This window comes from Salmo salar, chromosome 15 (genome assembly GCF_965601325.2).
Source record: "Salmo salar chromosome 15, fSalSal1, whole genome shotgun sequence".
In the NCBI taxonomy this organism is placed as follows: Eukaryota; Metazoa; Chordata; class Actinopteri; order Salmoniformes; family Salmonidae; genus Salmo; species Salmo salar.
This window is the reverse complement of record NC_138305.1, coordinates 67,585,482-67,710,168: the sequence shown is the minus strand read 5'-3', so window position 1 is coordinate 67,710,168 and position 124,687 is coordinate 67,585,482. Positions and strand designations below refer to the sequence as shown.

The 124,687-nt window shown below is 42.2% G+C and overlaps 1 protein-coding gene across 3 annotated transcripts; it reads right to left on the bottom strand.

Moving 5' to 3' along the window:
• Nucleotides 1-6,939: 6,939 nt before the first annotated feature.
• On the bottom strand, nucleotides 6,940-103,394 carry LOC106571839 (OTU domain-containing protein 5-A). Of its 3 annotated transcripts, XM_014145309.3 has the most exons (10): nucleotides 103,339-103,389; nucleotides 102,602-103,156; nucleotides 96,345-96,438; nucleotides 36,173-36,237; nucleotides 35,288-35,444; nucleotides 34,974-35,122; nucleotides 12,474-12,662; nucleotides 12,102-12,309; nucleotides 11,866-11,982; nucleotides 6,940-11,094 (listed from the first exon to the last, which is right to left on the bottom strand). In XM_014145309.3, exons 2-10 carry the CDS (start codon nucleotides 103,148-103,150, stop codon nucleotides 10,973-10,975), a joined length of 1,650 nt encoding a protein of 549 aa, XP_014000784.1. In that variant the 5' UTR covers nucleotides 103,151-103,156; nucleotides 103,339-103,389; the 3' UTR covers nucleotides 6,940-10,972. The 3 variants fall into 3 exon arrangements, with proteins under 3 accessions (XP_014000784.1, XP_014000785.1, XP_014000786.1); XM_014145310.3 differs by having other exon boundaries at nucleotides 12,474-12,659; nucleotides 102,602-103,394; XM_014145311.3 differs by having other exon boundaries at nucleotides 96,345-96,435; nucleotides 102,602-103,394.
• Between the last annotated feature and the right edge of the window lie 21,293 nt (nucleotides 103,395-124,687).

Here is a 124,687-nt window from a genome sequence, read left to right as displayed (position 1 = left end):
TCTTTAAAATGGTGTAAAATAGTCATATGTTAAAAAAATTGAAGTTTTCGGATTTTTGAGGAGTTTGTATTTCGCGCCACGCCTTATCATTGGAGTGGTGTTCCGCTAGCGGAACGTCTAGATGTAAGAGGTTAACTTGTTATGGATAGGGGGCAGTTTTTTCACGGCCGGATAAAAAACGTACCCGATTTAATCTGATTATTACCCCTGCCCAGAAACTAGAATATGCATATAATTATTAGCTTTGGATAGACAACACTCCAAAGTTTCTAAAACTGTTTGAATGGTGTCTGTGAGTATAACAGAACTCTTTTGGCAGGCCAAAACCTGAGAAGATTCCAAACAGGAAGCGCCCTCTCTGACTATTTCTTGGCCTTCTTGATCATCTCTATCCAAAACAGGGGATCTCTGCTGTAACGTGACATTTTCTAACACTCCCATAGGCTCTCAGAAGGCGCCAGAACGTTGAATGATGACTTTGCAGCCCATGGCTGAAAAACAGTAGCGCTTTTGGATAGTGGTCGATCTGAGAACAATGAGACTGGGGGCGCGTGCACGAGACGACTCCATGTTTTTATTTTTTCGTCTTTGAACGAAAACAGGGTTTCGCGGTCTGAATATTATCGCTTTTTACGAGAAAAATCGCATCAAAATTGATTTTAAACAGCGTTTGACATGCTTCGAAGTACGGTAATGGAATATTTTGAATTTCTTTGTCACGAAACGCGCCGGGCACATCACCCTTCTTTACCCTTCGGATAGTGTCTTGAACGCATGAACAAAACGGCGCTATTTGGATATAACTATGGATTATTTTGAACCAAACCAACATTTGTTATTGAAGTAGAAGTCCTGGGAGTGCATTCTGACGAAGAACAGCAAAGGTAATCCAATTTTTCTTATAGTAAATCTGAGTTTGGTGAGTATCAAACTTGGTGGGTGTCAAAATAGCTAGCCCGTGATGGCGAGCTATCTACTCAGAATATTGTAAAATGTGCTTTCACTGAAAAGCTATTTTAAAATTGGACACCGCGATTGCATAAAGGAGTTCTGTATCTATAATTCTTAAAATAATTGTTATGTTTTTTGTGAATGTTTATCGTGAGTAATTTAGTAAATTCACCGGAAGTGTTCGGTGGGAATGCTAGTTCTGAACGTCACATGCTAATGTAAAAAGCTGGTTTTTGATATAAATATGAACTTGATTGAACAAAACATGCATGTATTGTATAACATAATGTCCTAGGAGTGTCATCTGATGAAGATCATCAAAGGTTAGTGCTGACGACGAAGACAGCCGTTACAGTATGTGACCAATATAATATTTGATTTGATTTATACTGGATGTTAATATAAATGTACATTCTGTCAATGTTGATGTGTGGTAAAGTGAAGGTTTTTAGCTTTGAGTGATAGGACCAATTTGAGTCACTGAGCAATGTCATTCTAAATTTTGGTTGGATAATTAATTGGGTTTTTGATTATGATTTGAAACTGAAGGATTTTTAAAACTGAAGGATTGATTTGAGTTTTGTCTGTTAATAATAACTATATGAGTGAAGCAATGAATGTATTATGGATTGATTGTTTTGATTTCTGTTATGAACTAAAGATGTTGACACTATTCTCAGCATGCCCTGGTGAATGGAGAGGGTGAACTCTGATCCGGAGAGTGAAACTGATCTTAATCTATTTGATCTATAGGCATTGCCTTATAAATAGTGGAATCGTGATGTTTGTCTTGGGTCATGTTCATTAGGCACCAACGGAATACATTTCAGTTAAACCAGGAGTCACTACCTGGATTTGTCCAACAAGATATGCTAATATTAATTTCTGGGATGGAAATAGTCATTTCCACCATGCTGATTCATTGGTGTGTGATAGATAACTAAAGTTTATTTTATTAAACTCCATTGTTGCATGCACTGCACTATGCATTACATATGTGCTTTTCACTGTCTATGAAGATATAGCTTTGAATCTCATAAACTGTATGCATCTTCTGTTTTTCTTCATGGGTTCGTGCAGGTGACTGTATATCATGACCTCCCCAGAGAAAATGCTAGAATGCTTAGAATATGTGTTGGAGGTTTAAATGGCAGACAGTGCTAAGTTTCTTGGGAGGAGGCTGAGCCAGTGCTATAGCAGCCGGTCACGTGACAGGAACCCATGCAATGAGTTATTGCTTTTATGTTTCTTGTTTTATGAAGAATGTATGCATTTTTTACCTATGAGTTAATGTTCTTAAATCTTGTAATTTCCATTTAAATTGAGAGGATTCTCAAAATGGGGGATTATGGTGGAAAAGTGCAAGATTATGTTATAATTCTGTTATTGCATCAAATGGTTGTTTTATGCAACATAATAAGGGTTGTTAGAACGCTCATCTGTGTGTGTTCTACTGAGGATGGGCCTCTGGGAGATAACACTGACAGGAGATTTATGCTGTATTTTGGGTGATAAAACTGAAAGAGACAGCATTCCAGAGCATGAGTTAATGTTTCTGTTCTATATGGACAATGAATGATAACTGTTGACACAGCAGATACTGTCTGCTGTGAATTATAAATATCTTTCATACAAATCTTAACCTTGTGACCCATTCTATACATCTGTTGTTCGTCATGTAGGTTGAAAGGGGTGTATCTTGCCTATAAAATACCTTTGTATTTTTGTCTCGGGGCTCTCAACGAATCATCTGAGCGTGATTCGCTGACCAGCCATCATTATTGTAGAGCACTCAATCGATTCACTTTATATGTGTGTGTTGTATTGACTGTCTCCCTTATTAATAAGTGATTAAATGTTTAGTTTAAGTATAACTGTATAAATCACGTACTGATCTTAAATTACTGTTAAATGCCAATAAAACCAATTGTATGGTGTTCTCTAGGTCTTGTAGTGTTGACCATGAAGGCTTGCGTATTTGCAATCCAAATGGAGCCCAAATTAAGCAAGTTTCTCACTATAAGTACTTGGGTATCTGGATTGATGGCAAGTTGTCTTTTGAAACACATTGAAAACTTGACAAAGAAGCTGAGATCTATGATTGTTTTTTTATATATATAAATAAATCCTGCCTCAGATTTGAAATAGAAGATTGTTCAAACAATGCTTCTCCCTGTAATAGACATTATTTATATGCACGCGGCAGCAGCAGTTTTGAAATAATTGGACTCAGTATTTCATTCAGCAATACGTTTTATCACTAGGGATGGATTTAAGACTCATCACTGTATTCTTTACAAACATGTAAGATGGACCTCTCTGTCTGTTAGCCTCTCTAGGGTATGTGGGACAAAATCGTCCCACCTACTCAACAGCCAGGGAATCCCGTGGCGCGATATTCAAATACCTTAGAAATGCTATTACTTCAATTTCTCAAACATATGACTATTTTACACCATTTTAAAGACAAGACTCTCGTTAATCTAACCACACTGTCCGATTTCAAAAAGGCTTTACAACGAAAGCAAAACATTAGATTATGTCAGCAGAGTACCCAGCCAGAAATAATCAGACACCCATTTTTCAAGCTAGCATATAATGTCACAAAAACCAAAACCACAGCTAAATGCAGCACTAACCTTTGATGATCTTCATCAGATGACACTCCTAGGACATTATGTTATACAATACATGCATGTTTTGTTAAATCAAGTTAATATTTATATCAAAAACCAGCTTTTTACATTAGCATGTGACGTTCAGAACTAGCATACCCACCGCAAACCTCTGGTGAATTTACTAAATTACTCACGATAAACATTCACAAAAAACATAACAATTATTTTAAGAATTATAGATACAGAACTCCTTTATGCAATTGCGGTGTCCGATTTTAAAATAGCTTTTCGGCAAAAGCACATTTTGCAATATTCTGAGTAGATAGCTCGCCATCACGGGCTAGCTATTTTGACACCCACCCAGTTTGGCACTCACCAAACTCAGATTTACTATAAGAAAAATTGGATTAAATTTGCTGTTCTTCGTCAGAATGCACTCCCAGGACTTCTACTTCAACCACAAATGTTGTTTTGGTTCAAAATAATCCATAGTTATGTTCAAATATCCTCTGTTTAGTTCTTGCGTTCAAGACACTATCCGAAGGGTGACGAAGTGTGACGCGCGGACGCGTATCGTGACAAAAAAATTCTAAATATTCCATTACCGTACTTCGAAGCATGTCAAACGCTGTTTAAAATCAATTTTTATGCGATTTTTCTTGTAAAAAAGCGATAATATTCCGACCGGGAAACCCTGTTTTTGTTCAAAGACTCAAAGTTGAAAATGGCCTCTTTACGTGCACGCGCACGCCCGTCTCATTGTTCTCAGATTGACCACTTACCAAATGCGCTACTGTTTTTCAGCCATGGGCTGCAAAGTCATCGTTCAACATTCTGGTGCCATCTGAGAGCCTATGGGAGCCGTAGGAAGTGTCACGTTACAGTAGAGATCCTCAGTTTTCAATAAAGAGAGTGTAGAAGGCCAAGAAATGGTCAGAGAGGGCACTTCCTGTACAGAATCTTCTCAGGTTTTTGCCTGCCATATGAGTTCTGTTATACTCACAGACACCATTCAAACAGTTTTGGAAACTTTAGGGTGTTTTCTATCAAAATCAAACAATTATATGCATATTCTAATTTCTGGGCAGTAGTAATAACCAGATTAAATCAGGTCCGTTTTTTTATCAGGATCTGAAAATACTGCCCCCTACACTAGAGAGGTTAACGTGCGTCAAGAGGTTAAACAGCTTTCAAAATTACAGAAAATGATGTCATGGCTTTAGAAGCTTCTGATAGGCTAATTGACATCATTTGAGTCAATTGGAGGTGTACCTGTGGATATATTTCAAGGCCTACCTTCAAACTCAGTGCCTCTTTGCATAACATCATGGGAAAATCAAAAGAAATCAGCCAAGACCTCAGAAAAAAAATGTTGACCTCCACAAGTCTGATTCATCCTTGGGAGCAATTTCCAAATGCCTGAAGGTACCATATTCATCTGTACAAACAATAGTACGCAAGTATAAACACCATGGGACTGTTATACCGCTCAGGAAGGAGACGTGTTCTGTCTCCTAGAGATGAACATACTTTGGTGCGAAAAGTGCAAATCAATCCCAGAACGACAGCAAAGGTCCTTGTGAAGATGCTGGTGGAAACAGGCACAAAAGCATCTATATCCACAGTAAAACGAGTCCTATATCGACATAACCTGAAAGGCTGCTCAGCAAGGAAGTGGCCACTGCGCCAAAACTGCCATAAAAAAAGCCAGACTACGGTTTGCAACTGCACATGGGGACAAAGATCGTAATTTTTGAAAAATGTCCTCTGGTCTGGTGAAACAAAAATAGAACTGTTTGGCCATAATGACCATCGTTATGTTTCGAGGAAAAAGGGGGAGGCTTGCAAGCCGAAGAACACCATCCCAACCGTGAAGCACAGGGGTGGCAGCATCATGTTGTGTGGGTGCTTTGCTGCAGGAAGGACTGGTGCACTTCACAAAATAGATGGTATCATGAGGTAGGAAAATGATGTGGGTATATTGAAGCAACATCTCAAGACATCAGTCAGGAAGCTTGGTTGCAAATGGGTCTCCCAAATGGACAATGACCCCAAGCATACTTACAACGTTGTGGCAAAATGGCTTAAGGACAACAAAGTCAAGGTATTGGAGTGGCCATCACAAAGCCGACCTCCATCCTATAGAAAATGTGTGAGCAGAACTGAAAAAGAGTGTGCGAGCAAGGCCTACAAACCTGACTCAGTTACACCAGCTCTGTCAGGAGGAATGGGCCAAAATTCACCCAAATTATTGTGGGAAGCTTGTGGAAGGCTACACGAAACGTTTGATCCAAGTTAAACAATTTATAGGTAATGCTACCAAATACAAATTGAGTGTATGTAAACTTCTGACCCACTGGGAATGTGATGAAAGAAATAAAAGCTGAAATAAATCACTCTCTTCTATTATTCTGACATTTCAAATTCTTAAAAAAAAGTGGTGATCCTAACTGACCTAAGACAGAGAATCTTTACTTGGGTTAATGTCAGGAATTGTTTAAAACTGAGTTTAAATGTATTTGGCTAAGGTGTATGTAAACTTCCGACTTCAACTGTATGTAAGAATACTGTTCATTGAGTAGAGCTCAGCCTTCAACACCATAGTACCCCCCAAACTCATCATTAAGCTCGGGGCACTGGGTCTGAACCCCGCCCTGTGCAACTGGGTCCTGGACTTCCTGATGGGAAAATAGCCTATCCCTCAACATCAACAAAACGAAGGGACCGTGGACTTCAGGAGACAGCAGAGGGAGCACACCCCCATCCACAAAGGGACCGCAGTGGAGAAGGTGAAAAGCTTCAAGTTCCTGGGCGTACACAATATTGACAATCTGAAATGTTTGACCCACACATACTGTGTGGTGAAGGCGCAACAATGCCTCTTCAACCTCAGGAGGCTGAAGAAATTCGGCTTGGTTCATAAGACCCTCACAAACTTTTAGATGCACCATTGAGAGCATCCTGTCGGGCTGTATCACTGCCTGGTACGGCAACTGCACCGCCCGCAACCGCAGGGCTCTCCAGAGGGTGGTGCGGTCTGCCCAACGCATCACCGATGGCACACTGCTTGCCCTCCAGGACACGTGCAGCACCCGTTGTCACAGGAAGGCCAAAAAGATCATCAAGGACATCAACCACCCGAGCCAAGGCCTGTTCAGCCCGCTATCATCTAAAAGGCGAGGTCAGTACAGGTGCATCAAAGCTGGGACCGAGAGACTGAAAAACAGCTTCTATCTCAAGGTCATCACTAGCCGGCCTCCACCGAGCACCCTGTCCTGAACTTAGTCACTGTCAGTAGCTACCACCTGGACTCAACCCTGCACTTTAGAGGCTGCTGCCTTATATACGTACACATGGAACACTGGTCACCTTAAATGTTTACATACGGTTTTATTCATTTCATATGATGTATTCTAGTCAATGCCACTCTGAAATTGCTCATCCTAATGTTTATTTATTTCTTAATTCCATTCTTTTACTTTGAGATTTGTGTGTATTGTTGTGAATTGTTAGATACGACTGCACTGATGGAGCTAGGAACACAAGCATTTCTCAACACCCGCAATAACAGCTAAATATCTGTACGTTACCAATGAAAATATATTTGATTTTGAGTAAAAGACCATCCCCACAAGTGAAGTAAACAGTGAATAGTAGTTGCTGGTGGGTGGAAATAACAGAAAGAGCAAAAAACTCCTCACTTAACAAGTGCAATGGAATTACCATTTATCTATTAATCAAATCAAGTATTCAGGTAAAACGCAATAAAACATTTAGAACTGTGTATCCATCTGAGTGGGTGCAGAAGAGTACACACCATGAAATGATGTACAGTTACAGCAAAAATAAACAAAAGTGCTGTTTTTCAGAAAGATTTGCTCTTTTATTCCAAGAAAAAAAGTATTTCCATCCCAAACAATAAAATAGACATATTAAATCAATCAGTAAGAAGATAAGACTTTTTTTTGTTTTATATGATGATATTGGTTGTGTTCAATTAAACATGCACCTTTTAGGGACATTTAAAAAAAAAAAAAAAAAGTCAGCTTCATCTCCAACACCAGCCCATTATCAAATCAAATCAAATGTATTTATATAGCCCTTCTTACATCAGCTGATATCTCAAAGTGCTGCACAGAAACCCAGCCTAAAACCCCAAACAGCAAGCAATGCAGGTGTAGAAGCACGGTGGCTAGGTAGAACTCCCTAGAAAGGCCAAAACCTAGGAAGAAACCTAGAGAGGAACCAGGCTCTGAGGGGTGGCCAGTCCTCTTCTGGCTGTGCCGGGTGGAGATTATAACAGCACATGGCCAAGATGTTCAAATGTTCATAAATGACCAGCATGGTCAAATAATAATATTCACAGTTGTCGAGGGTGTAACAAGTCAGCATCTCAAGAGTAAATGTCAGTTGGCTTTTCATAGCCGATCATTGAGAGTATCTCTACCGCTCCTGCTGTCAACATAAACTACTGGTCAAAAGTTTTAGAACAGCTACTCATTCAAAGGTTGTTCTTTATTTTGGCTATTTTCTACATTGTAGAGTAATAGTAATGACATCAAAACTATGAAATAACACATATGGAATCATGTAGAAACCAAAAAAGTGTTAAATCAAAATATATCTTATATTTGAGATTCTTCAAATAGCCACCTTTTGCCTTGATGACAGCTTAGCACACTCTTGACATTCTCTCAACCAGCTTCATGAGGTAGTCACCTGGAATGCATCTCAATTAACAGGTGTGCATTTTTAAAAGTTAATTTGTGGAATTTCTTTCCTTCTTAATGTGTTTGAGCCAATCAGTATACAGAAGACAGCCCTATTTGGTAAAAGACCAAGTCCATATTATTTCAAGAACAGCTCAAATAAGCAAGAGAAACGACAGTCCATCATAACTTTAACACATGAAGGTCAGTCAATATGGAACATTTCAAGAACTTTTAAAGTTTCTTCAAGCGCAGTCACAAAAACCACCAAATGCTATGCTGAAACTGGCTCTCATGAGGACCGCCACAGGAATGGAGTTAGCTCTGCTGCAGAGGATAAGTTGATTAGAGTTACCGGCTTCAGAAATTGCAGCCCAAATAAATGATTCACAGAGTTCAAGTAACAGACACATCTCAACATCAACTGTTCAGAGGAGACCGTGTGAATCAGGACTTCATGGTTGAATTGCTGCAAAGAAACCACTACTAAGGGACACCAATAAGAAGAGACTTGCTTGGTCCAAGAAACACGAGCAATGGACATTACACCGGTGGAAATTTGTCCTTTGGTCTGGAGTCCAAATTTGAGAGTTTTGGTTCCAACCGCCGTGTCTTTGTGAGACGTGGTGTGGGTGAACGGATGATCTCCGCATATGTATTTCCCACCGCGGTGTTATGGTGCTTTGCTGGTGACACTGTCAGTGATATATTTAGAATTCAAAGCACACTTAACCGGCACGGCTACCACAGCATTCTGCAGCAATACGCCATCCCATCTGGTTTGGGCTTAGTGGGACTATCATTTGTTTTTCAACAGGACAATGACCCAACACACCTCCCGGCTTTGTAAGGTCTATTTTACCAAGAAATAGAATGATTGAGTGCTACATCAGATGACCTGGCCTCCAAAATCCCCCAACCTCAACCAAATTGAGATGATTTGGTATGAGTCGGACTGCAGAGTGAAGGAAAAGCAGCCAACAAGTGCTCAGCATATGTGGGAACTCCTTCAAGACTGTTGGAAAAGCATTCCAGTTGAAGCTGGTTGAGAGAATGCCAAGTGTGTGCAAAGCTGTCATCAAGTCAAAGGGTGGCTATTTGAAGAATCTCAAATATAAAATATATTTTGATTTGTTTAACACTTCTTTGCTTAGTACATGATTCCATGTGTTATTTCAGAGTTTTGATGTCTTCACTGTTATTCTACAATGTAGAAAATTGTAAAAATGAAGAAAAACCCTTGAATGAGTAGGTGTTCTAAAACTTTTGACCGGTAGTGTACATGAAAATAGCGCGTTTCTACGTTCAGTAGTCAAAAAGATAGAGGAAGTTACAGCTGAAGTTGGAAGTTTACACACACCTTTGCCAAGTACATTTAAATTCCGTTTTTCACAATTGCTGACATTTAATCCTAGTAAGAATTCCCTGTTTTAGGTCAGTTAAGATCACCAGTTTATTTTAAGAATGTGAAATGTCAGAATAATAGTAGAGAGAATGATTTATTTCAGCTTTTATTTATTTCATCACATTCCCAGTGGGTCAGAAGTTTACATGCACTCATAGTATTTGGTAGCATTGCCTTTAAATTGTTTAACTTGGGTCAAACGTTTTGGGTAGCCTTCCACAAGCTTCCCACAATAAGCTGGATGAATTATGTCCCATTCCTGGTGTAACTGAGTCAGGTTTGTAGGCCTCCTTGCTCGCACACTCTTTTTCAGTTCTGCCCACACATTTTCTATAGGATTTAGGTCAGGGCTTTGTGATGGCCACCCCAATACCTTGACTTTTGTCCTTAGGCCATTTTGCCACAACTTTTGAAATGTGCTTGGGGTCATTATCCATTTGGAAGACCCATTTGCGACCAAGCTTTAACTTCCTGACTGATGTCTTGAGATGTTGCTTCAATATATCCACATCATTTTCCTACCTCATGATGCCATCTATTTTGTGAAGTGCACCGGTCCCTCCTGCAGCAAAGCACCCCCACAACATGATGTTTGAAGGTAGGCTTTGAAATACATCCACAGATACACCTCCAATTGACTCAAATGATGTCAAATAGCCTAGCAAAAGCTTCTAAAGCCATGACATAATTTTCTGTAATTTTTAAAGCTGTTTAAAGGCACAGTCATTTCTTACCCACTGGAATTGTGATCTGTAAACAATTGTTGGAAAAATTACTTGTGTCATGCACAAAGTGCATTTCCTAACCGACTTGCCAAAACTATAGTTTGTTAACAAGAAATTTGTAGAGTGGTTGAAAAACTAGTTTTAATGACTCCAACCTAAGTGTATGTAAACTTCCGACTCCAACTGTAAGTGTTTCCAATGACATCAACCAAATAGTAGGCAATGCCTACACATAATTGGTTAAAATCACATGATGTCCATCAATTATGTAATTGGAAACATGCCATTTTCACATATGTTAATGTTGGGGTGGTACTGGAGATGAATATGAAGTTTTAAAAAATTTGGAATTTCCCTTTAATAAGTCCAATGATGGTGTCAATGGTATTAGAAAGGAAGGGGTGGTCTTATTATGCTGGATCTTTATTGGTTGGTGTGGACAGGTAGAGATGGAGGGATAGGGAGAACAGAAGAGTGGATGGTTGCATGATGACATTTGGATTTTTCTCTGTTCTGTCCCCTTCCTTTCAGGGGGAGTTGCTTGTGTGTGCTTGATCCCCTTTATCAACCGCTGTCCGGAGAAGGTTCTCTATGCATAGAATTCTTCTTCATGCTGTCGAGGTACTCTTGTTGTGAAACAGCCAAGACTGAGGCCAGAATCTCATCATCCTCCCAGTCTGTTAAACCTACAACATAAAGAGAGAAACAAATACATTCAAAGGCAACACCTAGAATTGTAGTTATTTTAAATCGTAAGGGGTACTGAAATTAATAGTTTGTAACATATCTTTAGTTGCTGGTTTCATTCTGCACATTGGAGTGACAGTGGATAACAAAGGTTTTGTTTGGTTTTGGGATGATAAAGCGTGTTCCCAAGTAAAAATGTGGTGGCTATGCACCCAATCACAACCCAGCAATTTGAGAGAGGTAATTTCAGGTTAGGTGCATCTGCTCTCAGCTATGCCACTGTATCACACCCTGGAATAAAGTTTCTACAACTATATGTTTATTATTTGCTTTCCGATACAGTGTAGGTAAGCAATCAAACACTCCATAATGAGAAATTATCACAAAAAATATATGTCAGACCAAGGGTGAACCAAATACTTTGCAAAGCAAAAAATAACTCACTCATCTCTACTTGCTGTGTTGTTATTCAAATGTCTTCACTCTAGCAGCAGCTAAAGAGACATGCTTTCACATCAGAGGTGTAATAATATCTATCTATAACACTGTGATTGATATTACTTATGTTAAGGATTGCAGCTAGTTTTGACTACTATCCCCTCTGAAGTATTACATCTCAAACTTACAATACTGCCTATTCTATGCCTTATTAAAAACATCTAAAACAGTAGTAATTGCCTAAAGGGGACAAATAAAGTTTGAATTTAATTGAATGCATTCATTTGAATACGTTTTTAAATGAATAAAGAGCTATGCAATGATTACTTTACCAAAGGCGGTGGGTGACATTTCTTGCATGATAGCACGGTACTCCAATGCAGGGTACAGAGACTTTAGAGTTGAAGAGGTGGGTCTATCAGGCCTAACACAAGCCTGGTTGCTGGGACCTAGAGTAGGGGGCAGAGAGAGGAAACCCATAATCAAAACATTTATGTTCAATTCCTTTGATATGCCACCCTCTAAGTTGATTCAGGACACTTTCTTAAGGTTTGTCACAGTGACTTACCAGGCGCACAAGGTGATGGTGGCTTGGACATGATGAGGGCCGCTCCAGCAGGGGAGGGGGGCTTGGTGCTTGTATCTGAGTGGGAGGGGTCAGTGTTCTCTGGTGAGGGAGCTGAGCTGCGCTGCCAGGGCGAGCGGGCGCTCCACTCTTCCAGACCACTGCATGTTGCTGCGGTGGCCGAGCTGCAGGTGGCACTAGCCTTACTTGGCTGGGAGGAGAGGGAGACAACAACCTCATTAAATGCCAGCTGGTGCAACATTTCAATACCCGATACTAGATTAATATGAACCAAATGTGCTAGTATTGTTTTTCTAAGAAGGATGTCACTAGAATGATCTTCAATCTACCATTTACTTGCACATTCTCTCTCACCTGCCGTGCCTGCTTTTCCTGGTCCTGGAGCCACTGCAGGTAGGACTCCCTGGCCACCTGCTCCTCGATGGCCTCATTGGTAGCCTCCCAGTCTGTGGCTCTCTTCTTGTCTTCCAGCATCTGCTGCTCGATCCAGGACTCCTCTGAGGTTTTAATGGCGTTCTTCATAAGTGACTGGTCTGCATACTGCTGGGAGGGAGGGAGAGGCAGAGGACAGAGGTCACTAACTGGACATAAAACCAGACATAGCAATCAAAAAACAGTGAGATGGATATAGTTTAACATGTTATGGATAGGGGGCAGTATTTTCACGGCCGGATAAAAAACGTACCCGATTTAATCTGATTATTACTCCTGCCCAGAAACTAGAATATGCATATAATTATTAGCTTTGGATAGAAAACACTCCAAAGTTTCTAAAACTGTTTGAATGGTGTCTGTGAGTATAACAGAACTCATTTGGCAGGCCAAAACCTGAGAAGATTCTGTACAGGAAGTACCCTGTCTGACCATTTCTTGGCCTTCTTGATCATCTCTATCCAAAACAGGGGATCTCTGCTGTTACGTGACACTTCCTACGGCTCCCATAGGCTCTCAGAAGGCGGCAAAAAGCTGAATAGTGGCTTTGCAGGCCCTGGCTGAAAAACATTAGCGCATTTTGATAGTGGTCGATCAGAGAACAGAGACTGGAGGCGCATGCACGAGGCGACCCCATGTTTTTATTCTTTCGTCTTTGAATGAAAACAACGACTCCCGGTCGGAATATTATTGCTTTTTTTACGAGAAAAATAGCATAAAAATTGATTTTAAACAGCGGTTGACATACTTCGAAGTACGGTAATGGAATATTTAGAATTTCGTCACCCTTGGATAGTGTCTTGAACGCACGAACAAAACGCCGCTATTTGGATATAACTATGGATTATTTTGAAACAAACCAACATTTGTTATTGAAGTAGAAGTCCTGGGAGTGCATTCTGACGAAGAACAGCAAAGGTAATCCAATTTTTCTTATAGTAAATCTGAGTTTGGTGAGGGTCAAACTTGGTGGGTGTCAAAATAGCTAGCCTGTGATGGCGAGCTATCTACTCAGAATATTGCAAAATGTGCTTTCACCGAAAAGCTATTTTAAAATCGGACACCTCGATTGCATAAAGGAGTTCTGTATCTATAATTCTTAAATAATTGTTATGTTTTTTGTGAACGCTTATCGTGAGTAATTTAGTAAATTCACCGGAAGTGTTCGGTGGGAATGCTAGTTCTGAACGTCACATGCTAATGTAAAAAGCTGGTGTCTGATTATTTCTGGCTGGGTACTCTGCTGACATAATCTAATGTTTTGCTTTCGCTGTAAAGCCTTTTTGAAATTGGACAGTGTGGTTAGATAAAGGAGAGTCTTGTCTTTAAAATGGTGTAAAATAGTCATGTTTGAAAAATGGAAGTTTTTGGATTTTTGAGGAATTTGTAATTCGCGCCACGCCTATCATTGGATATTGGAGCAGGTGTTCCGCTAGCGGAACGTCTAGATGTAAGAGGTTAACCTCTTGACGGTCGCCTAGGATAGGGGGCGCTACAGCGATTTTTGAAAAAAATTTGTGCCCATTTTAAATGGCCTCCTACTCAAACTCAGAAGCTAGGATATGCATATAATTAATATTTGTGGATAGAAAACACCCAAAAGTTTCTAAAACTGTTTGAATGGTGTCTGTGAGTATAACAGAACTCATATGGCAGTCAAAACCCCGAGACAGATCGTAACAGGATGTGGAATTCTGAATTGCGGACTCAACTTCATCACATTGCCAATAAATCACACCGTGAGCTATGGTTCATTGAGCACTTCCTATTGCTTCCACTAGATGTCCCCAGTCTTTACAAAGTGGTTTGAGTCTCCTACTGTGAAAACTGACAGAATGAGAGTCTGTGGAAAGTGGTCACATGGAGAGGGCCATCACCATTATGATGCCGGCGCCCCTGGCTACCCTCCCCGTTCGAAACGTTTAGAAAGACAATGCAACCGTCCCCCTTGAATCTTATTGGAGCTCTGGTTGAAAAAGGCCCTAAAGATTTATGTTAGATTATGTTAGAGGAGTATATCGTAAAAGTAGCCACATAGCCATTTTCCGACCAACCACATGCATCACAAATAACCAAAAAACAGCTAAATGCAGCACTAACCTTTGACAATCTTCATCAGATGACACCCCTAGGACATCATGTTACACAATACATGCATTCTTTTGTTCGATAAAGTTCATATTTATATATAAAAACAGCATTTTACATCGGTGCGTAACGTTGACTAACTATTTTCCCTCAAATGCATCCGGTGAAACAGCGTTACAATTTACTAAATTACTATTCGAAAACATTTTTAAAATGTAATATTGTCATTCTAAGATTTATAGATGAATATCTCTTGAAAGCACCTGTAATGCCAGATTTAAAAATAACTTTACTGGGTAATCACACTTTGCGATAAAAGGGGATGCGATACTCAGAAAAATAGGCTACCGTTACAGGTCAGTGCCATCTTGGAACAATCGCATATCAAATCTAGTCTTGTATACTATTGTCAATAATCCCTTACCTTTGATTATCTTCATCAGAAAGCACTTCTAGGAATCCCAGGTCCACAACAAATGTATTTTCGTTCGAAAAAGTTAATCCTTTATGTTCCAATAGCTTGTTCTTGTTAGCGCGTTCTGAAGGCTGCACCAAAAGTTCCGTCGTGCGCGGGACTCCACTTTCGAAAAAATGCATTTTTTTATTTTAGGTTCGTTCAAACATGTCAAATGTTGTATAACATAAATCTTTAGGGCCTTTTTCAACCAGAGCTCCAATAAGATTCAAGGGGGACGATTGCATTGTGTTTTAAAACGTTTCGAAAGTGGAGGGTAGCCAGGGGCGCCGGCGTCATAATGATGGCCCTCTCCGTGTGACCACGTTCCACTGCGTCTCATTCATTCAGTTTTCACAGTAGAAGGCTGAAATCACTTTGTAAAGACTGGGAACATCTAGTGGAAGCAATAGGAAGTGCTCAATGAACCATTGCTCACTGTGTGATTTACAGGCAAACTGATGAAGTTGAATCCGCACTTCAGAATTCCACTTCCTGTTACAATCGGTCTCGGGGTTTTGACTGCCATATGAGTTCTGTTATACTCACAGACACCATTCAAACAGTTTTAGAAACTTTAGGGTGTTTTCTATCCACAAGTATTAATTATATGCATATCCTAGCTTCTGAGTTTGAGTAGGAGGCCGTTTAAAATGGGCTCAATTTTTTTTCAAAAATCGCTGTAGCGCCCCCTATCCTAGGCGAACGACAAGAGGTTAAGCAAAAAATGATATATCCAGTTGAGGTGAGTTAAGGCGAGTCCGTTAAGGTGGGTTTCAGGGCTCTACATTATCTATGTGATTTACTGTGTTAAATGTGTTTATCTGCAATAGGTTAGGTGCATTGTCATATTGGAAATGGACAGTGTCTATTGGCAATATATTTAAACAGGGAGTTATCATCACGAAATGGATTTCACGCGGTCTGACTGCAATGACAGTGCAAAAAAAGTAGCCCCAGAATGAAGCCTGACAAGTATTGATTTCAACATGCTTTTGACATATTGCGGCCTCTGGATCATGCAGAGACACTGTTTTTGACAGCGGTCATCGGGGGAGGGTGGACCAGCCACAGAGTTGGAGTTTGACACGTCCACGTTTCTCCCATAGGATAACATTAGTTTACAGGTTATGCTCGAACTTTGAAAAGTTCCGTTTGACACGTGTTTTATGCCACCGGTACCCATTCAGATATCGATATGATGAGAGTATGCGGTCCCCTTGATATCCTAAAAGAGAAGTATGAACTTGAATTATATCATATGGCCAATGTACAATATTGCAATTGGACAGCCATCAAGTCAGCCATCTCATGCTCCAAATCATCATAAACTGTCCAAGGACAGCCCAATTGAATTGTATTTATACTGTACAGTATCCCAGTAGTGGACTTTTTGCGTTTTAGAACTTAAACTGTGCGTACAATTCGTGATGGTGACTGCCCATTGTAATATATTGCAAATGGACAGTGATATATTGCCAGTGCCAACATTTCATTTTGTAATTGGACAGACTCACACAGCCCCCTGTGCCTTCCCCCCAGAAACACATGACTAGGTGCATTGAAACCGCCCCGGTCCATAAAAACTGACCCTACACGTTTCTGGCCGATAGCTCTTTCAGGGACACCATAGCGACCCCTGATTTTTTTTTTTTTCAGCACTAATTAAGGCAGCTGCTCGGGCTCCCGAATGACCTATCAAGCCAAAACTCGGTATTCGGGCTCACCTCAGCTAGGTCTACAAATAATGTCAGAACTGGACCCACAGCTCAAACATAACTACATGTTTTAAGATTTTGTAAGGTTTAAACAGACGGCACTATGAATTTCAGGCCGGAATTTCGGCCTCTAAACGAGTTAGACAAAGGCTGTTTGGTATCAGTTTGGTGTCCGTCTGATATCCTATTGACTGATGGCTGACTTGATAACTGACAATCCAATTGCAGTATGATAGTTGGCATAGTCCATATGTTATATTGCGAGTGGACAGTGTACATTAGCCATTTTATATTGCCAGTGCCATCATTTGCAGTATGAAATGTTGGAACTGGCAATATATCATATGTCTAATGTACACAGTCCATTTCCAATATATTTAAGCAGTGATTTACCATCCCCAAATGGACAGGCTGAAATCAACACCTACAAGCGAGGGAGAGGAACAACTAGCTCTGCTAGGCATCCGAGTTCAGAGCCCGACAATTGGGCATTTCAGCTATTTACTTGCATGTCCAATTTGTGATGGTAAATGCCCATTTTAATATATTGCTAATAGACAGTGTCCATTACATATATATTGTCGGTGTCAACATCTTATACTGCAATTGGACAGTGTCAATATATTTCAATAGGGATTAATCATCATGAAATGGGCAAGCTGAAATGAACACCTAAGAGGGAAGAAGAGGAAGGACGAAACACTGTCTGTTTTGACTCGTACTGTATATCGCTAATGGACATTTTGTACATTGGCAATAAAATACACTGCTAATTGGACAGTGCATGTGTTATTGACCAGAAACATCATAAACAGTCCAAGGACAGCACAGATAGAGTTTGCGTGTACTATAAAGACTCACAGTAGTGGAATTTATTAGTTTAACCTCTCTGGGCTAGGCGGGACGAATTCGTCCCACCTACGCAACAGCCAGTTGAATCCCGTGGCGCGATTTTCAAATACCTTAGAAATGCTATTACTTCAATTTCTCAAACATATGACTATTTTACAGCATTTTAAAGACAAGACTCTCGTTAATCTAACCACACTGTCCGATTTCAAAAAGGCTTTACAAGAAAGCAAAACATTAGATTATGTCAGCAGAGTACCCAGCCAGAAATAATCAGACACCCATTTTTCAAGCTAGCATATAATGTCACAAAAACCCAGGAGACAGCTAAATGCAGCACTAACCTTTGATGATCTTCATCAGATGACACACCTAGGACATTATGTTATACAATACATGCATGTTTTGTTCAATCAAGTTCATATTTATATCAAAAACCAGCTTTTTACATTAGCATGTGACGTTCAGAACTAGCATACCATCCGCAAACTTCCGGGGAATTTACTAACAATTTACTAAATTACTCATGATAAACGTTCACAAAAAACAATTATTTTAAGAATTATAGATACAGAACTCCTTTGTGCAATCGAGGTGTCCGATTTTAAAATAGCTTTTCGGTGAAAGCACATTTTGCAATATTCTCAGTAGATAGCACAGCCATCACGGCTACCTATTTAGACACCCACCAAGTTTAGCCCTGACCAAACTCAGATTTACTATTACAAAAGTTTGATTACCTTTGTTGTCTTCGTCCGAATGCACTCCCAGGACTGCTACTTCAATAACAAATGTTGGTTTGGTCCAAAATAATCCATCGTTATATCCAAATAGCTGCGTTTTGTTCGTGCATTCCAGACACTATCCGAAATGGTAAATCAGGGTCACGAGCATGGCGCAATTCGTGACAAAATAATTCTAAATATTCCATTACCGTACTTCGAAGCATGTCAACCTCTGTTTAAAATCAATTTTTATGCCATTTTTCTCGTAAAAAAGCGATAATATTCCGACCGGGAATCTCCGTTTAGGTAAACAGAGGAAAGAAAACAAAGCATTCGGTCGACGTGGGCACGCGCCTGAGTCTCACAGTACTGTAACCAGCCACTACCCAAACGCGCTACTTTTTTTCAGCCAGAGCCTGCAAAGCCACGATTCAGCTTTTTGCCGTCTTCTGAGAGCCCATGGCAGCCGTAGGAAGTGTCACGTAACAGCAGAGATCCTTTGTAATGGATAGAGATGGCAAAGAAGGCCAAGAAATGGTCAGACAGGGTACTTCCTGTACAGAATCTTCTCAGGTTTTGACCTGCCATTTGAGTTCTGTTATACTCACAGACACCATTCAAACAGTTTTAGAAACTTTAGGGTGTTTTCTATCCAAAGCCAATAATTATATGCATATTGTAGTTACTGGGCAGGAGTAGTAACCAGATTAAATCGGGTACGTTTTTTATCCAGCCGTGTCAATACTGCCCCCTAGCCCTAACATGTTAAGCCCTTTAACTGCATATCCAATTCGTGATGGTAAATGCCAATTGTAATATATTGCTAATGGACAATGTCCATTGGACATATTGCCAGTGCCAACCTTTCATACTCTCCTTTCCTCTTAGGTGTTAATTATGAATAGGGATTTCCCATCACAAAATGGAAAATGGACATGCTGAAATGACCACCTACGAGTGAGGGTAGGAAACACTGAGTAAATGCCAATTACCAATATATTGCTAATGGACAGTGTCCATTACACATATAATATATTACCAGTGTCAGCATGTTATACTGCAATTGGATAGTGTCCATTGCCAATATATTTGAATAGGGATTTACCATCACGAATAGGACAGGTTAAAACATCCTGAATTGGGCAGACCATATCTCAGTGCTAGAACATAATAGTTCAGTTGGAATGTTGATTCAAATAAAATCAAATGTTATTGGGCACATACACATATTTAGCAGATGTTATTGCGGGTGTATCGAAATGCTTATGTTCCTAGCGCCAACAGTGCAGTAGTGTCTACCAATTCACAACAATACACAAATACAAAAGTAAAAGAATAGAATTAAGAAATATATAAATATTAGGACGAGCGATGTCGGAATGGCATTGACTAAAATACAGTAGAATAGAAAACAGTATATACATATGAGATGAGTAAAGCAGTAAGTAAACATTATTAAAGTGACTAGTGTTCCATTATTAAAGGAGCCAGTGATTCCATGTCTATGTATATAGAGCATCAGCCTCTAAGATGCAGGGTTGAGTAACCGGGTGGTAGCCGGCTAGTGATGGCTATTTAACAGTCTGATGGCCTTGAGATAGAAGCTGTCTCTCGGTCCCAGCTTTGATGCACCTGTACTGACCTTGCCTTCTAGATAACCTGTTATGGATAGGGGGCAGTATTTTCACGGCCGGATAAAAAACGTACCCGATTTAATCTGATTATTACTCCTGCCCAGAAACTAGAATATGCATATAATTATTAGCTTTGGATAGAAAACACTCCAAAGTTTCTAAAACTGTTTGAATGGTGTCTGTGAGTATAACAGAACTCATTAGGCAGGCCAAAACCTGAGAAGATTCTGTACAGGAAGTACCCTGTCTGACCATTTCTTGGCCTTCTTGATCATCTCTAACCAAAACAGGGGATCTCTGCTGTAACGTGACACTTCCTACGGCTCCCATAGGCTCTCAGAAGGCGGCAAAAAGCTGAATGGTGGCTTTGCAGGCCCTGGCTGAAAAACATTAGCGCATTTTGATAGTGGTCGATCAGAGAACAGAGACTGGAGGCGCGTGCACGAGGCGACCCCATGTTTTTATTCTTTCGTCTTTGAACGAAAACAACGACTCCCGGTCGGAATATTATCGCTTTTTTACGAGAAAAATAGCATAAAAATTGATTTTAAACAGCGGTTGACATGCTTCGAAGTACGGTAATGGAATATTTCGATTTTTTTTGTCACGAAACGCGTCGGGCGCGTAACCCATCGTCACCCTTGGATAGTGTCTTGAACGCACGAACAAAACGCCGCTATTTGGATATAACTATGGATTATTTTGAACCAAACCAACATTTGTTATTGAAGTATAAGTCCTGGGAGTGCATTCTGACGAAGAACAGCAAAGGTAATCCAATTTTTCTTATAGTAAATCTGAGTTTGGTGAGGGTCAAACTTGATGGGTGTCAAAATAGCTAGCCTGTGATGGCGAGCTATCTACTCAGAATATTGCAAAATGTGCTTTCACCGAAAAGCTATTTTAAAATCGGACACCTCGATTGCATAAAGGAGTTCTGTATCTATAATTCTTAAAATAATTGTTATCTTTTTTGTCAACGTTTATCGTAAGTAATTTAGTAAATTCACCGGAAGTGTTCAGTGGGAATGCTAGTTCTGAACGTCACATGCTAATGTAAAAAGCTGTTTTTTGATATAAATATGAACTTGATTGAACAAAACATGCATGTATTGTATAACAATGTCCTAGGCGTGTCATCTGATGAAGATCAAAGGTTAGTGCTGCATTTAGCTGTGGTTTTGTTTTTTGTGACATTATATGCTAGCTTGAAAAATGGGTGTCTGATTATTTCTGGCTGGGTACTCTGCTGACATAATCTAATGTTTTGCTTTCGCTGTAAAGCCTTTTTGAAATCGGACAGTGTGGTTAGATAAAGGAGCGTCTTGTCTTTAAAATGGTGTCAAATAGTCATATGTTTGAAAAATTGAAGTTTTGGGATTTTTGAGGAATTTGTAATTCGTGCCATGCCTATCATTGGATATTGGAGCAGGTGTTCCGCTAGCGGAACGTCTAGATGTAAGAGGATAATAACGGGGTGAACAGGCAGTGGCTCGGGTGGTTGATGTCCTTGATGATATTTTTGGCATCCTGTGATGTCACAAAACATTTCTTAAGGAAAAAAAATAAGAAGTTCATAAGATAGTTCGTAAGTGCAATTCCTCAAAATGTTCTTAGGAACTTGGTAAATATCTTTCTTAAGAACTTGGTAAATATTTTATGTGGCATTGCCATTAGTGACATGCTTGAAAACAATAAATAAGCCTATGTGACAGGATGATAGGATTTGGCCCACTATAATAAAGTGTTGATATCTCAATTTCATTTACATTTATTCTTTTGCTTTATGTCTCGAGAATAAAACATGTTTAGTTGGCTCGCGAACTCTTTATACACACACACAAAAAAAAAACATTTTTCACACATGAAAGACATCAGATAAGCTATATCAAACCAAAAATCAATAACCAAGGAAAGCGCAATAAAAACTTCAGCAAACAAGAGCTTAGCAGCCAGGAAAAGGTTGCTGTTGGGGAGACTCGATAACTGCGGGGTCACTGCAGATAACAAAAAAGGAGGATGGGCGAGAGTGGCCGAGTCTGTCTCTGCCGTCGGAGGTATGGCAAGGGACAGTGATGCTGTAAAAAAGAAGTCGGCTGGTAAAAGAAGGGAGCTGAGAGAAGCAGGGAGCCGAAGAAGACTGGAGGGGGTATCGACCATTCATGTGGACCAGCTGGAGAAGGTGCTGTCCATGATAGGAGAGACGGTGGTTGAGGGACTGCGGTTGGGCATTGACTCAGATTGCGCAACCGTTAAGTTAGCTAGCTAGCTAACGCATAACAACATTAGCTAATCAGCAAACATAGCTAACGAAGTTAACATTAGCAAAGTTAGACAAGTTCTTCTTTGTAAATTGACAAGCTAACTCGAGCTATATAACATTTCTAGAATATTGTAATATATTTTTAATTAACAGCTAGCTAGATAATGCACATTTAATTCGTTTTTTTAACATATATAAATGATACAAAAGCATCCGGTTGCACAGCTAACGTTACACTTGTTTACTTCTCTCATCATCATCGAGCCTATAGCTCTTCAAACATTGTCATGCTGACACAATGTGTTTGGCCTTCCAGAAATAACACTGGACCTCATCCATATGCCCCTGTGCCCGGATGTGGGAGCCATGGATCATCATGATCATATGACAGAACAAGCAGAGGTAGGTGTTTGATTTCTCATTTAATAAGTTTATTATTATTCGATAATAGGTCTACAACACATATCATTCCTATAACAGACTCATTGTATTTTCTCAACAGATCATAACTGAAGACACATAGGAGATGTGCCTCTCTCAGATCCTTATCCATCATGACAAGCCAGTGCCACCCCGTACAAGCCAGTACCACCCCAGGCAAGGAGGCTTGCTGGTGTGGAGGAGATGTTGGCTGTCCAGTGGACGCTCCAGTGGGAGGTCACGGCCCTGCGCAGGGTGCAGGACGTGCTGCTGAAGGTGGAAGGCGAGAGAATAGCCCTGGAGAAGAAGCTGCCATGGAAAAGCGAAGCAGACAAAGATTAATATTCTAAAATAAATCTGTTTCGATATCATACAAACCTTTTTTTTGTCATGAAAATCTCCTTATGAGGTAATTTATTGCTTGCAGGCCAGCATTGCATCTACTAGCGACATTGTGGTCAGCGGCAACATCCTGGTCAGGTACAGCTGGTGGAATGTCAGGTATATTGGGATGTGGCATCCTGTTTTGTATGTTGTGCAAGACACATGCTGAGGTTAAGATCTTGCATGTTTTTTCTGGGCTGTATAAAATAACTCCCTCAGAGCGGTCAACGCATCTGAATTTGGATTTAAGGACTCTGATAGATCTCACGACTAAACTCCTCATTTTCATCTGAGCATGGCTGTAGTTCTCTTCTGCATCGTTGTTGGTGTGTAGGATTGGTGTCAGGAGCCATGTTTTTGTCCATAGCCACTATCACCTAAAACCCCAAACATACAAAGTAGTAAATTGATATCATAAGAAGAAACACGATTTTAAGTGTGCTGTGGATCACAAAACAATTACAAAGGTAACAGGTAAAGAAAAGAAAGAGTTAGTGATTTCTGATTTCTTTACCTAATAGCCATTCTTTAGGAATGTGACCTTCCTCAAACTTGATTCCCAGGGCTGAATTTGATACAATGAAGAAGTCGTGTGCTCCCGGGCCATTTGGCAACAACATTTGCGAAAGCAAGTGTGGCATTGCAGACTACTTGCACATTGATAGAGTGGAAGTTCTTAACATAAATGTCCTCATCACGTGGACCCTATCAGGAGAAATGGTAAGACTACATCAGATACTTATAAGGCCAAATGAAATAATGTAGACATGCTTTGACAGAAGCTTGTCATCGTCACTGACCTTTATTGCCACATGGGTTCCATCCACAGCATCAGGGACATTGGGGAAGTCAGCCACCTCAAAAAAACTTGTGTTTGGTGCTCATTTGTTCAGCTAGAGTTGATGGAAACTTGATGAATCTTTGCACATGATGACACACTGCAACAACCCACCCGATTCACAGAGGACTGACTAGCTCCCACTGTCCCTGCAAGCAAGGCTTGGCCAAGTAAATGATAGTCGTGGTAGTCGATATAGCCTCAGTAGAACTTGGTCAGGAGATCCATCCGATCTCAGAGACCTCTGTGGGTTCTCCCTCTCTCTAGCAGCTACCCAAACTACTTCCATTCTTTAATGTACAGTATCATAGTAAGCTTTGAATCACTAAATATTCCTGTTGGATTATTCCGTTTTTTTGACTATTGTTATTTTAATTACATTTATAATCAATACATTTAGCTTTGTCATCATTTGATTTTGTGACCTTTTCAACAGTTATTATTATAATATTCATTATTTAGTCAAATATGTCTTAAAAGCTTTTCAAAGTAAGGTTTACATTGACGTTTTTAGTTATAATGTATTTTTTTTAAATGCTCACCTCCTGGGCCCAGTCTGCACAAGAGAAGGGTTTAGCTGTCCTAAAGTTAAGTACATTTCCAAGAAGAAATCCCAAATAATTATTTTCAAGAATCCCATTTCTTCTTAACTTTTTTCGCAGGAAGAAATTTAGGAATAACTTTACTGAGGAATAGCAAGTTTGCTTAACTTTCTTAAGTCTAGGGTTAAGGAAAAAATGGCAGTTAAGACGAAATGTCTTCTTAAGAAGGTTTTGTGAACCCGGCCACTGGAGTGCAGGCGGTGTGCAGACCGCACCACCCTCTGGAGAGCCCTGCGGTTGAGGGTGGTGCAGTTTCCGTACCAGGCGGTGATACAGCCTGACAGGATGCTCTCAATTGTGCATCTGTAAAAATTTGTGAGGGTCTTAGGGGGCAAAGCCAAATTTCTTCAGTCTCCTGAGGTTAAAGAGGCGCTGTCGCGCCTTCTTCGCCACAATGTCTGTGTGGGTGGACCATTTCAGAATGTCAGTGATGTGTACACCGAGGAACTGATTCACTACTTTGTAAAGAAAAATCTGACTTCCTATGATCAAACATAACAAATACACCTAGTTTGATTCTAGGCTTAACATACTGATATATACCATTTGGTCATTATATAGGCCATTTGGACATTGTTTTTAGTTTATTTTCTTTTCACCTTTATTTAACCAGGTAAGCTAGTTGAGAACAAGTTCTCATTTACAACCGCGACCTGGCCGAGATAAAGCAAAGCAGTGCGACAAACAACAACAGAGTTACACATGGAATAAACAAGTGTAGTCAATAACACAATAGAAAAAAAAGAAAGTCTATATACAGTGTGTGCAAATGCCGTGAGGAGGTAAGGCAATAAATAGGCCATAGTAGTGAAGTAATTACAATTTAGAAAATTAACACTGGAGTGATAGATGAGCAGATGGTGATGTGCAAGTAGAAATACTGGTGTGCAAAAGAGCAGAAAAGTAATTAAAAACAATATGGGGATGATGTAGGTAGATTGGGTGGGCTATTTACAGATGGGCTATGTACAGCTGCAGCGATCTGTTTAGCTGCTCAGATATCTGATGTTTAAAGTTAGTGAGGGAAATATAAGTCTCAAGCTTCAGCGATTTTTGCAATTCGTTCCAGTCATTGGCAGCTGAGAACTGTAAGGAAAGGCGGCCAAAGGAGGTGTTGGCTTTGGGCATGACCAGTGAGATATACCTGCTGGAGCGCGTGCTACGGGTGGGTGTTGTTATCGTGACCAGTGAGCTGAGATAAGGTGGAGCTTTACCTAGCATAGACTTATAGATGACCTGGAGACAGTGGGTCTGGCAATGAATATGTAGCGAGGGCCAGCCGACTAGAGCATACAGGTCGTAGTGGTGGGTGATATAAGGGGTTTTGGTGACAAAACGGATGGCACTGTGGTAGACTGCATCCAGTTTGCTGAGTTGAGTATTGGAAGCTATTTTGTAAATGACATCGCAGAAGTCAAGGATCGGTAGGATAGACAGTTTTACGAGGGTGTGTTTGGTGGCGTGAGAGAAGGAGGCTTTGTTGCGAAATAGGAAGCCGATTCTAGATTTAATTTTGGATTGGAGATGTTTAATATGAGTCTGGAAGGAGAGTTTACAGTCTAACCAGACACCTAGGTATTTGTAGTTGTCCACATATTCTAAGTCAGAACCATCCAGAGTAGTGATGCTAATCGGGCGGGCGGGTGCAGGCAGCAATCGGTTGAAGAGCATGCATTTAGTTTTACTTGCATTTAAAAGCAGTTGGAGGCCACGGAAGGAGGCATTGAATGGCATTGAAGCTCGTTTAGAGATTTGTTAACCCAGTGTCCAAAGAAGGGCCAATTGTATACAGAATGGTGTCGTCTGCGTAGAGGTGGATCAGAGAATCACCAGCAGCAAGAGCGACATCATTGATATATACAGAGAAAAGAGTCGGCCCGAGAATTGAACCCTGTGGCACCCCCATAGAGACTGCCAGAGGCCCGGACAAAAAGCCCTCCGATTTGACACACTGAACTCTATCTGAGAAGTAGTTGGTGAACCAGGCGAAGCAGTCTTTTGAGAAACCAAGGTTATTGAGTCTGCCGATAACAATGCGATGATTGACAGAGTCAAAAGCCTTGGCCAGGTTGATGAAGACGGCAGCACAGTACTGTCATTTATCGGTGCAGGTTACGATATGGCTGAGGTGCACCCATGACCATCTCGGGAAACCAGATTGCATAGTGGAGAAGGTGCAATGTGATTCGAAATGGTCGGTGATCTGTTTCTTAACTTGGCTTTCGAAGTTTTTAGAAAGGCAGGGCAGGATGGTCTATAATAGTTTGGGTCTAGAGTGCCACTCCCTTTGAAGAGGGGACGACCGCGGCAGCTTTCCAATCTTTAGGGATCTCGGACGATACGAAATAGATGTTGAACAGACTGGTAATAGGGGTTGCAACAATGGCGGTGAATAATTTTAGAAAGAGAGGGTCCAGATTGTCTAGCCCAGCTAATTTGTACGGGTCCAGGTTTTGCAGCTCTTTCAGAACATCTGCTATCTGGATTTGGGTGAAGGAGAAGCTGGGGAGGCTTGGGCAAGTAGCTGCGGGGGGTGCAAAACTGTTGGCCGGGGTTGGGGTAGCCAGGAGGAAAGCATGTCCAGCCATAGAGAAACTCTTATTGAAATTCTCGATTATCATGGATTTATCAGTGGTGACAGTGTTACCTAGCCTCAATGCAGTGGGCAGCTGGGAGGAGGTGCTCTTATTCTCCATGGACTTTACAGTGTCCCAAAACCTTTTGGAGTTAGAGCTACAGGATGCAAATTTCTGTTTGAAAAAGCTAGCCTTTGCTTTCCTGACTGACTGCGTGTATTGGTTCCTGACTTCAGTGAAAAGTTGCATATTGCGGGGTCTATTCGATGCTAGTGCAGTCCGCCACAAGATGTTTTTGTGCTGGTCGAGGGCAGTCAGGTCTGGAGTGAACCAAGGGCTATATCTGTTCTTAGTTCTAAATTTTTTGAAAGGGGCGTGCTTATTTAAGATGGTGAGGAAATTACTTTTAAAGAACGACCGGGCATCCTCAACTGACGGGATGAGGTCAATATCCTTCCAGGTCGATTAGAAAGGCCTGCTCGCAGAAGTGTTTTAGGGAGCATTTGACCGTGATGAGGGGTGGTCCTTTGACCGCAGACCCATAGCGGATGCAGGCAATGATCACTGAGATCCTGATTGAAAACAGCAGAGGTGTATTTGGAGGGCAAGTTGGTCAGGATAATATCTATGAGGGTGCCCATGTTTACAGATATAGGGTTGTACCTGGTGGGTTCCTTGATCATTTGTGTGAGATTGAGGGCATCTAGCTTAGATTGTAGGACTGCCGGGGTGTTAAGCATATCCTAGTTTAGGTCACCTAACAGAACAAACTCTGAAGATAGGTGGGGGGGAAATCAATTCACATATGGTGTCCAGGGCACAGCTGGGAGCTGAGGGGGTCAACAGTGAAAGACATATTTCTGGAAAGATTCATTTTTAAAATTAGAAGCTTGAACTGTTTGGGCAAAGACCTGGAAAGTATGACAGAACTTTGCAGGCTATCTCTGGAGTAGATTGTAACTCCTCCCCCTTTGGCAGTTCTATCTTGATGGAAAATGTTGTAGTTGGGTATGGAAATCTCTGAATTTTTGGTGGCATTCCTAAGCAAGGATTCAGACACGGCAAGGACATCAGGGTTAGCGGAGTGTGCTAAAGCAGTGAGTAAAACAAACTTAGGGAGGAGGCTTCTGATGTTAACATGCATGAAACCAAGGCTTTTTCGGTTACAGAAGTCAACAAATGAGAGTGCCTGCGGACACGCGGGGCCTGGGTTAACCTCCACATCACCCGAGGAACAGAGGAGGAGTAGGATGAGGGTACGGCTAAAGACTATCAAAACTGGTCGCCTAGTGCGTTGGGGACAGAGAATAAAAAGAGCAGATTTCTGGGCGTGGTAGAATAGATTCAGGGCATAATGTACAGACTGGGGTATGGTGGGGTGTGGGTACAGTGGAGGTAAACCCAGGCACCGAGTGATGATAAGAGAGGTTGCATCTCTGGACGGGCTAGTTATGCTGGGTGAGGTCACTGCATGTGTGGGAGGTGGGACAAAGGAGGTATCTGAGTCAAGTTGAGTGGGACTAGTCATTACTACGCTAGCACGCGAGAGACACAGCGTTTAAAGTTAGCAGGCCGTGGTAAGTAGAGCGTCTGCTCCGACGTACGGCAAAGGCCGGTTGAGGGCACAGCAGATGGAGTTACGTCGGTGGACCAGTCGTGGTGGTCCGGCGGGACGCCGTGTCGACAAAGGGTCCGGGCCAGATGGCGAAAGAGGTATTGTAGTTGCAGTAATTTCGTTCGCTAGCCGGGAGATGCGCCTGGCTCGCGGCTTACTGGTGCTAGCTTCGGGGCAGAGGCATTAGCCACTATAGCCACTCGGTAGCAGCGATGATCCGATGCAAAGGTCCAGAGCTTACGGCAAGGATCTGGTGGAGTAGTGGATTTTAGCCGTGTTGGGGTAGAGTCCAGGACGCATCGGCTGAGTAGCCGAGTGATCACAGAGTAGGCCGGGAGGGGGGCCTGGCTCAGGCCTAGCTTCGGGGCTGGGTCACTCGGTGGCAGCTAGCTAGCTGTGATGATCAGGAGTAATGGTCCAGGGTTTACGGCAGGAATTCCGAGGTCCACGCATGTGGACTCTCCTCTTCAGCTCATCCCACAGGTTTTCTATGGGGTTTAGGCCAGGGGACTGGGATGGCCATGGCAAAACCTGGATTCTGTTGACAGTGAACCACTTTTGTGTTGATTTTGAAGTGTGCTTTGGTTCATTGTCCTGGTGGAAGATCCAACCAAGGCCCAGTTTAAGCTTCCTACCAGAGGCAGTCAGGTTTTGATTTAATATCTGCTGGTACTTGATGGAGTCCATGATACTATGTATCCTAACAAGTTGTCCAGGGCCGTTGGAAGACAAACAGGCCCACAACATCAAAGATCCACCACCATACCTCAGTGAGGATGAGGTAATTTTCTGCATGGAAATCTTTCTGTCTACACCAAACCCACCTCTGGTGTTTGTTTCCAAAAAGATCTATTTTGGTCACATCTGACCATAGAACACGGTCCCATTGAAAGGTCCAGTAACGTTTGGCAAACTGTAGTTGTTTGAGTTTGTTGTTTGATGACAGCAAAGGCTTTTTTATGGCAACCCTTCCAAACAACTTGTAGTTACGTAGGTGGCGTCTGATCGTAGTTTTGGAGACTTTCTGACCCCAAGACCCAACTAACATCTGTAATTGGAGATCCTTGGATATTTTTTTGGGCCACTCTAATGATCCTCCTCACTGTGAGTGGGGTCAATATAGACACACGTCCTCTTCCAGGCCGATTGTTAACATCTCCAGTTGCTTTAAACGTCTTAATTATTGCCCTGATAGTGGAAATGGGCATTTTCAACCATTGAGCTATTTTCTCATAGCCATTTCCTGATTTGTGCAGCTGAACAACCTTTTGTCGCACATCATTACTGTATTCTCGGGTCTTTCCCCTAGTGATGGATGACTAGGGGAACTTGGCCTGTATGTCACCTCATATTTATACCACAGTGAAACAGGAAGTCATAGCTTACCACTTAAGTATTCCTAATCACTGAGGTGAACTTAAAAAATGTAAAATATGAATGGGAATATACTTCAGTTAGATTTTACTCATAAGAATTTCTAGGGGTGCCAATAATTGTGGCACACATGTTTTGGGAAAAAAATATTTATATTTATTTACTTTCAATCATTTTACTTAACTTAAAGGTAAGATATTTTGTGAATATTATGAATTAAAGACCAAGAGGATAAACAGCAAAGACGTTTTTTTTTACAGCCCGTTTTGCTGATATTTACCAAGGGTGCCAATATAAGTGGAGGGAACTGTATATTGTTCTTAACTATGAAGTTGTTAATGTTCTTAGCTTTATTCTTTGAAAATAGACACGTAAAAAGATGCTGGGGATGAGAATGCACATCTTCTATATATACCCATTGTTTCTCTTTAGTCCATTTAACTACAGTGCATTCGGAAAGTATTCAGACCCCTTCCCCTTTTCCACATTCTAAAATTGATTTAAAAAAATGTTCCTCATCAATTTACACACAATAGCCCATAATAACAAAGTGAAAATAGGTTTGTAGAAAAAAAATAATAAGTACTCAGACCGTTTGCTAAGACCGTTTGTAAATTCAATTGATTGGACATGATTTGGAAAGGCACACACTTGTCTATATAGGGTCCCACAGTTGACAGTACATGTCAGAGCAAAAACCAAGCCATGAGGTTAAAGGAATAGTCCGTAGAGCTTCGATACAGGATTTTGTAGAGGCACAGATCTGGGGAAGGGTACAAAAAAATGTCTGCAGTATTGAAGGTCCCCAAGAACATGGTGGTCTCCATCATTCATAAATAGAAGTTTGGAACCATAGAAGTTTGGAACCACCAAGACTCTTGCTAGAGCTGGCCGCCCTGCCAAACTGAGCAATCGGGGGAGAAAGGGCCTTGGTCAAGGAGGTGATCAAGAATCCGATGGTCACTCTGACAGAGCTCTAGAGTTCCTCTGTGGCAATAGGAGAACATTCCAGAAGGACAACCATCTCTGCAGCACTCCACCAATCAGGCCTTTATGGTAAAGTGGCCAGACAGAAGCCACTCCTCAGTAAAAGGCACATGACAGCCCGTTTGGAGTTTGCCAAGAGGCACCTAAAGGACTCTCAGACTATGAGAAACAAGATTATCTGGTCTGATGAAATCAAGATTGAACTCTTTGGCCTGAATGCCAAGCATCACGTCTAGAGGAAACCTGGCACCATCCCTACAGTGAAGCATGGTGGTGGCAGCGTCATGCCGTGGGGATGTTTTTCAGCGGCAAGAACTGGAAGATTAGTCAGGATCGAGGGAAAGATGAACGGAGCAAAGCACAGAGAGATCCTTGATGAAAACCTTCTCCAGAGCACTCAGGACCACAGACTGGAGTGAAGGTTAACCTTCCAACAGGACAACAACCTTAAGCACAGAGCCAAGACAACGCAGGAGTGGCTTCGGGACAAGTGTCCCAGCCAGAGCCCGGACTTGAACCTGATCGAACATCTCTGGAGAGATCTGAAAATAGCTATGCAGCGACACTCCCCATCCAACCTGACAGAGCTTGAGAGGATTTGCAGAGAAGAATGGGAGAAACTCCCTAAATACAGGTGTGCCAAGCTTATAGCGTCATACCCAAGAACACTTAAAGCTGTTATCACTACCAAGGTGCTTCAACAAAGTACTGAGTAAAGAGTCTGAATAGTTAAGAAAATGTGATATTTCAGTCTATTTTTAATACATTTGTAAACATTTCTAAAAACTTGTTTTTGCTTTTTAGAATAAGGCTGTAACCTAACAAATTTTGGAAAAAGTCAAGGGGTCTTCCGTCTTCAAGAGAGCGAGAGTTGCACCCCTTCTGAAAAAACCTACACTCGATCCCTCCGATGTCAACAACTACAGACCAGTATCCCTTCTTTCTTTTCTCTCCAAAACTCTTGAACGTGCCGTCCTTGGCCAGCTCTCCTGCTATCTCTCTCAGAATGACCTTCTTGATCCTAATCAGTCAGGTTTCAAGACTGGGCATTCAACTGAGACTGCTCTTCTCTGTGTCACGGAGGCTCTCCGCACTGCTAAAGCTAACTCTCTCTCCTCTGCTCTCATCCTTCTAGACCTATCTGCTGCCTTTGATACTGTGAACCATCAGATCCTCCTCTCCACCCTCTCCGAGTTGGGCATCTCCGGCGCGGCCCACGCTTGGATTGCGTCCTACCTGACAGGTCGCTCCTACCAGGTGGCGTGGCGAGAATCTGTCTCCGCACCATGCGCTCTCACCACTGGTGTCCCCCAGGGCTCTGTTCTAGGCCCTCTCCTATTCTCGCTATACACCAAGTCACTTGGCTCTGTCATATCCTCACATGGTCTCTCCTATCATTGCTATGCAGACGACACACAATTAATCTTCTCCTTTCCCCCTTCTGATAACCAGGCGGCGAATCGCATCTCTGCATGTCTGTCAGACATATCAGTGTGGATGACGGATCACCACCTCAAGCTGAACCTCGGCAAGACGGAACTGCTCTTCCTCCCGGGGAAGGACTGCCCGTTCCATGATCTCGCCATCACGGTTGACAACTCCCTTGTGTCCTCCTCCCAGAGTGCTAAGAACCTTGGCGTGATCCTGGACAACACCCTGTCGTTCTCCACTAACATCAAGGCGGTGACCCGATCCTGTAGGTTCATGCTCTACAACATTCGCAGAGTACGACCCTGCCTCACACAGGAAGCGGCGCAGGTCCTAATCCAGGCACTTGTCATCTCCCGTCTGGATTACTGCAACTCGCTGTTGGCTGGGCTCCCTGCCTGTGCCATTAAACCCCTACAACTCATCCAGAACGCCGCAGCCCGTCTGGTGTTCAACCTTCCCAAGATCTCTCACGTCACCCCGCTCCTCCGCTCTCTCCACTGGCTTCCAGTTGAAGCTTGCATCCGCTACAAGACCATGGTGATTGCCTACGGAGCTGTGAAGGGAACGGCACCTCCATACCTTCAGGCTCTGATCAGGCCCTACACCCAAACAAGGGCACTGCGTTCATCCACCTCTGGCCTGCTGGCCCCCCTACCTCTGAGGAAGCACAGTTCCCGCTCAGCCCAGTCAAAACTGTTCGCTGCTCTGGCACCCCAATGGTGGAACAAGCTCCCTCACGACGCCAGGACAGCGGAGTCAATCACCACCTTCCGGAGACACCTGAAACCCCACCTCTTTAAGGAATACCTAGGATAGGATAAAGTAATCCTTCTAACCCCCCCCCCCCCCCCTTAAAAGATTTAGATGCACTATTGTAAAGTGGTTGTTCCACTGGATATCATAAGGTGAATGCACCAATTTGTAAGTCGCTCTGGATAAGAGCGTCTGCTAAATGACTTAAATGTAATGTAATGTAATGTCTGAATTCTTTCCGAAGGCACTGAATATCATTCCTGTAAGACGAAAAAGGCATGGCATGTTGCACAAGCCCTTCACTTTTAAAATGGCTGTGTCCCTATGGGAATTTGCACATGTTTAGAGCACCAATTAGGTAAAAGATTAAACCAATTATTATTTTCAACAACAACAAAAAATCATTTTGGAATAGTAATTGGCGTCATATTTTATTTCAAACCTAGTCTTCCAAATATCTTGTCCCCCAATATGGGGGACCCCCCCCCTCCGAAGAAAAAAACAAACAAAAAAAGTACATTTCAAGGGGTTTCTTGGGCTCTGTAGTAGACACGTTGTTTCACAGTTCTTACCTTTATAACAGTACTAAGCATGTGATAGTAGGACTTGTAGATTTGAAACCAAAATGTACTTCACAATTTTATGCATTATTTAGAAAATGCATAGGTGTCAGAGTTTGAGAGGTTATTAAGCTATGATAACACAACAACTGTCACTTTTATAACACTTTCCCACTCCAACTGACAGCCTAGCTGGCTGGCTGACTGTGTCTGGACGGACCCATGGACGTCATCCATTTCATCCAAGCCTGGGTCCGTCCAGACACAGTCAGGCTGTCAGTTGGAGCGGGAGCTAATTAATTCAGTAAGATTTTATGTAATCTTCATGACATCTTCAAGACATTCCTGCTTAGCTTCCGAGAGCAGACGAGATCGGGTGTACCCAGGCTGGTATGGCCTAAGCAAAAAACAACCTCTTGGTACAACATATAAAGTAAAAGTGAGTCTGATAAACAGACATTGCATTTTCACCAATTAGATAAGCAGCTTGAACGTTGTGTCACACACAAAGCACACAAGCTGCATTCAGCAACAATATTCTTATTTGTCTTATAAATACAAGGCAGATGCTAACTGACAACACAAGGAACTTTGATCCTATTTAAAAGGCAGGAAAGACTAGCCCATAGAAGCTGCATTTAGTCAATTCATCATTAAATGCTTACTACTAGTGTTGCTGATGAAGACAATGGAAGTGATGACAACGCTGACAACAATGCCAGCTAACTGCTAATGTTATCAACGAATCAAATAATAATTTAACTAAACTTAAGCGGTCTGTCACTGAAATGACACTGCAATGTAGGATGCGTCTGTGCCTCAGAGGCAATGCAGGCTGGAAAGCGTAACATGTCAATGCACTGAAAGCCAACAATTTAGGCAACAGTGCTTAGAGAGACAAAGGGGTCAACTGAGTCACACATAGGAAGTGAGCCACACCGTCGTTAACAGGGTCATTATCACCACCATCATGGGAAGAGAATAAAGGTGAACCTAATAACTCTCTCCAAAAGGCACATAACACTTACGCTACCGTTTGTCCTCAATCACTTGTAACCACCAAAAATATGTATTTTCTAATAATATAAAAACTACAAGGATATATTGCTCACTTAAGTGTTAGGTCCTACAGACAAAATGTAGGTACCCACCCCTGGTTTGAAAGCAGGAAGTCCAAGGCCTACTCCAATTGTGGCTTTGTTGGGGTTCACCACAGAGTTGTAGTGAATGTTACGATGGTAGCTGACTCTGATTGGTTCATCATTATTTTGATGAATGCCATGGAATGTGTTGATTGGTTCTGGAAGAGGGGGGAAAAAAAGAGTGAACAGAACTACTTGATCAATTTAGTGCACTACTATGTCTACACATTCAGAAATCAAAGGTCAAGAATTAAAAACTGTGTACAGTACCAGGCAGCTCTGCTGATCATGCAGCTGGCATGGCCCACTACTGAAAAACACACCTGTGCCCTCTTGGTAAACTTCTACTGGCCGATTGTACATCTCTGCCATAGCCTGCATCTCGATGTGATTCCCGTGGCAGTTGTTTTTCCTCTTCCTGTTGATGTATGTGGTGAAGTCTTCTGTCACGTAGTTCGAGAAGTAGTCTGCATTCTTCATCTGAAATTACAGTACACATTTCATTAAGAAAAAGCCCAACAGGTGAAATTTGACTGGCAACTATGGTAGAATATTACAAGATTATGTTATAATAATGTTTATGCATCAAATAGCTTTGATGAGTACTCTCTCATCTGTGTCTGTGGGACTGAGTTGGGACTCTGGGGCTTGGCTGCTGGCAATTGATTTATGATAGCTTGGTGATAAAACCTACAGCCTGCATTCCATATAATGAGTTGGTGTTTGTGTTCCATGAGGTTTGAAAAATTAAAGGAGAGCCGCACACTCTAGGAGCTCAGATGCAATAATTTAATAACCTAATGTGTACTATGAGGTACCAGGGAGAAAATGTCTCTGGTGTGGACAGCTGACGAGGAACCTTGTCTTTGGGGCGAAAACCTGGTTTATATGCAATTAGAACAGTCTCCACTGTAAATGTTATCTGGCTGGGGGGGTTACTTCTTTCTCACATACAAAACCTCACCTTTGACCCATTCCACACATCTGTTGTTTGTCACGTACTCAGAAGGATGTGCTTAGTCTATAAAAGGAAGTAAATCATCTCTGCTCGTTGTGTTCTCAACAATCACCTCCCAGGGTGGTTGTTGATGGCTCCATTACTGCAGTAATTAAATAATAAAGTTCAATTGTTTTGAAGAAATCTAAAAGTCTCTCTCCTTTGGTTAGAATTAATTCCACAACATAACCAAAGAAAGAAGACAACTTACCAAGTAGTCCATGCAGTGTTTACGGACAACTTCATGCATATCTTGATCTCCATATACTTGATCAGCTGCAAACAAGAGGGAATCAGGTGTTACAACATGCATACCAGTTCAACAACATTCTCATCTATTCAGGCTCATTTTCAATAGTCTTTCTGATGAAGTCTATATTAAATTAATAAGTATGAAATAGCCTTTGATTGACAAAGTATGACAAAGCATAATTAATGCAATTGTATGTAGTTTAATCAATACAGATCTATAGGACCATTTTATTTAAAGCAGGTGCAATGCCACACGTTTGCATGCTTAGATGGTAGATTGAATGTAAACATGGCTTTATCTTTGGTTGCATCCCCAGCTATATGTGTAGATCTGAGAAGAGTCACTGATATGATCAACAGATGTAAACATGTAGGGTAGCCCAGCCAGAGAAGTAACTCTTCTTATCAACTGTATGCAAGAATTTGTGTTGTCTTAGGAATTCAACATTCTCTGTGTTGGTCTTGCCTACCCCCATTGTCACACAAGTCTGATATCTGATTGGAGGTTAACTTTACAGTAATACTATTATTATTACAACTCAGGTTTTGAATCCAAACAATTTATATTTTTATAAAAAGGGTCTAAGATTAATTGTTCTTTGTCTTACTTGTTCCTGACCTGCTGGGGTGAGATACTCTTTCTTTCCTTCTCTCTCCACCCCATGGACTTTTGGAGCCTGGCATTTCAGGCTATGATTTCTCTCTCTCCATGATTAGAATAATGTCTTCTTACTTAAACTTTATGCCTTGTATGTGAATCCATTTTTTTTTTTACAAAGTAGTTAAATAAACTTGTATTTAGAATTCTATTCTCAGACATTTCTTCATTGCCTATTACTGTAACTCAACCATAGTCTTCTTGCATATTCCGATTTATCCTACGGAGTCAGATGAAGACAACTAATTTAATGGGCTAATTGCTTAGTCTTATTAGGTGTCACATGTGAGGTATTTCTAATATCATACATGAGAAATATTATGCCCACTACAAACAAAGCTAAAAGGGTTTCTCTCCACAGCCTCCAAAAAGTCCCTTTTTTTCCCTCTACAAGCACTGAATATGCAAATGAGCATCAGCTTCAATCACATGCTAAATCCGTAAAGACTGAGAAACTCTTGGTCAATTTACATTGTCAGTCTCAACCTGCTCTAGAAGGGTGGGGACAGAAATTTGTGAAAATAGTTTGCGAATGATTCATTATTTTTGAACAGCTCTTTTTACCGAGTCATGATTTGTTTTTCTGAGTCACTCTTTCATTTTAGACGTTTGTTTGACTTGCTGGCCGCAATGAGTCCTTCAGGAAGTTTGATACACGCTCGTCGGGTTCAGTGGCTCCAAAGACATGTTCCAACCAACAACTGTCTGTCATGCAGGTACTGTATAGGCGTATGCGTGCAGGAAAATAGATAATGCTGTAGGCAGCATAGAGAAGAAAAATATATGTTCAGAACTGATAATTGATCGCATGTGCAAGAACGAATGCAATTAATTGATTATTGAATGTTATGGACACAGCTTTGTAGAACCAAACATACACAGCCTTTGCTCAACAAACTCGAACTCGAGAACGAAATGCTTCGAGGCTGCAGTTTGAGTCAAGCAATGCATTCCGCCAAGAGTTGTTCATAATGTAGTCGGTTGCGGCCACAACTAGACCTTGTTTCAAAACTATAATAAAGTATCCAAACCAAAAACCATGGATTACAGGCAAAATCATAGAATGGCACCGGTGGCGATCGCTGCTGTTGTACTGGCTCCTAACCAATTGTGCTATTTTGTGTTTTTTCGCATTGTTTGTAACTTCTTCTGTACATAATGTTTCTGCCACTGTATCTTATGACCGAAAAGAGCTTCTGGATATCAGAACAGCGATTACTTACCTCGAACTGGATGAAGATTTTTTTCTTTAACGAGTCGGACGCGAAGGATTTACTCCAGATACCCTACCAGGCCCAAATCTCCGTCATTTGCATGAAGAGAAGACGCCAATACAGGGAACATAGGTCAGGGTGCCTTGTGAGAATTCGTCGGAGAGTGGGTAACCCGTCTCTACTATCCATCATATTGGCCAACTTCCAATCATTGGAAAATAAAATGGATGAGCTCCGTTCAAGACTATCGTACCAACGGGACATTAAAAATGGTAATATCTTACGTTTCACCGAGTCGTGGCTGAACGACGACATGGGTAATATACAGTTGGCTGGTTTTTCCATGCATCGGCAAGACCGAACAGCTGCCTCCGGTAAGACAGGGGGTGGCAGTCTCTGTTTATTTGTCAATAACAGTTCGTAGCTGTCTATTTACCACCACAAACCGATGTGGGCACTAAGACCACACTCAAAGAGCTGTATAAAGCCATAAGCAAACAAGAAAATTCTCATCCAGAGGCGGCGCTCCTAGTGGCCGGGGACTTTAATGCAGGGTAACTTAAATCCGTTTTACCTCATGTCTACCAGCATGTTACAAGTGCAACAAGAGATAAAGAACTCTAGACCACCATTGCTCTACACACAGAGATGCGTACAAAGCTCTCCCGCGCCCTCCATTTGGCAAATCTGACCATAATTCTATCCTCCTCATTCCTGCTTAAAAGCAAAAACTAAAGCAGGAAGTACCAGTGACTCGCTCCATACGGAAGTGGTCAGATTACGCAGATGCTAAGCTACAGGACTGTTTTGCTAGCACAGACTGGAATATGTTCCGGAACTCATCCGATGGCATTGAGGAGTATGCCACATCAGTCACCAGCATCATCAATAAGTGCATTGATGATGTTGTCCACACAACTAGAAGCCATGGATTACACTGAGCTAAAGGTCAGAGCTGCCGCTTTCAAGGAGCGGGACTCTAACCCAGACGCTTATAAGAAATCCAGCTATGTCCTCAGACCAACCATCAAACAGGCAAAGCGTAAATACAGGACGTCATGGCTTGCAAACTATTACGGATTACAAAGGGAAGCCCAGCCGCGAGCTGCCCAGTGACACAAGTCTACCAGACGAGCTAAATAACTTCTATGCGCGCTTCGAGGCAAGCAACACTGAAGAATGCATGAGAGCACTAGCTGTTCCGGATGACTGTGTGATCACGCTCGCCATAGCCAATGTGAGTAATACCTTTAAACAGGTCAACATTCACAAGGCCGCAGGGACAGACAGATTACCAGGACGTGTACTCCGAGCATGCGGTGACCAACTGGCAAGTGTCTTCGCTGACATTTTCAACCTCTCCCTGGCCGAGTCTGTAATACGTACGTTTGGAGCAGACCACCATAGTCCCTGTGCCCAAGAAAAACAAGGTAACCTGCAAAAATGACTACTGACCCGTAGCACTCATGTCTGTAGCCATGAAGTGCTTTGAAAGGCTCACATCAACACCGTTATCCCAGAAACCCTAGACCTACTCAATTTGCATACCGTCCCAACAGATACACAGATGATGCAATCTCTATTGCACTCCACACGGCCCTTTCCCACCTCGACAAAAGGATCACCTACGTGAGAATGCTGCTCATTGACTAGAGCTCAGCGTTCAAAGCCATAGTGCCCTCAAAGCTCATCACTAAGCTAAGGACCCTGGGACTAAACACCTTCATCTGCAACTGGATCCTGGACTTCCTGAAGGGCGACCCCAGGTGGTAAGGGTAGGCAACAACACATGGGTAGGCAACAACACATCTGCCATGCTGAACTTAAACACGGGGACCCCCAGCGGTGTGTGCTTAGTCCCCTCCTGTACTCTCTGTTCACCCATGACTGCGTGGCCAAGCACGACTCCAACAACATCATTCAATTTGCAGATGACACCACGGTGGTAATCCTGATCACCGTCAACGATGAGAAAGCCTATAGGGAGGAGGTCAGAGACCTGCAAGTGTGGTGCCATGACAAAAACCTCTCCCTTAACTTCTATGGCACCTGTGGGACACAGCCAGTGAAATATCAGGGGGAAAATTCAAAAACAACAAAATGTCATAATTCAACTTTCTCAAACATACAACTATTTTACACCATTTTAAAGATACACCTCTTGTTAATCTAACCACATTGTCCGATTTCAAAAAGGCTTTACAGCGAAAGCAAAACATTAGATTATGTTAGGAGAGTACATAGACAAAAATAATCACACAGCCATTTTCCAAGCAAGGACATGTGTCAATAAAACCCAAAACAGAGCTAAATGAAGCACTAACCTTTGACGATCTTCATCAGATGACACTCCTAGGACATTATGTTACACAATACATGTATGTTTTGTTCGATAAAGATCATATTTATATCCAAAAACAGCATTTTACATTGGCGCGTGATGTTCAGAAAATGTATCCCCACCAAAACGTCCAGTGAATGTGCACATCAATTTACAAAAATACTCATCATAAACGTTGACAAAATATATAACAATTATTTGAAGAATTATAGATAGATGGAACCGCTGTGTCAGATTTTAAAATAGCTTTACGGAGAAAGCAAATTTTTCAATATTCTGAGTACATAGCTCAGCCATCACGGTGAGCTATTCAGACACCCGCCAAGTTCGGGGCAACCTAAACTCCGAATTAGTATTAGAAATATTCTCTTACCTTTGCTGATCTTCATCAGAATGCACTCCCAGGACTGCTACTTCCACAAGAAATGTTGTTTTTGTTCAAAATAATCCATATTTAAGTACAAATACCTCCGTTTTGTTCGTGCGTACAGATCACTTATCCAAAGGCATAACGCGCGAGCGTGGAACGAGAGACGAAAAGTCAAAATGTTCCATTACCGTACTTAGAAGCATGTCAAACGCTGTTTAAAATCAATCTTTATGGTATTTTTAACATAAAATTGCGATAATATTCCAACCGGACAATATCATATTCATTCAAGAAGAAAAAGAAGGAGGGGCGCACTCGCGGGACCGAGCATATCCAATCCCTTTGTTGCCAGGCAGACCACTCAGTAACTGAGCTATTATCTGCCCAGTGACAAGAAAATGCTCAAACCACTTTCGGAAGGCTTTAGACAGCCAATGGAAGCCTTAGGAAGTGCAACGTCACCCCACAGACACTGTAGTTTCGATAGAGAATGAAAAGAAGAACTACAATTCTCAGACTTTCCCCTTCCTGCTTGGAATTTTCTCAGGTTTTGGCCTGGCATATGAGTTCTGTTATACTCGCAGACACCATTCAAACAGTTTTAGAAACTTCAGACTGTTTTCTATCCAAATCTACTAATAATATGCATATTCTCGTTTCTGGGCCAGAGTAGTAACCTGTTTAAATTGGGTACGTTTTTCATCCAGCCGTGAAAATACTGCCCCCTAGCCCAGACAGGTTAACGTGATCAAGACAAAGGAGATGATGGTGGACTACAGAAAACGGAGGGCTGAAAACGCCCCCAGTCTCATCGACAGGGCTGTAGTGAAGCAGGTTGAGAGCATCAAGTTCCTTGGTGTCCACATCAACAAACTATCATGGTCTAAACACACCAAGACAGTTGTGAAGAGGGCATGACAATGCCTATTCCCCCTCAGGAGACTGAAAAGATTGAGCATGGGTTCTCAGATCCTCAAAAAGTTCTACAGCTGCACCATTGAGAGCATCCTGACTGGTTGCATCACCTCCTGGTATGGCAACTGCTCGGCCTCCAACCGCAAGGTGCTACAGAGGGTAGTGCGTGGGGCCAAGCTTCCTGGTCCAAAAGGCATATTAACAGCTTCTACCTCCGAGCCATAAGACTGATGAACAGCTAATCAAATGGCTACCCTTTGACCCCCCCCGCCCCCCCCCCTTATTTTACACTGCTGCTACTCGCTGTTTATTAATCTATGAATTATCCCCTACCTACTTGTATATATTACCTCAATTACCTCGACTAACCTGTACCCCCGCACATTGAATTGGTAGCGAATGTATATAGCTTCGTTATTGTTATTTTATCATTGCACTTTTATTTTTTACTTCTAGTTTATTTAGTAAATATTTTTCTTAACTCTATTTGTCTTAAAAACATTCTGATACAGAATATTTCTTGTGCTTCAGTTCTTACATACCTATAACACAATATACTGCTTTTTTTCTTTAGCACAAAATTTGATGAAATACAAAATTGGCGATTAATGGCAATTAACTACAGAATGTAATGTGATTCATCGCAATTCATTATTTTAATTGTTTGACAGCCTTAGTGCAACACATTTGGTAGAAAATGGCTTCACTTTCATCACATGACAACAGAAGTGCAACGCTATTTATTTAGCAGCCACACAAGTAAATGAGCTTACAATGAAAAAGCAAGGTATTTTTTACAAAAATGATGCATTGCCATCATATTTCTAATGTTTATCATAGAAAGAATGTAGCGAGCTACATTTCCTAATGTTTTGCTTAAAGTTAATCTAGCATTTTACCGGTAAAAGTAGTTTGGCTACACCTAGAAAGGTACCAGAGAAAAGTAGCTACACATCAGTCAGAGCTCTGCTGATAGAATGCACATTTGTGAATTCTCATCTGAATGGAGAAGTGCAACTGAAGCACAAACTTAGTCTGATGCCGAGCAGAAATTACAATAACAAGCATTTTAGATCTGCGTTTACAAAACATTCTCGGCCTGTCTGCTGCACCCCCATCTTTTCCGAGCCAAGCAGGCAGGCCGTTTCCCTAGTGATTCCAGACTCCACACAGACATAGCGTGTACACATGCTGCTCCAGAGCCAGTACTGTTATTCCTTCAGACAAGCATGCGTCAAAACTTTGTTCATTTGCACAATGTCTCGTGTTGACATTCGCTTACAAATGTCCAAACTCACCAAAAATTATATTCGGTAGCTCCTACCTATATATGTATAACTTCATGAGCTGGATCGGCAGTTTTAGCAATTCGTTTATTTTCGTTTGTGCTCGTTAGCATATTTAGCTAGCAGCCTCCATGAAATTTTGCTATTACTTGTGCTAATTTTGTTAGCATTCTGGTTATAGACACCCAATGGGCTTTTGTTGCATTTTTGGGCGCCCCTTGTGTACTAAGCCGGTCATTTTTTTATTATTTTACCTAGGCAAATTCTTATTTTCAGTGACAGCCTAGGAACAGTGGGTTAACTGCCTTGTTCAGGGGCAGAACGACAGATTTTTACCTTGTCAGCTCGAGGATTCGATCTTGCAACCTTGTAATACTGTAAATCCCGGGATAAGAAAAGGAAGGTATGACGATATGAAAATCTGGATACCTCTGATCCCTATTACCCAGACACATTCACATATACACACACTTTTACACTCATCATTAGTATTGAACAGTATACCAATACTTCGATACTTTTTTGATACTAGAACATGAAAAACGTTTCAGTACTAGAATTTTTGTTACTTTCGGTACTTCTGTCAAATGTGTGTCTCAGGTCTGTCTATCAGTGCAAACGATGTCTCCCACAGAGCGCACCGTGCCTGCACCTCATATCCATTGCTAGCCTTCACTGGGAGTCTGGGCTGCATCATGTTTAGCTCCCCACTCATGCTGCAAGAAGTTAACACACTTAAATAATGTGACGCGGCATGTAGAAATGTTGAAGCTGTTAATTACTGTTCGCAAAACAACGTCCATACAGGCTAGAACACTTTATAATGGAAGAAGATACAGGTAGCTTCCAGCTTTGTAGATTAACTTTCCTTGCTATCTTACAGCTGAAACTAACATAAATTCACTACCCTAGTACTTTGTGATAATATCCAAACAATAATGAAAAGTATGCAGATTTCAAAGCTGATTTCCACCACAAGCATTATTCATTCACTTAATCTGTCTCTCTCACTTTTCTCTCCCCCAGCCAAACTTTTTGAGGATCTGAAGGCCCATGTAAAATCTTTTCAGCCTCCTGGGGGGGAAGTGGAACTGCCATGCCCTCTTCACGACTGTAAGTCCTTTTTTGTGGCACCTGACCACACGACGTAACAGTAGTCAAGGTGCGACAAAACTTGTTGATAGTGTTGTTCAGAAGGCAGAGCAGCGCTTTATCATAGAGACTTCTCCCCATCTTAGCTACTACTGCATCAATATGTTTTGACCATGACAGTTTACAATCTAGTGTTACTCCAAGCAGTTTAGTCATCTCAACATGCTCAATTTCCACATTATTTATTACAAGATTTAGTTGAGGTTTAGGGTTTAGTGAGTGTTTTGTTCCAAATGCAATTCTTTTAGTTTTAGAAATATTTAGGGATAACTTACTCCTTGCCACCCACTCTGAAAGTAACTGCAGCTCTTTGTTGAGTGTTGTAGTCATTTCAGTCACTGTAGTAGCTGATGTGTATAGTGTTGAGTCATCTGCAAACATTTTTCAGGCCCTCTAACACCGCCTGATAGAGAGGTCCTGGTGTTCTATCTAGCCTAGCTGTAGAAGAACGCACATCTGCACAGTTTCACATTGTACATCACTCTTGTTTAATGACATGTGCCACTCATTCTGACAACCCATTCATACGTAAAGCAGCACACTGTCGTAAACCATAACAACGTACAGTATGACGTACAGCACGTCGTACCATACATAACATTTCCCCCCCCCCTTTCCAAAACCAGGGACTGGTACCATATATAAAATGTCCATAGGGCAAGAACCTAGAGTGATACCTGTAAGAAATAAACATTAACCCTTAAACGGAAGGACTCTCCAAACTAGCCAGTTCAGTCCATTAACCTGGACGTTGACTAAGACACCTACCAGAGGCTAAGAATGAAAAGAGGTTAAGTAGTCCCCCAGATGAGCAGGGCGAGTTCGTGCCCGCATAGGCCTTTCTTCAACCGCCACCGCTTGTGGCTCTGGCCCTTGGGGAGCCCACAGAGGCTGGGGCTCGGGTGGTAGTGGAGGTCCATCCGGTGGCGTCTCTGGCCTGCATGTCTGTTCTGTGTGCATTCATATTCCTCGAGGGGCAGGGACTTTTCTGAGGCGGCTGGCGTGTCAGCGTGATCCATTGCTCAACATGAATGTGGCGGGCCCCAGTTGTCGACTGACCTGCAAGGGGTCCGACCAGAATGAGGCTATTTTGTTGCAGCGCTGAGGCCGTCGGGCTCGGACCCAGTCAGACACTTGGATGATCGACTTCTTCACCCTGTGTGCCTTGTCAAAACGCTGTTTCATTGCTCTTTGGTCCCTGGTCACTGCCTGCTGTTCTTGGGTGCACATAGTCGCCGGTTCTGCTACTCTCTGTGTTCTGAGTCTGTCCAATGGCAGTTCCATCTCACAACCTAGCATGAGGGATGCCGGGGAGACCTGTGTTGTTGTGTGTTTGCTTGCTCTGTAGTGCATTAGCGTTTGATTCAAAGCAGTATGGAACGTGCACCCCTGGACCAGGTGCGCTCTGATACCGTTCCTCAGCATTTGGTTGAAGCGTTCCACCCCTCTGTTAGCTTGTGGGTTGTAGTAGGCCGTGCGGATGTGTTTGATTCAATTGTTGCTGAGATATGAAGAGAACTCGGCAGAGGTTAGCTGGGGCCCATTGTCCGTGGTAAGGGTGAGGGGTAGGCCCCACCTTGTGAACAGGCTGTCTAGGATGTCCACGATGGCCTGTGCTGTGACAGTTCCGACAGGAACCACTTCTGGCCACTTAGAGTGGAGGTCATACACCACCACCAGGAAGCGCTGATGGTGAGGGACTGCGTTTGCGTGTCCATGGATCTCGCAACAGATGTCCAGTTGGATGTGCTCCCAGGGGCGGGACGGCCATGCGAGGGGCTGCAGGGGGGGGTGGGGCGGACTGTCCTGTTTTCCCACTGAGGAGGCATGCAGCACAATCCCTGACCAGGGTTTCAATGTCGTGGTCGATGCCTGGCCACCACACAAGGTCTCGACATCGCTGTTTGACCTTCACTATGCCCAAGTGCCATGGATAGAACACGCGCACGCAGACCACTTGGGACCACAGTGCAAAACCCTCGAGAGACACAGACTTCTTCCCAGCAAGAAAGTTCGTGCTTCACCCTGGCGAAAGTCGCCAGCTCTTCCGGCACGTGTGCTGGCCATCCAGTGCGTATGTAGGTGCGCAGGGTAGACAGTGTGGGATCCTGTTCCGATGCTTGCTTCAGCTCCTCCAGTGAGACGACTGACTGAAGAGGAGCGTAAAGCATTTGTACAAGCTCTGTTTCGTTGTCGTCTGGCAAGACGGTCGGAGTAGGAGCGTCAAAGGAGCGTGAGAGGAGGTCTGCCACCACGTTATCCCTCCCCGGAGTGAACTTCAGCTGATAGTCGTACTGTCTGAGGCAGTCGGGCCATCTGTGCAGCCGAAGTGGCTTGTGGCCAGTTCCTGATGCCGACAGTAGCGTTGTGAGGGACTGGTGGTCGGTTCGGAGCGTGAACAGACGGCCATATAGGTAGAGGTGCCACCTTTCGCACGCCCAGACACAGGCCAGTGCTTCTCGTTCGCCCAGAGTACCGTTGTTCTGTGGGGCTCAGGGCCCTTGAGGCAAAGGCGACGGGCCTCTCAATGCCCTTCTGCAGCTGTGAGAGGACAGCTCCTAGTGCTCCAGCTGAGGCGTCACATGTGACAATGGTGGGGCAGACAGGGTCAAAGTGAGCCAAGACTGGGGCTGTGGTGAGCTGGCTCTTCAGTGAGCGGACCGCGTCTGAGCAGGCTGCCATCCAGGCCCATGGCTCATCCTTCTTGAGGAGCTGGCGAAGGGGCGCTGTGGTCTGGGAGTAGTGGGGCAGAAACCGGAGGTAGTAAGCTGTCATGCCCAAGAATGAGGCAACCTGAGAGGCTGAGGTCGGTTCCGGGATCCGGTGGACAGCTTCAATGTTCGACATGAATGGGGCAATGCCTTTGGCCGACTGGCGGAACCCCACAAACTCGATGGCTGGAGCTGCAAAGGTGCACTTTCCACCGTTAAGGGTCAGGTTGTTCTGCAGTAGAGCGCTGAATACTCTGTGGAGTCGATAATCATGGATGTGGAGGTCAGGGCCGTGGACCACGATGTCATCCAGATAGACCGCCACCCCAGGTATTCCAGCGAGGATGGTGCTCATCACCTTCTGGAAGCAGCTGGGGGCGGAGCTAAGTCCAAAAAGCATGGGTGTATATCTGAACACGCCAGCATGTGTGACAAAGGCCGTGAGGTCTCTGCTAGCTGCATGGAGGGGTACCTGAAGATAACCCTGACGAAGGTCAAGCTTCGTGAAGATCGTGGAGCCATGGAATTGTGCGGTCAGCTCCTCAGCTGTAGGCAACGGGTACTTATCCGGGACAACGGCCTTGTTCACAGCACGGAGATCCACACAGGTCCGGATTACACCTGACTTTTTGGTTGCAATGACCAAGTTTGAAATCCAGGGGGCAGCGTTGACTGGCTCAATGATGCCTGCATCCAACTGTGCCTGGAGATCTTTTGTGACGTCATCACGCAGTGCAAAGGGAATGCGCCGCAGGGGCTGCATGACGGGTCACTTCCGGATTCACTAGGGGCCTGTGAGTAAAGGCTGTGAGGCAGCCCAGTCCATCAAACAGAGTTGGCCAGTTCTGTTGCCATGTGCAGTTAACCTGGTGGATAGCTGACCCACTGACATCTCTCAGTGTGAATCCCAAGCCTGTGAAGAGGTCGAGGCCCAAGAGGTTGGCACCCCGCTTTGCAACATGAAATGTGAATGATGGCAGATGCTTGGTGCCGTAGTGTACTGGGACCTGGAGGGTGCCTACAATGTCTATCTTGGATCTACCGTACCCACACAGGGCAGTGGAAGGCTGTTGGAGTGGTAGGTGACTGAAAAACTTGTAGTAAGTGGCAAGGTTGAGCAACGACCCCGCAGCGCCAGTATCCAGCAGCAAAGGCAAACCCACCTCACCCAGCTGCACAGTGCATGTCCTGAATAACATGGTTGGTGGAGACAGTTCGGATTTCCGTGTGTACATGTTGAGAGTGAGATGAAACTAAGGGCCTGTGCTGGGTGGAGCTTGTAGCTGGGGCAGAACGACACACTTTCGCAAAGTGATTGTATTTTGAACAGTTCTTGCATATTTTCCCACGGGCTGGGCAGTTTGAAGCCCTTGAATTGTGAGAGCTAGCCCTACAGTTGCCACAGCTACTTCTGTCTGTTTGTCTGTGTGCCTGCTGCACAGGCATGCCGGTGTCTGTGTCCATGCAGCTATCGACGTGGGAGGCCGTGCGCAGCGCATGATCATTGTAGTGTGCCTGCTCGGGCTGAAGCTGCTGTGTGAGAATGGCTGGGGGCCGAGTGTATGCTGCAGAGCTGTCTGTTAGCATAGAAGAGCATTCCAACGCCGCTTCAACCTGGAGTGCTATTTAATAGCTCCATCTAGTTGTAAATTATCCGATTTCAAAAGTAGTTTCTCCCTTGTCTTTTCACATAACGTCCCCTCTATCAACTGATCCCTGATGATCTCGTCCTGAAGAGTCCCGTAGTTACAAGAGCTAGCCAAATCCCTCAGATTAGCCACGTAGCTTTGAATGGACTCACCCGACCGTTGGTGTCTCTTCCGTAGCCGGTAGCGTCGGAGGAGCACTCGCTCTTTCCCGGCGAAGTGGTTCCGTAGGAGGCTGACTGCAGCAGTGAATGTAGGAGCCGATCCAAGCGCTCTGAAAATCCTCTGTCCCTCTGTACCGAGGCAGTGACGGAGCAGTGCTGTCCTCCGCTTGTTGGAGATTGTAGAAAAGTCCATAGCTTCGAGATAAGTGTTAAAGCTTTCGAGCCAGTTATTCCACGGGACTGGAGGTTCGCCAGGCACGGCGAGGAATGGTGCTGGCGGTGGTAAACTGAATTCATCCCATCCTCGTCGCCAATGTTATATCTAGCCTAGCTGTAGAAGAACGCACATCTGCACAGTTTCACATTGTACATCACTCTGTCATTTAATGACATGTGCCACTCATTCTGACAACCCATTCATCCGTAAAGCAGCACACTGTCGTAAACCATAACAACATACAGTATGACGTACAGCACGTCGTACCATACATAACACCTGGATGGCAGGTAGCTCGGCCCCAGTGATGTACTGGCTGTCTGCACCAAGCTCTGTAGGCTTTGCAGTCGAGGCGGTACATTTACCATAACAAGCGGTGATGCAGCCAGTCAAGATGCTCTCAAACTTTTTGAGGACCTGAGGGCCCATGCCAAATCTTTTCAGCCTGCTGAGAGGCAAGAGAAGCTGTCATGCCCTCTTCGACTGTGCAGGCTTGATGTGGACACCAAGGAACTTGAAGCTCTCGACCTGCTCCACTACAGCCTCGTTGATGTGGATGTGGATGGGGGCATTAGTGTTACTGACGTTGAGGGAGAGGTTGTTGTCCTGGCACCACACTGGTGATCAGGCCTACCACGTCGTGTCATCAGCAAACTTTATGGTGTTGGAGTCGTGCGTGGCCATGCAGTTGTGGGTGAACAGGGAGTACAGGAGAGGACAAAGCGCACACACCTGAAGGGTAGGCAACACACACCTGTGTTGTTACCTAGCCTCACCACCTGGGCCGGCCCATCAGGAAGTCTAGGATCAAGTTGCAGAGGGTAGTATTCAGTCGCAGGGTGCCCTTGCTTGGTGATGAGCTTGGAGGGGACTATGGTGATGAACACTGAGCTGTAGTCTATGAACAGCATTCTCACATAGTTGTTTCCCCCTCAGTCCAGGTGGGAGAGGGCAGTGTAAAGTACAATTGAGATTGCGTCATCTGTGGATCTGTTGGGCCGGTATGCGAAATGGAGTGGGTCCAGGGCGCCTGGGATGATGGTGTTGTTGTGTCATGACCAGCCTTTCAAAGCACCTCATGATTACATATATGAGTGCTACAGGGCGATAGTCATTTAGGCAGGTTACCTTGGAGATCTTTGGAACAAGTACAATGGTGGTCAGCTTGAAACAAGTTGGGATTACAGACTGGGACAAGGAACGATTGAAAATGTCCGTGACGACACTTGTCAGCTAGTGCATGCTGTGCGTGTTTTAACAAGGCGCCCTGGTATTCCGTCTGGCCGAGCGAACTTGTGAATGTCAACCAAGGCAGCAGCTGCTCTTCCTGGGTTCCAGCAACATAAGACATTTACATAGTTTAAAAAAGTACATGTAATTACATTTCATAACACCTTATCCAACACATTCAGTGTGTTTCCTCAGGCCACCACCACATATTTACAATACGTGTGTGTAAAGTGCATGTCTAATCATGTGTATATGTGCCTGTGTGTGTCTCTCATCTCCACTGTTTCATAAGGTGTATTTTTATCTGTTTTTTAAATCCAAATTCTACTGCTGGCATCAGTTACCTGATGAAGAATATAGTTCCATGTAGCTATGGCCCTGGGTTACTTCGCGCATCCCCAAGTCTATTAATGACTTGGGGATTGTGACGAGACCTAATCTGGCATGTCTTGTGGGGTATGCATGGGTGTTCGAGCTGTGTGCTAGTAGTTTAAACAGACAGTTCGGTGCATTCACCATGTCAACACTTCTTACAAAAGCAAGTAATGATGAAGTCAATCTCTCCTCCAATTTGAGCCATGAGAGATTTACATGCATATTATTCATGTTAGCGCTCCATGTACATTTAAGGGCCAGCCGTGCTGCCCTGTTCTTAGCCAATTGTAATTTTCTGAGGTCCTTCTTTGTGGAACCTGACCACACGACTGAACAGCAGTCCAGGTGCAACAAAACTAGAGCCTGTAGTACCTGCCTTGTTGACAGTGTTGTTAAAAAAGCAAATCAGAGCTTTAATATGGACAGACTTCTCCACATCTTAGCTACTGTTTTATCAACATGCTTTCATCATAACAGTTTACAATCCGCAGCTACTCGCCCGAGCCTCCCCAGCTTCTCCTTCACCCAAATCCAGATAACAGATGTTCTGAAAGAGCAGCAAAACCTGGACTCGTACAAATCAGCTGGGCTAGACAATCTGGACCCTCTCTTTCTAAAACTATCCGCCCCATTGTTGCAACCCCTATTACCAGCCTGTTCAACCTCTTTCGTGTCGTCCGAGATCCCTAAAGATTGGAAAGCTGCCGCGGTCATCCCACTCTTCAAAAGGGGTGACTCTCTAGACCCAAACTGCTACAGACATATCTATCTATATCTATCCTGCCCTGCCTCTCATAAGTCTTCGAAAGCCAAGTTAATAAACAGATCACTGACCATCTCGAATCCCACCGTACCTTCTCCACTGTGCAATCCGGTTTCCGAGCCGGTCACTGGTGCACCTCAGCCATGCTCAAGGTACTAAACAATATCATAACCGCCATCGATAAAAGACAGTACTGTGCAGCTGTCTTCATCAACCTGGCCAAGGCTTTTGACTCTGTCAATCACCGTATTCCTATCGGCAGACTCAATAGCCTTGGTTTCTCTAATGACTGCTTAGCCTGGTTCACCAACTACTTTGCAGACAGAGTTCAGTGTGTCAAATCGGAGGGCATGTTGTCCGGACCTCTGGCAGTCTCTGTGGGGGTACCACAGGGTTCAATTCTCAGGCCGACTCTTTTCTCTGTATATATCAATGATGTCGCTCTTGCTGCGGGCGATTCCCTGATCCACCTCTACGCAGACGACACCATTCTGTACACTTCTGGCCCTTCCTTGGGCACTGTGCTAACTAACCTCCAAACGAGCTTCAATGCCATACAACTCTCCTTCCGTGGCTCCAACTGCTCTTAAATGCTAGTAAAACCAAATGCATACTCTTCAACCATTCGCTGCCAGCACCCGCCCGCCCGACTAGCATCACCACCCTGGACGGTTCTGACCTAGAATATGTGGACAACTACAAATACCTAGGTGTCTGGCTAGACTGTAAACTCTCCTTCCAGACTCATATTAAACATCTCCAATCCAAAATCAAATCTAGAATCGGCTTTGTATTTCGCAACAAAGCCTCCTTCACTCACACCGCCAAACTTACCCTAGTAAAACTGACTATCCTGCTGATCCTCGACTTCGGCGATGTCATCTACAAAATAGCTTCCAATACTCTATTCAGCAAACTGGATGCAGTCTATCACAGTGCCATCTGTTTTGTTACCAAATCACCTTATACCACCCACCACTGCGACCTGTAGGCTGTAGTCGGCTGGCCCTCGCTACATATTCGTCGCCAGACCCACTGGCTCCAGGTCATCTATAAGTCTATGCTAGGTAAAGCTCCGCCTTATCTCAGTTCACTGGTCACGATAACAACACCCACCCGTAGCACACATCCCAGCAGGTATATCTCACTGGTCATCCCCAAAGCCAACACCTCATTTGTCCGCCTTTCCTTCCAGTTCTCTGTTGCCAGTGACTGGAACGAATTGCAAAAATCTGAAGCTGAAGACTTTTATTTCCCTCACCAACTTTAAACATCAGCTATTTGAGCAGCTAACCGATCGCTGCAGCTGTACATAGTCCATCTGTAAATAGCCCACCCAATCTACCTACATCATCCCCATACTATTTTTATTTAGTTTTCTGCACTTTTGCACACCAGTGTCTTTACTTGCACATCATCATCTGCTCATTTATCACTCCAGTGTTAATCTGCTAAATTGTAATTCTTCGCTACTATGGCCTATTTATTGCCTACCTCCTCAAGCCATTTGCGCACACACTATATATACTTTTTTTTCTCTACTGTGTCATTGACTTGTTTATTGTGTTATTGGCTTGTTTATTGTTTATTCCATGTGTAAGTCTGTGTTGTTGTCTGTGTCACACTGACTTGCTTTATCTTGGCCAGGTCGCAGTTGTAAATGAGAACTTGTTCTCAACTAGCTTACCTGGTAAAATAAAGGTGAAATAAAAAAAATTAACATAAAAAATCCAGGGTTATCTCCAAGCAGTTTAGTCACCTCAACTGTCCCAAATACAATGCTTTTAGTTTTTGAAATATATATACATTCTGAAACCCACTGCAGCTCTTTGTTAACCTGTTAGGGCTAGGGGGCAGTATTGACACGGCTGGATAAAAAACATACCCGATTTAATCTGGTTACCACTCCTACCCAGTAACTAGAATATGCATATACTTATTACATATGGATAGAAAACACCCTAAATTTTCTAAAACTGTTTGAATGGTGTCTGTGAGTATAACAGAACTCAAATGGCAGGTCAAAACCTGAGAGATTCCTTTACAGGAAGTGGCCTGTCTGACCATTTCTTGAACTTCTTTTCCATCTCTATCATTTACTAAGGATCTCTGCTCTAACGTGACACTTCCCACGTCGTCCATAGGCGCTCAGAGCCCGGGAAAAAACAGAATGTCGTCATTCCAGCCCCAGGCTGAAACACATTATCGCCTTTCTCAAGTGGCCGATCAAGGGACACTGGGCTTATGCGCATGACCCGACCGCCCCCGCCTTTGGGATTTTTTCCTCTGTTTGCCGAAAAGGAGATTCCCTGTCGGAATATTATCGCTTTTCTACGAGAAAAATGGCGTAAAAATTGATTTTAAACAGCGGTTGACATGCTTCGAAGTACGGTAATGGAATATTTCGAATTTTATTGTCACGAATTGCGCCATGCGCGCGGCACATCTTTACTATTTCGGATAGTGTCTGGAACGCACGAACAAAACGCCGCTATTCGGATATAACGATGGATTATTTTGGACCAAACCAACATTTGTTATTGAAGTAGCAGTCCTGGGTGTGCATTCTGACGAAGACAACAAAATGTAATCAAACTTTTATAATAGTAAATATGATTATGGTGAGTGCTAAACTTGCCGGGTGTCTAAATAGCGAGCCCGTGATGCCTGGGCTATGTACTTAGAATATTGCAAAATGTGCTTTCACCAAAAAGCTATTTTAAAATCGGACATATCGAGTGCATAGAGGAGGTCTGTATCTATAATTCTTAAAATAATTGTTATGCTTTTTGTGAACGTTTATCGTGAGTAATTTAGTAAAATGTTAGCGAATTCCCCGGAAGTTTGCGGGGGGTATGCTAGTTCTGAACGTCACATGCTAATGTAAAAAGCTGGTTTTTGATATAAATATGAACTTGATTGAACAAAACATGCATGTATTGTATAACATAATGTCCTAGGGTTGTCATCTGATGAAGATCATCAAAGGTGAGTGCTGCATTTAGCTGTCTTCTGGGTTTTGGTGACATTATATGCTGGCTTGAAAAATGGGTGTCTGATTATTTCTGGCTTGGTACTCTGCTGACATAATCTAATGTTTTGCTTTCGTTGTAAAGCCTTTTTGAAATCGGACAGTGTGGTTAGATTAACGAGAGTCTTGTCTTTAAATAGCTGTAAAATAGTCATATGTTTGAGAAATTGAAGCAATAGGATTTTTAAGGTTTTGAAAATCGCGCCACAGGCTGCCAGTGGCTGTCTCACGTACCGCCGCTGGGACGCAAGCGTCCCACCTAGCCCATAGAGGTTATGTGTTGCAGCGAATTCACTCGCTGTAGTAGCTGACGTGTATAGTGTTGAGTCATCTACACACTGGCTTTACTCAAAGCTAGTGGCATGTTGTTAGTAAAGATTGAAAAAAGATTGAACAAAGTAATAGGCCTAGACAGCTCCCCTGGGGAATTCCTGAATGTACCTGGATGATGTTGGAGAGGCTTCCATTAAAGAACACCCTCTGTGTTCTGTTAGACAGGTAACTCTTTATCCACAATATAGCAGGGTGTGTAAAGCCATAACACATATGTTTTTCCTGCAGCAGACTATGATCGATTATGTCAAAAACCGCACGGAAGTCTAACAAAACAGCTCTCAAACTTTTTATCATAAATTATCAATCATTTGTGTAAGTGCTGTGCTTGTTGAATGTCCTTCCCTATAAGTGTGCTGAAAGTCTGTTCTAAGTCTGTTCTCACTTTGTTTACAGTAAAATAGAATTGTACCTGGTCAACAACAACAGAAAATGGCCAAAAGTTTACTAAGGGTTAGTAACATGCTGATTGGTCGGGCAGCGGAATTACCTTTGCTTCGCTCCAGGCCGAGAGCACACTTTCTAGTAGGCTTAGATTGAAGATAGGAGTGGCAATACTGTCCGCTATTATCCTCAGTAATTTGCCATCCAAGTTTTCAGATACCGATGGCTTGTCATTGTTGATAGACATTTTTTTCCACTTCTTCCACACACCTTACAGAATTCAAAATTACAATGCTTGTCTTTCATAATTTGATCAGTTATACTTGGATGTGTAGTGTCAGCGTTTCTGCTGGCATGTGATGCCTAAGTTTGCTCATCTTGCCAATGAAAGAAATCATTAAAGTATTTGGCAATATCAGTGGGTTTTGTGATGAATGAGCCATATGATTCAATGAATGATGGAGTCGAGCTTGCCTTTTTGTCCAACATTTAATTTAAGATGCTCCAAAGTGTTTTACTTTCATCCTTTATGCCATGTATCTTTGTTTCATAGTGTAGTTAATTCTCAATCTGCAGTATGTTTGCCAATAAGTTGTGCAGCCAGACTTATTTGACATTCCTTTTGCCTCAACAAAACTATTTTTCAATTCCTCTGTCATAAGCGTCGTATAGTGCTCATCTTCTTTCTTTATTTAGAGTGAACACTCAAACAAAATAAACAAACGACCAAACAGTTCCGTAAGCCACACGGCTATACAGAATACAACCACCCACAAACCCAAAGGAAAAAGGGCTGCCAAAGTATGACTTCCAATCAGAGACAACGAAAGACACCTGCCTCTGATTGGAAACCATTCTCGGCCACACATAGAAAACTAACAAAGAAAAATGGAAACTAGAACAAATCCCCTCTAAATAAACCAACCCCAAAACACACAAAAACAACACCCCCTGCCACGCCCTGACCATACTACAATGACAAATTACGCCTTTACTGGTCAGGACGTGACATCCTCATCAATGCACGGGGATTCAACAGTTTTTACAATCATTTTCTTAACCTGTCTGGGCTAGGGGGCAGTATTTTCACGGCCGGATAAAAAACGTACCCGATTTAATCTGGTTACTACTCCTGCCCAGAAACTAGAATATGCATATAATTAGTAGATTTGGATCGAAAACACTCTGAAGTTTCTAAAACTGTTTGAATGGTGTCTGTGAGTATAACATAACTCATATGGCAGGCCAAAACCTGAGAAGATTCCATGCAGGAAGTGCCCTGTCTGACAATTTGTTGTCCTTCTGTTGCATCTCTATCGAAAATACAGCATCTGTGCTGTTACGTGACACTTTCTAAGGCTTCCATTGGCTCTCTAAAGCCGCCAGAAAGTGGAATGGGGTGTCTGCTGTCTCTGGGCAAAGTACAGCAGCAGAGTTTGTAAGTGGCCTGCCTGGGGAGAGTGAGACTGAGATGCGCGTTCACGAAACTTCTCAATTTTTTTCTTTCAGTCTTTGAATGAATACAACGTTGTCCGGTTGGAATATTATCGCTATTTTACAAGAAAAATCGCATAAAAATTGATTTTAAACAGCATTTGACATGCTTCTAAGTACGGTAATGGAATATTTTGAATTTTTTGGTCACAAAATGCGCTCGCGCGTTACCCTTCGGATAGTGACCTGAACACACAAACAAAACGGAGCTATTTGGATATAACTATGGATTATTTGGAACCAAAACAACATTTGTTGTTGAAGTAGAAGTCCTGGGAGTACATTCTGACGAAGAACACCAAAGGTAATCCAATTTTTCTAATAGTAATTCTGAGTTTAGGTTGCCCCAAACTTGGTGGGTGTCAAATTAGCTAGCCTGTGATGGCAGAGCTAAATAGCCGAAAAGATATTTTAAAATCTGACATAGCGTTTGCATAAAGGAGTTCTGTATCTATAATTCTTAAAATAATTGTTAGGTATTTTGACGTTTATCATGAGTAATTTAGTAAATTCACCGGAAGTGTTCGGTGGGAATGCTAGTTCGGAACATTCAATGCTTATGTAAAAAGCTGGTTTTTGATATAAATATGAACTTGATTGAACAAAACATGCATGTATTGTATAACATAATGTCCTAGGAGTGTCATCTGATGAAGATCAAAGGTTAGTGCTGCAGTTTGCTGTGGTTTTGGTTTTTGTGACATATATGCTTGCTTTGAAAATGGCTGTGTGATTATTTTTGGCTGGGTACTCTCCTGACATAATCTAATGTTTTGCTTTCGCAGTAAAGCCTTTTTGAAATCGGAAAACGTGGTTGGATTAACGAGAGTCCTATCTTTCAAATGGTGTAAAATAGTAATATGTTTGAGAAATTGAAGTTATAGCATTTTTGAGGTATTTGTATTTCGCACCACGCAATTCCACTGGCTGTTGAATGGAGTGGGACGCTAACGTCCCACCTAGCCCAGAGGTTAATGGGTGCATCCTTATTAGTAACTGGGATAAGCAATTTCATAAATGTTGTACGTGCAGCGTCTGGTTGCTCCTCATTACACACCACGGACCAACAAATATTATTTACATCAACAACATAGGAATGGAGACTGTGAAGCAACACAAACACAAACACACACGATAACATAAGCACTATACATACCATGGATTTAGTACTGTACAGTTGTGGCCAAAAGTTGAGAATGACACAAATATACATTTCCACAAAGTTTGCTGCTTCAGTGTCTTTAGATATTTTTGTCAGATGTTACTATAGAATACTGAAGTATAATTACAACCATTTCACAAGTGTCAAAGGCTTTTATTGACAATTACATGAAGTTGATGCAAAGAGTCAATATTTGCAGTGTTGACCCTTCTTTTTCAAGACCTCTGCAATCCGCCCTGGCATGCTGTCAATTAACTTCTGGGCCACATCCTGACTGATGGCAGCCCATCCTTGCATAATCAATGTTTGGAGTTTGTCAGAATTTGTGGGTTTTTGTTTGTCCACCCGCCTCTTGAGGATTGACCACAAGTTCTCAATGGGATTAAGGTCTGGGGAGTTTCCTGGCCATGGACCCTAAATATCGATGTTTTGTTCCTAGAGCCACTTAGTTATCACTTTTGCCTTATGGCAAGGTGCTCCATCATGCTGGAAAAGGCATTGTTCGTCACCAAACTGTTCCTGGATGGTTGGGAGAAGTTGCTCTCGGAGGATGTGTTGGTACCATTCTTTATTCATGGCTGTGTTCTTAGGCAAAATTGTGAGTGAGCCCACTCCCTTGGCTGAGAAGAAACCCCACACATGAATGGTCTCAGGATGCTTTACTGTTGGCATGACACAGGACTGATGGTAGCGCTCACCATGTCTTCTCCAGACAAGCTTTTTTCCGGATGCCCCAAACAATCGGAAAGGGGATTCATCAGAGAAAATGACTCTACCCCAGTCCTCAGCAGTCCAATCCCTGTACCTTTTGCAGAATATCAGTCTGTCCCTGATGTTTTTCCTGGAGAGAAGTGGCTTCTTTGCTGCCCTTCTTGAAACCAGGCCATCCTCCAAAAGTCTCCGTCTCACTGTGCGTGCAGATGCACTCACACCTGCCTGCTGCCACTCCTGAGCAAGCTCTGTACTGGTGGTGACCCAATCCCGCAGCTGAATCAACTTTAGGAGTGGGTCCTGGCGCTTGCTGGACTTTCTTGGGCGCCCTGAAGCCTTCTACACAACAATTGAACCGCTCTCCTTGAAGTTCTTGATGGTCCGATAAATGGTTGATTTAGGTGCAATCTTACTGGCAGCAATATCCTTGCCTGTGAAGCCCTTTTTGTGCAAAGCAATGATGACGGCACATGTTTACTTGCAGGTAACCATGGTTGACAGAGGAAGAACAATGATTCCAAGCACCACCTTCCTTTTGAAGCTTCCAGTGTGTTATTTGAACTCAATCAGCATGACAGAGCGATCTCCAGCCTTGTCCTCGTCAACACTCACACCTGTGTTAACCTGTTAGGGCTAAGGGGCAGTATTTACACCGCCGGATAAAAAACGTACCCGATTTAATCTGGTTACCACTCCTACCCAGTAACTAGAATATGCATATACTTATTACATATGGATAGAAAACACCCTAAAGTTTCTAAAACTGTTTGAATGGTGTCTGAGTATAACAGAATTCATTTGGCAGGCAAAAATGTGAGAAGGTTTCATTCAGGAAGTGGCCTGTCTGACAAGGTGTCGTTCTTCTTGTCTCTGTTTATTGAAGAGTGAGGATCTTAGCTGTCCCGTGACACTTCCTACGGCTGCCATAGGGTCTCAGAAGGCGGTAAAAAGCTGAATTGTGGCTTTGTAGGCTCTGGCTGAAAAAAAGTAGCGCGTTTGGGTAGTGGCTGGTTACAGTACTGTGAGACTCAGGCTCGTGCCCGCGTCGACCGAAAGCTTTGTTTACTTTCCTCTGTTTAGCTAAATGGACATTCCCGGTCGGAATATTATCGTTTTTTTACGAGAAAAATGGCATAAAAATGGATTTTAAACAGCGGTTGACATGCTTCGAAGTACGGTAATGGAATATTTAGATTTTTTTTGTCACGAATTGCGCCATGCGCACGACCCTTTTTTACCATTTCAGATAGTGTCTGGGACGCACGAACAAAACGCCGCTATTCGGATATAACGATGGATTATTTTGGACCAAACCAACATTTGTTATTGAAGTAGCAGTCCTGGGAGTGCATTCTGACGAAGACAACAAAAGGTAATCAAACTTTTATAATAGTAAATATGATTATGGTGAGTGCTAAACTTGCCGGGTGCCTAAATAGCTAGCCCGTGATGCCTGGGCTATGTACTTAGAATATTGCAAAATGTGCTTTCACCAAAAAGCTATTTTAAAATCGGACATATCGAGTGCATAGAGGAGGTCTGTATCTATAATTCTTAAAATAATTGTTATGCTTTTTGTGAACGTTTATCGTGAGTAATTTAGTAAAATGTTAGCGAATTCCCCGGAAGTATGCTAGTTCTGAACGTCACATGCTAATGTAAAAAGCTGTTTTTTGATATAAATATGAACTTGATTGAACAAAACATGCATGTATTGTATAACATAATGTCCTAGGGTTGTCATGTGATGAAGATCATCAAAGGTTAGTGCTGCATTTAGCTGTCTTCTGGGTTTTTGTGACATTATATGCTAGCTTGAAAAATGGGTGTCTGATTATTTCTGGCTTGGTACTCTGCTGACATAATCTAATGTTTTGCTTTCGTTGTAAAGCCTTTTTGAAATCGGACAGTGTGGTTAGATTAACGAGAGTCTTGTCTTTAAATAGCTGTAAAATAGTCATATGTTTGAGAAATTGAAGTAATAGGATTTTTAAGGTTTTGAAAATCGCGCCACAGGCTTCAACTGGCTGTTACGTAGGTGGGACGAATTCGTCCCGCCTAGCCCAGAGAGGTTAACGAGAGAATCACTGACATGATATCAGCTGGTCCTTTTGTGGCAGGGCTGAAATGCAGTGGAAATGTTTTTTTGGGGGGATTCAGTTCATTTGCATGTCAAAGAGGGACTTTTCAATTAATTGCAATTCATCTGATCACTCTTCATAACATTCTGGAGTAAATGCAAATTGCCATCATACAAACTGTTGTGAAATCTGTGAATGCATTGTAATGTTTTAAAATTATATAAACTGCCTTAATTTTGCTGGACCCCAGGAAAAGTAGCTGCTGCGGCAGCAGCTGGGGATCCATACTAAATACAAAATAGGAATCACTACAAAACTTATTGTATGACCTCATACACTATATTAGGCCTATCCTTTGGAACTGTGGTTTTCCTAGATATGGTTACTATATTGTGATCACTACATCCGATGGATTTGGATACTGTTTTAAAGCAAATTTCTGCAGCATGAGTAAAGATGTGATCGATACATGTTGATTATTTAATTCCTGTGCTGTTTGTAACTACCCTGGTAGGTTGACTGATAACCTGAACCAGGTTGCAGGCACTAGTTACAGTTTGAAGCATCCTCTTGAGTAAAGAATTGAGATTTGTTGGCTAAGCATAGCCACCCCATTCCTGTAGTCCTTTGCTAGCAAACAATTTCTCCATTGGAACAGTAGATTGTCAATATTTTCCCGGACAGGAGCGTAATAAACACAGCTTCTACAGCGCTGGAAACGTTCATTAGCTATTCCAGGCGAAGCGGACTCCATTGCAACCTAGCTAGCTAGCTGTGTCTTAACTAGCTCTACTCCGTGTCTGTACTATGTGAGTGTGGCCACAAGCCTATTGACCAACCTACACTGAGAGGAAGAAAAGTGTACTACATCTTAGAGGGAAAAAAGTATACCTGGTCACTGGCTAATATCAAAGTGATTAAGAACCATCTCCATTAGGTACTGCAGATATTTATAAATATTGCAAATCAATCACAGGTGTTACTTGACAAGCTACTGTCAGACCTTTACTTAATTTTCTTTCTTTCAGACCATGATATATTTCCAGATTGTGGTTCTGTTTTTGTTATTTTGCTTCTTGGCTCTAAGAGCAGTGTTTGTGGAGCTTGATGAAGAACTTAAAGAACACTAAGAATCATCACTAAGAGATGGCGCCAACAGACATGGCAGCTCTGCTTCTTGCTCCTAACAAGCATTGTGATACACTCGCAATAACACCTGCTAAATATGTGTATGTGACCAATAAAATTTGATTTAGTTTACATACAATATGGAGATCCCTAGGATTCAGTCCTAGGGACATTATTTTTCTCACTATACCCCCTTGACTTGATTTACACCGAGCAGACAGGCAGGCAGCTTAGAGAGCACATGGCAGGGTGACAGAGCAGACAGGCACTTTCTGAAACATGTAGAGAGAGACAGGAATTCCCAAGGAGAGTTTGAGAGAGGGGCTGCCTGGCAGGATGGTGCGTGTGTATGTCTGTACTGTAGTGAGTGTGTGTGTGTGTCAGGACCATGCCAGACAGGGGTAAGTCTATTCATCTGTTTGTCCATGGACAATGAGAGTGTGTGGTATAATTCATTAGTGCTGGTCTGTAGCAGGGGCTATCCCAATGTGCGTCTCAAATTGCACCCTATTCCCCATATAGTGCACTACTTTGGACCAGGACCCATAGTAGCTGTCATGGTAGCCTGGCTCTCAGAGGCTGGTTTTTGTCATTTCCTTTCAATATTTGTCCAATTAAGACCTAGACAACCAGGTAACAAGTGTTTGACACACCCCTCAGACACTCCGCTCGACACACACCCCTTAGACACACACCCATGAGACATTCCGTTTGACACAACCCCCATAAAGACTCTAGTATCTGTTTAGAAAGCACAGAGACAGATGACCCAATACACTGTATAGAGAGGAGTTTAGCCTTAAACTGACACAGTATATAATATAATGCACACCAACCATGGCCCACGCTACTTCAAAGAGACCACTAAAATATGAATGAGTAGAAGGACACTCGGACACAGAGACTAGAGGTCGACCGATTATGATTTTTCAACGCCGATGCCGATTATTGGATGACCCAAAAAAAACGATACCGATTATTGGCGGGTAAAAAAAAAAATCTGATACCGATTACGTCAGCCATTTTTTTTTTGCTTATTGATTTATTTGTAATAATGACAATTACAACAATACTGAATGAAAACTTATTTTAACTTAATATAATACATCAATAAAATAAATTTAGCCTCAAATAAATAATGAAACGTTAAATTTGGTTTAAATAATGCAAAAACAAAGTGTTGGAGAAGAAAGTAAAAGTGCAATATGTGCCATGTAAAAAAGCTCATGTTTAAGTTCCTTGCTCAGAACATGAGAACATATGAAAGCTAGTGGTTCCTTTTAACATGAGTCTTCAATATTCCCAGGTAAGAAGTTTTAGGTTGTAGTTATTATAGGTCTATTTCTCTCTATACCATTTGTATTTCATATACCTTTGACTGTTGGATGTTCTTATAGGCACTTTAGTATTGCAAGTGTAACAGTATAGCTTCCGTCCCTCTCCTCGCCCCTACCTGGGCTCGAACCAGGAACACATCGACAACAGCCACCCTCGAAGCATCGTTACCCATTGCTCCACAAAAGCCGCAGCCCTTGCAGAGCAAGAGGAACAACTACTTAAATGTCTCAGAGCAAGTGACATCACCGATTGAAACGCTATTAGCGCGTACCCTGCTAACTAGCTAGCCATTTCACATCGGTTACACCAGCCAATTCTCGGGAGTTGATAGGCTTGAAGTCATAAACAGCTCAATGCTTGAAGCACAGCGAAGAGCTGCTGGCAAACGCAGGAAAGTGCTGTTTGAATGAATGCTTACGAGCCTGCTGCTGCCTACCACCGCTCAGTCAGACTGCTCTATCAAATCATAGACTTAATTATAACATAATAACACACAGAAATATGGTCGAATCCATAAACTATAATTTAGAAAACAAAACGTTTATTCTTTCAGTGAAATACGGAACCGTTCAGTATTTTATCTAACGGGTGGCATCCATAAGTCTGTTACATTGCACAACCTTCAATGTTATGTCATAATTACGTAAAATTCTGGCAAATTAGTTCGCAACGAGCCAGGCAGCCCAAACTGTTGCATATACCCTGACTCTGCGTGCAATGAACGCAAGAGAAGTGACACAATTTCCCTAGTTTAATATTTCCTGCTAACCTGGATTTCTTTTAACTAAATATGCAGGTTTAAAAAAATATACTTCTGTGTATTGATTTTAAGAAAGGCATTGATGTTTATGATTAGGTACATTTGTGCAACGATTGTGCTTTTTTCACAAATGCGCTTTTGTTAAATCATCCCCCGTTTGGCGAAGTTGGCTGTCTTTGTTAGGAAGAAATAATCTTCACACTGTTCGCAACGAGCCAGGCGGCCCAAACTGCTGCATATACCCTGACTCTGTAGCGCAGAACGCAAGAGAAGTGACACAATTTCCCTAGTTAAAAGAAATGAATGTTAGCAGGCAATATTAACTAAATATGCAGGTTTAAAATATATACTTTATTGATTTTAAGAAAGGCCTTGATGTTTATGGTTAGGTACACATTGGTGCAACGACAGTGCTTTTTTCGCGAATGAGCTTGTTAAATCACCCGTTTGGCGAAGTAGGCTATGATTCAATGATAAATTAACAGGCACCGCATCGCTTATATGCAACGCAGGACAAGCTAGATAAACTAGTAATATCATCAACCATGTGTAGTTAACTAGTGATTATGTTAAGATTGATTGTTTTTTATAAAGATACGTTTAATGCTAGCTAGCACCTTACCTTGGCTCCTTGCTGCACTCGCATAACAGGTAGTCAGCCTGCCACGCAGTCTCCTCGTGGAGTGCAATGTAATCGGCCATGATCGGTGTCCAAAAATACAGATTACCGATTGTTATGAAAACTTGAAATCGGCCCTAATTAAATCGGCCATTCCGATTAATCGGTCGACCTCTAACAGAGACAGATGAACATAACCGCATAGATAACAACCATATGTCAGCATAAATACTAAACAGATTGGCTTTAAAACAGCCACAACTGGAATGGATAAGGGAAGTATCTTATAATACTCGCCAATTAAAAATTCTACACGCTTACCTGAAATAAAGAGAGAAACCACATTACTGTCATTCTGTAAGAGTTGGCTTGACGGCAGCAAACTGGGGAAAGACACTTGATAAATAGCGCATAAACAATTGTAAACCATGAATTGCATGTAGAAATATAACAATAGTTATTTGTTTAGATAGAGTCAAGAATATGTTTAGTATAATTCTACAAAGTCATCAATCAATCAATCAATCAAATGTATTTATAAAGCCCTTTTTACATCAGATGTCACAAAGTACAATACAGATACCCAGCCTAAAACGCACAGTGGCTAGGAAAAACTCCCTAGAAAGGCAGGAACCTAGAGAGGAACCATGCTATGAGGGGTGGACAATCCTCTTCTGGCTGTGCCGGGTGGAGATTCTAAGAGTAAATGGACATTAAGGCCAGATTGTTCTTCAAGATATACAAACATTCATAGATGACCAGCAGGGTCAAATAATAGTGAAAGACGTAGGCCTAAAGCCAATTTTGAACACTTCCAGCCAATGACACATCAACATTCTAGCAGTCTAATAAATACATGTACTATATGCTATCAGAAGAATACTAATTTGGTTGTCTTAGGTAACATTAGAATACCAAATAATTATTTCAAAGAACATAATAGCATTTTCATTAGTTTATGTTACTCTAGTCTATAAGTAGTGAAAAATGTAGTCGACTGGTAAATTGTTTGGTCGATAGGCTGTTGGTCGACCGTGATTTCTTTAGTCGAGCAGTAGCAAAAAAAAAATGATATAGAGCGCCTTCGGAAAGTATTCAGACCCCTTGACTTTTTCCACATTTAGTTAGGTTACAGCCTTATCTAAAATTAATTAAATCATTGTTTGTCATAAATCTACACACAATACCCCATAATGATGAAGCAAAAACAGGTTTTTAGAAATGTTTGATAATTTATAAAAAATAAAAAACAGAAATATCTAATTTATATAAGTGTTCAGACCCTTTACTCAGTACTTTGTTGAAGCACCTTTGGCAAAGATTACAGCATCGAGTCTTCTTGGGTATGACGCTACAAGCTTGGCACACCTGTATTTGGGGAGTTTCTCCCATTCTTAGCTTCAGATATGTCAGGTTGGATAGGGAGTGTCGCTGCCCAGCTATGTTCAGGTGTTTCCAGAGATGGTCGATTGGGTGGCCAGCTATAGGAAGAGTCTTGGTGGTTCCAAACTTCTTCCATTTAAGAATGATGGAGGTACCATCAATTGGATGTACACAAAGAGCTAATATTAATCATATGCATGTCAATCTCTCCTGGCTCAAAGTGGAGGAGAGATTGACTTCATCACTGCTTGTATTTATGAGAGGTATTGACATGTTGAATGCACCGAGCTGTCTGTTTGAACTACTGCCGCACAGCTCAGACACCCATGCATAACCCACAAGACATGCCACAAGAGGTCTCTTCACAGTCCCCAAGTCCAGAACAGACTATGGAAGGCACACAGTACTAAATAGAGCCATGACTACATGGAACTCTACTCCACATCAAGTAACTCATGCAAGCAGTGAAATTCGATTTTTCTTAAATATTTTAAAAACACCTTATGGAACAGTGGGGACTGTGAAGCAACACATACATACACACACACACACACACGATAGCATAAGCACTATACACACATGGATATTGTACTTTATATATGTGGTAGTAGTGAAGTAGGGGCCTGAGGGCACACAGTATGTGAATGTACTGTAATATTTTTTTAAATTGTATTAACTGCCATAATTTTGCTGGACCCCAGGAAGAGTAGCTGCAGCCTTGGCAGCAGCTAATGGGAATCAATAATAAATACAAATACAAATGCTATAGACATTTATTGGTACCCTTTCCCAGATCTGTGCCTCGACACAATGCTGTCTAGGCGCTCTACGGACAATTCCTTTAACCTCATGGCTTGATTTTTGCTGACATGCAATGCCAACTGTGGGAGCTTATATAGACAGGTCTGTGCCTTTCCAAATCATGTCCAATCAATTGAATTTACCACAGGTGGACTCCAATGAAGTTGTAGAAAGATCTCAAGGATGATCAATGGAAACAGGATGCAATGCTTCCCTACGGTGAAGCATGGTGGTGGCAGCATCATGCTGTGGGGATGTTTTCAGAGGTAGGGACTGGGAGACTAGTCAGGAACGAGGCAAAGTTTAACGGAGCAAAGTACAGAGAGATTCTTGATGACAACCTGCTCCAGAGCGCCCTGGACCTCAGATTGGGGCGAACGTTCACCTTCCACCAGAACAACAACCCTAAGCACACAGCCAAGACAACGCAGTAGTGGCTTCGGGACAAGTCTCTGCATGTCCTTGAGTGGCCTAGCCAGAGCCCGGACTTGAACCAGATCGAATATCCCTGGAGTGACATTCGAAGCCACTGTATATACACAGTACCAGTCAAATGTTTGAACACACCTACTGATTCTTGGGTTTTTCTTTATTTTTACTATTTTCTACATTGTAGAATAACAGTGAAGACATTAAATAACACACATGGAATCATGTAGTAACGAAAAAGTATTAAACAAATCAAAATATATTTTAGATTCTTCAAAGTAGCCACCCTTTGCCTTGATGACTGCATTTAAATTAACAGGGGTGCCTTGTTAAAAGGTCATATGTGGAATGTCTATACTTCTTAACGCATTCGAGCCAATCAGTTGTGTTGTGACAAGGTAGGGGTGGTATTGATTTTTTTCATTAAATGTAACCTTTATTTAACTAGGCAAGTAAGTTGATTAAGAACAAATTCTTATTTACAACGACGGCCATCACCGGCCAAACCCGGATGACTGGGCCAATTGTGCACAGCCCTATGAGACTCCCAATTATGGCCGGTTGTGATACAGCATGGATTCGAACCAGGGTGTCTGTAGTGACGCCTCAAGCACTGAGATGCAGTGCCTTAGACCATCAAGCTCTATGATGAAACTGCCTTCTCATGGAGGACCGCCACAGGAAAGGAAGACCCAGAGTTACCTCTGCTGCAGAGGATAAGTTCATTAGAGTTAACGTCACCTCAGATGGCAGCCCAAATAAATGCTTCAGAGTTCAAGTGACAGATATCTCAACATCAACTGTTCAGAGGAGACTGCGTGAATCAGGCCTTCATGGTTGAATTGCTGCAAAGAAACCACCACTAAAGGACACCAATAAGAAGAAGACCTGCTTGGTCCAATAAACACGAGCAATGGACATTAGACAGGTGGAAATCTTTCCTTTGGTCTGATGAGTCCAAATTTGAGATTTTTGGTTCCAACCACAGCGTCTTTGTGAGATACAGAGTAGGTGAACAGGATGATTTCCGCATGTCCGGAAGTCCTCCTCCATGCTGCTGCATCATAAAACCTGGCCTCCACAATTACCCAACCTCAACCCAATTGAGATGGTTTGGGATGAGTTGGACCGCAGAGTGAAGGAAAAGCAGCCAACAAGTGCTCAGCATATGTGGGGACTCCTTCAAGACTGTTGGAAAAGCATTCCTCATGAAGCTGGTTGAGAGAATGCCAAGAGTGTGCAAAGCTGTCATCAAGGCAAAGGTTATCTACTTGGAAATATATTGTGATTTGTTTAACACTTTTTTGGTTACTACATGATTCCATATGTGTTAATTCATATTGTTGATGTCTTCACTATTATTCTACAATGTAGAAAATATAAACCCTTGAATGAGTAGGTGTCCAAACTTTTCACTGGTACTGTATATACAGTGCATTCAAAAAGTATCCAGACCCCTTAACTTTTTATTCTAAAATTATTCTAAAATCGATTCAATTAATTTGTTCCTCATCAATCTACACACAATACCCCATAATGACAAAGCAAAAACGTTTTTTTTTTTATTGTTGAAGCATCTTTGGCAGCGACTACAAGCTTGGCACACCTGTACTTGGGGAGTTTCTCCCATCCTTCTCTGCAAATCCTCTCAAGCTCTGTCAGGTTTGAAGGGGAGTGTCGCTGCACAGCTATTTTCAGGTCTATGCAGAGACGTTCGATCAGCTTCAATTCTGGGCTCTGGCTGGGCCACTCAAGGAAATTCAGAGACTTGTCCCGAAGCCACTCTGCGTTGTCTTGGCTGTGTGCTTAGGGTTTTTGTTCTGGTGGAAGGTGAACCTTGGCCCCAGTCGGAGGTCCTGAGTGCTGGAGTATCACGATGGTATCAAGTATCGTGATACTACACCTGGTATCGAACTCAAAATTCTGGTATCATGACAACACTAGCGTGGATAGGGGTGAATTACCATCAATATTACTCACACTCCACTAAGTGTATTATTACAAAATACCAATCTGAGGGCTACCAATCTTGTCTTTGAGCAATCCCAGACGTCCCAATATTTTCAAACAAGTTTGATTTAATCTGCACAAAATCTGCAATGCTCCTGTAGTGTGTGATGCGCCAATGAGAGCTCACCAGAGAAGCCAGTGAGATGATGATGTTGTTTCGCATCACACAAAATGTGTAGACTCTCGAGCAGGAGCGATGACTACTACGAGTATGCGTTTGTACTTGCCTTTAACCAAAGCGTCAAATCGTTACAGCTCTGAAGTTCACAAGCAATGTTATTCAATTCAAAATGTTGGCTAGATAGAGTATTTCAACATCGTATGTCAAGTGAATGTCTGAAAACGTTAAGGAGGCTGCTTTGAGACACAGCTCGATGTAGCTACTTTAGATTATCTAATCACATCATCATTTTCGCGAGACCGCATGGTATCGAGAATCGTCACGACCAAGTGAAGAATCTTACAGTGTGACCTCCGTCTGTGCCACATCGTTTAGTGTGCGCACCACTACGTTGGCAAGACAAAAAAATAATACAGGAAAGATGGACGTTTAATGTGAGAGGCTCAGCGATGTTATAATTTTTTAATACATGTAGTGTACTCCCGGCTTTAACCATGCTAGAAACTCCGGTTGTAACTGCATTTGTAAAATGATGCCATGCGTGCAATTAGTAGAGAAATAAATGTGGTAGCAATGGAAAGCTGGGATCACTTAAAAAAAAAAAAATTTAAAAATAAAAAAAAGGGTCAAAACTGCTTCCAAAAAAGTGTTTTTCCTGCAATTGAATTTAGAATTATTGTGCATTGACTGCTTGTCAGAATACATTTCCCTCCCTATGGCTCTCACAACTTGAATGCGCCTTGAGAAGAATATTTTTCTCACATAGAACACACAATAACAAGCCAACTAGGTGAATAGCTAAACTATTCTACCATGGGGTTGTCTGATTTTGTTTTAATAACATTACATGGTCAAAATAGTAGCACTGGGAAGTTATATCCTGAGTGTTAAAGTATACAGTGGCAAGAAAAAGTATTTGAACCCTTTGGAAATACCTGGATTTCTGCATAAATTGGTCATCAAATTTGAGCTGATCTTCATCTAGGTCACAACAAAAGACAAAACACAGTCTGCTTAAATTAATAACACAAACAATTATAGGTTTTCATGTCTTTATTGAACACACCCTGTAAACATTCACAGTGCAGGGTTGGAAAAGTATGTGAACCCTTGGATTTAATAACTGATTGACCCTCCTTTGACAGCAATAACCTCAACCAAACATTTTCTGTAGTTGAGGATCAGACCTGAACAATGGTCAGGAGGAATTTTGGACTATTCCTCTTTACAAAACTGTTTCAGTTCAGCAATATTCTTGGGATGTCTGGTGTGAACTGCTCTCTGGAGGTCATGCCACAGCATCTCAATCGGGTTGAGATCAGGACTCTGACAGGGCCACTCCAGAAGGCGTATTTTCTTCTGTTGAAGCCATTCAGTTGTTTTATTTATTTATTTTTATTTCACCTTTATTTAACCAGGTAGGCTAGTTGAGAACAAGTTCTCATTTGCAACTGCGACCTGACCAAGATAAAGCATAGCAGTTAGACACATACAACACAGAGTTACACATGGAATGAACAAAACATACAGTCAATAATACAGTAGAAAAAAATAAAACAAAACGTCTATATACAGTGAGTGCAAATGAGGTCAAATAAGGGAAATAAGGCAATAAATACGCCATGGTGGCAAAGTAATTACAATATGGCAATTAAACACTGGAATGGTAGATGTGCAAAAGATGGATGTGCAAGTAGAGATACTGGGGTGCAAAAGGAGCAGAATAAATAAATAAATACAGTATGGGGATGAGGTAGATAGATGGGCTCTACACAGATGGGCTATGAACAGGTGCAGTGATCTGTGAGCTGCTCTGACAGCTGGTGCTTAAAGCTAGTGAGGGAGATGGGAATCTCCAGCTTCAGAGATTTTTGCAGTTCGTTCCAGTCATTGGCAGCAGAGAACTGGAAGGAAAGGCGACCAAAGTAGGAATTGGCTTTGTGGGTGACCAGTGAGATATAACTGCTGGAGCGCGTGCTACGAATGGGTGCTGCTATGGTGACCAGCGAGTTGAAATAAGGTGGGGCTTTACCTAGCAGAGACTTGTAGATAACCTGTAGCCAGTGGGTTTGGCAACGAGTATGAAGTGAGGGCCAGCCAACGAGAGCGTATAGGTCGCAATGGTGGGTAGTGTATGGGGCTTTGGTGACAAAACGGATGGCACTGTGATAGACTGCATCCAGTTTGTTGAGTAGAGTGCTGGAGGCTATTTTATAGATGACATCGCCGAAGTCGAGGATCGGTAGGATGGTCAGTTTTATGAGGGTATGTTTGACAGCATGAGTGAAGGATGCTTTGTTGCGGAATAGGAAGCCGATTCTAGATTTAATTTTGGATTGGAGATGTTTAATATGAGTCTGGAAGGAGAGTTTACAGTCTAGCCAGACACCCAGGTATTTGTAGTTATCCACGTATTCTAAGTCAGAGCCGTCCAGAGTAGTGATGCTGGATGGGCGGACAGGTGCAGGCAATGATCGGTTGAATAGCATGCATTTAGTTTTATTTGCGTTTAAGAGCAGTTGGAGGCCACGGAAGGAGAGTTGTATGGCATTGAAGCTCGTCTGGAGGTTAGTTATCACAGTGTCCAAAGAAGGGCAGAAGTATACAGAATGGTGTCGTCTGCGTAGAGGTGGATCAGAGAATCACCAGCAGCAAGAGCGACATCATTGATGTATACAGAGAAGAGAGTCGGCCCAAGAATTTAACCCTGTGGCACCCCCATAGAGACTGCCAGAGGTCCGGACAACAGGCCCTCCGATTTGACACACTGAACTCTATCAGTGAAGTAGTTGGTGAACCAGGGGAGGCAATCATTTGAGAAACCAAGGATGTTGAGTCTGCCAATAAGAATCTGGTGATTGACAGTCGAAAGCCTTGGCCAGGTCGATGAATACAGCTGCACAGTAATGTCTCTTATCGATGGCGGTTATGGTATCGTTAAGGACCTTGAGCATGTCTGAGGTGCACCCATGACCGGCTCTGAAACCAGATTGCATAGCGGAGAAGGTACGGTGTGATTCAAAATGGTCGGTAATCTGTTAACTTGGCTTTCGAAGACCTTAGAGATGCAGGGTAGGATAGATTTAGGTCTGTAGCAGTTTGGGTCTAGAGTGTCTCCCCCTTTGAAGAGGGGGATGACCGCGGCAGCTTTCCAATCTTTGGGAATCTCAGACGATACGAGAGGTTGAACAGGCTAGTAATAGGGGTTGCAACAATTTTGGCAGATAATTTTAGAAAGAGGTTCCAGATTGTCTAGCCCGGCAGATTTGTAGGGGTCCAGATTTTGCAGCACTTTCAGAAAACCAGCTGTCTGGATATGGGTGAAGGAGAAATGGTGGGGGCTTGGGCGGGTTGCTGTGGAGGGTGCCGGGCAGTTGACCGGGGTAGGGGTAGCCAGGTGGAAAGCATGGCCAGCCGTAGAGAAATGCTTATTGAAATTCTCAATTATAGTGGATTTATCGGTTGTAACAGTGTTTCCTAGCCTCAGAGCAGTGGGTAGCTGGGAGGAGGTGCTCTTATTCTCCATGGACTTTACAGTGTCCCAAAACTTTTTTGAGTTTGTACTGCAGAATGCACATTTCTGTTCAAAACTGCCTGTGTATATTGGTTCCTAACTTCCCTGAAAAGTTGCACATCACGGGGGCTATTCGATGCTAATGCAGAACGCCACAGGATGTTTATGTGCTGGTCAAGGGCAGACAGGTCTGGAGTGAACCAAGGGCTATATCTATTCCTGGTTATACATTTTTTGAATGGGGCATGCTTATTTAAGAAGGTGAGGAAGGCACTTTTAAAGAACAACCAGGCATCCTCTACTGTCGGGATGAGGTCGATGTCATTCCAGGATACCCCGGCCAGGTCGATTAAAAAGGCCTGCTCGCAGAAGTGTTTTAGGGAGCGTTTGACAGTGATGAGGGGTGGTCGTTTGATCGCAGACCCATTACGGATGCAAGCAATGAGGCAGTGATCGCTGAGATCTTGGTTGAAAACAGCAGAGTTGTATTTGGAGGGCGAATAAGTTAGGATGATATCTATGAGGGTGCCCGTGTTTACGGATTTGGGGTTATATCTGGTAGGTTCATTGATAAGTTGTGTGTGGTTGAGGGCATCAAGCTTAAATTGTAGGATGGCCGGGGTGTTAACCTCTCTAGGGTATGTGGGACGAAATCGTCCCACCTACTCAACAGCCAGTGGAATCCCGTGGCGCGTTATTCAAATACCTTAGAAATGCTATTACTTCAATTTCTCAAACATATGACTATTTTACACCATTTTAAAGACAAGACTCTCGTTAATCTAACCACACTGTCCGATTTCAAAAAGGCTTTACAACGAAAGCAAAACATTAGATTATGTCAGCAGAGTACACAGCCAGAAATAATCAGACACACATTTTTCAAGCTAGCATATAATGTCACATAAACCCAAACCACAGCGAAATGCAGCACTAACCTTTGATGATCTTCATCAGATGACACTTCTAGGACATTATGCTATACAATACATGCATGTTTTGTTCAACCAAGTTCATATTTATATCAAAAACCAGCTTTTTACATTAGCATGTGACGTTCAGAACGAGCATACCCCCCGCAAACTTCCGGTGAATTTACTAAATTACTCACGATAAACGTTCACAAAAAACATAACAATTATTTTAAGAATTATAGATACAGAACTCCTTTATGCAATCGCTATGTCCGATTTTAAAATAGCTTTTCGGCAAAAGCACATTTTGCAATATTCTGAGTAGATAGCCCAGCCATCACGGGCTTGCTAATTTGACACCCACCAAGTTTGGCCCTCACCAAACTCCGATTTACTATTAGAAAAATTTGATTACCTTTGCAGTTCTTCGTCAGAATGCACTCCCAGGACTTCTACGTCAATAACAAATGTTGGTTTGGTTCAAAATAATCCATAGTTATGTTCAAATATCCTCTGTTTTGTTCGTGCGTTCAAGACACTATCCGAAGGGTGACGCGCCCGACGCGTTTCGTGACAAAACATTTCTAAATATTCCATTACCGTACTTCGAAGGATGTCAACCGCTGTTTAAAATCAATTTTTATGCGATTTTTCTCGTAAAAAAGCGATAATATTCCGACCGGGAAACCCTGTTTACGTTCAAAGGAAATAAAAACATGGTGTCACCTCGTGCACGCACCTCAGTCTCATTGTTCTCTGATCGACCATTATCCAAATGCGCTACTGTTTTTCAGCCAGGGGCTCCAAAGGCATCATTCACCGGTTTGCCGCCTTCTGAGAGCCCATGGGAGCCGTAGGAAGTGTCACGTTACAGCAGAGATCCTCAGTTTTCAATAAAGAGAGTGTAGAAGCCCAAGAAATGGTCAGAGAGGGCGCTTCCTGTAAGGAATCTTCTCAGGTTTTTGCCTGCCATATGAGTTCTGTTATACTCACAGACACCATTCAAACAGTTTTAGAAACTTTAGGGTGTTTTCTATCCAAAGTCAATAATTATATGCATATTCTAGTGTCTGGGCAGTAGTAATACTGCAAATACTGCCCCCTACCCTAGAGAGGTTAACCTCTTATGGCTAGGGGGCAGTATTTTCACGGCTGGATAAAAAACGTAGCCGATTTAATCTGGTTACTAATCCTACCCAGTAACTAGAATATGCATATACTTATTATATATGGATAGAAAACACCCTAAAGTTTCTAAAACTGTTTGAATGGTGTCTGTGAGTATAACAGAACTCAAATGGCAGGTCAAAACCTGAGAGATTCCTTTACAGGAAGTGGCCTGTCTGACCATTTCTGGAACTTCTTTGCCATCTCTATCTTTTACTAAGGATCTCTGCTCTAACGTGACACTTCCTACGTCGTCCATAGGCGCTCAGAGCCCGGGAAAAACCTGAATGTCGTCATCCCAGCCCCAGGCTTAAACACATTATCGCCTTTCTCAAGTGGCCGATCAAGGGACTGTGGGCTTAGGCGCGTGACCTGGCTGCCCCCGTCTTTGTGATTTTTTCCTCTGTTTGCCGAAAAGGAGATTCCCGGTCGGAATATTATCGCTTTTCTATGAGAAAAATGGCATAAAAATTGATTTTAAACAGCGGTTGACATGCTTCAAAGTACGGTAATGGAATATTTAGAATTTTTTTGTCACGAATTGCGCCATGCGCGACACCCTTCTTTACCATTTCGGATAGTGTCTGGAACGCACGAACAAAACGCCGCTATTCGGATATAACGATGGATTATTTTGGACCAAACCAACATTGAAGTAGCAGTCCTGGGAGTGCATTCTGACGAAGACAACAAAGGTAATGAAACTTTTGTAATAGTAAATCGGAGTTTGATCAGGGCTAAACTTGGTCGGTGTCTAAATGGCTAGCCGTGATGGCTGGGCTATCTACTGAGAATATTGCAAAATGTGCTTTCACCGAAAAGCTATTTTAAAATCGGACATATCGAGTGCATAGAGGAGTTCTGTATCTATAATTCTTAAAATAATTGTTATGTTTTTTGTGAACGTTTATCGTGAGTAATTTAGTAAATTCACCGGATGTTTGCGGGGGGTATGCTAGTTCTGAACGTCACATGCTAATGTGAAAAGCTGGTTTTTGATATAAATATGAACTTGATTGAACAAAACATGCATGCATTGTATAACATAATGTCCTAGGGTTGTCATCTGATGAAGATCAAAGGTTAGTGCTGCATTTAGCTGTGGTTTTGTTTTTTGTGACATTATATGCTAGCTTGAAAAATGGGTGTCTGATTATTTCTGGCTTGGAACTCTGCTGACATAATCTAATGTTTTGCTTTCGGTGTAAAGCCTTTTTGAAATCGGACAGTGTGGTTAGATAAAGGAGAGTCTTGTCTTTAAAATGCTGTGAAATAGTCATATGTTTGAAAAATTGAAGTTTTTGTATTTTTGAGGAATTTGTAATTCGCGCCACGCCTATCATTGGATATTGGAGCAGGTGTTCCGCTAGCGGAACGTCTAGATGTAAGAGGTTAAGCATGTCCCTGTTTAAGTCACCCAGCAGCACGAGCTCAGAAGATAGATGGGGGGCAATCAAATCACATATGGCGTCGAGGGCACAGCTGTGGGCAGAGGGTGGTCTATAGCAAGCGGCAACGGTGAGAGACTTGTTTCTGGAAAGGTTAATTTTTAGAAGTAGGAGCTCGAATTGTTTGGGTACAGACCTGGATAGTAAGACAGAACTCTGCAGGTTATCTTTGCAGTAGATTGCAACACCGCCCCCTTTGGTAGTTCTATCTTGTCGGAAAATGTTATAGTTAGGGATGGGAATTTCAAGGTTTTTGGTGGTCTTCCTAAGCCAGGATTCAGACACGGCTAGGACATCCAGATTGGTGGAGTGTGCTAGGGCAGTGAATAAAACAAACTTAGTGAGGAGGCTTCTAATGTTAACATGCATGAAACCAAGGCTTTTACGGTTGCAGAAGTCAACAAAAGACAGAGCCTGGGGGATGGGAGTGGTGCTAGACACTGCAGGGCATGGATTAACCTCTACATCACCAGAGGACCAGAGGAGGAGTAGGATAAGGGTACGGCTAAAGGCTAACAGAACGTCTAGCACGTTCAGAACAGAGAGTAAAAGGAGCAGATTTCTGGGCACGGTAGAATATATTCAAGGCATAATGTACAGACAAAGGTATAGTAGGATGTGAATACAGTGGGGGTAAACTTGTGCATATAGTGATAATGAAAGAGATATTGTCTCTAGAAATAGCATTTAAACCAGGTGATGTCACTGCGTGTGTGGGAGGTGGAACTAAATTGTTAGCTGAGGCGTTTTGAGCAGTGCTAGAGGCTCTACAGTGAAATAAAACAATAGTTACAAAACAAAACAGCAATGGACAAGGCATGGTGACGTTAGGGAGAGGCATGCGTAGCCGGGTGATCATAAGAGTCCAGTGCGTGGCTTCAGGCAGCTAGCGGCGGGCTAGCAGGCTAAAAGAAAGGCCTTAAGAGGGGCGACGCGACGGAGGAAAGTCTGTTGTGGCCTCCTCGTGCAGTTACATCAGCGGACGGATCAGCTGTGGTAAACCAGGCCAATTGGCAAAATATGTATAGTGGCCAAAGAAATATGTCCGAAGGGCCTCTTAAGCCAGCAGTCCAATGTGCTTTAGATAGCTAGCAGGCCGTGGATTTGCGGCTGTGCGTTCAGGGGACATTAGCTGCTATAATTCTAGGTGGAAAAATATATATACATACGTAATAATAAATGTTGATTTACTTCTGTGTTTTGGGTCGATGTCCTGTTGCCCAACTTCATCCAACTTCTGTTGAGGTTCAATTGGCGGACATATAGCCTTACATTCTCCTGCAAAATGTCTTGATAAACATGGGAATTCATTTTTCCGTCGATGATAGCAAGCTGTGGCTCAGTTGGTAGAGCATGGTGTTTGCAACGCCAGGGTTGTGGGTTCGATTCCCACGGGGGACCAGTACGAAAAAAGAAAAATAAATGTATGCATTCACTACTGTAAGTCGCTCTGGATAAGAGCGTCTGCTAAATGACTAAAATGTAAATGTAAAATGACTGTCCGGGCCCTGAGCCAGCCCCAAACCATGATGCTCCCTCCACCATACTTTACAGTTGGGATGAGGTTTTGAAGTTGTGCCTTTTTTTTCTCCACACATAGCGTTGAGTTGTTTGGAAGGAACACACAACTGTAGTTTCATCTGTCCACAGAATATTTTGCCAGTAGCACTGTGGAACATCCAAGTGCACTTTTGCAATGTTCAGATGTGCAACAATGTTTTTTTTTACAGCAGTGGCTTCTTCCGTTGTGTCCTCCCATTAACACCATTTTTATTTAGTGTTTTCTGTATCGTAGACTCGTCAACAGAGATGTAAGCATGTTCCAGAGATTTCTCTAAGTCTTTAGCTGACACTCTAGGATTCTTCTTAACCTCGTTGAGCATTCTGCGCTGTGCTCTTGCAGTCATCTTTGCAGGACGGCCACTCCTAGGGAGAGTAGCAACAGTGCTGAACTTTCTCCATTTATAGACAATTTGTTGTCCCATGGACTGATGCTCATCATGGCTTTGAGAGATACTTTTGTAACCCTTTCCAGCTTTTAGGTCTTAAGTCATCTGAGATCTCGTTTGTTCGAGGCATGGTTCACATCAGGCAATGGTTCTTGTGAATAGCAAACTCAAATTTTGGGAGTGTTGTTTATATTCAAGGCAGCTCTAACCAACGTCTCCAATCTCGTCTCATTGATTAGACTCCAGGTTAGCTGACTCCAATTAGCTTTTGGAGAAGTCATTAGCCTAGGGGTTCACAGTTTTTCCAACCTACACTGTGAATGTTTAAATGATGTATTCAATATAGAGAAGAAAAATACAATAATTTGTGTGTTATTAGTTTTGGCACACTATGTTTGTCTATTGTTTTGACTCAGATCAAATTTGATGACCAACGTATGCAGAAATCCAGGTAATTCCAAAAGGGTTCACATACTTTTTCTTACCACTGTAGGCTTTGAATTACTTTGCCAGCAGCTACAGTAGACTACACACCACTGTTTTGAGTTGAGCACCGCGGTGGTGCACATTATTTAAACTGTTTAATTCCCCTTCATCTGAACATCGGAGTGTCAGCAACAATCATGCATGTCAGTTAAGTGCAAACAGTTTAAGAGAAAATTAAATATACATTTGATAATATATTTCGTAAAACAGACATTAGGCCATGCCATCTCCAAACCATGCAGATCTACACTGATCTCAAAAACAACCCCTCCAGAAGCTACAGTCGTGGACAAGTTTTGAGAATGACACAAATATACATTTTAAAAGTCTGCTGCCTCAGTTTGTATAATGGCAATTTGCATATACTCCAGAATGTTATGAATAGTGATCAGATGAATTGCAATTAATTGCAAAGTCCCTCTTTGACATGCAAATGAACTGAATCCCCCAAAAACATTTCCACTACATTTCAGCTCTGCCACAAAAGGACCAGCTGACATCATGTCAGTGATTCTCTCGTTAACACAGGTGTGAGTGTTGACAAGGACAAGGCTGGAGATCGCTCTGTCATGCTGATTGAGTTCGAATAACACACTGGAAGCTTCAAAAGGAGGGTGGTGCCTGGAATCATTGTTCTTCCTCTGTCAACCATGGTTACCTGCAAGTAAACACGTGCCGTCATCATTGCTTTGCACAAAAAGGGCTTCAAAGGCAAGGATATTGCTGCCAGTAAGATTGCACCTAAATCAACCATTTATCGGATCATCAAGAACTTCAAGGAGAGCGGTTCAATTGCTGTGAAGAAGGCTTCAGGGCACCCAAGAAAGTCCAGCAAAGCGCCAGGACGTCTCTTAAAGTTGATTCAGCTGCGGGATCGGGGCACCACCAGTACAGAGCTTGCTCAGGAATGGCAGCAGGCAGGTGTGAGTGCATCTGCAAGCACAGTGAGACGAAGACTTTTGGAGGATGGCCTGGTGTCAAGAAGGGCAGCTAAGAAGCCACTTCTCTCCAGGAAAAACATCAGGGACAGACTGATATTCTGCAAAAGGTACAGGGATTGGACTGCTGAGGACTGGGGTAAAGTAATTTTCTCTGATGAATCCCCTTTCCGATTGTTTGGGCCATCCGGAAAAAAGCTTGTCCGGAGAAGACAAGGTGAGCGCTACCATCAGTCCTGTGTCATGCCAACAGTAAAGTAGAGGTCTTGAAAAGAAAGGTCAACACTGCAAGTATTGACTCTTTGCATCAACTTCATGTAATTGTCAATAAAAGCCTTTGACACTTAAGAAATGCTTGTAATTATACTTCAGTATTCCATAGTAACATCTGATAAAAATATCTAAAGACACTGAGGCAGCAGACTTTGTGAAAATTAATATTTGTGTCATTCTCAAAACATTTGGCCACGACTGTATATGTGACTCACTATGTGGATTCGGTCTTATGTATGAAAGTGTTTTTTACATTGGATAAAAGTAGAGACTCAAAATAGAGCAACAAAATGGTATATCATACACTGCATTTTTGAGGAACAATGGGAAAGTAATTCTGCTTTGAAAGTTGATCAACTTCTAAACTCACTTTTGAGAAAATGGCCTTTGAATGTTGTGGTATCCATCTTACTTTGTCTACACTAGAGGTCGACCGATTAATCGGTATGGCCGATTAATTAGGGCCAATTTCAGGTTTTCATAACAATCGGTAATCGGCATTTTTGGACACTGATCATGGCCGATTACATTGCACTCAACGAGGAGACTGCGTGGCAGGCTGACTACCTGTTATGCGAGTTGTGGTGGCTAATTTCTGCATTACCAAATGAGGAGAGAGACAAACTTCACACAATAGTCAGAGTTATACTTAATCTAGACGTTCCGCTAGCGGAACACCTGCTCCAATATCCAATGCTAGGCGTGGCGCGAATTACAAATTCCTCAAAAATACAAAAACTTCCATTTTTCAAACATATGACTATTTTACAGCATTTTAAAGACAAGACTCTCCTTTATCTAACCACACTGTCCGATTTCAAAAAGGCTTTACAGCGAAAGCAAAACATTAGATTATGTCAGCAGAGTACCCAGCCAGAAATAATCAGACACACATTTTTCAAGCTAGCATATAATGTCACAAAAAACAAAACCACAGCTAAATGCAGCACTAACCTTTGATGATCTTCATCAGATGACAACCCTAGGACATTATGTTATACAATACATGCATGTTTTGTTCAATCAAGTTCATATTTATATCAAAAACCAGCTTTTTACATTAGCATGTGACGTTCAGAACTAGCATTCCCACCGAACACTTCCGGTGAATTTACTAAATTACTCACGATAAACGTTCACAAAAAACATAAATTATTTTAACAATTATAGATACAGAACTCCTTTGTGCAATCGAGGTGTCCGATTTTAAAATAGCTTTTCGGTGAAAGCACATTTTGCAATATTCTGAGTAGATAGCCCAGCCATCACGGCTAGCTATTTAGACACCCACCAAGTTTAGCCCTGACCAAACTCCGATTTACTATTAGAAAAGTTTGATTACCTTTGGTGTTCTTCGTCAGAATGCACTCCCAGGACTGCTACTTCAATAACAAATGTTGGTTTGGTTCAAAATAATCCATTGTTATATCCAAACAGCGGCGTTTTGTTCGTGCGTTCAAGACACTATCCGAAGTGTAAATAAGGGTCACGCGCATGACGCATATCGTGACAAAAAAATTCTAAATATTCCATTACCGTACTTCGAAGCATGTCAACCGCTGTTTAAAATCAATTTTTATGCAATTTTTCTCGTAAAAAAGCGATAATATTCCGACCGGGAGTGGTGGTTTTCGTTCAATGATAAAACATGGAGTCCACTCGTGCACGAGCCTGAGTCTCACAGTACTGTGACCAGCCACTATCCAAACGCGCTACTTTTTTTTCAGCCAGAGCCTGCAAAGCCACTATTCAGCTTTTTGCCGCCTTCTGAGAGCCCATGGGAGCTGTAGGAAGTCTCACATTACAGCAGAGATCCCCTGTAATGGATAGAGATAATCAAGAAGGCCAAGAAATTGTCAGACAGGGCACTTCCTGCATGGAATCGTCTCAGGTTTTGGCCTGCCAAATGAGTTCTGTTATACTCACAGACACCATTCAAACAGTTTTAGAAACTTTGGAGTGTTTTCTATCCAAAGCTAATAATTATATGCATATTCTAGTTTCTGGGCAGGAGTAATAATCAGATTAAATCGGGTACGTTTTATATCCGGCCGTGAAAATACTGCCCCCTATCCATAACAGGTTAAACTACATCTTTAATAGTAAGAGCTTTGCAAAAGCCCTTGAGTTTCAATGATGCCCTCTCTCTAATGAACCATTGAAAAGTGTCTACACAAAAGTACAAAGATCTTTATAGCCAAGATACACCCCTCTCAACGTACATGACGAACCACAGATACATAGAATGGGTCACAAGGTTAAGTTTTGTATGAAAGATATCTATAAAACATAGCAGACAGCTACTGCTGTGTCAACAGTTGTCATTGTATAGACCAGTGTCTGGTCCTCCTACTCCAAACTGGAACCGTCTCTCTGTGGTACGGTATAGAACAGAACCATTAGCTCCATGTTATCTGGAATGCTCATTAAGCTTTATTACCCAAGGACATTGTAAATCTCTGTCAGTGCTCTCACAGAGGCCCATCCTCAGTAAGACACACACACACATATGTAGACAATGTTCCATTCTGTCCTCTTCCCATTCTGATATTCTGCATAGCACCAGGGACATGTGAAAGACAAGCCTGACCTCTCCCCTCTCTGGGCCCCAAGTGACTGAGCCCCAGCTAAGGGAAAAGTGCAACTGCCAACATTCATTATCCAAATTGATACATTCTAATGACAATTATCTCACATAAGCATATTATGCAAATAAAACATCTTAATTATCTATGTTACCCAACTAATTCTGATTCATCCGCCACAGAGTGCAGCAAGGAGCCAAGGTAAGGTGCTAGCTAGCATTAAACGTATCTTATAAAAAACAATCAATCAATCGTAACATAATCACTAGTTACCTACACATGGTTGATGATATTACTAGTTTATCCAGCTTGTCCTGCGTTGCATATAATCGATGCGGTGCCTGTTAATTTATCATTGAATCATAGCCTACTTCGCCAAACGGGTGATTTAACAAGCTCATTCGCGAAAAAAGCACTGTCGTTGCACCAATGTGTTCCTAACCATAAACATCAACCCCTTTCTTAAAATCAATGAAGTATATATTTTTTAAACTTTCACGCTACTTCAAAGAGACCACTAAAATATGAATGAGTAGAACGACACTCGGACACAGAGACTAGAGGTCGACCGATTATGATTTTTCAACGCCGACAACGATTATTGGAGGACCAGAAAAGCCGATACCGATTATTGGCGGGCCAAAAAAAAACCGATACCGATTACGTCGGCCTATTTTTTATTTTTTTGCTTATTGATTTATTTGTAATAATGACAATTACAACAATACTGAATGAAAACTTATTTTAACTTAATATAATACATCAATAAAATCAATTTAGCCTCAAATAAATAATGAAACATGTTAAATTTGATTTAAATAATGCAAAAACAAAGTGTTGGAGAAGAAAGTAAAAGTGCAATACGTGCCATGTAAGAAAGCTAACGTTTAAGTTCCTTGCTCAGAACATGAGAACATATGAAAACTGGTGGTTCCTTTTAACATGAGTCTTCAATATTCCCAGGTAAGAAGTTTTAGGTTGTAGTTATTATAGGAATAATGGGACTATTTATCTCTATACCATTTGTATTTGATATACCTTTGACTGTTGGATGTTCTTATAGGCACTTTAGTATTGCCAGTGTAACAGTATAGCTTCCGTCCCTCTCCTCGCTCCTACCTGGGCTCGAACCAGGAACACGTCGACAACAGCCACCCTGACTCAGGTCACATATGATGGAAATCCTTTGGAGTGACGGAGAACTTTACGTGACGTTCAGAACTAGCATACGCCCAGCAAACTTCCGGTGAATTTACTAAATTACTCACGATAAACGTTCACAAAAAACATAATTATTTTAAGAATTATAGATACAGAACTCGCGTTTCGTGACAAAAAAATTCTAAATATTCCATTACCGTACTTCGAAGAATGTCAACCGCTGTTTAAAATCAATTTTTATGCAATTTTTCGCGTAAAAACAGAAATAATATTCCGACCGAGAATCTGTGTTTTAGTACAAAGAGAGAGAAAATAAAAACATGGGGTCGCCTCGTGCACGCGCCTCAGTCTCATTGTCCTCCGATAGACCACTTACCAAAGGCGCTAATGTTTTTCAGCCAGGGGCTGCCTCGACATCATTCAGCTTTTTCCCAGGTTCTGAAAGCCTATGGGAGCCGTAGGAAGTGTCACGTTACAGCAAAGATCCTAAGTTTTCAATAAAAAGAGTCAAGAAGCCCAAGGAATGGTCAGAGAGGGCACTTCCTGTACAGAATCTTCTCAGGTTTTTGCCTGCCATATGAGTTCTGTTATACTCACAGACACCATTCAAACAGTTTTAGAAACTTTAGGGTGTTTTCTATCCAAAGCCAATAATTATATGCATATTCTAGTTTCTGGGCAGTAGTAATAACCAGATTAAATCGGGTACGTTTTTTATCCGGCCGTGTAAATACTGCCCCCTAGCCCTAACAGGTTAAATGTTTGTGGATATGAGAGTGTGAGAGTTAGGCTATATGGAGGAGATTATTTTGTAGTTTGGTTCATCAGGCTGACCCCCAGTCTTGAAGTTATTGGGGGATGAGGATATTTTAGCAATGTGAAGACAGAGTATGGTACCTCTGTATCTACATCAGATAGAGAATTGACTATGTGAAGTGAGGCAGTGGGGAGGGTGAAGGTTATCGCAGTGTCTTGTGTGATATAGATGGATTTAAGAATTAACCTGGAAGAATCCACTGAAGGGTTTAAGTAAACTGTCTGGGACGTATGAGTATTTGTAGACGAAAGTGCGTAATTGGCGTACATAAATAGACAAGATATTCTCCAAGATAGAGTTTCTTAAACAAATGGGCGGATGGAGCCAGGTAATTATAGGAGGTTGCTAGTCTTTAAATGTATTTTGTATGATGAGTAATTTGTGTTGGTAGGAGGCATATGTACTAGCCCAGACCATATTACAGTAAATGAGATGTGGATAAATTAAACTGTAGTATAAAGTTAGGAAGCAAGCCTGATGAACCAAACCAATCATCTTTCTGATGATACCAACCGATTTCATCACTTTGCTGTAGTACTAAGATGGCGCTGACAGAGAGGGCTGCCTCGCTTCTAATCCTTAGGAAATGTAGCAGTATTTTGTTTTTTTTATGTATTATTTCTTACCTTGTTATCCCAGAAAATCTTAAGTGTTGTTACATACAGCCGGGAAGAACTATTGGATATCAGAGCGACATCAACTTCCCAGCACTACGACCAGGAATACGACTTTCCCAAAGCGGATCCTTTGTCCGAACCACCCAGGGCATTTGAACTGATTCCAGAGGCTGACCCAAAACGCCGCCGCCGGAGAAAAGATAGACGAAGCAGTCTTCTGGGCTGACTTCGGAGGAGCGCAAACCACCCACCGCTTCCAAGTATATTATTCACAAATTTCCAGTCTCTAGATAACAAGGTAGATGAAATTAGGGCAAGGGTTGCTTCCCAGAGAGACACCAGGGATTGTAACATACTCTGTTTCACAGAAACATGGCTCTCTCGGGATATGCTGTCGGAGTCAGTACAGCCACTTGGATACTTTGTGTGTCGCACCGACAGGAATAAACATCTCTCCGGAAAGAAGAAGAAGGGCGTATGTATGTTTCATGATTAACGACTCATGGTGTAATTGTAACATACAGGAACTCAAGTCCTTTTGTTCACCTGACCTAGAATTCCTCACAATCAAATGCCGACCGTATTATCTGTCACAAACATTAATGTGATGACGGCAATTTTATCAAATCAATTAACTGTTTTATTATTACGTGGTTAAATTAATCATGTAACAATTAACTCATTAGTAACTTGGGGCACCATGGAAAAAGTTTGTTTAATGAGTTACCTTTTCCCAAATTAACTCAAGAATATATCAGAATATAGTTGTTATCATACCAGTCATGCATTAATCATTATTACCTCATATCAGTTTCATTCATAGCGTCGCTAAATTATTGGATATCTGCACGAACCCTAGTCTAAATGATGACTCAGCTTACACAAATTTTCTTAGTAAATAAATAACTAAGTAACTAAATAATCACACAGAAATGCATAAACACACAGTATAGGTTGAATTGATTAACAAAATGCAATGAGGTTAGTGCTGCATTTAGCTGTGGTTTTGGTTTTTGTGACATGTATGCTTGCTTTGAAAATGGCTGTGTGATTATTTTTGGCAGGGTACTCTCCTGACATAATCTAATGTTTTGTTTTCGCTGTAAAGCCTTTTTGAAATCGGACAATGTGGTTAGATTAACGAGAGTCTTGTCTTTAAAATGGTGTAAAATAGTCATATGTTTGAAAAATTGAAGTTATAGCATTTTGAGGTATTTGTATTTCGCGCCACGCGATTCCACTGGCTGTTGACTAGGGTGGGACGCAAGCATCCCACCGAGCCCATAGAAGTTAATAATGGTTCCATATTTTGCATTACTCATCTAATATGTATATGTATTCTGTATCTTAGTCTGTGCCACTGACATTGCTCATCCAAATATTTATATATTCTTAATAGATTGTGTGTATTGTTAGATATTACTTGTTAGATATTATGGCACTGTTGGAGCTAGAAACACAAGCATTTTACTACACCCGCAATAACATCTGCTAAACACGTGTATGTGACAAATAAAATATGATTTGATTTATTCAAAGAATTTGTAAACATTTTATAAGTGTGGCAGAGGAACTGGTCACTCGTGGGCTTTTTAATAAGTTTTTTTCCCAAGATGGCGTAGCAGTTCAGACGTCCTCTACCCTCCTCTTGTCGTGTCCCGTGTATATATATATTTACATATTTTTTTTTCTTCACTTATCATATATATATATATATATATATATATATATATATATATATATTTTTTTTTTTATTCTAAAAACTCAACCTCAAAGCACTCTCCTGCAACCCGCCTCACCAATTTAAAAAAGAAAGTATTATTTACCTCATCTGAATTCCACAACAGAAGCTAGCAAGAGGTTAGCCATTTTCACTGGCTAACGTTGAAGTTCAGCTAGCCACGGTTAGCTGTCCTCAGCTATCCATTAGCTCGAAAAGCTATCGCCAGTTTTTGTACAGCGCGACTCAGACCAGAGCATACCGGACCTATTCTCTCTCCTTTCCCCGATTTCTACCGCAGGCTCTGGACATTTACACCTGGATCTTGCAGCTAACTAGCTGCTACCTGAGTGACTATTGGCAACGTCGGTCACGGAATTAACACACATTATTACGGAGCTAGCCAGCTAGCCAGCTGAAGAGTTCCGTCAGCCACTCCTGGGCTATTCCTGAGCTAGCCAGCTGAAGTGTCTCCTGGGCTACAACTCACCTATCCTGACCCGTTTTACTGCCGATGCGGAGCCCCATCGGGTCTTCACGACTGGACAACCGACGTTATCTGCCCGAGGGAGTTATCCAACTGGCCCCTCCGTCGCGACGTAACCTGATCGCCCATCTGCGGCCCGCTAATCGTTAGCTGTCTTTTCGGCTGCGATCTGAATAGGTCTATCGGACACTTTTCTTGGGCCACTATAACTAACTATTTTGCCAACTTGGACTGGTCCCCCCTTCCACACGGAACCCCACTAACCCACAGACGGAAACGCACGAGGTGGCTAAAAACAGACCTCCCTCCCATCTTCCAACAGCTTGCTACCTATGGCCCGGCTAGCTGTCTGAATCTCACTGGACCCTTTGATCACTCGGCTAAGCATGCCTCTCATTAATGTCAATATGCCTTCTCCATTGCTGTTCTGGTTAGTGTTTATTGGCTTATTTCACTGTAGAGCCTCTAGCCCTGCTCATTATACCTTATCCAACCTCTCAGTTCCTCCACCCACACATGCTATGACATCTTCTGGTTTCAATGATGTTTCTAGAGACAATATCTCTCTCATAATCACTAAATGCCTAGGTTTACCTCCTCTGTACTCACATCCCACCATACCTTTGTCTGTACATTATACCTTGAAGCTATTTTATCGCCCCCAGAAACCTGCTCCTTTTTCTCTCTATTCTGGACGTCACAGACGACCAACTCTTATAGCTTTTAGCCGTACCCTCATACTTATTCTTCTCTGCTCCTCTGGGGATGTAGAGGTGAATCCAGGCCCTGCAGTGCCTGGCTCCACTCCTACTCCCCAGGCGCTCTCTTTTGATGACTTCTGTAACCGTAATAACCTTGGTTTCATGCATGTTAACATTAGAAGCCTCCTCCCTAAGTTTGTTTTATTCACTGCTTTAGCACACTCTGCCAACCCGGATGTCCTAGCTGTGTCTGAATCTTGGATTAGGAAGTCCACCAAAAACTCTGAAATCTTCATCCCTAACTACAACGTTTTCAGACAAGATAGAACGACCAAAGGGGGCGGTGTTGCAATCTACTGCAGAGATAGCCTGCAGAGTTCTGTCCTGCTATCCAGGTCTGTACCCAAACAATTTGAACTTCTACTTTTAAAAATCCACCTCTCCAAAAACAAGTCTCTCACCATTGCCGCCTGCTATAGACCCCCCTCGGCCCCTAGTTGTGCTCTGGACACCATATGTGAACTGATTGCCCCCCATCTATCTTCAGAGCTCGTGCTACTAGGTGACCTAAACTGGGACATGCTTAACACCCCAGCCATCCTACAATCCAAGCTTGATGCCCTCAATCTCACACAAATTATTAATGAACCCACCAGGTACAACCCCAAAGCCGCAAACACTGGCACCCTCATAGATATCATCCTAACCAACATGCCCTCTAAATACACCTCTGCTGTTTTCAACCAAGATCTCAGCGATCACTGCCTCATTGCCTGCACCCGTAATGGGTCAGCGGTCAAACGACCTCCACTCATCACTGTCAAACGCTCCCTGAAACATTTCAACGAGCAAGCCTTTCTAATTGACCTGGCCCTGGTATCCTGGAAGGATATTGACCTCATCCCGTCAGTAGAGGATGCCTGGTTATTTTTTTTAAATGCCTTCCATCTTAAATAAGCATGCCCCTTTCAAGAAATTTAGAACCAGGAACAGATATAGCCCTTGGTTCTCCCCAGACCTGACTGCCCTTAACCTGTTAGGGCTAGGGGGCAGTATTGACACGGCTGGATAAAAAACATACCCGATTTAATCTGGTTACCACTCCTACCCAGTAACTAGAATATGCATATACTTATTACATATGGATAGAAAACACCCTAAATTTTCTAAAACTGTTTGAATGGTGTCTGTGAGTATAACAGAACTCAAATGGCAGGTCAAAACCTGAGAGATTCCTTTACAGGAAGTGGCCTGTCTGACCATTTCTTGAACTTCTTTTCCATCTCTATCATTTACTAAGGATCTCTGCTCTAACGTGACACTTCCCACGTTGTCCATAGGCGCTCAGAGCCCGGGAAAAAACAGAATGTCGTCATTCCAGCCCCAGGCTGAAACACATTATCGCCTTTCTCAAGTGCCCGATCAAGGGACACTGGGTTATGCGCGTGACCGCGACCGCCCCCGCCTTTGGGATTTTTTCCTCTGTTTGCCGAAAAGGAGATTCCCTGTCGGGATATTATCGCTTTTCTACGAGAAAAATGTCGTAAAAATTGATTTTAAACAGCGGTTGACATGCTTCGAAGTACGGTAATGGAATATTTAGAATTTTATTGTCACGAATTGCGCCATGCGCGTGACACTTCTTTACTATTTCGGATAGTGTCTGGAACGCACGAACAAAACGCCGCTATTCGGATATAACGATGGATTATTTTGGACCAAACCAACATTTGTTATTGAAGTAGCAGTCCTGGGTGTGCATTCTGACGAAGACAACAAAAGGTAATCAAACTTTTATAATAGTAAATATGATTATGGTGAGTGCTAAACTTGCCGGGTGTCTAAATAGCGAGCCCATGATGCCTGGGCTATGTACTTAGAATATTGCAAAATGTGCTTTCACCAAAACATGCTATTTTAAAATCGGACATATCGAGTGCATAGAGGAGGTCTGTATCTATAATTCTTAAAATAATTGTTATGCTTTTTGTGAACGTTTATCGTGAGTAATTTAGTAAAATGTTAGCGAATTCCCCGGAAGTTTGCGGGAGGTATGCTAGTTCTGAACGTCACATGCTAATGTAAAAAGCTGGTTTTTGATATAAATATGAACTTGATTGAACAAAACATGCATGTGTTGTATAACATAATGTCCTAGGGTTGTCATCTGATGAAGATCATCAAAGGTGAGTGCTGCATTTAGCTGTCTTCTGGGTTTTGGTGACATTATATGCTGGCTTGAAAAATGGTGTCTGATTATTTCTGGCTTGGTACTCTGCTGACATAATCTAATGTTTTGCTTTCGTTGTAAAGCCTTTTTGAAATCGGACAGTGTGGTTAGATTAACGAGAGTCTTGTCTTTAAATGGCTGTAAAATAGTCATATGTTTGAGAAATTGAAGTAATAGGATTTTTAAGGTTTTGAAAATCGCGCCACAGGCTGGCAGTGGCTGTTACGTAGGTGGGACGCAAGCGTCCCACCTAGCCCATAGAGGTTAACCAACACAAAAATATCCTGTGGCGTTCTGCATTAGCATCGAACTGCCCCCGCGATATGCAACTTTTTAGGGAAGTTAGAAACCAATACACACAGGCAGTTAGAAAGGCCAAGGCTAGCTTTTTCAAACAGAAATTCGCTTCCTGCAACTCCAACTCTAAAAAGTTCTGGGACATTGTAAAGTCCATGGAGAATAAGAACACCTCCTCCCAACTGCCCACTGCACTGACGATAGGAAACTCTGTCTCCACCGATAAGCCCACTATAATTGAGAATTTCAATAAGCATTTTTCTACGGCTGGCCATGCTTTCCACCTAACTACCCCTACTGCATTCAACAGCACTGCACCCCCCACAGCTACTCGCCCAAGCCTCCCCCATTTCTCCTTCTCCCAAATCCATTCAGCTGATGTTCTGAAAGAGCTGCAAAATCTGGACCCCTACAAATCAGCTGGGCTTGACAATCTGGACCCTTTCTTTCTAAAATTATCTGCCGAAATTATTGCAACCCCTATTACTAGCCTGTTCAACCTCTCTTTCGTGTCGTCTGAGATTCCCATAGATTGGAAAGCAGCTGCTGTCATCCCCCTCTTCAAAGGAGGTGACACTCTTGACCCAAATTGCTACAGACCTATATCCATCCTACCCTGCCTTTCTAAGGTCTTCGAAAGCCAAGTCAACAGATTACCGACCATTTCGAATCCCACCGCACCCTCTCCGCTATGCAATCTGGTTTCAGAGCTGGTCATGGGTGCACCTCAGCCACGCTCAAGGTCCTAAACGACATCGTAACCGCCATCGATAAGAAACAATACTGTGCTGCCGTATTCATTGACCTGGCCAAAGCTTTTGACTCTGTTAATCACCACATCCTCATCGGCAGACTCAGTAGCCTTGGTTTCTCAAACGATTGCGTCGCCTGGTTCACCAACTACTTCTCTGACAGAGTTCAGTGTGTCAAATCAGAGGGCCTACTGTCTGGACCTCTGGCAGTCTCTATGTTGGTACCACAGGGTTCAATTCTTGGGCCAACTCTTTTCTCTGTATACATAAATGATGTCACTCTTGCTGCTGGTGAATCTCTGATCCACCTCTACGCAGACGACACCATTCTGTACACTTCTGGCCCTTCTTTGGACACTGTGTTAACAACCCTCCAGACGAGCTTCAATGCCATTCAACTCTCCTTCCGTGGTCTCCAACTGCTCCTAAACACAAGTAAAACTAAATGCATGCTCTTCAACCGATCGCTGCCTGCACCTGCCCGCCTGTCCAGCATCACTTCTCTGGACGGTTCTAACTTAGAATTTGTGGACAACTACAAATACCTAGGTGTCTGGTTAGACTGTAAACTCTCCTTCCAGACTCACATCAATCATCTCCAATCCAAAGTGAAATCTCGAATTGGCTTCCTATTTCGCAACAAAGCATCCTTCACTCATGCTGCCAAACATACCCTCGTAAAACTGACCATCCTACCAATCCTCGACTTCTGCAATGTCATTTACAAAATAGCTTCCAATACCCTACTCAACAAGCTGGATGCAGTCTATCACAGTGCCATCCGTTTTGTCACCAAAGCCCCATATAGTACCCACCACTGCGACCTGTACGCTCTCGTTGGCTGGCCTTCGCTTCATAATCGTCGCCAAACACATTGGCTCCAGGTCATCTACAAGACCCTGCTAGGTAAAGTCCCCCCTTATCTCCGCTCACTGGTCACCATAGCAGCACCCACCTGTAGCACGCGCTCCAGCAGGTATATCTCTCTGGTCACCCCTAAAGCCAACTCCTCCTTTGGTCGTCTCTCCTTCCAGTTCTCTGCTGCCAATGACTGGAACGAACTACAAAAATCTCTGAAACTGGAAACACTTATCTCCCTCACTAGCTTTAAGCACCAGCTGTCAGAGCAGCTCACAGATCACTGCACCTGTACATAGCCCATCTATAATTTAGCCCAAACTACTACCTCTTCCCCTACTGTATTTATTTATTTTGCTCCTTTGCACCATATTATTTATATTTTATCTCTGAACTTTCTTCAAACTACAAATCTACCATTCCAGTGTTTTTCTTGCTATACTTTATTTACTTTGCCACCATGGCATTTTTTTGCCTTTACCTCCCTTATCTCACATCATTTGCTCACATTGTATATAGTCTTATTTTTTTTTCTACTGCATCATTGATTGTATGTTGTTTTACTCCATGTGTAACTCTGTGTTTTTGTATGTTGTCGAACTGCTTTGCTTTATCTTGGCCAGGTCGCAATTGTAAATGAGAACTTGTTCTCAACTTGCCTACCTGGTTAAATAAAGGTGAAATAAAATACATTTAAAAAAAACAATAGAAGAAAAAAAAAATATCTTAATTATTAATCAAATCCCAGGTTGATGCAAGGATAAATTAAATTACCAATGTTAGAATCGGGTGGCCGATAGATGCATCCAATTACCACTTTTTTACCACCCAAAAAAAATTGCAGGAGGGAATTTCTATGAAAAGAGATTCAACATCAATTTTATCAGATGTACATTACATGACCAAAAGTATGTGGACACCTGCTCGTCTAACATCTCATTCCAAAATCATGGGCAATAATATGGAGTTGGTCCCCCCTTTGCTGCTATAACATCCTCCACTCCTCTGGGAAGGCTTCCAACTAGATGTTCCATTCAGCCACAAGAACATTAGTGAGGTCTGGAATTGATGTTGGGCGATTAAGTCTGGCTCGCATTCAGCGTTCCAATTCATCCCAAAGGTGTTTGATGGGGTTGAGGTCAGGGCTCAGTGCAGGCCAGTCTAGTTCTTCCACACCAATCTCGACCAACCATTTCTGTATGGACCTCACTTTGTGCAAGGGGGCATTGTCATGATGAAACTGTTGCCATAAAGTTGGAAGCGCAGAATCGTCTAGAATGCCATTGTACGCTGTAGCGTTAAGATTTCCATTCACTGGAACTAAGGGGCCTAGAACGAACCATGAAACAGACACCATCATTCCTCCACCAAACATTACAGTTGGCACTATGCATTGGGGCAGGCAGCGTTCTCCTGGCAGCCACCAAACCCATTCGTCCGTCGGACTGCAAGATGGTGAAGCGTGATTCATCACTCCAGAAAACGCATTTCCACTGCATGGTGATCTTAGGCTTGTGTGCGGCTACAAGGCCATGGAAACCCATTTCATGAAGCTCCCGACGAACAGTTCTTGTGCTGACGTTGCTTTCAGAGGCAGTTTGGAACTCGGTAGTGAGTGTTGCAAACAAGGACAGACAATTTTTCCACACTACACGCTTCAGCACTCGGCGGTCCCGTTCTGTGAGCTTGTGTGGCCTACCACCTCGCGGCTGAGCCGTGGTACTCCTAGCAGTTCAACTTCACAATAACAGCACTTACAGTTGACCGAGGCAGCTCTAACAGGCCAGACAGTTAACGAACCGACTTGTTGGAAAGGTGGCATCCCATGACGGTGCCACGTTAAGTCACTGAGCTCTTCAGTAAGGCCATTCTACTGCCAATGTTTGTCTATGGAGATTGCATGTCTGTGTGCTCTATTTTGATTACCTGTCAGCAATGGGTGTGGCTGAAATAGCAGAATCCACTCATTTGAAGGGGTGTCCACATACTTTTGTATATATAGTGTAAGTGCAAGGTCCTCTTTTACAAAGAACTGAAAACGTTTATGAACAAATATGGACACGCTTCCACTCACTCTTGATATTCTACTGTGGTGAACAGCATTATAAGGAGACATGTCATAAAGCATGGTTGTCTCTTCAGTCAACCATGTTTCTGAAAGGGAAACAATGGAAAATTCATGATTGAAAGAAGGCAGATAATGAACAAGGTGGTCATGATTTTTTAGGAAGACTGCGAAGGTTCAAATGAAAGGTAGAAAATAAGCTTGTCTTGGAATTAGATGAACTGCTACAGGTTGTTAAATTGCTAACCATTATAGTAATCACAAGTGATAGACAAATCTCACTTGAAATGTAAAATAATTTGAATCTGGATCAAATTAATGATTAACAGCAGCTGTCTAGGCCACTTACTTTTTTTCAATCTTTACTTGAGTAAAGCCAGTGTGGCTATTATGCATGTAGATGACTCAACACTATACACGTCAGCTACTACAGCGAGAGAAATCACAGAAACACTTAAAAAAAAGCTGCAGTTAGTTTCAGAATGGGTGGCAAGGAATAAATTATTCCTAAATATTTCAAAAACATAGATCAGCTGATCATCCTCTAGTGGGAAAATAACAGCCCAAAATGCACAATTCAAGAGGAGAATAATTATTCTGTCAAGGAATTCTTTCAATATTTTTTTAAACAGAGACAAAACGCATGTGACACAATGCGAAAATTGCAGGAAATTAAGAAATTGATTCAAATTGTGGAAGTGAACGCTGGAATTAAACAACGAACTATGTTAATTAGCAAAAGCTGTGTGCATTAAGAAAATAGGCGCTTGTCTCAAATAGAAGCCTGTGTCTAATAAGAGCCTGTTGTGTTTTATGGTATATAAATATGTATATAAATATGTAAATTGTTGTTTATTGATGCATTTGTATTTATTATGGATCCCCATTAGCTGCTGCCAAGGCAGAAGATAATTTTGCTGGACCCCAGGAAGAGTAAGGCTTTTTATACAATTTTAAAAACATTACAATATATTGACAGATTTGCCCTCAGGCAACTCCCCCACTACCACATATCTACACTGCTAAATTCATGTGTATGTGTGTGTATAATGCGTATGTTATTGTGTGTGTGCGCATCTGTGTGGGCGCTGCATCACAGTCCCCGCTGATCCATCATTTGTTTTTTTAAATATAATTTTACTGCTTGCATCAGTTACTTGATGTGGAATAGAGTTCCATGTAGTCATGGCTCTGTGTAGTACTGTGCGCCTCCCATAGTCTGTTCTGGACTTGGGGACTGTGAAGAGACCTCGTGGGGTATATGCAGGACTCATCTGCAAAAGAGACCATGGTCTCAGCATGAATCCATGCTTGATTAACAATTATATTAAAATGGTTTCCTCCATCAGGTAACAAAACATTTAGTCAAATGTTTTCCCATTGAGTGAGAAGTAGCCACGTATTTTATGAGCACATGGCTGAAAGGGAAGTGGTAGGGTCATTTCAGGCCTGCTCTTCTTTAACTCCATTCTTGTTGGACTATCCCAATTGTTTGGGAATGGACTGATTTCACAATGGAAGTACTGGGACTGTGAAGGGAAATGTTCCTTGTGGGAATTCATACATCTAGGTCAATATGAATGTGGTTTCCATCCGCGCCTAAAACCAAGCTATGAGACCATGATATGAGGAGCCATTCACAGCCTGTTCTCACACCTGCAGATTAGCCATGACCGGCCCCTCTCAATCAACAGAACACATTTTTTCACAATGCCTAAAACAAATGCACCAAAACCTTTCAAATGTAAGCCAAAATAAAGTTGTTTGGGCCAGGAAAATTAACAGATTGATAAATCATTGTTTCTATACAAGTTAGAAGAAATTTACGCAAGGATGAATTCCAAGAAAAAAAATGTATATGTATATTGTCATAACTTGTTTTTTGTTGTATAAATATTATCCACTTACTTCACTCATGATTTAAATATTAAACACACAGTTCAAAATGTATAAGAATTTCCATGTGCTTTTTGACTGTGTTTAAAGTAATTCCACAATAGAATTCACTATGAATTGCCATGGTAAAGTAGCGTCATCTAGTGTTATAAACTGAAATGACTAAACACTACCTTGACACGTTCAATGTCTGGAAGACAAAATGTACACTAATGACACTAATGTGAAGAATTTGTACATCATATTCAAGCTTCTCCATGGAATCCATTATTGAGAACTACCATCAAAATTATTTCAGCATTTCACTGGAGCATTTCAAAGCAAGGTGATCTGCACATCTTTGCTGCAGGTTTTGTGTTGATGGACTGAATGAGTTTATAGACAAGGCCTGGGTCTATTGGAGATCAAATGAGAAGAATGTTTACTTACCAACAGCTCTGAAGAGACATGCTCCATCCTCTTTCATTTTTTTTATGACGAATCCTTTCTTTTCCCCAAGCGCTTTCTCAAACCAGTGCTCCTGCTAAGAGAAACAGAAAACCTGTCATTTAATGCAGTGGGTTATACAGGCAGGCCTAGCCTATAGGAGGTAACATTACATTACTGTCTCAAGTGAGCCACCACCTTCCAAGAGCTGAATTAGGCTACTTCAATTTTGTTAGTTTTAGCTACACATTTGTTTACAAAGTCTCCAATGAAAGTTTCCGTGCCCATTAAAGCGCTCCCGAGTGGCGCAGCGTTCTAAGGCACTGAATCTCAGCGCAAGAGGCATCACTACAGTCCATGGTTCGAATCCAGGCTGTATCACATCCGGCTGAGATTGGGAGTCCCATAGGGCGGCACACCATTGGCCCAGCGTCGTCTGGGTTTGGCCGGGGTAGGCCGTCATTGTAAATAAGAATGTTCATAACTGACTTGCCTAGTTAAATAAAGGTTAAATCAAATTAAAATATATTTTTTTATTAAAATAAAAAGCGGACCTGAGTGCCAGCAAAGTGTGAGCTTGTAGCGAACATCCTCCAAGCCATCTACACCCTCTAGAGAAGTAACACACTAAAACAGGGATCATCAGCTAGATTCAGCCGGGGGCTGATTTGTTCTTGAACAGATGGTCTGGGGGCCAGAACATATTTACAAATAATTATTTCACTGCAAATTGACCGCAAGAAACCCAAACAGATATACTGCTGTATTTGACTAAAACATAAATGTCAAACCTTGCATACATTTGCATAGGATCACATACAATGTATTCAGAAAGTATTCAGACACCTTGACTTTTTCCACATTTTGTTACATTACAGCTTATTCTAAAATGGATTATATAAAAAATTGTCCACGTCAATCTACACACAATGACAAAGCGAAGAATAATAAATTGCTGCCAAAGGTGCTTCAACAAAGTACTGGGTCAAGGGTCTGAATACTTATGTACAGTTGAAGTCGGAAGTTTACATTCACTTAGGTTGGAATCATTAAAACAAATTTTTCAACAACTCCACAAAATTCTTGTTAACAAACTATAGTTTTGGCAAGTCGGTTAGGACAACTAATTTTTCCAACAATTGTTTACAGACAGATTATTTGACTTACAATTCACTGTATCACAATTCCAGTGGGTCAGAAGTTTACATACACTAAGTTGACTGTGCCATTAAACAGCTTGGAAAATTACAGAAAATGATGTCATGGTTTTAGAAGCTTCTGATAGGCTAATTGATATCATTTGAGTCAATTGGAGGTGTACCTGTGGATGTATTTCAAGGCATACCTTCAAACTCAGTGCCTCTTTGCTTGACATCATAAGGAAAATCAAAAGAAATCAGCGAAGACCTCAGAAAAAAAATTGTAGACCTCCACAGGTCTGGTTCATCCTTGGGAGCAATTTCCAAATGCCTGAAGGTACCACGTTCATCTGTACAAACAATAGTATGTAAGTATAAACACCATGGGAGCATGCAGCCATCATACCGCTCAGGAAGGAGATGCGTTCTGTCTCCTAGAAATTACCGTACTTTGGTGCGAAAAGTGCAAATCAATCCCAGAACAACAGCAAAGGACCTTGCGAAGATGCTGAAGGAAACGGGTACAAAGGTATCTGTATCCACATTAAAACAAGTTCTATATCGACATAACCTGAAAGGCCGCTCAGCAAGGAAGAAGCCACTGCTCAAAAACCGCCATAAAAAAAGCCTGACTACGGTTTGCAACTGCACATGGGTACAAAGATCGTACTTTTGGAGAAATGTCCTCTGGTCTGATGAAACAAAAATAGAACTGTTTGGCCATAATGACCATCATTATGTATGGAGGAAAAAGGGGGAGGCTTGCAAGCTGAGAACACCATCTAACCTTGAAGCACGGGGGTGGCAGCATCATGTTGTGGGGGTGCTTTGCTGCAGGAGGGACTGGTGCACTTCACAGAATAGATGACATCATGTGAAAGGAAAATTATGTGCATAGATTGAAGCAACATCTCAAGACATCAGTCAGGAAGTTAAAGCTTGGTCGCAAATGGGTCTTCCAAATGAACAATGACCCAAAGCATACTTCCAAAGTTGTGGAAAAATGGCTTAACAATGAGTACGAATGAGTATGACTCCAACACCATCATTAAGTTTTCTAACGACACAGTGGTAGGTATGATTACCGACAACGATGACACAGCCTATAAGGAGCAGTCAGAGACCAGGCAGTATGGTGCCAGGACAACAACCTCTCCCACAATGTGAGCAAGACAAAGGAGCTGATCGTGGACTACAGGAAAAGGAGGGCCGAACAGGCCCCAATTAACATTGACAGGGCTGCAGTGGAGCCATCCAGAAGGCAAGGTCAGTACAGGTGCATCAAAGCTTGGACCAAGAGACTGAAAAACAGCTTCTATGTCAAGGCCACCAGACTGTTAAAGAGCCATCACTAGCACCTTAGAGGCTACTGCCCTATATACAGTTGAAGTCAGAAGTTTACATACACCTTAACCAGATACATTTAAAAACTCAGTTTTTCACTATTCCTGACCTTTAATCCTAGTAAAAATTCCCTGTCTTAACATAGGGCTACATATCATTTCAGCAGTATAAATGCCATTTGGACCATGGTTCACTGACTTTTGGGTTTGGAAACCGACTTCCTATGATCGTACATGGCAAACGGACAAACATCCTGATTTGGCACATTCAATACTTTCATACATGTATAATTGACAAAAAAAGAATTGGACATTTCATTTGCACATTTCTAATGGCATTTGGCAAAAAAATATGTCACTTTTGACTTCCTATGAAATCATATTCCAAATGCACAAAACATATGCCTTATGCACAAGCAAATATGTCACTTGACTCCCTATGAAATCATATTCCAAATGCACAAAACATATGCCTTATGCACAAGCAAAAACAACCCCAAAAATTATGTCAATAAAATATGTCAGAAGTATGTCCATACAGCTCTTATACATGTGTAATTGACATAAAAAAAATTCAATTAAAAAAATTATCGGGGAAAAAAAATAAATAAATCGAAAAACGGTCCAGAAACCACTTTTTTAAGGGGGTGATAAGTTTAAAAAAATATATATATTTTATCAAAATCTGACCCTTGGGTGTTGACTTGGGTATCATTTGCTGTATGAAAATCCACAGTGGAGCGTGCTCGCCATCTAAAGGAATTTTGGGGTGTTACAATTGGCAATCCCCATCGGAAAATTGCCATATGATTTGCACGGAGATGGATCGCTTTCGGTGGTATTTACAATTGTGTGTATGATTCGTGCTATGCCAATATGTTCCCATGTTATTTTGTCCAAATCAGGGGGGTTTTCCCTTACTAAATGTATGCCTCCAGATTATATACTTACCCCAGTGAAATAATAGCCCAGGGTCTCAAAGACGCACTGGCATCGTGGAAGCTGAGCTAAGACAGACAGGTGTGCATGACAACTAACAGCGGGAGCAACATGATAAAAGCATTGGGCTTGAACAAGTGCTTTGGACACAGGCTTCACCGTGCCATCGGTAAGTGTGGATAATGAAAATTATGCTTTATACATACATACATACATACATACATACATACATACATACATACATACATACATACATACATACATACATACATACATACATACATACATACATACATACATACATACATACATACATACATACATACATACATACATACATACATACATACATACATACATACATACATACATACATACATACATACATACATTTTTTTATGGTCTGAAAGACACACGGATTGACAGTGCCATTGAGGTATGCAAAAAGGTTGTCCGCAGCTTCTCTTCCAGCTGGAAGAAGAGGCGAGATACAGTTTTGGTACACTCTACCCACGCACCAGCTCATCACAGAGTCCCCTCACCAGGTGGGGTTCAGAACAGAAGATGATTGAACGAGTACCTGGAGCAGGAAAGTGGCATAGCCCGGGTCCTGGGCTCAGAGAAGAAAAGCAGGCACCTGGTGCCCAGCTAACAGGATAGCGTCATGTTGGAGTCAGTGAACAAAGCCATAAGCCTACTACAAGAATTCACTGACACACTGTCTGGTGAGGACAACGTTAGTATCTCTTACCTCAAGCCTCCGGTCAAAGGAGGGTGAGAACGATCTCACAAAACAAATCAAGAGCACCACACTGGAGTATCTAAATGTGAAGTACAATCCACCCTGTCACACAGTTGACCTCCCGGATATGTCGTCTTTGATGGATCCCCGGTTCAGGACAACATGCAAGGCAGACAAGGTTGAGGGCATCAAACGAAGAGCGGTTTTGGAGCTGAAGTCTCTGCTAGCTGAGAAAAGCACACATCAGCCTGGCACAGCTTTGCATGTGCACCAAGAAGAAGCTGAACCTGTGGCTAAGAGCAAGAAAACACTTGCTAGCTTTTTAAAAACGACAGTGCCGTATGCCTCCCAGTCAGAGGAGAACTCCATCAAAACTGAGCTGTCAAGCTACTTGATGTCCCCTGACACAGACCCAGACCCACTTGAGTGGTGGAAGCTTCATGGGGCCAACTTCCCAAGAGAGAACAATTTTGCTAAGTACCTACGCATTCCTACTAGTGTGCCCTTCAGAGAGGGTCTTCAGCAAGGTGGGAATATTGTAACATGCCACAGGGCACGCCTAAAGCCAGAGTCAGTAGACAGGCATGTATTCCTTTTCAGAAACGAGCAAAGGAACTTTGACTTGTTTGACAGCAATTTAGTATTTGTTTTGTTATTTTGCACATTGCTTTTATACAAGGCATTTCTTTATGTACAATGATGACAGCCTGGCAAGTGATGTTGTTCATTTGTTCGTTTTGCACATATAGGCCTTGTTGATGCAAAAAGACAAGTGGCATTGTTTATTTCCTCATTTTAATAAAGAAATTACTTATTTGAATTATGTCTTGGTCTTTTTTTGTTTGTTTAGAGAAAAACAAGAAATTGAGATACAGTATTATCGTGAATCGTCGAAACTTCTGAAAATAATTGTTGGTATTACTTTTAGGCCATATCACATAGCCCATACTATTTTTGTTTGTTTGATATTAATAGGCTATACTATACTCTTCCCATCTTTAACATATATCCTACTCATCTGGATGGCCTCTTCAACCCCTCTGACCAATTAGTCTGAAAAATGTAAATACACACACTGTAGTGTAAGTATGTGAGGGAGGGGTAAAAGGTGGTACAGATCTCAAGGTAATGTGTGAGCCCATGATCATTATGCTCAGAGTTTAAACTGATCATAGTCTACATTTTTACCATCAAATGCCCCCTCTCTGTCTCGGTCTCCCTCTCTCTCATATTACAGATGCTCATTCTACTTTGTTTGATATTCATACCATGTTTAATGGATATCTTGCTTGTCTGGACAGCCTCTTCTGGCCAATTAGTCTGTATAATGTAAGTACACACAATCACAGTTTATTGTACAATTTGATTTGATTTGTGAGAAAAGTACAGATGCTCATTCTGTTAGTTTTTTTGCAGATATGCACCTACTGTAATGTCATCTGCCTATATGGAATATTTTAATGGAATATTTTAATGTCATCTGCCTATATGGAATATTTTAAAAGACACAACCAATAATCTATGTTTGAAAGCCATTTATTTGTTTACATATTTATGAACACTTGCAATCTCACATTTTCTAGAGTAGTTCAGGAAGGTTAGCCGCTGCCACCCACACCCACACACACACACACAGTGACATTCTTATCACTTCGTTGATCTGAGTCCACCTGTGTCATTTTGGTGCCATTAAAAATAAATAAAAGGCTTTTCTCATTTACCTGTGCATTATCTCCAGCGACCTTTTGACCCGGAATATGGACACAATTTTTTTTTATGTTAGTCATTTTAGCAGACACTCTTACTCAGAACATCTTACAGGAGCTCAAGAGAACATTGACAGATTTTCAGTCGGCTCGGGAATTCAAACCAGCAACCTTTTGGCAACGCTTTTTAACCACTAGGCTTCCTGCCATAATAACTCAGCAATGGTAAAGCCTACATAAATGAAACAACGCTTCTGGGAGTCTTGTTTTATTCAGTATGTTCTGGTCTAAAAGAAATGTAATTAGATGTTCTGGCATGCTGAGCATACTTATTAGAGATTAGTCTTTCACTCTAGGATTCTAAAAGAGGCTACATTTTACACTGGTTTACCTGCTCTACTGTCGCTAGATCCTCAGACCGCAGTCTCGAAGCATTCTCGTACTCGTCTTCACTGTTGTACCCCGCACCTTCCTCCGAATCAGTACTGGGACCTCCGCCGCCACCTCCAACTACGCCAGGTATTCCACCACCAGCCACACCAGAGCAGGTTGCTTGTCTTCGCCTTTTACTCAGACCAGGCCCCGAACAGCAACTTCCAATTCCTCCACCACAGCAAATGCTGCATGACAGTTCCCCGCGTGTTCCAGCAACGCATGTTATTCCTCCATTCCCATCCACAGGTCCAACAGGAGAGCCTGAACCCATGGGAGGAGAAGAGGCCTGCTGCGGCCGAGAGCTAGCCTCGTTCCGTCTATCTTCCCTTGTCGAAGGTGGAGCGGATTGATACGACCATGGCGGCGGAGAAGCCCTTGGTCTTGCACCTGTACGAACACCGTGAGGATGTTGATGCGTGTCAGAGGCACTTCTTCTGTCAGTTTCGTCCGGGTGGTCCGAAACACCGACACTCGAGTTCGGCTTCTTCTTTGGAAGAATCGTCATGGTTGTCTGTTAGGGAGGGGGTTAAAGGGGTGACGATTCTTCCTTTCCAGAATGTAGTCTACGCCTACTTTGCCGTTTGGGACGTCCGTTTTTGTGCAATATTCAACCTTAAACAAGTAGGTGACAGAATATATCGATTTAATCTGTTATTGGCTTTGTTTTCTGGGGATAGGTGAACAAAAACATACCTGCTCCCTCTTGCCGTCCTCCAAGCTCTCCAGTCACCACAAAAAATCAACACAGACCTGACGACACAGGAACGTCACTTCCCTAGTGCAACAGCTTTTTTTTACGTTGGACGTTTTCAGTGCCAATGGTCTTTCTGCCTAGCAACCATAAAATGTCCCTTTGATGAGAACAAATAATTAGCTTTTTGTAAAATATAAACGTTAGTTTAATTTAATTTGTTTTCTTCATTTATCCAGGTGTAATTGATTAATTGTTTTTTGTTTTGCAAGATAAACAGTAAATGTTTTCCTTTATGATTATTGGACGGACATAATTGTTATTTGATTTTCATTCATTAAGCATGCTTTAATTTACTTGAATGATTGACTAAAATAGTAGGTCTAGCTAATAAAAAAACCTTTTTGCAAAGATGTTCCGATATGCTCCAAGACCCAATGCACAAACCTTACTGTATCTAAATCAAATCAAATGAAACGGTATTTGTCACATGCGCCGAATACAACAGGTGTTGACCTTACCGTGAAATGTTTACTTGCAAGGCCTAAACCAACAATGCTGTTCAAGAAATAGAGTTAAGAAAATATTTACTATATAAACTAAAGTATAAAAATGGCATCAAAAAGTAACACACGAGAATCACATAACAATAACGAGGCTATATACAGGAGGTACCGGTACTGAGTCAATGTGCGGGGGTACAGGTAAGTTGAGGTAATTTGTAAAGTCTTCTTGATCATGTTAACGAATGTGCATAGGCTATATTTACTCTGTTAGTCTTGAAGAATGGATGAGCTGGGTCATCACATCTCATATCAACTGAAGTTCCTTCTGGAAAAATAAAGTAAATATATTCTCTAGGCCTACCTCACGCATAATGTTATGCAATTTTTATTCCCATTCTTTATGCTATTCATTCTGGAAATATAATTTAGAACATTGACAAAGGACCTGTAGTTCTTGAAATAATCAAATGGTTATTATGCTGCCCTTGCCTTACCTTCACAATTTATTAATATTTTCAATCTGAAAAAAGTTTAAATATAGTGTTTATTGAGGTAGAGTTACCTGCTATTTTATCATATCCACAATTACAATGGATTTCTTGATCTTATCTCATCTCCACAGGTAGCCTATACACATCATTCTTGTGTTGCAGACTTATAAAATGTGCATTTTGAGAGCTTGAGACAAAAAGGTTCTATCTGCAAAATGATTATTCTGAGATAATTGGCTTTAAAGTTCCAAACCCTCATTGATTTGAATGGTGTCAGCCATTTTTATATTGTATTATTTTGAACTTAACAACATGAATATGGGTATTTAGAATACTACTGTATATACAGTACCAGTCAGAAGTTTGGACACACCTACTAATTCAAGGGTTTTTCTTTATTTCTACTATTTTCTGCATGTAGAATAATAGGGAAGACATCAAAACTATAAAATAGTACATATGGAATCATGTATTAAGCAAAAAAAGTGCTAACAAATCAAAATATATTTTAGATTTTAGATTCTTCAAAGTAGCCACCATTTGCCTTGATGACAACTTTGTAAACTCTTGGTATTCTCTCAACCAGCTTCACCTGGAATGCTTTTCCAACCATCTTGAAGGAGTTCCCACATATGCTGAGTACTTGTTGGCTGCTTTTCCTTTACTCTGTGGTCCAACTCATCCCAAACTATCTCAATTGTGTTGAGGTCGGGTGATTGGGATTGGCGCAGAGGTCTAAGGCACTGCATCTCAGTGCTTGAGGCGTCACTACAAACACCCGGGTTCGAATCCAGGCTGTATCACAACCGGCCGTGATTGAGTCCCATAGGGCGGGGCACAATTGGCCCAGCATCGTCCGGGTTTGGCAGTGTAGGTCGTCATTGTAAATAAGAATTTGTTCTTAACTGACTTGCCGAGTTAAATAAAGGTTAAATAAAAATTCCCACATGAAGGAGGTGTGATGGTGTGTGGGTGCTTTGCTCGTGACACTGTCTGTGATTTATTTAGAATTCAAGGCACACTTAACCAGCATGGCTACCACAGCATTCTGCAGCGATACGCCATTCCATCTGGTTTGCACTTAGTGGGCCAATCATTTGTTTTTCAACAGGACAATGACCCAATACACCTCCAGGCTGTGTAAGGGCTATTTGACCAAGAAGGAGAATGGAGTGCTGCATCAGATGACCTGGCCTCCACAATCACCCAACCTCAACCCAATTGAGATGGTTTTGGGATGAGTTGGACCACAGAGTGAAGGAAAAGCAGCCAACAAGTGGTTAGCATATGTGGGAACTACTTCAAGACTGTTGGAAAAGGATTCCAGGTGAATATGGTTGAGAGAATGCCAAGAGTGTGCAAAGCTGTCATCAAGGTAAAGGGTGGCTACTTTCAAGAATCTCAAATCTAAATGCCTCTCCCATTTTGATGTGTTTTACACTTTTTTGGTAACTACATGATTCTACATGTGTTGTTTCATAGTTGTCATGTCTTCACTAGTATTCTACGATGTAGAAAATAGTAAAAATAAAGAAAAACCCTTGAATGAGTAAGTGTGTCCAAACTTTTGACTGGTACTGTATCTACAGTACAAAATCCATGTGTACATGTGTGTATGTTACCGTGTGTGTATTAATTTGTCTGTGCCTATGTTTGTGTCGATTCACAGTCCCTGCTTTTCCATAAGGTGTATATTGATCTGTTTTTTAAATACAATTTTACTTCTTGCATCAGTTACTCGAGGTCCATGTAGTCATGGCTCTATGTAGGACTGTGTGCCTCCCATAGTCTGTTCTAGACTTTGGGACTGTGAAGAAACCTTTTGTGGCATGTCTTGTGGGGTATGCATGGGTGTCCGAGCTGTGCGGCAGTAGTTCAAACAGACAGCTCGGTGCATTTAACATGTCAATACCTCTCATAAATATAAGCAGTGATGAAGTCAATCTTTCCTCCACTTTGAGCCAGTAGAGTGACATGCATATTATTAATATTAGCTCTTTGTGTACATCCAAGGGCCAGCCGTGCTGCCCTGTTCTGAGCCAATTGCAATTTTCCTAAGTCCCTTTTTGTGGCACCTGACCACACGACTGAACAGTAGTCAAGGTGTGACAAAACTAGGGCCTGTAGGACCTGCTTTATTGATATTGCTGTTAAGAAGGTAGAGCAGAGATTTATTATGGACAGAGTTCTCCCCATCTTAGCTACTGGTGTATCATATGTTTTGACCATGACAATTTGCAATCCAGGGTTACTCCAAGCAGTTTAGTCACCTCAATTTGCTCAATTTCCACATTATTTATTACAAGATTTAATTGAGGTTTAGGGTTTAGTGAATGATTTGTTCCAAATACAATGCTTTTAGTTTCTAGAAATATTTAGGACTAACTTATTCCTTGCCACCCACTCTGAAACTAACTGCAGCTTGTTAAGTGTGTAGTAGCTGAAGTGTATAGTGTTGAGTCAGACATAGACACACTGGCTTTACTCAAAGCATGTCGTTAGTAAAGATTGAAAAAAGGTTAAAAAAAAGATTCTACCTGGATTATGTTGGAGAGGCTTCCATTAAAGAACACCCTCTGTGTTATGTTAGACAGGTAACTCTTTATCCACAATATAGCAGGGAGTGGAAAGCCATAACATATACGCTTTTCCAGCAACAGACTAAGATCAATAATGTCCAAAGCCGCACTGAAGTCTAACTAAACAGCCCCCACAATCTTTTTAGCGACACAAGATCGCAGCAGCACAACATGGTAGCAGCACGAAACATGGTCATTTGTTTACTATTCTTAGGTAGCAAAATGACTTTTGCTTCCATTAACTTTATTAGAGACTCTGTCTCAGCTTCATTGTAAATAAGAATGTGTTCTTAACTGACTTGCCTAGTTAAATAAAGGTTAAATCAAATAAATAAATCTAGGGTTACATCCAGCAGTTTAGTCTCCTCAACTTGCTCAATAGCCACATTATTCAATAATCCATCTAAAAGAGGTTTAGTGTTGAGTGAGTGGTTTGTCCCAAAAATGAGGCTTTTAGTTTTGAGATATTTAGCACCAGCCTGTTGCTAGTTACCCATTCTAAAACTGACTGGAGCTCTATGGTAAGTGTCTCAGATATTTATTTTACTGATGCAGCCGACGTGTATACTGCCGAGTCATCAGCATACATAGACACACAGGCTTTATTCAAGGTCAGTGGAAGTTCATTTGTAAAAACAGAAAACAATAATGGCCCTAGACAGCGGCCCTGCGGTACATCACACAACTGAATTTGCATGAGAAAGGCTTCCATTTACAAAAACTCTCTGTGTTCTATTAGATAGGTAACTCTCAATCCATAACAAGGCAGAGGATGCAAATCCATAACACCTAAGTTTTTTCAGCAATAGTTTATGATCAATGACATCAAAAGCTGCATTGAAGTGTAACAAAACAGATTGACCTTCCCTATAAGCATGCTGAAAGTGTTGTAAATTTGTTTTCTGTAAAATAGCTTTGTATTTGGTCAAACACATTTTTTTCCAAAGGTTTGCTAAGCACTTTTAACAGGCTGATTGGTCGGCTATTGTCACGACTTCCGCCGAAGTCGGGTCCTCTCCTTATTCGGGCGGCGCTCGGCGGTCGGCGTCGCCGGTCTTCTAGCCATCATTGATCCACTTTTAATTTTCCATGTGTTTTGTCTTGTTTTTCCTCACACCTGGTTTCAATTCTCTCAATCATTTGTTGTGTATTTAACCCTCTGTTCCCCCCATGTCTTTGTGTGAGATTGTTTTTTTGTAAGTGCGCGACGGGTTTTTGTACTCATGTCTTGTTATTTTTATGCAGTTGGTTTTGCTATTAAACTGCTCCGGCTATTACCTCCTGCGTCTGACTTCCCTGCCACCGGTTACGCACCCCTTACAGCTATTTGAACCATTAATTGGTGCTCTGCTATTCTTCGGTAGCGAATGACCTTTGCCTGCCTCCATGTCTGAGGACACACACCCTCTTCTAGGCTTAAATTGAAGATGTGGCAAACAAGAGTCACAATGTATTCCGCTACCAACTTCAGCAATTTTACCATCCAGGTTGTGGGTACCAGGTGGTTTGTCCTTATTTTAGTTTAGTTACGTGATTCCTCAATTTACTGTATGTTTGCCAGTCTGCTGTGTTGTCAGACTTATTTTCTATTCCCTTTGCCTAATCCCTCTCAGCCATGGAGTTTTTAAATTCATCATCTATCCATGGTGATTAGGCAGTTCTAACAGTCAGTTTATTGATGGGCACATGTCTATCAGTAACTGGAAGAAGCAGTTTCCTAAATGCTTCAAGTGCAGAGCACATACCCTACTCAATAAACTGGATGCAGTCTATCACAGTGCCATCCGTTTTGTCACCAAAGTCCCATATACTACCCACCACTGCGACCTGTACGCTCTCGTTGGCTGGCCCTCACTTCATATACTCGTCGCCAAACCCACTGGCTCCAGGTCATCTACAAGACCCTGCTAGGTAAAGTCCCTCCTTATCTCCGCTCACTGGTCACCATAGCAGCACCCACCTGTAGCATGCGCTCCAGCAGGTATATCTCTCTGGTCACACCCAAAGCCAATTCCTCCTTTGGCCGTCTCTCCTTCCAGTTCTCTGCTGCCAATGACTGGAACGAACTACAAAAATCTCTGAAACTGAAACACTTATCTCCCTCACTAGCTCTAAGCACCAGCTGTCAGAGCAGCTCACAGATCACTGCACCTGATCATAGCCCATCTATATTTTAGTCCAAACAACTACCTCTTCCCCTAGTGTATTTATTTATTTATTTATTTTGCTCCTTTGCACCCCATTATTTCTATTTCTACTTTGCACTTTATTCAACTACAAATCTACCATTCCAGTGTTTTACTTGCTATATTGTATTTACTTTGCCACCATGGCCTTTTTTGCCTTTACCTCCCTTATCTCACCTCATTTGCTCACATTGTATATAGACTTATTTTTCTACAGAATTATTGACTGTATGTTTGTTTTACTCCATGTGTAACTCTGTGTTGTTGTATGTGTCGAACTGCTTTGCTTTATCTTGGCCAGGTCGCAATTATAAATGAGAACTTGTTCTCAACTCGCTTACCTGGTTAAATAAAAGTGAAATGAAGGTGAAATAAATAAATAAATAAATACATAAATAAACATCTTTGACATAGGAATCATTGAAAAACTTCTTGTATGATCATTTATACACAATTTTAGGTCAAGTCTTTGGAACTTAGTTTTTTCTAGATATGGCTATTATACACTGCTCAAAAAAATAAAGGGAACACTTAAACAACACAATGTAACTCCAAGTCAATCACACTTCTGTGAAATCAAACTGTCCACTTAGGAAGCAACACTGATTGACAATAAATTTCACATGCTGTTGTGCAAATGGAATAGAAAACAGGTGGAAATTATTAAAGGCAATTAGCAAGACACCCCCAATAAAGGAGTGGTTCTGCAGGTGGGGACCACAGACCACTTCTCAGTTCCTATGCTTCCTGGCTGATGTTTTGGTCACTTTTGAATGCTGGCGGTGCTTTCACTCTAGTGGTAGCATGAGACGGAGTCTACAACCCACACAAGTGGCTCAGGTAGTGCAGCTCATCCAGGATGGCACATCAATGCGAGCTGTGGCAAGAAGGTTTGCTGTGTCTGTCAGCGAAGTGTCCAGAGCATGGAGGCGCTACCAGGAGACAGGCCAGTACATCAGGAGACGTGGAGGAGGCTGTAGGAGGGCAACAACCCAGCAGCAGGACCGCTACCTCCGCCTTTGTGCAAGGAGGAGCAGGAGAAGCACTGCCAGAGCCCTGCAAAATGACCTCCAGCAGGCCACAAATGTGCATGTGTCTGCTCAAACGGTCAGAAACAGACTCCATGAGGGTGGTATGAGGGCCCGACGTCCACAGGTGGGGGTTGTGCTTACAGCCCAACACCGTGCAGGACGTTTGGCATTTTCCAGAGTACACCAAGATTGGCAAATTCGCCACTGGCGTCCTGTGCACATCACAGATGAAAGCAGGTTCACACTGAGCACGTGACAGACGTGACAGAGTCTGGAGACGCCGTGGAGAATGTTCTGCTGCCTGCAACATCCTCCAGCATGACCGGTTTGGCGGTGGGTCAGTCATGGTGTGGGGTGGCATTTCTTTGGGGGGCCGCACAGCCCTCCATGTGCTCGCCAGAGGTAGCCTGACTGCCATTAGGTACCGAGATGAGATCCTCAGACCCCTTGTGAGACCATATGCTGGTGCAGTTGGCCCTGGGTTCCTCCTAATGCAAGACAATGCTAGACCTCATGTGGCTGGAGTGTGTCAGCAGTTCCTGCAAGAGGAAGGCATTGATGCTATGGACTGGCCCGCCCGTTCCCCAGACCTGAATCCAATTGAGCACATCTGGGACATCATGTCTCGCTCCATCCACCAACGCCACGTTGCACCACAGACTGTCCAGGAGTTGGCGGAAGCTTTAGTCCAGGTCTGGGAGGAGATCCCTCAGGAGACCATCCGCCACCTCATCAGGAGCATGCCCAGGCGTTGTAGGGAGGTCATACAGGCACGTGGAGGCCACACACACTACTGAGCCTCATTTTGACTTGTTTTAAGGACATTACATCAAAGTTGGATCAGCCTGTAGTGTGGTTTTCCACTTTATTTTTGAGTGTGACTCCAAATCCAGACCTCCATGGGTTGATAAATTGGATTTCCATTGATTATTTTTGTGTGCTTTTGTTGTCAGCACATTCAACTATGTAAAGAAAAAAGTATTTAATAAGATTATTTCTTTCATTCAGATCTAGGATGTGTTGTTTAAGTGTTCCCTTTATTTTTTTGAGCAGTATATTATGATCACTACATCCGATGGATGTGGATTATTTTATTGGACCTTTGTTTAACTAGGCAAGTGGGTTAAGAACAAATTCTTATTTACAATGAAGGCCTACCAAAAGGCCTCCTGCGGGAACGGGGGCTAGGATTAAATACTTACATATAGGACAAAACACACATCACGACAAGAGAGACACCACAACACTACATAAAGAGAGACCTAAGACAACAACACAGCATGGTAGCAACACCACATGACAACAACATGGTAGCAACACAAGATGGCAGCAGCACAACATGGTAGCAGCACAAAACATGGTACAAACATTATTGGGCACAGATAACAGCACAAAGATAAGAAGCTAGAGACAACAATACATAATGTGAAGCAGCCACAACTGTCAGTAAAGAGTGTCCATGACTGAGTCTTCGAATGAAGATGGAGATAAAACTGTCCAGTTTGAGTGTTTTTTGCAGCTAGTTCTAGTCGCTTGCTGCAGCGAAATGAAAAGAGGAGCGACCCAGGGATGTGTGGATACTGCTTTAGAGAAGATTTCTATAACAATAGTAAAACATACAGTACCAGTGAAAAGATTGGACACACCTACTCATTCCATGTTTTTCTTTATTTGTACTATTTTCTACATTGCATCAGTTGTGTTGTGACAAGGTAGGGGTGGTATACAGAAGATAGCCCTATTTGGTAAAATACCAAGTCCATATTATAGCAAGAACTGCTCAAATAAGTAAAGAGAATCGACAGTCCATCATTACTTTAAGACATGAAGGTCAGTCAATACAAAACATTTCATGAACTTTTAAAGTTTCTTATAACCATCAAGAGCTATGATGAAACTGGCTCTCATGAGGACCGCCACAGGAAAGAAAAACTCAGAGTTACCTCTGCTGCAGAGGATAAGTTCATTAGAGTTACCAGCCTCAGAAATTGCAGCCCAAATAAATGCTTCACAGAGTTCAAGTAACAGACATATCTCAACATCAACTGTTCAGAGGAGACTGCGTGAATCAGGCCTTCATGGTAGAATTTCTGCAAAGAAACCACTACTAATGGACACCAGAAAGAAGAAGAGACTTGCTTGGGCCAAGAAACACGAGCAATGGACATTAGACCAGTGGAAATCTGTCATTTGGTCTGATGAGTCCAAATTTGAGATTTTTGGTTCCAACCGACGTGTCTTTGTGAGAATCAGAGTAATGGAGAACGAATGATCTCCGCATGTGTGGATCTCACCGTGAAGCATGGAGGAGGAGGTGTAGGGGTACATTGCTGGTGAAACTGTCAGTGTTTTATTTAGAATTCAAGGCACACTTAACCAGCATGGATACAGCATTCTGCAGTGATACACCATCCCATCTGGTTTGCGCTTATTTAAAAAATAATAGGAAGAATTTAACTAAGCAAGTCAGTTAAGAACAAATTCTTATTTACAATGATGGTCTACCAGGGAACAGTGGTGTAACTGCCTTGTTCAGGGGCAGAACAACAGATTTTTACCTTGTCAGCTCGGGGATTCGATCCAGCAACCTTTCAGTTACTGGCCCAACACTCTAACCACTTGGCTACCTGCCGCCACTTAGCAGGACTATCATTTGTTTTTCAACAGGACAATGTTGTCAAACTCTCCTTGTTGGTCAAATAGCCCTTACACAGCCTGGAGGTGTGTTGGGCCATTCATTACCCAACACACCTCCAGGCTGTGTAAGGCCTATTTGACCAAGAAGGAGAATGATGGAGGGCTGCATCAGATGACCTGGCCTCCGCAATCACTTTACCTCAACCCAATTGAGATGTTTTGGGATGACAACAATTTTTTCAGGACTGACACTGGACCATCCAGGATGTGTTTTTGGAACAATTCACGTGACATTTAAAATGTGAAATCATGTTCAAGTGACATTTCCCATGTGACATAATCTACAAACGTGTTTTTGGAACACTTCACATGAGATTTGTATTTTGTATTTATTATGGATCCCCATTAGCTGCTGCCAAAGCAGCCAAGGCAGAAGCTACTCTTCCTGGGGTCCAACAACACCCCTTGAAAAGCAATTATGGTGTATATTTGGCATTAAAATGTGTGTAATTGTCCCGTGGAAAAATACAACTATTCCAGGGTTAGGTTTTCAGAAGACTGAGATGGGTTTTCCTCTAACTTTATACCTGGGCTTTGCTCCTTTCATATTTATTTTAACCCTAACAAACTCCCCAGTCCCTGCCGGTGACAAGCATACCCATAACATGAAAATACATGAACAATACTTGAAAATACAAATGGATTAACAATATTGCATTACTGGCCTATATGACAAAGTGAAAAGAAAGGAAGGCGGTGTTAAAAATTCCACTCTGTCACGGTTGTCGTAAGGATCGGACCAAAATGCAGCGGGAATATGTATACTCATCTTCTTTTTATTTGAAGAAGGTGAAACAACTAAATACGTATACAAAAAAGAACAAACCGAAACAATCCTGTCAGGTGCAACAAACACTAAACAAGGAACAACTACCCACAAAATCCCATAGAAAAACACCCCTCTTAAATAGGACCTTCAATTAGAAGCAACTAGGAGCAGCTGCTTCCAATTGAAGGTCAACCCATCAAACACCACATAGAAATAGACATACTAGAACTAACATAGAAATAGACTAACAAGAACATAACCCAACAAACCCCGAAACACTCTAAACAAACACCCCTCTTAAATAAGAACATAGCCCAACAATCCCCGAAACATTCTAAACAAACACACCCCTGCCACGTCCTGACCAAACTACAATAACAAATAACTCCTTATACTGGTCAGGACGTGACACACTCCAAATCATCATCATTCTGTTTGCAACAAGGCCGTTAAGGAATTCTGCTAGCCAACACGGTAAAGACATTGTGGCTTAAATTAAAAACTGCAAGTTTGGGTCAAATCCAATTCAGCACAACACAGAGTGAAACTCTCTGTATATTCAAATATTGTGGTGTCTGCATCGTGTTATGGGTATGCTTGTCATCGGCAGGGGCTGGGAAGTTCGTCAGGATCAAAATAAATATGAAAGGAGCAAAGTCCAGGTAAAAAGTTAAGAGAAAACCAGCCTCAGTCTTCTGAAAACATTACTCTGGATAGAGTATCTTATACACATTTTTATGCCACAGACACACCAGAATGGCTTTCCAAGAGGGGTTCAGTGTTGCTGAGTGGTCTAGCTTCAGTCCAGACTTAAATTTGTTTGAAAATCTGAGACAAGGTTTGAATATTTTTGTCCATCAAATTTACTGAGCTTGAGCAATTTTGACAAAATAAATGTACATATTTTGCCCTAAGAGTTGTGTAAAGTTGGTAGAATACTATTCAAAATGATTCACAGCTGCAATGGCTACCAAAGGTGCTCTCACCAAGTATTAAGTCTAGAGTGTGAAAATGTGTTTTTGGAACACTTCACATGACATTTCACATGTGAAAGTGTGTTTTTGGAAAACATCACATGACATTTCACATGCTAAATCATGTGAAAACGTGTTTTTGGAAGACTTCACATGGTTTTTGGAATATTTCACGTGACATTTCACATGTGAAACGTGTTTTTTGAACACCATGTGAAAACGTGTTTTTGGAACAATTCACGTGACATTTAAAATGTGAAATCATGTTCAAGTGAAATTTCCCATGTGACATAATCTGCAAATGTGTTTTTGGAACACTTCACATGAGATTTGTATTTTGTATTTGTATTTATTATGGATCCCCATTAGCTGCTGCCAAAAGCAGCCAAGGCAGCAGCTACTCTTCCTGGGGTCCAGCAATATTAAGGCAGTTATACAATTTAAAAAACATTACAATACATTCTCAACAGATTTCACAACACATTATGTGTGTACCCTCAGTCCCCTAATCTACTACCAGTCATTTGTGAAAGTGCTGTGATTGTTGAATGTCCTTCCCTATAAGCATCAGTTCTAAAGAAATTGGATGCAGTGTATCATGCAGCGTTGGCGCTCTGTTACTGGTGCAAACTTTTGGACACGTGATTGCCTTTTGTACACTTCGGTTGGCTGGGACTCCCTGACTTTTAGAAGGGCCAGACACGGGTTGATATTGGTTTATAAAGCTGTCTTACATGAACTTCCTAATTATCTTAACTCAAAAATCCAGTGGTCAAACAATATTTAACACTCAGCCTCAGGACATGCTAGTGCTAGGGATACCCCGGATTTACTCTGAGTTAGGCAAAACGGCATTTGAATATCATGCTCCACACTTATGGAATGAATTGCAGAGAGAATTCCAGTTAGATATTTTGGTGTCTGTAGACAGTTTAAATGCACCTTACATTAACTTATTGTAAACTGTGATTGCTTTTTGTAATGTGTGTTTTTCTTATATAAATTTATTTTAATCTCCATCTTGTACTTTTTCTATGTTTTCATTTTGTTTGGTTTTAAATTCGTATTAATTGCTGTGTTGTTTTTGTTGTTGTATCACAGGGCACAACTGTAAATATCAAGAATCAAGGTAAGACCCAAGTGCAGACTGTGTGAAGTAACAATGTTTATTGTAACCAAAGGGTCAGGCAAACGACAGGTCAAGGCAGGCAGGGATCGATAATCCAGAGCAGAGGCCAAGGTACAGAACAGCAGGCAGGCTCAGGTCAGGCAGAGGTTTGTAATCCAGAGGTGGAGGAAAGGTACAGGACAGCAGGCAGGCTCAGGCGGGCAGGAACAAAGGTCAAAAACCAGGAGGATGCGAAAATAGAGAGTCATGGGAAAACCAGGAGCTAAGACAACCCGCTGGTAGGCTTGAAACAAACAAGACAAACTGCCAACAGACAGACAGAACACACAGGTATAAATACACAGGGGATAATGGGGAAGATGGGCGACACCTGGAGGGGGTGGAGACAAGCACAAGGACAGGTGAAACAGATCAGGGCGTGACAGTAAAAGAGACTCTGTCTCAACTTGTTCCCTGTTTAAATAAAGGTTAATCAAAAATAATAAGCGTAATAATAAGCGTGCTGAAAATCTGTTGTCAATTTGTTGACTGTAAAATAGCATTATATCTGGTCAAACACAATTTTTTCTAAAAGTTTACTAAGTGTTGGTAACAGGCTGATAGGTCGGCTATTTGAGCCAGTAAAGACAGAACCACCCACCAAACAAGGACCAAGCAGCGGAAGAAGTTTGGCGAGGACTGGGGAATACGACGGGTAAGGGAGACCGAGAGGCACCCCCAAGATTTTTTTAGGGGGGGGCACAAGGGCTGGTTGACGGGGCAAGACTGGAGTGCCAGTCAACAGTCACCAGAGCTGCCCGCCAGTCAACAGTCGTCAGAGCTGCCCACCAGTCAACAGTCGTCAGAGCTGCCCGCCAGTCAACAGTCGTCAGAGCTGCCCGCCAGTCAACAGTCGTCAGAGCTGCCCGCCAGTCAACAGTTGCCGGAGTGGCCAGACTGCCCTGAACTGCCCTAGTGGCCAGACTGCCCTGAACTGCCGGAGTGGCCAGACTGCCCCGAACTGCCGGAGCGGCCAGACTGCCCCGAACTGCCGGAGCGGCCAGACTGCCCCGAACTGCCGGAGCGGCCAGACTGCCCCGAACTGCCGGAGCAGCCAGACTGCCCCGACTGTCCGGAGCTGCCAGACTGCCCCGACTGTCCGGAGCTGCCAGACTGCACAGACTGTCCGGAGCTGCCAGACTGCCCAGACTGTCCGGAGCTGCCAGACTGTCCGGAGCTGCCAGACTGTCCGGAGCTGCCAGACTGCCCCGAGCTGCCAGACTGCCCAGACTGTCCGGAGCTGCCAGACTGCCCCGAGCTGCCAGACTGTCCCGAGCTGCCAGACTGCCCAGACTGTCCCGAGCTGCCAGACTGCCCAGACTGTCCCGAGCTGCCAGACTGCCCAGACTGTCCCGAGCTGCCAGACTGCCCAGACTGTCCCGAGCTGCCAGACTGCCCAGACTGTCCCGAGCTGCCAGACTGCCCAGACTGTCCCGGCTGCCGCGCCCAGCTGCCCGAGCGCCAGCTGTCCCAGACTGTCCCGAGCTGCCAGACTGTCCCAGACTGTCCCGAGCTGCCAGACTGTCCCGAGCTGCCAGACTGTCCCGAGCTGCCAGACTGCCCAGACTGTCCCGAGCTGCCAGACTGCTCAGACTGTCCCGAGCTGCCAGACTGTCCAGACTGCCCCGAGCTGCCAGAGTGGCCCGACTGCCCGGAACGGCCTGCACCTGAGCCACCTCCAGGATAGGTGGGTTGGGGAGGGAGGGTGTAGCACAGGGCCCTCGTTGACGGCAGCCACCCTCCCTTCCCTCCCTTATTTGTTAGGGGTTATTGTTTGTTGGGGTATTGGGGATTTTCTTGTGTTTTTCTTTTTTTTAAGTGCATCCCGGGGTCTGCACCTTGAAGGGGGGGTACTGTCACGTCCTGACCAGCAGAGGGTGTATTGTGTTAGTCTTGGTCAGGATGTGGCAGGTGGTTTGTGTTTGTTAAATGTTGTGTGGGTGATTGGGACTTCCAATTGAAGGCAGGTGTGTTGAGTTGCCTTTGATTGGAAGTCCTATATAGGTGTGTGTGTTTTTCTTTGGGGTTGTGGGTGGTTGTTTGTGTGCACTGCGTTGGTTTGAGCCTGCCACACTGTTACCGTTGTAAGTACTGTTTATTGTTTTTTTGTTCAAGTGGATGCTTTACATGTTTCCTTTAATAAACATGAGTGTCCACAATCCCGCTGCGCCTTGGTCCTCTTCTCTACATGACAACTTCTGTGACAAGTTGTATTTGGCACATGTAATAAATAACATTTGATATCACCTGTCGTGCAGCGAGATGCTGCGTGCTTCTCGAACAATGGTGAAATAAGTGTTCTTATAAGCCCAGACATTTTTATATGCAATCCCGTGTGAAAGTTGCCTTTTTTCCCCTGCCCATTCCTGCCCATTTGATAATGGGCCATCAAAACAAATTTTACATATTAATAAAGACAAGATTCAATTGAGAACAATCTGATGGGTGAAAAGATGATCACTTGATAAGAGAACAGTGTGTGCAGCCTGAAGCAAGGAACAGAGCTCATGCTTTTTTTGTGACTTTCTCAAATCATCAATAGTGTATAGTCACATCATGCAGTCCATATATGTTTTGATTTCTAAGACATTCTAAGGTTTCTATCATTCACAATTAAAGTTGTATGACAATAACCGGCTGACAGGATTTCAAGACATCCACAGCCTTAGTTACAGGTACATTATCCATTTCAATGTACAGTCGTGGCCAAAAGTTTTGAGAATGACACAAATATTCATTTTCACAAAGTCTGCTGCCTCAGTGTCTTTAGATATTTTTTTCAGATGTTACTATGCAATACTGAATTATAGTTACAAGCATTTCATAAGTGTCAAAGGCTTTAATTGACAATTACATGAAGTTGATGCAAAGAGTCAATATTTGCAGTGTTGACCCTTTTTTTTCAAGACCTCTGCAATCCACCCTGGCATGCTGTCAATTAACTTCTGGGCCACATCCTGACTGATGGCAGCCCATTCTTGCATAATCAATGCTTGGAGTTTGTCAGAATCTGTGGGTTTTTGATTGTCCACCCGCCTCTTGAGGATTGACCACAAGTTCTCAAAGGGATTACGGTCTGGAGAGTTTCCTTGCCATCGACTCAAAATATCAACCCAAAATATCGATGTTTTGTTCCCTGAGCCACTTAGTTATCACTTTTGCCTTATGGCAAGGTGCTCCATCATGCTGGAAAAGGCATTGTTCATCACCAAACTGTTCCTGGATGGTTGGGAGAAGTTGCTCTCAGAGGATGTGTTGGTACCATTCTTTATTCATACAGTGAGGGAAAAAAGTATTTGATCCCTTGCTGATTTTGTACGTTTGCCCACTGACAAAGAAATGAGCAGTCTATAATTTTAATGGTAGGTTTATTTGAACAGTTTATTTCAACAGTGAGAGACAGAATAACAACAACAAAAAATCCAGAAAAACGCATGTAAAAAATGTTATAAATTGATTTGCATTTTAATGAGGGAAATAAGTATTTGACCCCTCTGCAAAACATGACTTAGTACTTGGTGGCAAAAGCCTTGTTGGCATTTGATGGTACATGGCCCCGTCCATCGTCCCTTTGATGCGGTGAAATTGTCCTGTCCCCTTAGCAGAAAAACACCCGCAAAGCATAATGTTTCCACCTCCATGTTTGACGGTGGGGATGGTGTTCTTGGGGTCATAGGCAGCATTCCTCCTCCTCCAAACACGGCGAGTTGAGTTGATGCCAAACAGCTCCATTTTGGTCTCATCTGACCACAACACTTTCACCCAGTTGTCCTCTGAATCATTCAGATGTTGATTGGGAAACTTCAGACGGGCATGTGTATGTGCTTTCTTGAGCAGGGGGACCTTGCGGGCGCTGCAGGATTTCAGTCCTTCACGGCGTAGTGTGTTACCAATTGTTTTCTTGGTGACTATGGTCCCAGCTGCCTTGAGATCATTGACAAGATCCTTCCGTGTAGTTCTGGGCTGATTCCTCACCATTCTCATGATCATTGCAACTCCGCGAGGTGAGATCTTGCATGGAGCCCCAGGCCGAGGGAGATTGACAGTTCTTTTGTGTTTCTTCCATTTGCGAATAATCGCACCAACTGTTATCACCTTCTCACCAAGCTGCTTGGCGATGGTCTTGTAGCCCATTCCAGCCTTGTGTAGGTCTACAATCTTGTCCCTGACATCCTTGGAGAGCTCTTTGGTCTTGGCCATGGCGGAGAGTTTGGAATCTGATTGATTGATTGCTTCTGTGGACAGGTGTCTTTTATACAGGTAACAAGCTGAGATTAGGAGCACTCCCTTTAAGAGTGTGCTCCTAATCTCAGCTCGTTACCTGTATAAAAGACACCTGGGAGCCAGAAATCTTTCTGATTGAGAGGGGGTCAAATACTTATTTCCCTCATTAAAATGCAAAGCAATTTATAAAATTTTTGACATGCGTTTTTCTGGATTTTTTTGTGGTTATTCTGTCTCTCACTGTTCAAATAAACCTACCATTAAAATTATAGACTGCTCATTTCTTTATCAGTGGGCAAACGAACAAAATCAGCAGGGGATCAAATATTTTTTTCCCTCACTGTAGCTGTGTTCTTAGGCAAAATTGTGAGTGAGCCCACTCCCTTGGCTGAGAAGCAACCCCACACATGAATGGTCTCAGGATGCTTTACTGTTGGCATGACACAGGACTGATGGTAGCGCTCACATTGTCTTCTCTGGACAAGCTTTTTTCCGGATGCCCCCAAACAATCGGAAAGGGGATTCATCAGAGAAAATGACTTTACCCCAGTCCTCAGCAGTCCAATCCCTGTACCATTTGCAGAATATCAATCTGTCCCTGATGTTTTTCCTGGAGAGAAGTGGCTTCTTTGCTGCCCTTCATGACACCAGGCCATCCTTCAAAAGTCTTTATCTCACTGTGCGTGCAGATGCACTCACACCTGCCTGCTGCCATTTCTGAGCAAGCTCTGTACTGGTGGTGCCCTGATCCCGCAGCTGAATCAACTTTAGGAGACGGTCCTGGCGCTTTGCTGGACTTTCTTGGGTGCCCTGAAGCCTTCTTCACAGCAATTGAACCGCTCTCCTTGAAGTTCTTGATGATCCGATAAATGGTTGATTTAGGGTGCAATCTTACTGGCAGCAATATCCTTGCCTGTGAAGCCCTTTTTGTGCAAAGCAATGATGACAGCACGTGTTTCCTTGCAGGTAACCATGGTTGACAGAGGAAGAACAATGATTCCAGGCACCACCCTCCTTTTGAAGCTTCCAGTGTGTTATTTGAACTCAATCAGCATGACAGAGTGATCTCCAGCCTTGTCCTCGTCAACACTCACACCTGTGTTAACGAGAGAATCACTGACATGATGTCAGCTGGTCCTTTTGTGGCAGAGCTGAAATGCAATGGAAATGTTTTTTGGGGATTCAGTTCATTTGCATGTCAAAGAGGGACTTTGCAATTAATTGCAATTCATCTGATCACTCTTCATAACATTCTGGAGCATATGCAAATTGCCATCATACAAACTGAGGCAGCAGACTTTGTGAAAATTAATATTTGTGTCATTCTCAAAACTTTTGGCAACAACTGTATACATTAATAAAACATGTACCCGTAGGCTGCCACTCAAAAAGATAAATAACATTAATAAATACATACAGAGTTGAAGTAATAATGAATTCAGAGTAAAAAAATTACAAAAATCAAACAAGTGGGCCTCCATCCCCAACCTCCCATCCCATTACCCCACCTCGCCAAAATGACTAATCATCTCTGATTGATTGAGGGGTTCAAGGAGTTATCATAGTAAAGTAGCATAATAGATGCAAAGCATTGAATATTTACATTTACAAGTGAAATTTGTATGTATGGATTCTGAAAATGTGTTATGTAAATTACACAATTTATGTCTAACACACACACTAGTTCACTCAATTGAAACTGCTGGGGGAAAGCTACCTAACGTTATTTCCCACCATCAGTCTGAGTTGAGTTCACCTTAACTAACTTAGTGGACAATAGCTAGGTTTATAGAAAAGAACAAGCTATATAATTGCTAGAAATATTTCAAAGACTAGTTACTGACTATTGAACACTTTCAAACTAGGTTGTTCCCCTGCCTATTTAATGATACATTGGAGACTGAAAAAGTTGGCAATATAGCTAAATGCCCCTCCTGATTTTACTGCAAATAGGCTGTGTTGTTTTGATATAATTTGGCTTATTAGGCTGGTACATATTTACCTCTGTTTCATTAGTTAGCGAAGGAAATGCTGTCCCATATTGACTCCAATGCTTCCCACAGTTGAGTTAAGTTGGCTGGATGTCCTTTGGGTGGTGGACCGTTCTTGATACACACAGGAAACTGTTGAGCTCGAAAAACCCAGCATCGTTGCAGTTCTTGACACATTCAAACCGGGGTGCCTGGCACCTACTACTTCAAAGGCACTTAAATATTTTGTCTTGCCCATTCACCCTCTGAATGGCACACATACACAATCCATGTGTCAATTGTCTCAAGGCTTAACCTGTCTCCTCCACTTCATCTATACTGAAGTGGATTTAACAAGTGACATTAAAAATGGATTATAGCTTTTACCTGGATTGACCTTGTCAATAACATGGAATGAGCAGGTGTTCCAAATGTGCATGATTACATTGACAGGGAGAGCTGGTCCTAGATCCCTATTCCTACCCTGAAGACGTTTTGTGAATACGGGCCCTGGAATAAAGCTGTTGCACACCAGTCATTTCACCAAAGGACCCTAGAGGTATTACAGTCAATGCGTATGACCTGAATATAAATGAATCTTCATATATCAACGACAATAACAAATAGGTTGAATTGTTCAGAAACATGTGCAGTAAATGCTAACACGGCTTTGGTGATGAAAGGTACATGACGCATTTATTGTCATCTCCCTATCAGGCCACTGCATGCCGTGACATTGGCCTGGATGGTGACACACATCTTCTTCAAGCTGCCTGACTGAATACTGGGGCCTTCAGTGCTACCGGAAGCAAGGTCCTTACCTGGGAGCACAGCAACAGTCTCTCTCTCACAACCATTCTGTGAACATGTATTATATGTAACCACTCAAATTCATGCAAAGTTCTACGGGAAAAAGCACTGATTTACAGAATATTCACTTTGTCCATTTGACCCAATTCTTCAATCTGGACTGTGATATACATTTTAGTTGACACGCCTGTGTGATGTCTGATATACATTAATAAAAATGTATTCACCCTGGACATGGGATTTGCACTGATTTTAGACCTTTTGAATCATAAGCTCTAAGTGCTGTCTTGATGTTGAAGTTACAACAGAAGAAAAATATGTATATATACTGAACAAAATTTTTAACGCAACATGCAACAATTTCAAAGATTTACAGTTAGAGTTCATATAAGGAAATCTGTCAATTGAAATAAATACATTAGGTCATAATCTTTCTCCCCGATTTTGTGATATCCAATTGGTAGTTACAGTCTTGTCCCATCGCTGCAACTCCCGTATGGGCTCGGGAGAGGCAAAGCTCGAGAACCATGCGTCCTCCGAAACATTATTCTGCCAAGCCGCACTGCTTCTTGACACACTGCTCGCTTAAGTACAACTGGTGATCGAAGTCAGCGTACATGCACCCGGCCCGGCACAAGGAGTCGCTAGAGCGCAATGGGACAAGGACATCCCTGCCGGCCAAGCCCTCTCCTAAACCGGACAGCGCTGGGCATTAAGCCCTAATCTATCGATTTCACATGACTGGGAATACAGAAATGCATCTGTTGGTCACAGATAACTTTCCAAAAAAGTAGGGGCGTGGATCAGAAAACCAGTCAGTATTTGGTTTGATCACCATTTTCCTCATGCAGCGCGACACATCTCCTTCACATAGTGTTGATTGTGGCCTGTGGAATGTTGTCCCACTCCTCTTCAATGGCTGTGCGAAGTTGCTGGATATTGGCGGGAAGTGTCGTACTCGATCCAGAGCATCCCAAACATTCTCAATGGGTGAAATGTCTGGTGAGTATGCAGGCCATAGAAGAACTGGAACATTTTCTGCTCCACAAGTGCGTAGGGTCCCATTTGGGATTGGATCTACTATATAACAGATGAAAATAAGGTATATTGTTTTGATTTGAACACTTCAATGTTTTTAAATATTATGAAGTTACTGTCAGTCATTTACTGTGGCAGGTAGAAAAAAAACAGGACCACAATGGAAATAAGTCCCAGACTGTCACGACTTCCGCCGTAGTCGGCTCCTCTCCTTGTTCGGGCAGCGTTCGGCAGTCGACGTCACCGGCCTTCTAGCCATCGCCGCTCCATTTTTCATTGTTCCATTTGTTTTGTCTTGTTCCCCGCACACCTGGTTTGCATTCCCTAATCACACTGCATATATATATTCCTCTGTTCCCCCCATGTCTTTGTGTGGAATTGTTTTGTTACGTGTTACGCGCCAGACTGTTTTTTTCCCCGGGTATCGTATTTTTGACCCGTAGTATGTTTATTGTCTTACATTTGCATTATTGTGAGTGTTTTCGCTCTTATTCACTTTTGCCATTGGCTGGAGGTTTTTGACGCAGTTGCGTCTGTCTTTTGTGCTTCTGCCAAATAAAGTGCGCCAGATCACAACTCTCTGCTCTCCTGCACCTGACTTCTTACCAGTAGCGCACAACCTTGACACAGACTTTATTGTGTGTTATCCTCAATGATTTTATTCATGTGCATGTATGGCTTTTAAGTTTTATGTGTGCTTGTTTTTTTAAATGGTCGAATTAATAAACTTAACACCTGCTCCTTTAAAGGCGGGAGTTTACCGTGGTAACTCGAGTCATGTTTGTGCCTGTGAGATTGAGTCTGACTAGTATCACTGTTGCTTGTCTTCACTAGCAGTTGAAACTCAAACATTGAAAAACAACCTAGCTTGTGAATAAAACAATGTAAATTGCCAAGAAACACAAGGA

Excerpts from the sequence above, each read along its gene's own strand:
- LOC106571839 (XM_014145309.3), bottom strand. The coding sequence starts at position 103,150 with ATGACGATTCTTCCAAAGAAGAAGCCGAACTCGAGTGTCGGTGTTTCG. Across the intron at positions 96,439-102,601 it reads ATCTAGCGACAGTAGAGCAG|CAGGAGCACTGGTTTGAGAA; the intron begins GTAAACCAGTGT and ends TGTTTCTCTTAG. Across the intron at positions 12,663-34,973 it reads TTCCTGCTTTCAAACCAGGG|CAGTATGCAGACCAGTCACT; the intron begins GTGGGTACCTAC and ends CCTCCCTCCCAG.